We start from the raw sequence: 144,179 nt of genomic DNA, 5'->3' as shown, positions 1-144,179 counted from the left end.
TGGAGGCCTTCATTCTATATCAATTCAAATATGTCTTAATTAAATCAAGCAGTGCAGTTTTTTCCAATGGCAAATGTTTTTACCTTCAGCGCTCTTCTCCTTATGAAATAGAAAAAAAAAAATAAATGAAAATTTATTCAGAAAGGAAGTTGCAAATTGTTCGCCACTTATTTATCATTCTTTCTTCAAATGTTTTGTTGTAAATGGATATGTGAATTTAAACATTTTCTTTATAAAATTATTTTATTTGAGAAAATCAATATAAAGAATGTATGCCATTCATTTTATTAGTACAATTTATCAATGAAAAATACAGAAATCGACTGGGCTATAAAACATCTATATTTGAATTTACACGATCATAGCATATACAATTTCTTTTTGTATATGCACACAAGAACATTTTTTTAAAAAACACACAAGCCAAAACATAAAACACAAGTGTAAGAAATGATTATTACAATTTATTAATGAAAATTAATCCAAGGGGCTTTAAAACATCTATATTTGATTTTACATGATCGTGCAAAAACAAACTTAGTACATGTATGTTACCGGCCCTTGTGAAAGAGAGAGAGAGAGAGAGAGCAGATCTCTTTTGGAAGATTTATAAACCCGACACTTGGGTTAGGTTCAAAACACTTAATTATTTCCCATAAGTCTCTTTATTGCAGGTTCCAAGAGAGAAATGTGATATCATTCTTAAAAAATTTATGTTTCCAAAATTCACCCTCTTTTCCTTCAAAGAGAAAAGATACATATAAATGATTTTTTTAATACAAAAAATGTAATGGGACAATCACTTTTTTATTCTTCATTAATGCATCCTTTATAATGCTGAAATTATTTATTAGTATATAAAAACTAATGACGATTATTTAACATTTTATACAAAAATTTAAAAAAAAAAAAAGCATTTTGTCATCTTTTCTTTTAAAGTTCGCCCCATAAGTAGTGTATTTAAGAAAATCTTTATGCTCGTGTTCATTTTTAATTATAATATGCCATCATAATAACTATATTTATAGACATGAGTTAATTTATGTTTCTTATTTTTTCCTTGTATATAGACACCCACCCTTGCTCACACTTCCTTATGATTTATCCAATGCAAATGAAGTGCCGCATGTTTATGTTAAATTTCGGAACATGAAATGCCATCACTTTGAAAACTGTATTTATCTTTTGATTTTTTTTTTTGAGTACCAAAGGACCTTTGCCCAAATTCCCTACGTTATCGGTCGTCTTGGATGCAACTCTCAATTTCCGGGCATAAAATTTAAGCCATCTGGGAACTGAAAAACGATACATGGATACATGGTTTTGTAGCCCACACACGTGTCTATATTAAAAAAAAATGAAATATATTTAATATCAGCTTTAAAATTTTGAGTAAGATAGAAATTCAAGCTTTCGACAATTTTCTCAGGAAGAATTATTTATTTTTATTACAAGATACGTAATAAAAAAAACGCGATTTTGCTTCGATAAGAAATATTGAATTTACACATTTGGAAATAAATTATGAAATATATATTCAGCCATAAATTATTTGGGAAATATATCATCAGTGTTGTGAAGTTCTTTTTTTTTTTTACCATTTTTTCCATGTGAAGGAGTCGGGGAACTTATATCAACCTGGGCTCGGTAAATTGTGCATCTGCTGGTTATAAAAAAAAGGAAGAACGAAAAACTGACATGTTCAAATCCACTACAATAAAACAGTTCCAGTCACCTTGGGTATCTCAGACAAGTCGATAAACATCTAGACTAATTTGAACAGTATCAAACACAAGACAAATTGATTTGGAATTTATCTACCGTTATTATCTCACTTGGGAATTTGATTTATAGAGAAATCTAGAAGTCATCAATTTGAATGCTTCAAAAAAAAGAGCATTGGTTTTGAATTTTTTCAACAATGTAATACAAATCAAAATATACTGAATAAGTTTAAAAGCTATCTTTTTTTTGTACAATAAAGATAACTATTACAAGTGTATTATAGACATAAAATACAACCTAAAAAGTGAAGTACAAAAATTTTTCATTTATGTACACTTTATAAATATTGGAGAAGTTAAGATAAATTTTAGATATTTTTAAAATTGATTTTTTACAATTAAATACTGAAAACAATTGACATTCATTTACATTTAGGCCACTTTACTCGTTTATACTTTTGGGGCTTTATGTAAATTATATGTAGTTTGAACACACATGACTCTAAGAAAACACGCATAATTAGGAGCAAAGATTAAATAAAAAAATTTAGTGTGATGAAAAATATAAAGTTTAATTTCACTTAATGAAGAAATAGTTTATTTACGTTCTGGAATCAAATAAAAAAATAAACATTTTGAACGTTTTCCAAAATAATAACCGCTTTTATTCTTTGATATTTGCCCCTATTATACATCCAAAATGTCTTCGTTTAAAGTATGACATATGTTCCAAATATCATTCACATTCGATCAATTTTCCTGCGGAACTTAAAATGAATTCATAATGCAAAACAGCCAAACACAAAAATGAGCGCGGATTAAAACTCATTATAGGCCGGCTATAGCGATTCATGTTACTTGATATCTCCTTTTACATTTTGTTTTTGAACAATAGATACATTGCTTCCCGTAAAATGAAACGGAATTAAGTAATTATATTGATAAATCATGATTTTCTTCCACAGATCAAAGACGCTGCCTAGACCCTCGCAGCTGATGTCATGACCTCGGATAGCCTCGATTTCAGATGATATATTGTCGCTCAAATATCAGAGATGGGGGGTAAACATGGGATTTACGTTGGGTGATAACAGGTTTCTTTTATATTCTACACACTAATAAAATGTTGTTTCTATGATTTAAATGTCAAGAACTCCGAGTTTTATCAAAAGGTTAACGAAGAAGTAAGAGAAGGCAAGTTATTAGATTGGTTCAGTTCACATGACCTGGTACCCACATTTTTTTGAAAAAACAGGAAAAATTCGGAAGAGCCTAAAATCTAAATAAATGAGTGGAGGGTAGATAATTTAAAACCCATGTTTTTAATGGAGATTAAAGAAATCATTGCTCTTGGATAAAAGGTAAAAAAAAAATTAGAAATCAGGAAATGAAAAGGAGCCTTAATTTTATATAAAAAAAAAATATCTGCAGGTTTCTATTCGTTTGTGCGGCGTGATCTCTCTGTTGTGAAAATAAATGTATCTTTCTAAAAAAGCAGATGTCGATTTCAACGTTTGGTGTAGATAACAAGTATCTGTTCCGCAGAGGATATTGTATGAAAAGAAATAAAATAGGATGCAACACACTCTGCCCCTAAAAAATGGCCGATCCCCCGTGAATCTGTTTTGTTTCAATTTCAATTAAGACATTCATATGTCAAAAGATCGATGGATTAAAGAATAATTTAGAGTGTAAAGGATTTACATGATAAGTAAAATCCTACTATTTTATTGACAGGACGTCTTTTGTGGAACACGTTGAACACACCAACTTTTGGCGTTAGAAAGTTTTCCGTAAAAAATGTCCTTTTTCAAATGAAAAAAAAAAAATTCGTCTTTCTCTTGAAAGACTGATATTGATATCTTGATCATCTTCTTACGTAATTGTTTAATCTAGTTAACTCGTCTGCATGCCATTTGGAACAACATTATTCTGTTTGAATCAGACCCCTGCTGAAATTCCTTTAGCAAAGAGTCCATGGGAATTCTAAATCAGAGAAATTTTGACACATTGCGGTTCATGAAATTAAATTGGTGCCAATTTAATAAGGCTGATCCATGATATTCTGGCGGAAACAAACATTTTACAACTCCAAACTTTTTGATACCATGTTGGCCTTTTCCTTTGTTTCAGTTTTTTGGTACGCTGTATGAAATTTGAACAATCGTGCACCTGCATTAGTATACAGAACATCTACATGCATCTCTCTAAATAAAATAAAAACAAAAATAAATCTCAGAGGAAGATGTCATGGTATTGTGTCAGAGAACTTAATCCTATTTGTTAATAATTAAAAGTGTGCAGCCCTGCAGGGTTTTTATTGAAATTTTATTTTATACGAATTCGAATTTAGACAAAAATTTCTTTTACATAAGTCTTTATTTGAAATATTAAATTACACTGTAAAGACACATCTTCTTTTGAACAACATAATGTCTTTCGACGCTTTGAACTTCCAACTGCATACAGTGTATATGTTCATTGAACTATTTGCAGTCTTTTGGTGATATTAAGACATAAAATGGAAGAGACAAAAACCCTATCCGGTACCAGCCATTCTTCATCCATCTCCATTGTTCCCTCTTTCTTGTTTAGTCGTTTTCCATCTGTTATCCACTTAGATACCCATTAGCCACACCTCCACAGGTATACCATAGACTACCGGGGCTTCATACATCAATCTAGACCTTTGTCTTGATACTAAGCAGCTTGGAGGAGCACAAGACATCGTCAATTTGGGTGGTACTACCATGAAAAAAACTCTTCGAGAAAAAAACAAAGTCATAAGTTATTATTGAACGGAAACAAACAAGCATACAATAGCTATCTTTCCTATTGTATGTTATATATCGGTAAAATTAATTATTGTGTGGACACTCTCGTCCTTGGTTCCTACAGCCATGGAGAATTACTTTTTTTTCTATTTTCAGGAAAGAGGGTAGATAATTTTGAAGAAGAAAAGTTAGAAATTTAAAGTCAATCAAACATTATAGAAACTTGAGATAAAAAACGTATTAAATTACTTAATTTCATTAGTAGCTTTCTTTTGGGATTTATTTCAATAAAAGTTTTGTCAAGATTTTTTTTTTCAGCAATGATGATGAATGGCCTTAGAGCAACACACTCTATTCATCAGAAGAGGGACACGACATGGACAGAGGAAGATTAACAGAATATTTGCTATAACGAAGCATAGAAGAAAGAAAGATTCTGGAATCTCCAACAGATTTAGTGATTACTGCAATGTTACAAAAAACCTCACTTCTTCCTCTGTTCACATTAAAGCTCCAAGATGAAAGTGAAACCCCGAAAGTCATTTACATTTGTACAAGAAATGACAGATTTTGTCAGCTGGCTGTTCATTTTTTCTAAGTTATTCCTTGTCAATTATTCTGCCAAAATAGACAGGTTTGCTATAATGACTTTTGCAGAGGAATAAGGTTCCCACTATAAACCGCCCTCAATTACACTTCCTATAATGCATACACGTGCAAAGACTTATTTTTTGTGTTAAAGTAATAAAAGCCATTGGCTGCTGAGTAAAACTGATTCAATTTGTCAAATAAGTTGAAATTATTGTTATAAGTCGTCTCTATAAGATGTGGTGTTTTATTGAAAATTAATGTATTTCTGTATGGCATTCACCAGCTACAAAGAGGTCCATGTAGTAGTAATATTATAAAATCGAAAACTGCACAACATTTTTCGCATCATACCGGTACTATATATATGTAGCAAAGTTTTTTTTGTTTGCCAAATGAATGCTCAATAAAAAGAGTTATATAAATTAAGAATTGTGGCAAATACGATCGGAAGAAGAGAAAATTGATTTGTTTCTTGTATATGAGAAAACTTTCCATGCTTTATAGAAAATCTTTCTCGACCCATTTCAGAGGTATCACAAACAAAGGATTCCCGCCATAAGTTATTGCTGTGTGTGAATCTTTATAACAGATAGTAGTTAGAAACCCTTTGCAGGAACTGGGTGATCGTGAAGGAAGGCATCATTTAATGTATATATAACGACTTTGTTTTCTCTGAAGATTTGCCGCGAGGGTTTGTGTTCTGTAGGTTTTTATTATCATTTTTTTAAAGGAATGTTCAAGAATAAAACGTTATTCTTCTCTACAAATGTTTTCTTTAAATTCAATTTTTGAAAATTTCATTGCAGTAATGTTTTTAAATTGTTATATAGTTGTTAAAAGTTGTAGCTTATATTCTTGAAATTGACAAAAACACAGATATAATATACATATACAATTTGTTTGTCAGCTTGTTTTTTTTTAACCTTCGATTTTTAAAAATTCATTTACTTTGGACTTGCATTTTCTGGAAAAAATTGTTTGTAGAGGGGTTTTGTAACATGATGCATGTGCATGTACTTAGCGGCTCTTAAGAATTTGTGCTACTGGGTGGTGTAATAATTAAAATGTAGTTATAATTTCGGTTTTCAATTTTATAACCCAAATATTCAGGAGGTGTAAAATTTATTATCTTGTGGCGAAACTAGATAAAGATGATGGTTTATAGAGAACAATCATACAAATAATGTAATACGGCATCTCCCGGAAATCTCCGCGGTAGATCTGCCACTAGGGGGCACTGTTCTAGTGTCAAAAACGCGCGAAATCGAGACGAAATAGCTTATAACCCACTGTGATCTTCATTGCATGTAATTGCTCTGAAAATTGGTAATAAATGATTTGCACTTCTTACCCTTGACACTTCTGGTATGAATCGGGTCCTGGAGTAAATATTTTCAAAGATACAGAGTTTGGGCTTAATGTTTCTTATGGGAATTGTATCACAGATTTACTTAAATTTAATTAATCTTATGTATTTGTATGATGAGTTTTCTTAAAATGAAACATCTTTAATAAATTGGAAGAAGAACAATAAAATTATTTTTATTCTCTGTTTCATACAAGATGTATATCTGAAGGAATAATAAGGACAACCATCTGTCTGTAGTCGGGAACCAACATAAAAGTAGATTTATTGTTATATAATTTGTTACATGGCAACAATATGTTCTTATGAGCATTTTTGCAAAAGGGATATTTTTTTGTGTATTCTCATTCACGATTTTCTCAAGACCAAATATAAATGTTTAACTATTAATCGATAAATCATTCAACCATGGTGTGCATACAACGATTTCTCTGTAACATTATCTTTCGTGCACGGTGGTTTCGTGGGAGAATCCACGCCCTTAAGTATGTAAAGCGACAGTATCATTATGTTTAACGTCCGATAGGGTGGTAAAAAGTGCTTTTTTACATATGCCAATAATTAACTTCTACACATGAGAACCTTTAACTTCCTATTTTTATGATCAGAACATTTGTAAATCGTACCGATATGATCCTACATCGCTTTTGCTTTCTTCTGAGAAATTATACCTACCGTAAATTAAGAAACAATCAGCGTAATCTATCTTGCTGCGATTAGCTTCACACAAAATAAAAATTTACTAAAGATTTTTCCCGAACTACTGTATTGACACCATAGTGAATGCCAAAAAAAAAAAAACAGACGGATGGACGGACGAATTCTTTTTTTCAATTTCAAAAAGCCCCCCCCCCCCCCAAAAAAAAAAGAAGAGAAAAGAAAAGACACCTTCAATTTCAAAAAGCCTCTACAATACATCTTTTCCCAAATACTACTTGCTTCCCTTTCTTAAACGTGATCTACCTGGCTATGTACAAATTGGATACAGTCATGCCTCTAAACCGTGAAATAGACCACAACAATTCCCGGCGACAGGAACAAGAATCTGCTTTCTGCATCACTGTCAGCTGATTCCCGCGATTCATGACATCACGCGGTTGTCTGATGACAGAATTATCGTCTGCCAACAGAAATGATGCCTTCTTGCTGAAAGTCAGAGTGATCACAGAGGACAGTTTATGAATGAAAAACAACAAACTAGTTTCTAGAGTATCAATATTTGTTGTAAAGATTTAGTCCAAAGTGACAACTGTTATTATTTTACATCAAATTAACGTGTACTGTATAGTGTATGTATCTTGAGTTCCATTCAGTTAAAGTTTCCAATTGAAGTAGTTGAAATCGATATGTTAATTGTCAAAACAAAGATATATAAAATTAATTTTCAAGAAAAAAATTAATCTTCATGTTTTTGTTTTTTTTTGCCTTGTAAAAGACCAACGTTGAACATTTGCTTCGTTGCTGATTTGAGAATCTACCGTTTTGTCATGCGCGGTAGTTTATATACTGTGAATGACACATTTTGCTCTTTATCTTCCAAAATAAATTGGGTTTTCTCAATTGTGACAGAAATGAAATAAATAACAAATACCTCCTCTGCTCTTTGGCAGGGCAATATCATCTTAAATTGTATAGCGGTCACGTGAAACAATACACCTGTTTCCAATGCGTTTGTCACCTAAATCAAAGATCGACAAACCGAGCCAAGAAAATGTTAAAAATGTGCTAAAGACACCATCATCTATGTTAAAAGCATACATTTCTCTATGAAGATCCTTTACAGTTGATATCATTTTCATTTTACGGCCATTAAAAGTTTGGTGGAAGCCTCTTCAGTCAGATAATAGCCGTAACATTAATAACTCCGGAATATTCTACAAGATAAGGTTTTATTCAAACTATGTCAATTGTCGGTTAATTAATTGGTAATCAGTTGCTAAGAATCCCAGGATAAACTACAATAAAGCTAAATGACCAGCATCAGTTGGTAGCCCTGCTCCCATTTTCTTATCGTCTCTGGTCAAGGAAGGGTCACACAAGACAAAATGCTGTCTTAACCTGATAATCTCTTGATTGCTACCAACTGAGATGCAATCTTGAAATTCATAATCCCTAAAATGGGTCTGGTATCATTAAAAAAATAACCATTCATTAATTTTTTTCAAACTTCCTGTTGCTAAAAAAAGACCAATTTGCCGACTTGTGATATCCAAACAGATACCGATCAACTCTAAGTAGATACAATGTAGATAAGATACATCTTTTTTTGTCTGAAAAAGAGAAAAAATAGATATATTAGAGTGAGTTTTCAGCATGGCAGTGAGCGACAATTCTCCGTGTTGGGGATGGTCTTGGTTGGCCAGGCTTCACTGAGCGTGTTCTTGATGTGTTGTTTGGAATGGAATCCATTTCTAACCAGCCATAGCTATGTAATCTTTTCCTTCAATGAAACAATTTACAAATAAACAACAACAACAATAACAACAAACAAACAAACAGCATTTGATAATAGCTTCCCTTTATTATTTCGATTTATTATTTTTATGGATATCAGCTGATATTGCTAATAGTACTCTAAATTTCAGCTGACAAATGTACGTGCACAAACCAATCGGAAGCAATTTGAAATATGTAAGTTCTTTGTGTTATTATAGTTCTATGCAAGGACTGGAGGCAGGCGCGGATCCAGGATTTGGAGTTAGGGGGGGCGCCAAAATTAGGCAAGGGGTTTCTTGCCAGGGCAAAGCCCTGACTTATTAAGGGTTAAAATGAGGTCTACCAAGGCCCTATATTCTAGAGATTTTGAAGGGTGAAAATGAGGTCCCAAGTAGACATATTTGATTTACGAACTTTGACAATTTTAGAAGCATGCATTAATTTTACTTTCTAGTCTCAGAAATTCCTCAACAGATAGAGAAACTCCAATAAACCCAAATGGAGATGCATCCCTTTTCAAAATGAATTATATTGTTGGGGTCGGTGCACAGTCAATCTGTCGTGGCCAGACGCAATCATAAACAGAGACTTTTAGCGAAACCCAGAAAATTAACTGTCAAAATCAATTGCAGGCTTTACATTGCTGACAAAATTTACATTTTTGCTACCAAACCTGTCTTCATTCATTGTGTTTCTCATCAGACATTTTTTTTCTACGTAGACTCGACATTCCGAGTTATCTCACCATCTCACCATCTTTGACTAGATCGTTTGTTTTCATTAGAAATGCATAACTAGGTTTCGACGAGGAAAAAGAAATGCTTCAATTCTACATTATAATATTTTAATAAATTAATAGTTCTCTTTCCTGTTACGAAGATATACTAGATTTAGCGACACATGTAGAGGAAAATGCTCAATTTGAGTAGTAAATGATCGCTTCATAATTTTTGTTCTCTAATAAATCCTTGTAATGTTTAACATCTCTTTGAGACAAGAGAATCCTACGCGCCGATTCACACACTTGGGAACAAAAACGCAGCGCTAAATATCAAAAACATCGATTCTGTTTACCTGAATTTTCATAAACATATCGACTAATGGGCGGTTTGCGAAAAAAGCGGAACCACCAAAACATTGTTAAATATACCTTAATTAAATACTTTCTTGTGGAAGCAGGTTCTGTGAAATTAATCAATCTCCATAGTAACAAGTAAAAAATCTGCAGACGGTTCCGGTTGACTGCCATACGTCGTCGAAAGATTTCCTGTTATAACAATTTTCTCCTCTTTTCTAGAGGCATGCAGATTATGAATTAAAGTATCAAACATGAAAATACAGCGAAAGAAAGAATTTTGAATTGTTAAATACTAGTAAGATACTAATTAAAATCTAATTTATATATTTTTATTGACCTTAAATTTACAATACGGAATGATGCGTATTATATTTTCAGATTTTGATTTTCTTTTAAGTTTCACTGCTAAAAAAGAGAGAAGAAATCTATGTTCATGAATTTATATATATTTTGGGTTTATGGAGACGAAGTTTTAAATAAAATTTTAGAAATTGTAGAACAGTTTGTTCAGGTTTAATTATTGCACATATGCATACCCGCCAATATGTACAGTACGCGGAGACCGGTCCTTGAAGTTGATTCGATACGCAAGAGCAAGCTCTAAGTATGTACAATTTCTAAAACGAGATAAATTATTGACAAACAAGTTGCTGAAACAAGAATACTAGCAGTCATGTTTAAAGTCTTCAATTCGTTAGTCCTATGGTCGATGCAATGACCTTGTCAGCAAATACAATTCATCATTGAGCCAAATGCTGACTGACTTTATTATACCAATTGTTAGGCAATTATTTACAGACCGAATTGACGACGGATATTTTCGTTATTTCCTGATCATGACAAGGAGCATATGGCAGATGTGACCGGTGGGCAGGGGATGCTGATTCCTCCATGGCACCTGATCCCAACTCTGCTGTTTTTGGAGGTCTGTGTTTGCTCTGCTCCTATTTTGTATTGTTTTATGGACTCTTGGGCTTGAATGCTGTTCGTCATCTCCATATATTTCATAAGACCGTATAAAATGTGGTCTTGTCTATCGGAGAATGTGCTGGCATGAAAAAATTCCTAACTGCTTAATGGTCTTGAGTGCCTAGTTTATGTCTGTATTTTACAGTCCTCAAATGGCAAGCTATGGTATCTCATAATGAGTAAAAAATCTTCAAAAGGAAGCTGAACAAAAGAATTTAGTGAATAATAGTTACTTTTATTTGTCTTGAAATATAAGATACAGAATCTAACATATCTGTTTCATATTTGGTTATTTTACTAGAAAAATTCTTATATGGTTACCTTACAATAAATCTTTATGAAAACATGATTCAACTTCAACTTTTTGATCATCAACTTCCCTTATTTATCTATGCAGCAATACATCCTTATCACCGGTATATGTCGTTTTTGTTTCGAAATTGATTTAATATGCAGGAAAATGCTCTACGTACGAACAATTTCTAAAACAAGTATTTAAACAAATTCAAACTGGGAGCAGAGCAAACACGGATCTCCAAAAAATCGGAATTGGGATCACGTGCCATGGAGGAGTGAGTATCCCCTGCCAACCGGCCACACCCGCCATGTGCTTCTTGTCATGAACGGACAAACAGAAAATTCCATAGGTACCTCGGACTGTTTATAATGACCTAACAATTAGTTTTAAAAAAGGTCAGTCAGCATTCAATATAGTGATAGTCTGTATTTGCTGATAAAATTATTGTATCGAGCATACAACTTGCAAATATGTGACTTTAAATTAGACTGTTGATACTTATAGCCTTGTTTTATCATCTTCTTGCTTGTTTGTTAATAACTTGTCTCGTTTAAAAACTTGATCGTACGTAGTGCGTGCTCACCCGTATCGAATAATTTGAGAGATACAAACTCCGTTCATGTATGCACAAGAAAGGGAATATTGCTAAAAAGGTAAGAATGTTGACGATAGAAAATTTAATTTTAAGCAATATTTTAGTATAAACATTACAGGATTTAGTTGCAGGGACTGTCTATGTAAGTCCTCTCCATAATATAAGGTCAAAAACATGTACAATTAAATATAAGCCACATAACATTGAAAAAAAAATCAATATATACATGTACCTGTGTATATTCAAAAGAAATTTATTAGAAATTTATTAAAAAATAACAAATAAAAAGAAAAGAAAATTATAAATGGGGTGATAATACAATATATGTTTGCATTTCAATTAAGATATATGACTATCAAATAAAATACAGGTACATGTTTATATAAATGTGAAAATTAATAAGAATAAATAGATGTTGGTTCTTTGGATTGACAATTTAAAAAAGGGAGAAACCAAATCATGCAAATCTTTTAGTTGATGTAATAAATTCATGGACAATTTAAAACACTGCAATATTTTGGTTGTAAGTATGATTGCTCCATTCATAATAAGTTTGTAAGGAGGCATTGGTAATTGCAAAGTATTTAAGTTTTGCATAAGGAAATTCTGCCTATGCACACACTATTTTGAACAATTCATAAAAAAGTGAAATGATGTTTCTGAACTATACCTGTGCATTAAAATGTTATTAAATACCAGTAAATCAGCACGACAGAAAATATGAAATCATTACATTTATCATGATAAAGTTTTAATGTTAGTTTACCATAAACGTCTTTTTTTTTTTTGGTAAAATTTTCAAATATGAAAATAGATGTGCAATACTCTCTGATATCAATTATTTCAAATTCATTGGGATTTGCATACTCGACATATAGAAGAAAGTATATCTATTGTTAATGAAAAAAGTCGTCCATATAAAATTATCAATCTGCTAATAACTGGGCACAATTATAGTTACCTTTCCAACAGATTATTTGAAGACCTAATATCCAAAAACTACACAGATACGTACATGTATTTTCAAACAGAAACTCAAACATCTTTTTAATATGATTAATTTAAGAATTTTTGTGTACAAGCAGAGTAATTTTAGCATTATAGTTTTGCAAATGACCAATAACATATTTTGTATTTTACGAGTTCCATTTTTATTGTAAGAGATGAAGTCAAAAACCTGGACTTTTTATCGGTAGGAATTGTTGTATAAAGTGTAGAAAATGTGTACATTTAATGTTAAAACCTTTTGAAAAATTGGTGATGTTAATTTTTCTAAAAGTTATTCAGAGTCATGAGGATCCACATTTAATTTTCACCACTCTTAGAATTTGTTGAAGCCAAGTACATTTAAAGTTTCTCCTTGACAATAGTTTAATATTTTGGTTAGGTGTAAAGGTAGGGGTTTAGTAGAATATTTTGCTGGAATCTGCTATCATGCATCTTTATTAGTAAGAATTTTTATGGAGTTTTGTAATCTTGTAAACGTATGGTAATTCAAATTTCAATTTAATTAATGGGATTTGAAAATATTGGCAAATGGTATTAAAAAAGGAATATAAAAGGGATTTGACTTTCCTTATTTTAATCTTGAAAACAGATTATTAAATCTAATTACTTTTGAACACATTTCTAACTCGTTAAACGAATTGTTGTACATATTATATTGAACATTTAAAAGATTTTTTAACGGATACAGGTTCATATACTATTTGTTTGTGAATGTTTTACATGAAATGTGAAAGTATAAAAATATACTTACTACCGTAGTTAAAACACAAATATCTCTCTGTGTGATATTTATGACGTCACAATATCTCCTATTGACGGCCGGTCCACAAATCTAAATCACGTTTGAGACAATTAAGAAATAAGGTATCATTTTTTGAGTTTTATTGAGATGTAAAACGGGTTGGTCACGTGATCAAATCCTATAAAGCCCGAAGGGCTTTATGGAAGATTTGATCATGTGTCAACCCGTTTTACATCTCAGTAAAACTCAAAAAATGATACCTTATTACTTATATTTACATTTGTGACTTATTCATACTTTATATTTACCTGATTGTTACTTTTAACGTGTGAGATGCGTTAATTTTTCAAACCCAACGGCATGTATGTAATTCACTAAACGCGCGTCGACCCTTTATGACGTCACAGAGAAATTACTTTTAAATCTATATCTTTTGTATTTACACAGTTATAAAAACGCTTGCCTTCAGTAGTGTTATATAAAGGAAAACATTTGCAAATGTAAATATAGAAAAAAAGACATGACAATCTTAATCTTTTCATCTGGTTGATTCTATACGAGGGGTGATCAAAAAGTTCGCAAACTATCTCTATATCTACAAAACCACAATTCAGATTAGATTGAAATTCGGTACACACATAGCCATACACAAGGCCTATAAATAGCATATGCTGAATAAAGTTTTTCTCTTTGTTTGTGACGTCACAATTTGAAAATGACGTCACTATGTAGGTCACTTGTGACGAAAAATGGTTGTCTCAGTCGAACTCGTTCTACAAACGACTGTACAATTTATTGTATATCTTAGATATCTTTCTGCAGTATCATATAATAATTTGTACACAGTTTACTAAGATAAATGAGTTCCTATAAATTCAATTAATGATTGGATTGATCGTTTTAGTGAAGGAAGGCAGATGGTTAAAATGATACTTGTCATTTTGCCCAATGAAAGCAATTTTGAAAAGATATGTTTTTTTAATTAAGCAATTTGCTATCAAAGACCTGCAATTTTCACTTTGAAAATAGTTGAATATTTGAACAATAATATAATTATCAAATACCTAAGATATCGTTTACTTTTGATTTTAAACATATTACATATGATAAAAAGAATGCTACTGTTCTCTATCCACCTTGAATAAAAATCTCTCCCGAGATACAAGATTTGTGTTTTAAAGGTCGCCATGCTTATTTTTGGAAATGATATTCTTATCCACCCATTCTGTTGCTGAGATTTTACCATTTCTGACAAATGAATTGTTCTTGTCATAAAAATTAACTCACATGGAAAGAAATATAAGACTCGGTAAAATCTTTCAACTTTTGTGGCAGAACGCTACGGAGGGGGTCATGTGACCGCCAATATCATGTGGTTCGCGCATGCGCAAAACGGTGGTTGCTGTGCATTAAAATCGGAGAGGATTAATTTAAAATATAATCAACATTGAAACCAAATATTGTTTCTTTCATGGAAGTTATTCAATTAGTTTGCGAACTTTTTGATCACCCCTCGTAAAAAAGAAATTGTACAAAATAAAGATAATCAATTTCACAATTTTTTAACACTTTCAATTGAAAGAAAACATTTTAAAATGTTTTTCTCTCTTCAATTGTATTTCAAACTATATGCTCATAAATTTAAATTGTTGGTGTCTCTTTAAGTTTTCTGGATATCCAAAATACATAGCTATAGATATAAAGTACAATATTCGGGGAGCAGGCTATGAAGGAAATATCCTACTCTACAATACCGGTGTAAGTTTTAATCTGTTATTATAAACTCTAAGATTCATTACCCTTTTTAAACAGGCAGTTGAATATTTACCACCAAAAGTCTTTTTTTTCACTTTTAATTCATTGATATGAAGTAACCATATCCGTAATTATGGACAGATGATACAAACAAAAGAATTTTAGACCCTAACTTTTAACTTTAGTAATTAAAAGTAAAGTGTATTTCCTACGTATTTAAAATTGATATACGAATATAAATTTCTCATATTCTTAAAAAAAACTCTTAAATTCAAAAGAAATTCAATTTGTATGTTCATATAATATTTTAGCTGCAAAACGGTGTGAGAAAATTCGGACAGATAAAGTAGAGAGCTACAGCATTGTAAAAATCTAGAAGTCGGTTTACGCCGCCTATTTTTTGTCGCTTACTTTAGGTATTATTTCTTATGTTTTATGTTTGTCCCAGCTTTATAAATGATATCCGATAATTAACCATACAATTAATTCCAATTCCTATAAGTTTATTTACCTTTCAACGGTTCAAGAAGTTCCGTTTGTGGAAGTGGACGTAAAAATGGGAATCTTTTAAACCGACACTTAAAACCCATGGAGGGCTGTTTCGAACCATTGAAAGGTATAATATATCAATAATTGGATTGCAATATATGAGTAATTATCGGATACAATTTTAAGAGGGTAAAAAGCATAAACTACATGAAATGATACCTAAAATGATCGACAAAAAACCGGCGGCGTAAATCGAAGGATTTTACAATGCATGGATCTGTAGCTCTCTGCTTTATCTGTCCGAATTTTCTCAAACAGAGAGCTACAGTTATGCAGCTTATAATATTTACAAAAGTTGCTTCATTTGTATAAAATATGAGACACTTTGAATCTAAAAAGCAAAAAAAGTTAAAAAATTATTATTGTTATTAATTTTATATAGTAAACTTTAGTTTACCTTTCCAGTTTTTCCACAAATGCTAATTTGTTTGAATTTTGTTACAAAAATGCTAATTTGTTTGAATTTTGTTACAAAAATCTCTAAAATGACGGAACTTTTTTACGGCAAAATTTTATATTTTACTTTTTATTTCTAAATTGCCTTATTTAACAAAAAGGAAAAATGGATAAAATAAAATTTAAAAAATTACAAAATAGCATAAATCATTTGACAATATGACATATAAGAAAGGAAAGAATAAGGTAAAGTTTCAATATAAATCTTGCCCTTTAATTTTCCTAAAAATGAAACTGATGTAAAAAAAAAATGAAAACTTATCTATTCTGAATCATTGACATTCCATGCATAAAAATTATACACATAATTTTTCTCACATGCATTTCTTAATGCTAATTGTGACGTCATAAACATGTGCATTTTCCCATATTTTCTTAAAATTTTCTTTCAGAAAATGTTGTCCACAGGCATCACCCACAAAGATTTTGAGATATGTGATTTTTCATTGTATTTTGATCAAGATATCCAAAAGTTTCTAAAGGAAAATTCCCCTTGAAATGGGTCATTTTGAGGCTTTTTCTGTTTGAAGTAGAGAATTAAATTAATGACGTCATATTTCCAGAATGGAACTCCAGTGGTACATGCCATATTCTTTCCTGATCTTTCACAATCATAAACTCATTTAATATTTAAGCCAGTTTCAGAACTTTTTGAAAACATTGAATTTTTAGGGCACTATAAATCTTAAATAATACCTTCTTCTGTAACGTCATGTAAATATTTTAATAGACTAAAACGTCTCCTCTGCTTTTAAGGGCTTGGAACCATCTGCTTGAAACAACATACGAATAATCAGAATATGTTATAAATAATTTTCTTTCCAACAAAGTTTTTATCTTTCACGTCCATGAACAGATCTTCAGTATAAGAATTTGTAATACACTTAAGCCTTTTACTTTGATTGTTGCTTCAGCCAGAGAAATGTCCCAAGCCATTTTTCTTCATTTTAAACAAAAAATAATGACGAACTTTTGTCTGCATCAAAATGGTTTTCCATTTCAGTTATCCATGGGTATGTTATTTTGAAATACATGATAGTTTTTTTAAGTTTGCATCAAAGTAACGAGTGACAAAACTATTCATTAACTGCAGTTTAAAATTCACTACTCTTATTGTTTTAACTTTTGTAATAAAAAGGAAAATTAAACAGTACAAGATGACTTTGTATTCTGTAATGATATTTCGATATTGTGGACAGTCTTAGAAAACTACTTCAATAAGGGTTGGTTTAAATTTTCAAAATGTAATTTTAGGTAAAAATTTTGTAAAAAAAAAAAATGCAATAACGTTGTACACATCATCATTTAATCACAAAATATATAGTATATCTTTACTTTTTATACTGAGGAACGAGTCAAGTTTTCATGAATTTTATGTCGTCTAAATGACAAATACGATATAGAAAAAAATGTTCGTAATCTAAAGGTATCAAAAGCAACTTCCATTTCATTATATCCTGATAGAAACCTCATTTTAATTAGTGACTGTAATATTATTTACAATGTATATTTAATACGTAGATTATATTAAGATTTCGTCATCAAACTTGAAGAGAAACACTATTAACTGATTGATTTTTTTGTTTAGAAAATACATTGTAAGGTTTAGAAGATATATGTGACAAATTGTATTATTTCTTATATTTGTTTGTATGATAAGTGTGAATAATGGATGTGGATGTTGGGGATGGGTGAGTGAGTATATCATGAAAGTAAATCCTTAACTTTACAGCAACTTTGTTTATTACAATGCAAATTTAAAAAACTGGAATGTAAAATCAGTAAACAATCATAAAATAAATATTTTCTTTAAAGTATTCTTCAATTTTAGTTTCTTTACATTAAGGGATTAAATATACAGAAACTATTTTACATGAATTAGAGAAAAAATTATTCCAGAATGAAAATTTTTAGTATAAAAACTTCAAATTGATTAAATCAGTCGGTTTCATTTTGTTTTAAAATAAAATTGCAAAATAGAATTTTGATTTTAATGAAGGATATGGAGATAACGAACAGTATTCAATCTCAAAGTCCATAACACAATACAAAAGAAGAGCAGAGTAAACACGGACCCCCGAAACATCAGAGGGGGGATCAATGAAAAAAGATTAATTCAGCTATTGTTTTCAAGACAAATAGAGATTCGTCACAAAAAAAAATCAAAAAATCAAACTATTTGAATGCATCTTAAATGAATTTTATAATATGTATTCAAATGCTTTTATTAAAAGAAATATCTATCAAACTACCTAGTTTATAGCATTACTGTGGTATTTTCTTTTGTAACTTTAATTCAAAAATATTCAAAATATCAAAATACTTATTTATCTTTTTTATTGTTTGAGAAAGGTAATAATTCCCCAACTATATTCTCGACCCAAAACCCTTCTCCTGCTTTAGCTTTTCAAAAATTCAAATTTCAAATCGAGTGTTTTTTTAATGTCAAGATATCGATTTAAGCATTTATTAAAAGAAATACCCCAGGCATTCTTGCTAATCCTTTTACAAAAAAGATTGCCATACAGTGAGTTCTTTGCCTCTTTTTTTGCCCCAAAAACTCATTTGAATAAAGAATAAATATTTTCAAGATAAACCTAGTCTCCTAAAAAAAGTTTAAATGAGTTTTGAAAAAAAAAATCAAATTGTCTTACTTCTTTTGGTTAGCAAAATCCATTCATATTTTAAGATAAACCTGCATAATTTGAAATAAACATGCATATAACGATGCATGCATTGCAGTGCAGACCTGCAGAGAAAACTCAAACTTTATTACATTTACTTAGTGCAATTGAATTAAGTTAAACATGAAAGGAATCTGAAAATTTTATTTACTTTGTTACATTTTGACTAATAAAGGAGAATATATATTAGAACATTTCGTTGGAGCATTAATAAGTTATAACCATAATCGATTGATATTAAAAAACATGATTTGGTAATTACTTTTTATATATTTAAATTAATCCTTTATCTCAGCATTTAGACAAAAGCTCATTTCTAAAAAGTAAATTTGTTACTTTATATTGTTCATTTTATCAGTGTTTTATCAATTTTGAATAATGAATGTCTATTCGGACGATGCAAAAAGTGTAAATGCTTAAAAATAATTTTTTGGTGAGGGAAAAAATAACAGAAATACTGAGAGACTGAAAAACGTAAAGCAGGCGTGAAAAAATGAAATGTAAAAAGTGAACAATTCTATCAATTGAGAGGCCAACTCATAGTGATACTGGAACATTGCTAGTTAGGTGTTGGATATTGACAATGGAAGAACTGATGTTTTTTTTAAAAATACTTTTTACATTTTTAATTGGTCTTTAATGTTTATAATCAGCAAAATATACAGATTTGAAACAAATTTAGCAAAGCTTTTTGCACCTTTTCCTGCGAGTTTCATGGGAGATATCGAGTCGACATAAATGGAAGCAACCATTATTTATTGAAAAGATCTAAATGTTCAACTGCATGCAAAACTTCTCTTCTAATGAAAAACATAGAGATAACTATCTTACAAAGGCATATAAAAAGTCAGCTAAAAGGAGCAATATTGGTGCCCATTGGAATTCCAGGAGGAGAGATTATTGGAAATCATGGTATCAAAAGACTGTATAAATATTGTCATTAAAGCTTCCTTTTATTATTATCTCCAGAGAAGTTGTGTGTAGAATCAAAGTACGTTTTAAAAAGTAATTTTGTTCATGACCAATCTCAAAAAAATTCCGAGTTCTATTTTTAGTGAATGATATCAAAAAGCCTAGTTTTTTTAATTTACCGTTAGGAGAGGTTATATGTATAAAGTAAAGGAAATTCGTATGTTAAGATGTACCTGACAATTTGAATGTTTTCTGGAGTTTTTGAGAATCCACTTCTAGAAGATGCTGCAGCACAGTTCGTCTAAAGTTACTTCGTCACTCCAGTCAATGTTTTTGTAAGGAGTGAATTGGGAATGGATTTAGCAATGTATCTTTGTTTGTATGGATTTCCAGACGTAGTATGAGTATCAAATTTTTTTTCTAAATATAGTTATAAAATTCAGCCTTACAACCACAGAAGCAAAGACGATATTGTAACAGGCCTTGTCTTCCAATGTTTTATAGAGTAAATTAATTTGTGTGACAAAGGAGATGACTTAAGCTTTTTAAACGTAGCTTCCATTTGTTATTTAGTAATATCTCCTGTATATGGTGATTTTGTCTTTTAACTAATAGTGATCGGGATGTCCGTCTGTCTGTACGTCCATCCTTCTCTTTGCTTCGGTGTATCTCTTATCCGCAACTCCTTCAAATTTTATACGTTCACATAATCACAGGAGTTCGCGTACCTATCAATTATACCGAAATTTTCATTAAATAAAAAAATACGTAATACGTATAATAATAACACAAGGAGTGTAACGCATTTTTGGTCACCTGGGAATCCCTCGCTTAATATCAAGGCTGTCGCACAATTAATCTTCAATCGAAAATTATAAAACACAAACCAATCTTTTTGGAAGGGACCATTCTTTATGGCTCTTAATGCATATGATTTCAAACGCATGTTTTACAGCAGCAGCGGTGACATTTCTCCACAACTTCGCTCAAATATCCATTGTCCGCGACGCCATGACGTGACGTCACGGGCGCGTACATTTACCCAAAAAGGAACAAAACTGCCTGAAATGCTAATCTAGATGATTGAGGTCATATGCGAAAAGAAACCAGCGACAAGATAGTAGACATTCAAGAAAATTTAAAATGGGGAGGTACAAGTACTTGTACTCGTATCTAAACGTAATATCGTTATCTCTAGTTAATTGTGTATGGTTGGGTTTTTTTGTGTTCCTTTTGGGTAAATGGATCGCCCGTGACTTCACGTCATGGCGTTGCGGACAAACGGTTGCACTCCTTGTGTTATTATTATAGGTATTACGTATCTTTTTTATTTACCGAAAATTTCAGCAAAATTGATAGGTACGCGAACTCCTGTGACATAATGTTTGTTACAAAGTGCCACTTTGCACCTTCTATTTGACCTTTTGATCGGACACTTAATTTGGGTTTCCCAGCGCAAAACTTTGACACAGCGATTCCTTTTATAATATTGAAAGGTACCCATATTTTATCTGCAACTCCCCCTATACCCCTTGAATAAAATTTTATTATACTTTCACAGATTCTTTATTACAGAATGCCATTTTGAACCTCCTAGTTTACTAAGTTGGGGAACATATTGTTTTTACTCTGTTTCTTATTATGTTCCCCAAACGAAGTTGGGGAACATATTGTTTTTACTCTGTTTCTTCTTATTATTATTTTTCTTCTTCTTCTTCTCTTACCTTTTTAAAGTCAGTATATCTTTTTGTCCGGGAGTGATCTTTAAACTACACATCCGACTTAGGTAAAACCTTTTTAGGGTCAGTAGGCATGTTATGTAGATTTGCAAACAAGGTCATTTTGCGCGCACGTGCTTGCAAGAGCGTGCACGTGCAACGCGTGAAATGACCAATATAATAGATATAGCCGTAACTTTTCTATTTTTGGATGACATGCTTTGAAACTCGTAGTGTGATGATACCCGGTATATTAGTAGCATAGACAATATGACATGGTCAAAATAGCAAGATCTCATGCGCATGCACGTGCGCTTCGCTCTGATTGGCTGAAACTAAAGTCTCAATATCTTTCTTGTTTTTTGACGAAATTCTTTGAAATTTTGAACATAGCCATGCATTAGGATATGCTACAACATGATATATAGCAATTATCATGAAAGCACGTGCATGCACGTGCGCTGCTATCTGATTGGCTTAAACTTTAAATAGCTATAACTCCCTTGGATCTCAAACAAACATGATGGGGTTTGGATCATAGATAGATATAATAGACTTCTACAAGGTGGTATGGTCAACATGCACATGCATACACGTGCGTGTACGTGCGCTGGAATCTGATTGGCTGAAACTTTAAACAGCTATAACTCCCTTGGTTTTTAACCAAACGGGGTGGGATTTAGAACATAGATAGATGTAATGGACTTCTACAAGAAGGTGTGGTCACCATGCTCATGTATGCACGTGCGTGCACGTAAAATGAGTAAAATCAAAAATACACTTGAATGAGCGTATTTTTAAAATAATTTTGGATTAAATACATTAATATTTAGTGTATTAAAATATATAGCTTGTGTAGACAAGATGATATGGTCATAACGCACATGCATTCAAATACGCACGCGTGCAGTGCTAAAATTTGAATGAATTTGGTACACTTCTGGGTAAACGTTGTTAAAATCTCAAATGCATAGAGTTTGTCTTATTTAATGAAGCTTACAGGGAATATGGCACCAAAAGGGACTTGGTGAGCGTTTGAAAACACTTGCTGTCCCCGTTACAATTAGCACTAGTTATTATTATTTTTCTTCTTCCTGGGCACTTTTTTGTCCGCGAATGATCTCTTAAACCACACATCCGACTAAGGTGAAATGTTTTTAGGGTCAGTAGACATGTTATGTAGATTTGCGGAACGAAGGTCATTTTGCGCGCACGTGCTTGCAAGAGCGCGCACGTGCAACACGAGAAATGATTAATATTATTTATATAGACTAACTTTCTCAATTTTTGATGAAATTCACTGAAACTCATATTATAAGGATATATTAGGAGCATAGACAAGATGACATGGTCAAAATAGCAAGATCTCACGCGCATGCACGTGCGCTTCGCTCTGATTGGCTGAAACTAAAGTCTCAATATCTCTCTTGTTTTTTGACGAAATCATTTGAAATTTTGAACAAAGCCATGCATCAGGATATCCTACAACATGATATATAGCAATTATCATGAAAACACATGCATGCACGTGCGCTGCAATCTGATTGGCTTAAACTTTAAATAGCTATAACTCCCTTGGTTTTCAACTAAACAGGATGGAATTTGGAACATAGATAGATATAATGGACTTTTACAAGAAGGTATGGTCACAATGCACATGCGTACACATGTATGTATGTGCCCTGCAATCTGATTGGCTGAAACTTTAAACAGCTATAACTCCCTTTGTTTTCTACCAAACAGGATGGGATTTAGAACATAGATAGATGTAATGGACTTCTAGAAGAAGGTATGGTCACCATGCTCATGTATGCACGTGCGTGCACGTGAAATGAGTCAAATCAAAAATACACTCGAATGAGCGTATTTTTAAAGACTTTTGGACTTTATACTTTAATATTTAGTATTAAAATATATAGATTGTGTAGACAAGATGATATGGTCATTACGCACATGCATTAACATGCGCACGCGTGCAATGCTAAAATTTGAATGAACTTAGTACACTTCTGGGTAAACGTTGTTAAAGTCTCAAATGCATAGTTTGTTTTATTTAATGAAGCTTACAGGGAGTATGGCACCAAAAGGGAGTTGGGGAGCGTTTGGGGAACATCTGTAACGGTCCCCGTTACAATTAGCACTAGTTTACTATTTGATTTGACACTTATTTCGACTTTCAAAGAGCAAAACAAGGCCTTTGCCATTATCATCAAATGGTAGGCGGGGTATTATTCAGTGAGTTCAATACATTCTCACAGTACCTCTAGTTTAAAGTCAGTATATCGGAAATTCTATGGTCACAATAATGACCTTTCAATCGAATATAATAGAAAGGTAAAGATAATGAACAGCGAGCGATAAAAATTACAAACAGTGTAATTCAGTGAACATGGCTTAACACGGATCTACAGAAATTACAATCCGGTACCTAGAAAGAGTAAACATCCCCTGTTAAGCGGTCACACCCACCTTGCTACCTACGTTTTGATCACGTCTTAGCGGATGTGAACGTCCAACAAGGGATTCTTACTGGGATTAAATTCTACAGGTGGTAATCAAACTTATACTAATAGTTCCCTTTCTATACGGTAGAAATTCTTCAAAATCAAATGTCAATTTTAAATATTTTTAATATCCCAAAGAACCAAAATGAATTTGAGCTACCATATATACTAATATATATTGGATTCTGAAACTTCAAAGAATCCTTACAAACAAAGATACTTCGTGGGTTCCAGTAAATGTTCAACCAATCCTTTTTCTTTACCCCTCACTAATATATCCACAGTAGTGAAGGAGAAACTTCAAGAGTACTGCGCAACAATATATTCAAGAAGTGGTAAAATCAGATATGGATATTTAAAAATTCCAAGAAACTTTTGGACAATTTAAAATCACAAGATTTTATCAAAATCAACATCTTAAAAACTTACAACTGTTCAACTTAATAATACACAACCATCCCCCACGATAAATTAAAATCCAGGCTTTTTGATATCATTGACAGCTGCTTTTTCAATAAAAATGGAACTCGTAAATTTAATTACCTTGTCATTGGTCATTTGCAAAATTATTTTTTAAAAAAACATTCTGATTATACACACAAGTACTCTGAAGTTGACATAAAAACATGCTTGAATCTCTGATTGACAATATCTATGTTGTTTTTGGAGTCCAGGTCTTCCAACAATCTATTGGAATTCCCATGGGTGCCCATTGCACCCTGTTATTAGCAGATCTATAAAGCAGAATTTGTGCAAAATCTGATGTGTGAAAAGAAAACACTTGCTGTGGCCTTCAAATCGACATTTAGGTACTGTAGACGTACTTTTTTTCCACGGTGTCATAATTCCTCGGAATCTCAATTTCTGTTCCATCTGCGAGTAGAAAATTACGCGTATTTCTTAGACTGTCACTTTATGCCTTACATTTATACTAAGTACGCTTGGACAAATTTCCGCAGAAAATTTGTGACCGCGTACATAGCGTGAATTAATACAACGCGGAAACATCTGTTTCATATTTGGATATTTTACTTGAAAAAGTACTTAATGGTAATCTAACAACCAAGCTCTATGATAAACATAATGACTTTAACTTTTCTATCGTCAACTTCCCCAACTTATGCAGCGATATACCTTCATCATCTGCATACGGAGTTCATATATCCCAGTTAATTCGATACGCAAGAGCATGCTCTACGTATGAACAATTTCTAAAACGAGGTAAATTATTGACAAACAAGTAAATGAAACAGGGATATCAGCAGTCTCGTTTAAGGTCATCATTTCGTAAGTTCTTTGGTCGATACAAAGACCTTGTCAGCAAACACAATTTGCCATTGAGTCAAATGCTGACTGACGTTTTTCATACTAATTGTCAGTCCATTATTTATACACTGTCCTTTTTCCTCTGCTCCTGATAATGTTTTAATCGACTTTTGAGCCTGATTACTGTTTGTTTTCTTCATATTTCATATAAGCAGCTGTGACAATGTTTTCATTAATATCATACTCAAACCATTTTAAGAATGCTTTATACAATACTTGTTTTCAATAAAAAAGACACGTTTATTCTAAGGAATTTTATAAATGCCGGGATTTGATTGTTTTGATATCAAACGAGTTTCTGAAATATGTCTATAACGGACATCTGCTTAATCTTTCTCTCATCCGGTGTTACAATTGCTTTGTTTATAGTACATATAGTTTGTTACTACCTTTAGTTCTCCAACATAACGATATCTTATTTCTAATTATTATTCATCCAATTTTAATTCCATCCTGACGGATAAATTAAAACAGATAAAGAAAGTTTAAAGAATTTTTTATTGCTGTAACATACCGATAATTCTGAAGATTAAGCCTCTGCCACGAATCCCTTTGAAACAACAACTCCTCAATAATTCAATTAGGGGTCTCTACTACTCAAAATCATGTCCGTTGGTTTATATGACGTTTTTATTGCCTCGATTATCTTTTTGTGTCTGAAGAAAGTATTAAGAGATTGAAAGTAAAACAAGAGAAAAGGGTGATAAGGTTTAATTCAAAACATGAATACGGCCTCATCACAAGATGTTTTCATTTGGAACAATCGTATGGGCATGTCTGTGTTTTATGATCTTATTTTGAAGAACTTTGTCATTTAACATTCGATATTTCTTTGATATTAATAGATTGTTTGACAAGTTTTCTGAATAAAATGCAGAAAAGTTTATTTAATAATTATTAATATACTGGTAAATATATATGAATACGTATGGTTGGAAATAAGTCCTGTATACAAATTGCTGTATTGACGAGCAATTGCCATATCAATGGATTTGTTCCATAATAAAAAGGTGGCGACAAAGAGCAGTATCAATGTAGAAAAAAAATCCACAAACAATACAGATTTATGAACATGGCAAAATAGTTGAACCTCAAAAATTTCATAGATGGGACCAGGAAGAATAAAATATCGTTTCGACCTCTCACAACCACCATGATCCCTGCATGAGTCCTGAACAGTTTAACAGAATATTTCGTTGTCAAAAGATTATAAAGTATAATTGGTATGAAAAAGTCCATGCAAAATACCACCCAATTATGATTTATTTTTGCTTACAAGGTACCATAGATCTGCTGATTATAAACAAGTTGAAATCTCTGTAACATTCACTTACTAGTATTTTTCAATAGCCTGCGATAATTTGGAAGACTTAATAATAAAACTAATATGGTAATATCAACAAAATCTGACGATGGAAAGGCAAGTCATCTTTTTAGTCAAACAATTTAGCTTTAAGTTTCGTCTTATTGTTCATTTTAAGTAAAATTTCTAAATATGAAGTAGATGTGGAAGATCCGGTGCTATCTCTCATTTCAAGTTCACTGGGAGTCGATATATAAATGAAGATAACTACTGCAGATTGAACAATAAACCTCGTCAATTATAATTATTGATTCTATTTTTTAATAACTGGCAAAGAAACATGTTTTCCGGCACATTAAACAATGGATATCTGATGAGGCTTCTGATAATTTGGGTTAAGCAGGCCTTGGGGAAGCAGTTTATGTTTGGGAAGAGAACCTATCTTTAGAATTCAAATAGAAAACATCTGAATCTAAGTAAAGAAAGGTAACTCTTGTTGCCCCGATGCTGAAAAGTTTAAAAGAATGAGCATCTTTTGAGATGGCATACATGTTTCAAAAAATAGGAATGTATGATTATGATCGACCTCGATTACTTCACGTGACACCCTCTCAACATAGTTCAACTTGAAACCCTTTCAACATGCTCAACGTGCTCGTTGACCATCATGGTGCATCACTAAAACTGCTTTAAAAAGTTTGAAAACAATTAATTAATAGTCAATTAATACATGGTAATTTTAATTACTGACCAAGTATCGGTTTTCTTAAAAATTCTAATGTTTAAATCTGATTTTTGTTTGTTCTTTTTTTTCTTTTAAAAAGTGAAACATCATGGTGTACATAACTAACTATTACCATTATTTTTATACCCCCCCCCCCCGCTTGAAAAGCGGGAGGGTATATAGTAATCGTTATGTCCGTCCGTCCGTCTGTTACGCTTTGGGGTACCCATCTCTTATCCGCAACTCCTCTCATACCAATGAATGGAATTTGATGAAACTTTCACAGAATCTTTATTACATGTTGTCATTGTGCACCTCCTATTTACTTTTTGATCCGACATATGTTTTGGGTTTCCCATAGCAAAACATGGATACTACCATTATATTCATATCTTTATCTTATTTTTATTTTAGAGTTACTTCCCTTTGCCCGCCGAGTTGTTTATATGTACGAGCAAAACATGCATTTTGCCATTATTATCATAAGGGAGGCGGGGGTATCATTTAGTGAGCTCAGTGCTTACAGTACCTCTAGTTGTACCTAGTTTTACTCTTTTATAGAAATGTTGTTATTTCCAAGATTTAAGTATATTATGCTATAGTATACAACTACAGTACTCTCTTTACCCCCTTGTCACGATACGAACAACCTTGAATCAACACCATTTGAGGATTCTTCCATAAAATAAACTTCATCATGACTTTGATGTGCTTTAGGAGAAGAGTTTTAATGATTGTTCCTAAATATCTCTGTGTAAAACTGACCCCCCCCCCCCTGTTTTACCTGACACAGTTGCTCTTAAAAAGATGACGAACTAGGCATCACCGGACATCGAAAATTGAAATTGAGAGACTGTAATTTAAACTTTAAGTTTTATGCTTGATTTTTATAAAGAAAAAATATATAAGCTGAATAACCCTTTTTCCACAGTATTAATAACTCGTATATATATATACAGCTGCTACACTGGAGATGAAAAATGACAAATACTGTAATTTTCTATATCCCCATCATGATCATGATCATCATATCAATATAACTGTTACTCTAACAGATGAACGACATGATATGGATTGAGAGTAGGAACTAATATTACATATGTAACTAGAGGTACTGTGAGCAATGAACTCACTAAATGATACCCCCCGCCTCCCATATGGTTATAATGACAAAGTTCATGTATTGCTGTGGCCGGGAAACCCAAAATTTGTTTTGGATCAAAAAGTAAAATAGGAGGTGCACAATGGCAATATGTAATAAAGATTCTGTGAAAGTTTCATTAAATTTCACCCAGTAGTATAAGAGTGTTGCAGATAAGAGATAGGTACCCCAAAGCGTAACAGACAGACGGACGGACAGACGGACCTACGGACGGACGGACGGACATACCGATTACTATATACCCTCCCACTTTTCAAGCGGGGGTATAATAATGCAGAATACAGCTTGTGTGTACTGGTCATCACAAAAGCAATGCTTGAAATAGCCAACGAAACAGGCACGTTTTTGAAAGGGGGAGCCCGAGAAAACAGACCAACTTGACAATAAAAAAATAATAATGAATAAAAAAAACTAGAGATACTATGAGCAAAGAGCACACTAAATGATACCCCCGCCTACCATATGAGTAAAATGGCAAAGTCGCATGTTTTGCTGTGGCCGGGAAACCCAAAATATGTGTCGGATCAAAAAGTAAAATAGGAGGTGCACAATGGCAATATGTAATAAAGATTCTGTGAAAGTTTCATTAAATTTCACCCAGTGGTATAAGAGGAGTTGCGGATAAGAGATAGGTACCCCAAAGCGTAACAGACAGACGGACGTACAGACGGACCTACGGACGGACGGACATACCGATTACTACCGGTATATACCCTCCCACTTTTTAAGCGGGGGTATAATAATGCAGAATACAGCTTGTGTGTACTGGTCATCACAAAAGCAATGCTTGAAATAGCCAACGAAACAGGGACGTTTTTGAAAGGGGGAGCCCGAGAAAACAGACCAACTTGACAATAAAAAAAATAATAATGAATAAAAAAAAAACTAGAGGTACTTTGATCAAAGAGCTCACTAAATAATACCCCCCGCCTACCATATGAGTAAAATGGTAAAGTCGCATTTTGCTGTGGCCGGGAAACCCAAAATATGTGTCGGATCAAAAAGTAAGATAGGAGGTGCACAACGGCAATATGTAATCTGTGAAAGTTTCATCAAATTTCACTCAGTGGTATAAGAGGAGTTGCGGATAAGAGATGGGTACCCCAAAGCGTAACAGACAGACGGACGGACGTACAGACATCTAGACGTACAGCTAGACGGACGGACGGACATACCGATTACAGTATACCCTCCCACTTTTCAAGCGGGGGTATAATTAATGAATAAAGGAAAATTAACCAAGCCCGTAAAATTTTGTTGTGCAGTGTTCGTCAATTTGTAAATCTTTGACATCTTCGTCTTCTTTTTAAGAGCAACGAGAGGGGGTGTAGTCCAGAATATCTGACGTCTTTCCACCCTTTTTTTACGATTTTGATATTTTACGTATCAGTAAAAAGTAAAATAGCAAAATCCTAATAACCTGGAAAACGTAAGATATTTCAGACTAAGGTTCCAACTTCTTTCAATGCCCATTTTCACTCTAACGCTACATTACCCTTAAATTACCCTTTTTGAGAAGTCTTCAACAAAAGGGGGGACTTACAATGAACATTTTCTATATATTTTTCCTAAAAACATATCTGGAAAAAAGCCCTCCCCCTCCTCTTGCTACGAACTAGCGAGCCATATGCTGAAAAAAGGGCATATGGTAAATGATTTTAATTTTAAAAAATACTTATCTTGGGAAAACCTACACAGTAACTTAAACAATTCAAGTCAAATATACTCGTCAAAAAAAGAAACGCATAGTAGAATTTTAGTGACACATTGAACACAAAGTTTATTTAGTAAAATGATGTATTGATAATACAGAAATGTGGTTTACAATAGGAATACTACCTAAATGTCACAAATACTCAAAAGTTTTAAAATCCTATACACTTTAAGGTAATTAAAGATCAATATCTGGTATGCCCCCCAAATACACAAATGACAGCCAAAAACAGCGTCTAATGAAAGCAAATGTGTGTAATAAAATCTGTATAAGGATACTCTCCCGCTTCAAATGTTTAGCTTTGGACAGCTGTTGCAAAGTCGGAGGGTGCGATTGTCTTTGATAAATCATGTCTGTACATTTTGTCCAATGCTGCTCAATTGGGGTTAAATCTGGCGTTTTAGATGACTATGGCAGAAACAGGTTGTTGTAGCTTTGCAAGAATGGGAGTGTCAAACAATCCGTATGTTGCTGTGTATTGTCAGATTGAACTACGGCTCTAGAATACCGCAAAATTTAATAGGCATGTGCAGGTATAACATCGTATGAGTACCTTTTTCTATCAAAGTCCTTTGAATACGAACCAGATTAGTCTTACTTTTATGTGATACCATTTTCCATATCATTACACTACCACCACCAATTTTTTAACGTCCTTGGTGCAGTTTTCTGTCTAACGTTCATTACGAAGCCTTAGCACTCTTAAATTTATAAAAGGCTTTCCGATTAACATTCTGGACTATTAGCTCAACAAAACTTTTCAGCGGTGATGCTGTGGTCATACTCTATTGATCGGAGATCTTTGAAGTCGGTGTTTGGGGTATTTTGGGGTCAGAAAAATGGCATGAATAATCCTCTTGCAGTAATTCATAGGCAACTGAAAACAGTCTTGTTAGATGATCTGTCCAGTTCAGGAATAGCTAATGCTGCAGATGACGTCATTGTGTTACATTCATGAAGTTTACGTAATCCTCTGAAGTGATGCTGAGCTGCTGATGTCACATGTGGTCTCCCGTATTTCTTGCGAACATTGGGTGTTCCAGGTTAATGATTTATGTTTCATAGGTTTGTAATGGTGCTGTGCATAACATTAAAACCTTTTGCAATTGTAGACTGGTTTATCTTCTTTCAGTTGCCCATTTTCCTTTTTGTGCTATGCAACATTCAGATGCAGTATTTTTAGAAAGCGTCAATTTTCAGATAAAACCAGATTCAAAATATCGAGAACCCCCGCTTTTGATAGCCCTTTTGTGTCTGAAGTAATTGCATCAGAAACAAACAAATGAAAATTGAGATCAAAGATTTTTAAAGAATTTTGCAAAATCAGGTCTTTTTTTCTGTGAGATTTGTAGAATAGCTGTAAAGTTAACAATTTCATTAAAAAATAATGCATTTTACTTGAATGCGTCATATCCCTCTAAAAGAGAAATTATGAAAAAAAATATTAAACATTTTCAGGATATTGTTCCTATTACGCGTTTCTTTTTTTGAAGTGTATACTTTATTTAGAAAAAAAGAATGCCGTTAGCCTTTAATATGACTAAGGACAAAAATGTAAATGCCAACTTGTTGTTTTACTGTGCATCTCATCATGAATTAATCATTTATTTACGCAGCTATTGTTTTTATTGAAAAAATAAAAGCTTATATTTACATTTAGATAAATATATCAATAAACAGACGGGGAGAAAAATGATAGTTCAAACTGCACAATCCCGGATTTTAGACAAATGTGAATACATTCAATGGATCTATCAACCCACATGGTGTATGATATTTATTATGTAAACGTGACTTGAATTAAAACTGGTCATCTACAAATACAGATATAAATACTGCAGCTGCTTTGAAGTAATATTTATAGGCAGAGAAAACCAAAAAGGTAAGAAATATATTTATGGCACGCCAAATCCACAAAAATGAGCAAAACATACCGGTAGTTTCAAGTCGATAAACTAGGTTTATCGGTTGCAAACTATAGTTTACGGACTGTAAACTATAGTTAACAACGTTAATCTATATTATACATCTGTAAACCATAGTTAAAGCCAAAATCTATGTTTCACAACCGTAAACTATACTTAACATCGAAAAAAATCATTTGCGATTGCAAAACATAGATTATCTGATAAATACAGTTTCACGATTTGTAAACTATAGTTTACAAACCGTTAACTATAGTTTGTAACGGACCTGAGCTGCTTGGATCTCACGCACAAGTACTCCTCAGAAGCCTACACGGGAATAACCCATGTAGTACTGTGATTATTTCCGAGAATGACCCGTAAATATTATAGATCTCCTATAATAACACAAGAATAACCTGTGTTTGGACTCGTAAATAACTACGGGGAAGTTTAATGATAAGCCTTATTTAAAGTTTACAAATTTATTCAATAAATAAAAGTCACAATAGGTGTACTAATTAATATACAAGTACAATAAAATTCACTGGAAGTCGGGAATCACCCAAATTCACAATGAAATACTACACTAACACAACCTTCGTATTACGTTAATACGATAAAAGGGGGGGGGGGGTGGCGCACTAAACGAGAATGACCCGAATAGTGAGTAATAAATACTAGAAATACCTTAGAAAAACCAAAGTATTTCCGAACGAATTTACACAATCTATAAAAGCTATTTAAAGCAAGAAATTTATCTCTATAATTTCTATATCAAATCCTAGCCTTAATTCCTGCTTGAATATTCCTATAAACGCAACTAGATTATCACTTTAAATTGATTGAATTACTAAAATCTATCAAAGATAAACAATTATTTACACGGAAAGACTTTAAGACTCACTTTCAGTCAAACCGTAACAAAATTATTTAATCGTTTAATATCGAGATTAACCCAATATAAACGTCCTACGATAAATACTAGTAATTAATAGTGAAACGAGATTAACCCGTATTCACTATAAGAAAAATTGATGAATTAATTCAAAAATTACTAAATTCCTAATGAAAAATGCTAAGAATCAAATAAACAACCGCTAACCTCAAAATCTAAATGCCGAGTCCCACCGGCAATGCTTATCCTCTGCTTATATAGCTCTAGAGAGTCCCCCCGGAGACCCGCGCGCTTCCCTAGGGACGACCGGCAGATCTCCGGTACCACCGGCAGTCACCGGCAATAATCATTGTCAAATAATGTTTAATAATAACAATAGATAATCGACACAAAAATATGACAATCATAATGTAAAACATTTATACAATATGACAATATCCCCTAAGTATTAGATTTCGATAAAAAATGCTTAGTACAGAGAAATTACATTTAAAATCGGGCGTGATATTCCACAAAACAATCATCATGATGGCGGTTTCTATACATAAAGTTTCAGAATCAGAAACGATATTTACAACAAATCTAGCGTATTACAATACTGATATTCATCCAAGATGATAAAAATTAAAATCATAAGATCATATTCTTCTAGACATGTAAGTACAGTGAATCAATAATAAGAAATGTAACCGATTATGCGATGTACAAATGGGGAAAGTACAAATGTACAAACAGGGTAACACGAATCCTATATAAAACAATCGGTATCATTGTCACAATCGTGACATTTTCCCCCTCTTAAAAACTTTGGTGTCATCACCAAATTCTTAAGATAAAAAACAACAATATTTGTCACTATACATTCTCAATACATTTCTCGATCATTAATATTGAACATTAAAAAAAATGTACACAAGACAGTCATATAATTTCCTCAGTTTCCCAATCCTAACATACTTCAATTGTTAGAAATTGTTCTTTTAATATACAACAATAAAAACAAAATTACAAAATGCATATACCTAAACTCTGACCATACTTACACCACATTCTAACTAATTTTCTTCACTGAAGATTAATCAACGCTGGTCTGCTAGCCATTGTCAAAGGTCTTGTACACGAATCTTCCAGCACCATCTTGAATTCGACTCGCTTTTGTGAAAGGTATATTACAGCCATTCATAGAAATGAAACTGTCATTCAAATTGATAACTACAGGCCCAAATTGACTGTCCAGCAAGATGTCCATACCTAAGAGGCATTCATCTTCTATTCCCGCAACAATTATCTCCCTTTGTAATGCTAGATTTCCTAACTGCACTGCAAATTCAGCTTTCCCTAAGACTTTAAGTGGATCTCCATTGACCGCTACAAGGCTTGAGGCTTCCTTAAGCTCTGGTCTTTGGTCACTGGGGAGTCTCAAAAATACTTTATCAGACAATATAGTTCTCGCAGCCCCTGTGTCTGCTGTGAACTCCACTTTTGTCCCCTGAATTGTTCCCTGAACGTAAATCCCATCTGCCTTGAGGAGCTGTCTCCTAATGCACTCCCTCTGAGCATTCAGTTCCTCTTCCCTTGAAACGTCCCTGACGTAAGGCTGGAATTTCTCCTGGTTTTCAATTTTCTCCCCCGACTCATCTAAATTTCCACTTAAAATAGGTTTGATTAAAATTTTACAGTCATTTTGGCCTTCGTTACTTGGGGTCTTCTCTTGGTCACTGGAGCTGACCCCTTCTAGTTTAAAAGCGTCTCCTTTTTGTCTCTGCAATCAATATCCGAGTACACATTCCATTCTGATTGATGACTTGGTTGAAATTCTGGTGCATCAGGTGACATTGTACTTGTAGCTTGGCTTTGGTTTGTCTCTGGCTGTTCGTCTTTACTTGGTAGAGATGATGACATGGTATTCTCAGGAGTTTTCCTGTACTGTGATCTCTCTGTCCTGTGAAAATTCCTATCCGGGCACTCTCGGGCAAAATGTCCGGGCATGTTGCATATGAAGCAATTTCCCTTTGTCATCTTCATGGAATTTGCATTTCCCTTCTCAGCATAGCGATTGTCTCCCTTTCCATAAGTCTTAGCCTGTCTAATAGGGCGTCTCTCTTCATTGGTGGTCATATTGGAAGTGACTGACATATAAGCAGCTACCTGCTGTACTGCCTCTTCAATTGTTGATGGTTCTTTGTGTAATTCAATGTATTGCCTTGCCTTAGGATCCCATAGTCCTTGCAAAAATTTTTGAAATTAAGTCTTCCTGTCTTGTGCTGGCATCTCTACTAGGGTGAGCCCAGTCATAAAGACGTTTAATGTCAGCAGCATACTCTTCAAGACTTTCATCTTTTCCTTGCCTTTTGTTGTTGAATTGAGTTTTGTAGACTCTCTTATTTTCCAGTGTTCCAAATCTGGATTCTATTTCTGCAACTAAGGTCTCATAGTTCCCTATAGTCTCCTTCTTCAGCTGACCAAAAACAAAATCAGCTGCATTTCCCTGTATTCTTGGTAATATCTGCTGTAACTTATCTTTAGCGTTCCACTTGGCTAACTCAGCTACAGACTCAAAGCGATTCAGCCAAACTCTCCATATCTCGGAACCTGTGTAAGGCGGAAGCTTACAATCAAGCTTGTGGCTATCTGACTTCTTGGACTCGAACAAATCTCTAGTCTTTGAGTTGATAGGTTGCTCATTTTCAGACTGTTCTGAATCTTCATTTGATTCCTCGTAATTGCTTTCTTTGGTTTCTGTCTCTGACTTCTTGTTGTTTGAGCTGATTCTCGATATTTTAGGCTGCAGCTCGCAGTTTGTAGTATGTATCTGGCTGTTCACTTGTCCGAGATTTCGGGTAGTCGCTTCCATCACATCCTGCATGACTTTCATTGTCTGGTTGCTTACTTGTCTGAGAGTTTGAGTAGTTGCTTCCATCATATTTTGCATGGCTTTCATTGTATGGGCCATCTGTTCCATCATTAGCTTCATAGGGTCTGTGACAGAATTATTCTGTGATGATTGTGTGACTGGTTCTGACAGTTCTGTGTCTGTAGGGATTATCTCCCTTTGCTGACGTACAGTCCTTTTGGATCTTCTTATTTGACGTGTAGGCGTTGATATTCTAGCCTGAGTATCTGAGTCATTTTCTTCTTGTGTAGAGTTGTCATTGCTGGACTTGCTCTGTTCCCCTCGGAGTGATCTATTTAACGCTGACGGCGATAAATCTATGAGGAGTTCCTCATCTGTGGATTGTCCTCTGGAATGTCCGGGATTAAGGGATGGCTCCATCCTAGTCTTGGATCTGGTATAGTACCTATGCATGGATTTTTCTCAGCACTGGTTCTGGGTTACGTATCTCTGGATCCACCGATGTACTTGGCAGATCCCACCGCTGCCACCAAATGTAACGGACCTGAGCTGCTTGGATCTCACGCACAAGTACTCCTCAGAAGCCTACACGGGAATAACCCATGTAGTACTGTGATTATTTCCGAGAATGACCCGTAAATATAGATCTCCTATAATAACACAAGAATAACCTGTGTTTGGACTCGTAAATAACTACGGGGAAGTTTAATGATAAGCCTTATTTAAAGTTTACAAATTTATTCAATAAAAAAAAAGTCACAATAGGTGTACTAATTAATATACAAGTACAATAAAATTCACTGGAAGTCGGGAATCACCCAAATTCACAATGAAATACTACACTAACACAACCTTCGTATTACGTTAATACGATAAAAGGGGGGGGGGGGGGTGGCGCACTAAACGAGAATGACCCGAATAGTGAGTAATAAATACTAGAAATACCTTAGAAAAACCAAAGTATTTCTGAACGAATCTACACAATCTATAAAAGCTATTTAAAGCAAGAAATTTATCTCTATAATTTCTATATCAAATCCTAGCCTTAATTCCTGCTTGAATATTCCTATAAACGCAACTAGATTATCACTTTAAATTGATTGAATTACTAAAATCTATCAAAGATAAACAATTATTTACACGGAAAGACTTTAAGACTCACTTTCAGTCAAACCGTAACAAAATTATTTAATCGTTTAATATCGAGATTAACCCAATATAAACGTCCTACGATAAATACTAGTAATTAATAGTGAAACGAGATTAACCCGTATTCACTATAAGAAAAATTGATGAATTAATTCAAAAAAATTACTAAATTCCTAATGAAAAATGCTAAGAATCAAATAAACAACCGCTAACCTCAAAATCTAAATGCCGAGTCCCACCGGCAATTCTTATCCTCTGCTTATATAGCTCTAGAGAGTCCCCCGGAGACCCGCGCGCTTCCCTAGGGACGACCGGCAGATCTCCGGTACCACCGGCAGTCACCGGCAATAATCATTGTCAAATAATGTTTAATAATAACAATAGATAATCGACATAAAAATATGACAATCATAATGTAAAACATTTATACAAAATGACAATATCCCCTAAGTATTAGATTTCGATAAAAAATGCTTAGTACAGAGAAATTACATTTAAAATCGGGCGTGATATTCCACAAAACAATCATCATGATGGCGGTTTCTATACATAAAGTTTCAGAATCAGAAACGATATTTACAACAAATCTAGCGTATTACAATACTGATATTCATCCAAGATGATAAAAATTAAAATCATAAGATCATATTCTTCTAGACATGTAAGTACAGTGAATCAATAATAAGAAATGTAACCGATTATGCGATGTACAAATGGGGAAAGTACAAATGTACAAACAGGGTAACACGAATCCTATATAAAACAATCGGTATCATTGTCACAATCGTGACAAGTTAACGATCTGATAAATATAGTTTCACGATTTGTAAAACTATGATTAACAACTCTTAACTATAGTTTACGATTGTAAACTATAGTTTACAAACGTGAATCTATGTTTATCAACAAAATCTATTGTTAACGCTTTATTCAGACAGATAAACTTAGATTAGCATTCGTAAACTATAGTTAACAACCGTTAATATAGTTTTACAGATGAAAACTATACTTTAAGAATCGTTAACTATAGTTTACGGTTTGTAAACTATAGTTTACAGTCGATAAACCTAGTTTATCAATTGTGAAACTAGGTTTATCTCATTTTTGTGAATTTGGCGTGCCATATATATTTTTAGGATTTTTGTTTGAATTTGATCATTTATATTGTTACATTTTGTTGATGATGGTATTCTATTACATGTTTTGGTGCGGGGGTAAAACTATCATTGAATCTCTTTTGTTATTTATAAAACATACCTCTGCTGACCATTAGACCTTCATTAAGGATAGATGATACAATGAGACGCCATGGCTTGCCTATGGAGGGCTGCAAATTTTAAAGCTATTCTCGGCACTCAGGGCCATTGAGGAGTGAAGGAATGTCATGTGAACTCGGTTTTTAAGGTCTCATCCGAAGGACCGGTCTCCACTTTCCGCAGTAAGATTAGAACCTGCAAAGTTATAATAATTATTAGGATTCTTCTCCTTGCTGCGCGACTCCAGAGCAAACGCTCTAAGTGCATGAACTGTACCAGACGGGCGACAATTGAAAAAGTACATATTTTTCCAGAGCAAACTTGAATGAGATAGAGAAACACAAACAGCAGCACTTATAGTCTAAATGTTAGCTCAAGGCTTATGTAAGGCTATCACTTATCGCGCACAATGCTTTTTATTTTAACCCGCTAAGATTAAGTAAGAATAAAAGAACCCACAGCCTATATTAACAGATACATGAATACACCGATGATTAGGTCTGAAAATTTATACAAGGAACCTATACCAGACCGCTACTGCTTAAATTCCATGTATGTGATCCAAGCCTCTCCTGATTTTTAAAGACAGATGGTGTTTTAGAGAGAGATGCCACTTTTAAGCTATATTATAGAACAGTTCTACTCTTATTGAGGAACTGATCAGAAATCTCAGAACAGTTCAAACGTTTCAGTAATGCTGCAATACCTAGACACCGTTAAAGCAGTAATAATTTCCCTATTTTCCCTATTTTAATTTAAGATGCTAAGGATATTGATATTGGTTGTCCTTGTTGTCTTTACACAACACTGTGAAGTTGTTCATGGCCGCGGTGGTCATGAAGGTCGAGGTGGTGGTGGTAAAGGTCGTGGTGCTGAGAATCGTGGCCGTGTACTTAATTATTACTACTAGAATATAGTATACTGCTAATATAAAAAGGCACAGCAAAGCATAGGATATCTCTTCGCAGAAAACATCTTTATTAATCATGGTACCTGTAAAATGCGAAACGAAATAGAAATGAAACGAAATGAACTCTACCGAAACGAAACGAAATCAAAACCAAACGAAACGAAATCAAAACCAAACCTACCGAAACGAAACGAAACAAGACTGTCAGAATGTTTTCAAAATCAACATATATACATGTAATTAATCTAATTATATATAATGTGTAACTGCATAATTGTGGACTATTATTACTTCGTATAAATTTATATTGTTCTATATTTATATAATATATCAAAACTGATAAATGCTGCCTTCTCTAGTGATGTATTTGTGAACATACTTTTCCTGTATAATTTCAAAATACTAATTTCAATATGCGTAGTATTCTTTAATTTAAATAGTACACCTATTTAATTATCTAGATACAGCATTTCTCAAATTTTATGGGTTTTTAACGGATCGAAGTGTCGAAATAAAGTTACTCTACTGTTGTATTGTTGTATTGGTCAGTAATGATCATTTGTTAAGAATCTAATCATGTGATATTTTTGGAGGGGAATTTTCTATTGCGTGTTATGTACAGTATAGTTCGTCATTGAATTCTTTATACTTTTGACCTTTTTTTAAAATCAAATATAATTCTCATGATCAGGGATGTAAATTACTATATTGCTATATTGTTCTAGGACTTTTACACCTCATGTCAAATATCTACTGAACAACTGTATAATTCGATCGTTGATTTTTCCAGTAAATGATGAAAACTTTACTTGGAGTCATTCCATTCCTACTGAACCTGAACCGACCCTCTGAAGCCGGGTTGTATATATGTTATGCTTGTATATGTAAATGTATCACTAGAGAAGGGAGCATTTATTGGTGTTTAAACTTATATTAACAAGTGCTTTAACTGAAATGAATAGACAATCCATACAATATGCAATTGCTCATTATATGATTATATACCTTGATTCGAAAAACATTCTGATAGTTTTGTTTCGTTTCGTTTCGGTAGGTTTCCTTTTAATTTCGTTTCGTTTTGTTTTTTTCGGTAGGTTTCATTTCGTTTTCTGTAGATTTTGTTTTGCTTCAATTCATTTCGTTTCGCATTTACCGCTTACAGGTTTCCATATAAATCAAGGCAGTATTGAACATCGATCCCGATGCAAATTACGTCACTTCCGTTATGCGAAGGGATAACAAGTGGGATACAATGAAAAAATGAAGAACGAAATTAATCTACCTTTTCTCAGAAGATTAATATATTTATCCCCCCTCTCTTGAATTCAAAGAAGACTTTAAAAAGTTCAAAAAAAATATTATATATTTTATACAATGATTTTTCTGTTCTTAATAATATTTGATAATAGCGAGCGTCGCGAAGCGACGCTCGCGAAGCGAGCTCAATAGACTAACGTGTACGAACGGAGGAAATTCGGGTTGAAATCTGCACATTGTTCCAAGAAATTTTTATCTGACCGCGTGAAAAAATTCTTATATCCCAGTAATCCTTTGCGGTGCATAGCAACATGCAGTACCGCACTTACCGTGTAGGGACGAATAGCGTTTCTAAGAAAAATTCTTACCTTTAAATTGCGTGCATCTTTTCACAATTAAAAATTCTTAAATCACTCAAACCACCTCCACATATGCACATGGGGCTTGTAACGTAAACAAATCTGTACCTATCTGAACTTTTGCTTACTCATGACGTCATTTCCTTCTCCGACTTTACCCGACAAACTACCACGAAAACACTCGGATTTCCTCGGATGACTCTTACCTCGCACATAACATTGAATGGAGCGTAGCGGAGTTAGCCGAGGATTACCGATTGCCACGAAAAGTGCCGATGACACGAGTAAAAATAAAACAACAGGCCCTTTTCGACTAACAAATAGAGCTGTCTCAGGATAATAAATAAATTATAATAAACCATGCATAGTATTTTCTTAACCCGTTTTACTTTTTTTTCATTCTTTGATCTCGGTCATCTCCTTCCGGGTCGTCTGCTTTGTTTACAAACAGTGAAGACTGGCAAGAATTTGTGAAGACTGACAATTTTCTCAAAACAACTTCTTATTGGGTAACAAGTATATAGTAGCTTATTTAAGAGTGCAATAATATATTGCAGTTAAATATTTCTGTCATATAGGCCTATAACTAGAATATTTCTCTCTCTGAAATCTGCAATATAATGGAAAACAGTACCCACTTTAAAGATCAGACTGTTGATGGCAATGATTTTGACAAAATGGTTTTCAACATAAGTAATGTTCCTGGAGATGGCAACTGCTTCTTTCATTGTTTAAGTCTTGCTCTCAATGGCAATTTCACAATGACAAATGTTTACAGACAGACAATCTGTGAGCATATACTTAAAAACTGGGAACACTTCAGCAACAATATTGAACTTCAAGAACACACACCTTTGTCATATTTTCAGAGTATGATTTTAGGTAATGATTATGCTTCCTCCTGTGAAATTGAAGTTGCTGCTAAATTGTTTCACTGTCAAATCAATGTCTGGCTTGAATGTAAGAATAGTGACAATGTCATATCCCATGTTCTTACCAAATTTGAAAGTGACACTCTCTCTCAAGATCAGCCTATACATTTACTGTTAAGGCATCAACATTATCAGTATTTAACACCAAAATCAGAAATACCATTCATGAATTTGACATCAAATCAAGTTCCCAATATTGTTCAAACAGATAAAACATGTGGTCAAATCAACACAAAAAATCAACAAAATCACTGCTTTTTGGGTCTTGAGCATGAAAATGCATCAAATGACAATTCATGTGAATTACATTTAGGCTCCAATTCTCAGAGTACAACAAATTCCAATACATGTGCACAAAAAAGCACAGCTAAAATCATGAAAAATGTCAGGAATAACATTTTTTCAGAACATGCCTATGCAAGTACTGAAGTAGACAATATTAATGACCATTCTTATGCCCAGATGCACAATCAGCAAATAACAGAAGTCAACAATGCTAATTACATTTCTGATGAGCATACTTATGCAAGCAAAACAAATCAATTCAATCAGTGTCATTCAAGTCTGCCAGAGAGCTCCATTGTTCAACATCAAGAAAATACAGACACTCAAAATTCTTTCAACAAACATACATCCTCATCAACCATATCAAGTCCATTAAGAAATGAAACAAATCAGGGCTCTATTTCCAAAACATTACTGTCTACAAACACAGCTCAAATCGAACGTGAAACAACACAACTGGAAACAATGACAACAAACTCTGATAATTTGAAAAGTACACAAAATACAAGAAAAAGACATGCTCAACAAAATTTACATGATCCTTCACCTACTTCCCAAAAACAAAACAAAAGAGAAAAACATACCCATTTATCGCAACACGAGAAAAAACTTCAAGAACGCTGCAGAAAATTTGGTGTGCCATATGAAATGCCAGCACAAAACGAAACATATCTTAAGTTGAAAAGTAGAAAGGGAAGATTAAACTCGAAAATTCAAAATAAAATAAATACTTATAAAATCCATGAAAATGAAATTCCCCCTCCTCCTCCTCCTTCTGAAGACAACCAACATTTTGATAAGGCAATGGATTCAATAAGAGCATTTGAACTTTGTACAATATATAATGAAAGGAGACTAGATATGAAAATGGCCACAAGTGAAATTTGTACGCGTTGTTATAGAGATAAGCAAAATATAAAATTATACTCAAAAGAAAACAATATGGACCCAGGTAAATTACCTGAGGAACTAAAAGATCTTACAATTGTAGAACAACAACTAATCAGTAGAATTACTCCATGCATTAATGTCCACATGCTAAATCATGGTGGTATTGCATCTTCAGGTCATTGTGTCACTTTCCCCCAAGAAATCAATGAACCAGCAAAAATTTTTCCTAGATTGCCCCCTGAAATACAAATAATAAAAGTTAGAAAAAAAGGCAAAAATGATACCTCCAAAGAATTTCGAGTCCGGCGTTTAAAAATTGAACAGTCCTTAAAATGGCTTAAGAAAAATAATCCTGCATACTCTGACATCATTATTAGTAATGAAAGGTTGCAATCAATTCCTGAAGATGGACAATTAACCGACATTGTTACATTAGAATTCAAAGAAAATACTGTCCACAAAAATGATAAAGGTCCATCACTTGATCAGACAGACATTGGGGTTTCTCAGGGCTTTACACATTCTGGTGCTCAACTACCAGATTCAAATATACACATACGAGAAAAGGTAGAGAAAATTGTTACTGAAATAATTGGTGAAAACCATGGGGGAGTTACTATGAACAGACTGGGCACCATCACCATTCCTTGGCCTACAAGAGACAACATCCCTGTATCTGAATTTACAACACAACACTTCTTTACCCTTGCCTTTCCTGCTCTTTTTCCCTATGGCTCTGGAGACTTTTTTGTCAACAGGCCTATTACATTATCTTCTATGGGACTGTGGGCTGAACATTTAATATGGTACAGTGATGGAAGGTTTGCAAAACATCCATACTTTAAATTTGTTGTTCATAACATGATAATGAGAAAAAGGGCGCTTGAACAAAGTAGTTTCATTATTAAACAGAAACTTGGTGATCAGCAATTTACTATAAACGAGTTGAAAAAATTAATTGAAAATGGTGACACTTCAATTTGCCAAAAAATTCTCTATTTTGGGGGAAATTTAAGAGGGACATCTCAGTACTGGGAACAAAGGGGGAAAGAATTAAGAGCATTAGTGCAATATAAAATAAATGAAGGTGCAGGTCTGCCCTCATTTTTCACTACTGGCAGTTGTGCAGAATTTCACTTTAAACCTCTTAAACGTTTGCTTTCAATGTATGTTTCAGAGACAACTGGTTTATCTGTAGATCTAACAGACAAAAATATCCTTTTCAAAACTCTTCAGGAAAATGCTCATATAGTTGCACATTATTTTGATCTCAGAACTCAGTCATACTTCAAAAATGTAATGGGACCCGTCTTTGGTGTTGACTCCTACTGGTACAGGCAAGAGTTTGCCAAATCCAGAGGTATGGTCCACTGGCACGGCCTTTGTTGGAGGTCAGATAGAGAGCCTCATGAATTAATACACAATGCTATTTCAGCTGGTCTATCTGATGAACAATGTGCTGTGAAACTTTCTCAATGGGCAGCTGAAAATTTTGGTATGACTGCTTCTCATCCTGCTGGTAAGGATGAAAGTGGTAATCCAAACAGAAATTTGTGGCCTCCACCTGAAGGTAATGCTCCTCCTCCTCCTGAAGAAAATAACCCTCTTTTTAAACTTCTCCTGGATGTTAGTATTTCCCAAGAAAGCCTTCTGGAAGATCACTTGCTTTTAACCAATAGATTTAATCTGCATCGTTGTTCCGATTACTGCCTACGACAATTACGACCAAATAATTCACAAAAAAGTTGTAGAATGGAGTTTCCAAAACAATTACGTTCATCACCAGCAATAGTAAAGGATCGAAATGGATCCCATCGCTTAGAAATGGAAAGAGATCATCCAGTACTTGTTCAACACTCTCGCTTTCATACACAAGGCTGGAGAGCCAACGGTGATATTTCACTAATTCTTTCCAAAAGTGATCCTTCCAATCCATCAGTTGATGAAATTATTGCAACTGAAAGATATATTACAGGTTATGCCTGCAAGGGAAATGAACCCACTGGTGCTCTCTCAGATCTCTTCTCTGATATGGTTAACTGTGCAGATGAATCTTCTGGTATAACTGGTAAATCAATTTGTACTAAACTTTTAATGGAAACAGTAAAAAGGGACATTTCCTCTGTTGAAGCATGTTATGAACTTTCTTCTATTCCTCTGTATAGATCCAGTCACTGCTTTCAATCAGTTAGTCTATCAGGGTGTCGGGTACTTGAACAATCTGGAATGGACACAATAACAAAGAGTACAATCATTGATAAGTACATCTCCAGAAATCAAAATGATACATGTTCACTTTATCAATATATTTGCAAAAATGGCAAAGTCCCTGTTATATCTGGGCCTACTCAAGCCAACTGGCCTTTAGATGAAAATTATTGTAAAACTTCTTTATTACTTCATTGGCCTAATTGGAGAACTATTTCTGATATCAAAGATCAAAATTTGTCTTGGACCGAAAAATTTACTTCCTTTTTAGAACTTGATTCGTGTCCAAATTTTATAAAAGCAGACGTTGATAGAGCCAAGCACAAACAACTTGATGACTCCACCCCTGAAGAGGATGTATCTAACAATGATGTGGACCAACCTGACTGGATAGAAGCTATACGTCCAAATCCATATTTTGATGAGTTGTCTGTAGATTTTCATTTTGATGATGGTGGCCCTGACCATGACTGGAGTAAAACGTCCAATGATTACCCTGCTGACTTCGGTGCAGAATGGTGGGACAACATTACGAAAGCTGCCAATATAGATCAATCTTTAAATATACCCCAGGTGGATCTGGAAAAAATGAACAACGAGCAAAAATTAGCTTTCAATATTGTTATGAAAACACTTTTTAATTATACCAACAAACCGGATGATTATAAGCCCCTTCGTATGATTGTAACTGGTACAGCAGGTTCTGGAAAATCTTTTCTTATAAATTGTCTTGTAAAAGCTATACGTCTTTTCTACCAATCAAATAAATCTGTTCAAGTATTGTGCCCAACAGGTAGTAGTGCTAATTTAATCTCTGGAGTTACACTCCATAGTTTCTTAAAAATACCTACCCAGTTCAGAGGAAGAGAAATGAAAGCACCAGAGGGTTCTATCGGGGAAAGCCTCCAGGAGAATTTTTCTGATCTTCATGTTATTCTAGTTGATGAAAGATCACTGATTGGTTCAACAACACTTGGGTGGATGGAGTTTCACAGTAGATGTGGCACTGGCATTTCTGATCAGAGTTGGGGAGGTCTCCCAGTAGTTGTTTTCTTAGGTGATGACGTCCAACTTCCACCAGTTCTAGATAACCCTGTTTACCATTCTAAAAATACATCACCAGCATCTATGCATGGTGTCCTTGTCTGGCAGGATTTTAAAACAGCTGTTGCATTAAATACAATTATCCGTCAAGGAGAACAAGAAAAAGAGCTTAAAGATGTCCTCTCCAATCTACGCCAATATACAGTTACACCATCTCAGGCTGTATGGTTACAACAGTTTCAATGGAGCAATCTGAAAAAAAAATATGGAGACAATATTCTTAAAAGACTGTCAGACAGGGGACTCTTTGTTTTTCCAACACATGACGAAGAATGGTCGCACAATAAATCAAAATTACTTGAAGTTAACAAGTTGTTCCCGGTTGCAAAAATATCTGCTGTTGGAAAAGGCTCCCATTCTAAATCTGGTGAAAGTGAAAAGGCAGGTGGTCTTCTTCATACGCTTTACATTTGCAAGGGTTCAAAAGTTATGCTTTCAGTAAATCTGTGTGTTAAATTTGGTCTTTTTAATGGTGCTATTGGCATTGTTGAAGATATTTTGTATTTCAATGAAAGGAGACCACCTGCACTTCCTGATGTTGTTGTAGTTCACATACCTAGCTATAGTGGTCCCCCATTTATATCATCTGCTCCAAAACTTGTTCCCATAGTTCCTGTGGAAAGAAAAATTGATTGTAGATGTCATTTTTGCAAACGGAAACAAATACCACTTCGATTAGGGTGGGCAACAACTATTCACCGTTGCCAAGGAATGACAATCGGGGAGGGGGAAGTAAATAGATACATTATCATAAATCCTGGAACAAGAGCTTTTGAATCCAGAAATCCAGGTGCCCTTTTTGTTGCTTTATCAAGAGCCAAATCCACTGGTAGAGATAATTCTGACCCTGATTTCGCTTGGCACCCATCTGTTCTGATTAATGAGGATAGGGTTTGTCATAAAGTGAGTACTCCAACAACAGTGGCAAGGGAACGAGAAATAAGAAGAATAGAAAATATTGCCAAGCAAACAACCAAAGCCTATGAAAATCTGATAAATGATCCCGTCCTTAATTCATTGTTTCAAAGGTTCAATGTGTCTTCTACTTCAGAAGAATAATTATACATGTACTTTCTTTATCTGTCTAAAATGGCTTATTAATATTTCTTCTGTAACCCTTTAAGATCAGTGAACGGTGGGAGACATGACAGTCTCTAACTGAACACTAGTTCTTAACTGAATAATTACGCAAGCGTGTTACTTTGTAACATGTGTTATTGATGTTTTAACCTACAGGTTTCACATAGTTGTTACATTTTCTACAATTTTGAATTATGACATGCATGTCTTTGTGATTAGAAAGTCATTCTTTACCTGCAATCAATCAATGAAGTGGATTCAATGAAATGCCAGTGCCACATCATCAGTAATTAACTTAACTGTTTATATATTTCTATATATAAACAATAAAGTGTTTAAATTCAAGTAGTATACTTAATCTTTTTCTTCTGCACACTGCCAGCTAGTCATAAAAATAATACTTTGAACCAGAAGAACTTCTTTTAACCTAATATTATTAAAATTTATCACATCTGTGCAAGTCTGGGCCTGAGGGGGATTCAGTACTCAGTCTACATTTCTATAAATGTTTTGTAACCTTTTGAGTGTCTGTGTCGTTTACAAACTTTTTTTCATCAAAATTTCTGCTTACAAATGCGCCTCAATGATACTTCAAATAGCTGTCTATTATTTAAAAGAGCAGATGACGGTGGGAGATATGACAATCTCTAACTGAACACTGCTCGTTTTAAACAATTTGTATTAAAGCATACGTCATATATTGTATAAATAGTTTTACACCTTATATATTTGCTGTGCTTTTCGCTTTATTTAACAATGATATCGATTTGTATCTCATAATTTCATGTCATACTCATGCATATACAAATCACATGAAAGTGGTGTCATTAAGGCTACAGGGAATTCATGTAGATGCAATATTATATATAGGGGAACAAGCCATCAAACACTAAAATTACATTTTCTGATTTTAAATATGAATAATGTATAATTCATGTTTGTGAATTGCGGTGTATAAAACACACAGACTTGCATAGAGATCTATTTTTCATGACCTGCTCAACATTTTATAAATAATTTTCAATGATTCATCTTCTAATTTTTGAAATGTGAAAATCAGTTTGTCACTTTCAATGCCATTCAAATCAATTTCAAAATTTTCTAAACTAAAGGTCTGAGTTTTTCTGTTGTCATAATAAATGGAAATTCATTTTAGTAGTAAAATGAGTTTATTAAGTATACTGACAAATGAATGGTATTTAAAATAGCACATTTTTTCCTATTCTAGAAGATGAATTTAATAGTTGCAACAGACTCCCGGGGGAGAGGTTTTCATTCTTACCTTGAGAGAGTGCAGCCTTTCCCACTTCATTGGCAAGTGTCTATCCTTTTCAAACCTGGGGCATCAATTGAAAAATTAACTCATGAGACTCAACGTTTAATCAAATCTTCATCTGATAAAACTGCACCATGTCATGTGGTTTTCATGGGAGGAATATGCAACTTAACCGAGAAACTTAAACATCAATCTGGAACTGAAATTGTTTACCAACATTCTTCAGACAAAGTTCAAACACTGCTTTACAATATTGAAAAATCATTTCATCAAATCTCTCTTGCAACATCTTCCACTGTTCAATTTGCTACTATTCCCCCTGTATCTATAAAGAAATTTAAAGAATATCAGGGTACAAGAGGAAAACTAAAGACAAGTATATATTCACCAAATCAAACTGCAGCTCAACAGGAAGCCCTTGAAAATGATATTAGATTTATCAATGACAAAATATCTGAATACAGTACAAACTATAATAGTTCTAGTATACGCCTTGACAAAGACGTAACAAAAATTTCAATTAAAAAAGGGGGAAGAAATGGAAAATGCAGAAAAAGACTGTCAAAATATGTATATGACAATTTTTATGATGGGGTCCATCCAGAAAGCTTTCTTGCAGAAAAATGGTTTTTCAAAATATGTTCATCTATTATCAATTTTCAAAATTCAAAACTTATAGATATAGATTTTTCTGAAGATGAAGAAGAAGAGCTAGACACATGGGATTTTAAGAAAAATTAAGTTCATGTGATCTGATTACAAAAAGAAATAATTTCCCCAATGGCCCATATTCCAACAATAAATTTTACAGATATCCCATTTCATGATACCTTTTTTACAACCTTGTTCATGTTGTTAACACTGATATATTTCTTTAAAATATTTCCCTGATTTTCAATGGTGGGAGACATGCCAGTCTCTAACTGTGAAATCATTTTCATTACATCTATACAATTTACAATGAGGCCCTTAATTCTTCATGTTTTGATTATGTATTTATTTTTTTTTTTATTATTTTTGATTTAATAGTGATAAACATGTATATATTTCAAGAATCAGCTACTATATACTTGTTACCTCCGAGCATAACGCAAAAGTTCAGTTCCACCAGTTTTTAAAATGCAAGGACAATTAAATTTCAACTGATTACAGGTTAGTAAAACAATTATAACTATGTGTTTGGATAAGATAAATATAAACAGAAGCTCTAAAAGTGGAATACTTACCAGGGTGCTTTTTTTTTTCAAAGATATCATCTCTGTCAGTGCTTGCATGTATCACTTACTTAATCACCATCTCACCTCACCTCACCTGTTTTTCATCTGTTGGGACCAATGACGTCACACCATAAAGAAGTGTGGTTCACAAAGTGTTAAAGTTAAAAGTAAGTATACAGTGACAATCATTCTCTGTAAATATAAATCAAACAATTATTTTACAAATAGAAATAGGTTATATGATGATTTAAATCATACTTTTTAAATTATGACACACATGAGACATTGTATCATCATGTCCATATCTAGATAGAACGTTCTATCGTTAAAGTGATATTGTCCTACGGACCCGGTTTAAAATATGTGGTGAGGGCTTGTACGGAGACACAGTTACATCATTCTAACTAGTCCATGTTTTGCTGCGCTCGCCCCAACGGTCACACCGTAAAACATATTATATATTAGGAAAAACCACATATTTTTCATTGAAGGACATATGCGCAATCAACCGATAGCTTTCACAGCAAGAATGTCAGAAAATGCCACCAATATTCAACCAAATGACACAATACCCTATACGATGAATGTCGTCAACTCTGGAAATGGTTATCAATGTAATGTTTTCACTGCACCAAAGAACGGATTCTATTTCTTCACCTGGAGTGTTACCTCGAAATTCCCAGTTGTCACAGCATTGGTGAAGAACAACGATACAATAGCCGTACTCTCTTGTCATAACTTCTCTAACCCCGGGAAAAGAAACACGTGTTCTCAATCGACGACTATCCAACTAACGGCCGGTGATCAAGTTTCGGTCAGAGCAACGGAAACCATGGACATTGTCAGCGCTTCTTACTGGCCTTCGTTTTCTGGATTTCGATTATAAGGGGAAAATTAGGCAGATAAAAGTTTTTCTGCCTCTTGTTTGAAATGCCAAACTTTTATGATCTTTTGGCTTTCTGAATAAAAGAATCTGCAGTATATTGTTGTTTATTAATCACTAATTTATTCTTTTCTTAGCAAACCATTACTTACATGTGGAAAAAATAAACAAACATCATCGAATTGTATAAAAACCAAGATGTGTTTATGAAACACTAATGCCCCCGAATTGCAGCATAGCGAAGGTTGAACTTTCTAAAATGCAAATCATGTTGGTACCCAAAGTGTGGCCTTCTCACAAAAAATACACTCGTGAAATATGAGAGCCCTAGCACCACCTGTTCAAAAGTCATGGCCAAGGTTAAAGTTATTTAAAGGTAGGTCAAACTCTAGGGTGAAGGTTAAAGTTGTTGGTATCTAAAGAAAAGTCTTGTCACACGAATAATATATTTGAAGTATGAAACTCTCAGCACCATCTGTTCAAAAGTTATACACAAGGATAAAGTTTTTTTTAAAGTAGGTCAAACTCCAAGTCAAAGGGGCAAAGTTGTTGGTTTCCAATGAAAAATCTTGTTTTAAGGATTACACATGTGAAGTATAAAAGCCCTAACCCACCCTTACCGATCAGAAGTTTATGGCCATGGTTAAAGTTTTTTTTAAAAGTAGATCAATCTCCAAGGTCAAAGGGTAAAAATTGTTGGTACGCAATGAGGTATTTTCACAAAGAATACATATTCGAAGTATGAAAGTCCTACCATCAACCGTCCATGGCCAAAGTAAAAGTTTAGTATTTTTTGTGTAAAAATGTGTCAAACTCCAAGGTCAGATTTGGTGGTACCGAAAGGGAGGTCTTGTCACAAAGAATACACCTGTGAAATATGAATGCCAGAACCCCACTTAGACAAAATTTATGGGCAAGGTTAAAGTTTTTTCGGACAAACAGACAGACTGACGGACAGACAAGACAAAAATTATATATACCCCCGAGTCTTCGATTATGGGGGCATAAAAATTAAATTTTTTTTGAAAAAAAGTTTGTTAGCACTGTAAACAAAAGTCATAATTTTACCTATGTTACTTTTGCCCAAAACATTTTAAACAAAATTTGTCCAGACAGTCTTATTAAAGGAGGAAACTCTGTTTGAAAATTTGAATGCCAACTTAAAATGTAAAGTCGTGATCACTTTGTTTCATAGTAATCTTTATAGTATCGAAATTTTCTCACTATCGTAAATAGAAGTTTTAGAAGGGAAACGGCAGTACTTTAAATTTTAAAATAAAGGCCTACAGTACGAGTACGTTTACGCGTCGCCGATAAAACTCAATTTGCGACCGTTAAATCAGCATTAACGGTCGCAAATACCAAATTAGAAGACAGTTATTCCCTAATTATCATCTAAGACAGAACTATATCACGTATACTAGTATTTTCTGATTTCTAGAGTAAAGCAAAATGTTTAAAGTGATCACTATACAAATACAGAAAGAGTTCTTAAAGTTATAACTTAATGCAATAATGATCACTATTATAAATCAAGTTTTTAAAATTTATTGCCCCAGTGTCATAGTGAACACAACAGCACATCAAAATTTCCAATGTTATAATAAAGTAAACCAAAGTGTCAAAATAATCATAATCATTAAGTTTAGAATTATTATTAAGGTAGGATTCTTCTCACATTTCTTGTATTCAAAAATTAATGAAATTTTCACAGAATCAAGAGGACAATATCACTAAGAGATGGTATCAATGAGATTAAATTTGACCGTTTAATATTAGAGGCTAGGTCAGTTCGAGGTCATTCCCTTTTTCCTGGACATTAAGAATAAAAATTACTGTTTCCAATCATGCGATCCCTACTTGTAATTCAAAAGATTGAAAGTTTTTCTTGTTGCATAAAGAGATACTACCATATAGGCCCTATATGATGATATTACCAAATGACATAGATAATTTAAATAAAATGGATATCTCCTAATCCGAATTTCCTCTACTTTTCTTAGATTTTTAGGATTTATTAATTATTTTTATATGCTTCCTATATTTAACTTTTTCCAATTTTCACATATAGTAAAGTTGTCACATTAAGGTACAAAATGATACAAAAACTAAAAGTTTTGATCGTTTACTAAGAGAGAAATAACACCTTTTACGATTTTTGGCTCAAATCTGTATTTAGATTTGAAACATTTAAAAGCCAACATAGTTCTAGTATGTGTGAAAAATTTTATTTATTTGATGTATTTTGAAACTTTAGTCCCTTATTATTAGTTTAACTTATATTTGAAATTTTCATCTAGTCTTTGATTGCGTAAAAATTATAAATAAAATCAATGTTCTATAATAATTTTGAGAGGCAGAAAAAAAGATATTTTCATACGCCACCATTTCGCCAAACATATAGTCCCTGATAGTTTTCAAACGCAGTTTACCATTTCTATTTAAAGTTGTATAATTGTGCTGAGGAAAGAAAAATATGGCTTTTAAATCTCTTACATCTAAATATATAAGACATGTCAACAAATGTACTTTGAATATTCCATCTAGTCAGAAACCAGAGAAGAATCCTACCTAGAGTCAAGTATACTTAGTTATAAGTCTCTCTCGGGAATTTTTTTCCCACTCATACATATATACATTTTTTTCTTCTAATGAAATATGGATATAAAGAACAGTAATCGAGTTCAAAAGTCTACTTAAACAAGAGAAATCGGAAGCAGAGCAAGCATCAGAAAACATCTAAAAACATCTGAGGTGGAATCAGTTTCCATGGGGCAGCAGGTATCCCTTGTCAACCGTACGGTCACACCCGCCGTGGTTTCCTTGTCACGGTCGGGCAAATGACATAAAAAAATTGTGACAAGAAAAAGTTTCAGGTTATTTTGCGTAATTTTTTTTTTGACCTTTCTTTGCTCAGAAAATATTTCTTTCTTTTCCTAGCACTAAAAATTGAAGAAGCAGTAAAATCCTGTAATACCATTTACATTTCACATGATTTAAGCAAAACTGTCAAACTATCATTCAGAAGAAATTTAAAAGATAAGGAGTTATGTAGTAAATTTGTATGTGTTAATTTTAAGCTAGAATAGGAGCTATTTCCCCCCTGACTTTTTCAGTATATTAACAGATTTATTGAGATTGATTACTTTAAGATATCTTTTTTTTAACTTAAAGTGTTATAATGTGATGATAAAATTCACAAAAAATATCTACAGTGTATTATATAATTGTATTTACGCTTATATATCCGCGAAGCGGATTATAAAAAAGCGTAAACTGACCCAAACCATATTATACTCGATAATTTGGCCAAGAATTAGACGTTATTCCTTATAATTTAATTTTAAAATAATTATTCAACTGGGGATGTAAAACTGTGTTGTTTTTATGAGTTCAAATTTACCGCGCAATAATACAACCGTAGTAACGGAAGTGATGGGAAGCGAGGGGAGGTAAAAACTGATACATAAATCTAGCAGCCATGATGCTTGTTTACATGAGGTAAAATCGAGTAACTGTTTGAAATTAAAGGTACATTAATTAAATCTGGAATTTTCCATGAATCCCAAGGACTGGAAATTTCAGGGGATTGATGGATACAGATGATTATGCTGGTTGTCAAGGGGGTGTGTCCCCCTACACATTAAACAGATTATACAAAATGTTATGCGTTCCTTTTTGGAAATCAACCAATGAGAGGCAAGAATACAAGCAAAATTAAATTATCTTAAAATGTTATAATGTGATGATAAAATTCACAAAAATATCTACAGTGTATTATATAATTGTATCGACACGATATATCCAAGTGAGCTTGAAAAAAAAGATACCTCAGAACCTGAGACCTCTGTTTCATATTTGGACCCTTTTCTTGAAAAAGACGTTAATGTCTAACAATAAAGCTTTATGATAAAAGTGATGACTTTCACTTTTCAGTCGTCAACTTTCCTTACTTATTCAGCAATATACCATTGTGACCTGCATACAGAGTTTATATCTCTCAATTGATTCGATACAGGAGAGCATGTTCTTCGTATGAGCAATTTTTTTAAACGGGGTATGCTATTCAGAAACAAGTTGCTGAAGCAAGAATATCAACAGTCTCGTTACATCATTTTGTAAGTTCTTTGGTCGAAGCAATCACCTTGTCAGCAAATACAATTTATTATTAAGTCAAATGCTGACTGACGTTTTTCATACTGATTGTTATGCCATTATATATACACTGAATTGACGTCGGATTTTTCCGTTTTTCTCGATCATGACAAAGAGCACACGGTGGGTATAATCGGTTGGCAGAGGGTACCCACTCCTCCATGGCACCTGATCCCAACTCTGATATTTAGGAGGTCTGTGTTTGCCCTTGTCCTATTTTGTAACGTTTAATGGACTTTTAAGCTCGATTACTGTTCGTTATTTCCACAAATTTTATATTAGCAAAGTAGAAAATAACTCCGTGTCCAAAACTGAAGAAATCAAACACAGCGTAAAATTCGCTTTTAAAATTATAATCAAGATGTGTATTGTGAAACACTGATGTCCACGTATGGCAGCTTATGGCGAGTCAAAGTTTTTAAAATGCAAGTCAAACTCCAATGTCAAGAGATAAAAAATTTTGATACCCAAAGAAATAACTTACGTCAATGGATATCCCTTATGGCTATGAAAGTCGAAGTACCAATCATTCCAAAATTATGGTCAAGGTTATTTTTTCTACAAGTGGATCAGACTCAAGGGTCAAGCCCTGAGGCTCAAAATTAATATGAAGCAAGAAATTAAAAGATCGCCTTGTCATAGGAGAAAAAACATGCAAAATATAAGAGCTCAAACAACTTTTAAAAAGTTATGTCAAATGTTACATTTTTTTTCAAAAGTAGGCCAAAATCCAATATCAAGGTCAAAATGTCAAAATTGTTGGTATCCAAAGGAAGGTTTTGAATGAGGAATATACTTGTAGAATTCAAATCCTTCGTACTAACTGCTCAAAAGTTAGAGTCAAGATTAATTTTTTAAAGAAAGTCAGGACTGGAATTTTTAGCTTGGATACTGTTTATTTATCAGCAGACCTGTTGTTGTATTCATACGGAGCATAATTTGTTAAAAATCTGTTACGTGAAAAGAAAAAAAAAACACTTGCAGTCGCCTTATGGACATACGCCACTCACATGTTAACAAACTTTACAATTACATTTTCCACTGATAATTTTTTGAAAAGATATTCTCACCAAACCCTCATAGTACCTTAAGATGTTCTTACACAAAAAAATCAGCATACATTATCAGGAGTTTTAACCATATATAAAATGATAAAAAGCCTTGCATTTTTTTTAGAAAAAAATCATAAATATAGTTTTAACAGGCAATTCCTATTCTGATCTGGAGAAGGTGTACAGTATTGCCAGGCCTCAAAAAATGACACAAAGGTCCTTCAATAAATGGAACTACAGGTACATCCTTCCTTTGGGCAGATTTTCTGAATTTTCTGTCTACTCATATCTAGCGATTGAAAGACTTTCACCCTACTTATTATCAAAGTTTTCAAAGTGGGCTCCAGACTATACATATATTTTTTAAACTAAGATATCATTTTTAAACATCTGTCGGTATATAGAGATCAAATTCCGAAAGGTTTTATGGTAAATTTGATCTCGCAGCAATCTGCATTACGATATTTATACCAAAATATAGTTAAAAACATCGAAATCCAAGAAGGGTGAATTTCATTTTAGAAATGGGACTGCGGACCAAATTGTTAAACACCTCTTTTTTGAATAAACAACTCAAGGAAAATATAATTGTATAATTAAATTTTGAGCGTCTCTTATTATTTGATTTTGATAAAAGTTCATATATACCACTAAGCCCCGAGACCATATCTAAAAAGCAATTATATTGCCCATTCATTTTTTTTCTATATTTATTTGTAATGTCTGAAGCTTTTTAATATGCAGGATTTGTGTGGCCAATATTCTTGTTAAAATATTCCAATGTTAATTATTCAGGGCGGATTGATTAGTATGTGTGACACAAAGTTAAATTTTTTCACGTATATTAAAAAATCTATTTTGACCACAAACATTACAGGACAGACTACAGAAGCAAGCCTTCGGATGAATAATTTTAAATTTCAGAAATTTCATCTTCCATTATAAAATATAGGATAAAATTTATTTGTATTTAAAAATACAGTGCATTGTATTTGTTTGAATAACATGTTGAATTGTAATTATTGTATCAATAATGTATATGGATTTTTCTTCAGTTTATGATATTAGGGACAGAGATAAATATAGCTACGGCGACAAACTTCTCTTTGTGGTGATAGCACTTTGTCCTTTTCCTATTCTTAGGTAAAACATTATATTTGCTTTTTTTGCTAAAAGTTATGCATTAATTAATCTTACATTACATAAAATTACATCTCCAGGCCCTTATTGATAATATCAGGGACCTTACAATTTTATCCTTTTTTTCTTTTCTGTGAAAAAAATAAACTTAAGCTGAATGATTTATTTTTGATAAAGTACATGTATATCTATTTAGGAATATTCCTGAATAAATAGTCAAATAGACTAATGTTGCGTTGAAAAGAATTTTAAATAAATAAATTACTGTAAACCAACTTTTATTCACGTACTTTTTTCACCATTTTTACTCATCAAATTATAAATCTGATGTGGTGCACAACCCTCAAACAAAACAAATAAATATATACATGTATATTTGAATTATATAATTTTATTAACGTGCAGAAAAATAGCGGAAAGATTTTAATGGTGGAATATAAAGATTCTGTTCATTTATCTACATAATTATTGTAGTGTAATACATTCTATGAACTCTGATTGTTTTTTTTTTTTATTAAAAAAAAAATCGATATTTATTGTGAAGATTGAACTTATCATTATGCAGGAATCCTACCGTGTCGTGTGTTTAAACTGTTCTATCGTTTCTCATGTCGAAAAAACAAACAACAAAAAAGTATAGGATGTTATTAAAGTTTTTTAGAATGACGTTTCCAAAAACGTAACATAAACATTTATCAATCCAAGTTCAGAATTAAATGACATTTCTAGCTTAGACCGGATAAAGGGAGATTTTCATGATTTGTTTTTCTGTTGTTTTTTTATACATTAATTATTAATTTACGCAGTAGATGATGTAATTACCACAAAACGCGTTTAGAAAGTACATGACAGTTTTACGTGTCAAAAATTAGCCTTGGTCATCAACAAAAAACATCTATAAATACTACGGCTGCTGCAGTGACTTCTTCATAAGCACAGAAAACAATTAAGGTAAGAAATACACAATTGGGCGATTTAAAAAAATATTACAGTTATTTCTATATTAAATATATGCTAAATTTATGTTTAAACTATGTTTCAGTAAGAGATTTGCACTCCACAATTTCATTTTTAAAATTTATGCCTTGGTAGAAAGAATAATCGTAAGCAATGGATTCCTTTTTCTTAAAGAGAAGAGAAAATTCCTCTACAAATTTGTGCATGCTATTCCGAATAATGAGAACCCGTCTAGTATAATGTTCATGAGGTTCCAATTAACGAGGCCGAGTCTAATTATTTCTACCCTAGGGATTTTGATAATTTTTCGTTAATTAATTCTTATTATATATTGTTTATTTATTTATTGTTTTAAGATTAAAAAATCGAATGTGAGCCATCCCGATTTCTTAGGTGGCCATCTCAAAAATTGTCAGATTTAACTATTAGACTCTATAGGAATTTGTTGGAAACGCGCACAATTATCACATTTTTTCAATATTTTTGTATTTCTGCCTTAGAGATTTCTTTTTCATTCAAGTATATGAAAGTTCTTGTAAAAAGTCACCAAATTGTAAAATTTCAACAACAAAAATCTTTACCATCTATACTGGTTTTGTAAATTACAGAGTTGATTTTTTCAATGCCCATTACCGGTACCTCTGAAATTGCCATATTTTGGTATAAATACACATTGGTGCAAGATAAATTTTCGGCACAAATTAAATTTTTTGGGGTAAAAAAAATAGCAATGTTTAGATCACTAGTATGTTTCTTTTAATATTCTGACATAAGTTTATACTATAATATCCATGGACGTCTTGAACATACAAGAGAGCCATGTGTCAATTCTTCAGCGTCATGCATTGCTTACAAAATCGGAAAACAGTGACGTTCGTTTTTGGAGCCATTTCAGCATTTTTCATAATTTTTGTCGTAAAATCACATTTTCAGACCAGTGGGCGTTACAGATAATGTTAACTTTATATGAAGATCACAATATTTGGCAAAGGTGCATATGTCTGCATGAAATTAAAAAGCTGCGCAAAGTCTTGCGCACTCGAATTAGACTCGGCCTCGTTAATAATAGAATAGTTAATACTGACAAGATTACGGTATCAAATAAAGAATAATTTCTTACAGATGCTAAGAATACTGCTGGTGGTTGCCCTTGTCGTTTTTATTCAGCACTGTGAAGGTCAAGTCGGCCGTGGGGGTCAAGGTGGGCGGGGCAGACAAGGTGGGCGTGGCGGCCCTGGGGGGCGGGGTGGTCGAGGTGGACAAGGTGGACGTGGCGGCCATGGGGATCATGGTCGTGGTGAGTACTTTTTTAGATACATAAATTTCAGTTTTAATTGGTAATATAATCGGTAAAGTATATTATGGTTATAACAGTAAAGTTCCAGATTGCTAAACAAGATAACAAATTTATACAGATATCGAGACTACTACATACATATATTATGATTGTCAATTTGATGATGAGTATAGTGTTTTAATTGAGAAAGCTTAAAGTGATTATATTTTTTGGGTGTTTCACACAAGACACATTATTTTCTATTGAGATATAATTTTACACAGTTATATAAGTAAATAAATTTTATTTAAAACAATATTTTTCTTATAAGATCATTTCTTATAATACTTCCCTCTTTTCTTGCGAATACATATCAGTTTTTTTCATTTTATGAAGGACATATGGGCAGGCAACCTATTGCCTTCACAGCATGAATGTCTGAAAATGCCACCAATATTCAACCTGATGACACAATACCCTACTCGATGAATGTCGTCAACAGTGGAAATGCTTTTCAAAATAATGTCTTCACTGCACCAAAGCCCGGGGTCTATTTCTTCACGTGGAGTGTTACCTCGCTTCCAAACTTTCCTGTTGACACAGCATTGGTGAAGAACAACGATACAATAGCCGTACTCTCTTGTCATAACTTCTCTAACCCCGGGAAAAGAAACACGTGTTCTCAATCGACGACTGTCCAACTAACGGCCGGTGATCAAGTTTCGGTCAGAGCAACGGAAACCATGGACATTATGAGCGCTTCTTTCTGGCCTTCGTTTTCTGGATTTAAATTGTAACAATAAAAATAAACTTTGCAAGGAAAAGTGATAAAAATGTATTTGTCTGCCTTAATGTTTATGTCCCAATTTTTTATGTACATTTATATTTTTAAATAAAAGAATTAGAAAAGATTATGGAATTTGTTTTTCTTTTGAACTGTTCGCTTTATGAGGTACATTGAATAACCCCCCTCGACTTTAGATTAAGAAATAATTTTCTTTTTAAATGTTTTATGAGTCATTTAAGATTTACTTGTACTTATTCTCAACTGTAAAAATAAAAGGTAAAACATACAAAGGCTATTGAAAAGTTGAAACATTCCATATACAAGGTTATCTTAATGAAATATTGTTTTATATAATATTTTACATTCAGCTTCGACAATTTATAAAAAATTAAATTTGACATTTTTTTTTATAATTAATTCGTCCCATTATATTAATTACACTTACCCAGAGTAAACACATCATATCAGGCACCCGACGCGGTCCATTTCAAAACAACTGGTTTTCAAATTTTGTGGGATGTGGAAACCGGTCCTTACCGGTATGACGAGACCCTATAAACCGAGGTCCTGTGGTGCAGTAGGTACCAGCAAGAAAAAGATCATGGCCCTAAGTGCATATATCGGTTAAAAATTTGCGGCTCTCCACCAGCAAGTAGTGGCACCACCATATGAGTGAAAAATTCTCGAAAGGAACGTCAAACAACAAACAGAACAAAAATCAAACTTAAATTGAAACTCATGAAATAGTTAATATATTAGGATATATATTAAATTGTTTAGTTGTTGTGCTTGTTTTTTCTCCTGTGTTTTATTTGTTTCTACATTGTCTGCCTTTTTAGTCTTAAAAAGGGTACAAGACGTTTAAAAAACTAGACACTTTCTATTGTTTGTATTATTGGTCATTATTAAGATTGTGTTTTATATTTTCCATTCGTGATCTTATATCTATTTATTTAGTAGATACGACCAAAGAATATCAAGTGCATGCTGTCGGTTTTCAAATGGTATACGAGGGTTTTCCAAAAAAAAAAAAAAACCCGTCTGTAGACAGTGATAAAATGAAGAATAGTGATTGATCTAAAAAAGATTCAATACAAATTTGTGAAGAGAGCATAAATACAGACCCCTGGAAATTCCAGAGGTGCGATCTGTAGTAGTGTATATGAGGAGTGAGCATCCTTTGTGGACCGAAAACACACACCAGAAGTCCTTGAATGAAGGATATGGAGATAAAGAATAGTATTCAATATCAAAGTCCATAAAACAATACAAAATAGGAGCAGAGCAAACATCAGAGGTTGGATCAGATGCCATGGAGGTGTGAGCAACCCTGCTTCAAGTTTCTTTTTTCTATTAAGCTAACTGGCTCATCAGAGTAGTTATATATACATGATAATAATAAGAAAACATACAGAGAGAGCGAACGCAAATAACACATACAATTTTATTTTTTCTTAACATTGTGGCAGCATTCAAATATTTGCCCAAATTTAAGAGATCTTTAATATCATTCATATCAATAGAACTTAACAGCTGAATTAATTCAAAGAGACTTGGCTTAGCATAATGATACTTTTTTCATAAATTTCTTTCTTACATCAATATACAAAGGGCATTTCAAAATAAAATGAAATTCGTCTTCTACATCATGGAGATTTTAACATATACACCGACATAATCTATTTATCTTAGGTATGTTATGGTGTCGACCTGTTTCAATATTCAACGTCTGATTCGATATCCTAATTTTTGTTAATAGTTGTTTGAATTTTTTGTCAATAGGTTTTGTTAAATATGATTGCAAACAGAAATTGTCAATTAAATGTTGATATAAATTACACTTTGGAGATTTTAATATACTTTCAATTATAGTTTGCTTTGAAACATCTAAAACTCGTTGTTTTATAATGTTATATTTACATTTCCAATGTCTTTGTCCGAGATAAAATTACCAAATGTAAATGTACTTTATTTCTCCATCAATGTATTGGTGCGGTTCCAAAAAAAACCACGTGCAGGGCAGGACAAACAGCTGGACAGAAGCAGGGCTTGGAGCACATGGATTGGCGGAATCAAAGCATGTAAATATAAGGAATAACTGTCAGATTTTTCAATTTCATGAAGATGATCAATCGATTGGCTTGCGTGATAATTTTATGCATAAACGCCTTCGGACAATCGATTGGTCACTTCATGAAATCGAAAAATAAGACAGTTATTCCTTAAATAAGCTCTATCATTTAAATTATTTTCTGTCCAAAGTTGACCTAGACCTAGAAGAGAGTTTTTTTTTGATTTGTAATATCCATTTGTCATCTCGTAATACCATACTTTCATAACAGGACGTAAGAATGCAATTTTCGGTTGTTCTTAATTTGATCCAATGTTTAAATATTGAAGGATATGGAGATAACGAACAGTATTCAATATCAAAGTCCATATAAAAAATACAAAATAGGAGCAGAGCAAACAAGGACCTCCAAAACATCAGAGGTGGGATCAGGTGCCATGGAGGAGTGAGCATCCTCTGCCTACCGGTCACAACCGCCGTCTGCTTCTTGTCATGATCGGGAATTAACGGAAAAATCTGCCGTCACTTCAATGTATAAAAAATGGACTAACAATAAGTATGAAAAACGTCAGTTAGTATTTGACTCAATGATAAATTGTATTTGCTGACAAGGTCAGTGTATCGACCATAGAACTTACGAAACGATGACTTTAAACGAGACTGCTGATATTCTTGTTTCATCAACTTGTTTGTCAATAATTTACCTCTTTTTAGAAATTGTTCATAGAGCTTGGTTGTTAGATTATCATTAACGTCTTTTTCAAGTAAATATCCAAGTATGAAACTGATTTGTCAGACTCTGTGGTATCTTTTATCTTATCTCAAGCTCACAAGGATATATCGTATCGACATAGGAATGGAAATTACTATTGCTAATTGACAATACGTCGTCGATATATCTAAATGTTGAGTTGAAGGCCACGGCAGGCAAGTGTTTTCTTCTTTTCACGCATTAGATTTTGCACAAAGTCTGCTTCATATGAATACAAAAATAGGTCTGCTAATAACGGAGCGCAATTGGTACCCATGGGAATTCGAATAGATTGTTGAAAGACCTGGTCTCCAAAAACCACATAGATAATATTGTCAATCAGAAAGGCAATCATCTTTTTGATGTCAACTTCAGAGTACTTGTGTGTGCAATCAGAATGTTTTTAACAAAATAATTTTGCAAATGTCCATTTTTATTGAAAAAGCAGCTGTCAATTATATCAAATTAATTAACTTTAATTTATCGTGGGGAATGGTTGTGTATAAAGTTGAAAAGTCGTAAGTTTTTAAGATGTTGATTTTGGTAAAATCTTGTGATTTCAAATTGTCCAAAAGAGTATCCACATCTGATTCACACCACTTCTTGAATATATTGTTGCACAGTACTCTTAAAGTTTTTCCTTCACTACTGTCAATATTATAGTGAGGAGTAAAGAAAGAGGCTTGGTTGAACATTTACTGGAACCCGCAATGTATCTTTGTTTGTAAGGATCTTATGAAATTTCGGAATCCAGTGTATATATCTGATAGTGCAAATTCATTTTGGTTCTTCGGGATGTTAAAAATATTCAAACTGACATATGATTTCGAAAAATTTCTTCCTTAGATATAGAGAACTTTGAGTACATGTTGGATTAACACTTGTAGAATTAAATCTAAGTTCATCTGAAATACAATTTATATATACTCACCGTCAATGAAAACGCAACACTCTAATTTTAGGGTGAAAAGTATATACAGGTTATAACTATGTACCAAAATAATTAGGACATCTTTTACTTTGCCAAATCAGTTATTTAACGGTTGAATGAATTTCTTTCCTCTACCGGAAGTTGTTTTTTAGCCCTCTTAACAGAAATCAAAATTTTGCATTTTTGATAAAATTTTTAACAATATTTTGGGTTTTCAAGGTTTTGTAGCTGTTTATCATAAGTATTGTACAAAATCCCGACTATATTTCCTCAAAATGGCTGGTTTTCATTGCTTATGCTGGAGATTCTCAAAATAAAGAAAAAAAGAGCTGCAGATGCAAATGAAACCTATTTAACGACTCATCAGGCTCATGTGTTTCAATTGCATAAATAACAGTTTCTTCACCGGACGTCCAAGAGTTACTACACTACGCCATATTAGAGAAAATTCGACCGCAGTATCTGAACAACAGGCAATTAAAAATGCCCAAGAATATTTATTTCGCTCAGATAAAGACATTGATAAACCTAATGCATGGTAGAAATCGGACTGCGTACATGTATGTTGTACATGGCGGACTAGAATGTTTTGATTAAATGGTCGGAAGGGGGGGGGGGTGTTATTTAAATGTTATCTGTTAAGAGGGCTAAAAAATCAACTTTTGGTAGTGGAATTGAAACCATTAAACCATTGAATAACTGATTTGGCAAAGTAAAAGATGTCCTAACTTAATTGGTACATAGTTATATCCCGTATATACTTTTCACCGTAAAATTAGAGTGTTGCGTTTTCATTGACGGGGAGTATAATAATGAGCCTTACAAACGAAGACGATGTTGTTACCTGCGTTGTCAGCAGGGTCCAGTAGGTACTGATTATGAAATCTATCTAATTCTTTTTTCACTTCTGAATTATTGAATACAGAAGGATAGATGGTTTTCATGATTGCCCCTTATTCTTATTTTCATTGTAACTGCTAGTGGAAAACGTCCGAGCTCTGAATAGATCAAACTGTTTGAGGTTTTCTTCCTCACACCAATAGTATTCTTACAAAAATTTAAATGTGCCCTTTCTATGTCAGAACATCTATGAAAACCCCATATTTCAGATCCATAAAGTAATACGCTAAATACATAAGTATCAAAAATTGAACATAGAATATCTACATTAAATTCATACTCTTAAATCTACTTGGAATAGCAAACATACCTTGTTCAGCAGCATGTTTCTGTGTTTTTGAAAATTTTACATTAAAGTAAAATAAAATACCTAGATATTTAAATCCATTCACAATTTCTAATTTAATTCATTCGCAATTTCTTATTTATCTAATTTTTAATAGAAAGGCCGAAGGTTCCATATTCTTTCAGTGTGAAAACAAAGGCCTAACAATCGGTATAAAACAAGCCCAAATGAATAGCTTGCTCCTTTTAGAAGTTGTCCATACTAGCGTAGAGGAGGATCTTGCGCATTGAATCAACTCGGAAACATTTCCTTTTGTGGAAGTTATGAGGGTATATTGTTACATAAATAAGGAAAGTCTACAATAGAAAAATTTAAGTCATCATGTATATCATAATGTTGAGTTCTTTAGGTTATCATTTACGCCTTTTTCTAGTAAAATATCCAAATTTAAGATAGATATGCAAACACTGTGGTATTTTTAATATATTCGATCAATACATACTATCTTTTCCAAAATATATTACTAAAGTCAGGTACTCTTAACACAATTTCTCTGAAATAATATACTAGTAGTTCCATTTATGATCAGTAAATACAACATTAAATCAAGTGTTTAGAATGAATATGTGTTTAGGGTTTAAAGAAAATCGCCTTTACCCCAGAAATGCAAATAAAAAAAAGTATTAATATACCTACACTAGCTGTCTCCTGTTGTTCACCAAAACATATAGTTCATTCTTCGATTGATAATGATAAGTCTTTTCACAAATTGTATTACTTTCAGAATAATTGTTTATAATTTGTCTTCTGAGTTAGATTGTTAATCAGTTACTTCTTTCTCTTATTATTCAAATAATGATGGTTATACAACAACTGCAATTGTAATCTCGCGCAAATGTCTGAAAAGATGATATCTTTGCCTATGTATAGAACTAGGTCATTTATTATTGCAAGCACAGGTGTGTTCACTATTCGCTTAGACTGAGTGTTAGTTTCTGCTATGGACATGAAGAACAAAACACTAATCTATTCTTGTTTATTTCAAGTTACTCGGAAATACTGAGTTCACAAATAAATGGTTAATTGATAAATAAAATATATGGCGATAACAAACATCTCAAAAGTCCATTAAACAATACAAAATAGGACCTCCAAAACATCAGAGGAGGGATCAGGTGCCATGGAAGAGAGAGCATCCCCGCCGTGTACTCCTTGTCATAATCGGGAAATAATGGAAAATCCGTCGACAATTAGTATGAAAAATGTCAGTCAGCATTTGACTCTGAAATGATAATTGTATTTCGACGATGTATTGTAAATAAACAATGGTAAATTCCATTCTTACATATATACTGTACGGAAAAAGAAACGCAGGGTAAACTTTAGAGGTGAAATAATTTTATTTTTCCTAAAGTATTTTCTAGCATTCCCATCTAACGTTTAAAATCATCTTTAATAAAAATGTAACCAAACCTTCATTTGATTTTGCCTCATAATTTGTAAGTTATTGAAATTGATATGACGATACCCCCCAAAAGTGAAAATTGAAAATTCACATTATTTTCAATGTCTCCTTCGCGCATCTGTCACAGTCTTGTTTCTCCTTTGCATGGAGTTCATCAGTGTGTTTTTCCTACAAATAGGAATAGTTCTAAACCTTTTTAACAACATAACCCTTAGTTGAAAGGTATTATCTTTGGTATTTCAACCCTATTTTCCACTAAGTCCCACAGATGTTCAATGAGAAAAAGATGGACTTTTTGGAGACCAGTCAAGTGGATTAGTGATTGTTTGCTAGAAAGTCTTGATAAACCTCGCCTTCAATGGGTCAGAGGTAAACATGGCGAAAAAAATAATAAGCAAACGGCACGCGCATGCGCCAGTGAGAGGAATCCCTACGTAAAGTTGACCAGCTCAAAGATCCAAATCACTCAATCGATTTCTTTCAGTTTTATAGTGAATGTAATGATTATGAAAGCCTACTCTATTAATAGCAGTTTTGTGGTAGTAAACTGGCGATTAATCAGATGGCAGGACGAATAACCTGATATTGACGCGGCGCTGTTACGCGTCAACGTCATCGTCACGGATGATTGAAAACCATCCAAGGCCCTCTCTGACGACCGTTAAGAGATTCTATGGGGGAAATTTACTTACGACTGAAAATCAAGCCGTTGTTGCTTTTGTCCTTTTTTAGGCAAAGTAAAAGCCAGACTCCATGAAACTTCCGTCAATTGTTACAAGATTGCAAGAAATGCATTTCGTCAAAAAATACTGAAAATCAATGTGTATACCTCAAGTGCATGAAATGGTACAAAAAGATCGTTGTCAAACTTGTCGTAATCAAGTTGCACGAGTTTTTGGCGTTTTAGCACTTTTCCGACGTGACGTCATACATTTCCCGGTTGAGTAATTTTTAAACACTGATTTTAGTGCGTAGTAACCAATTGCAAGATTCTCACCTGACCAATTTTTGTAATTTTTGGTCATGTGGAAAAGAAATTTTCGCATTTTATGTTACCTTGCGTTTCTTTTTCCTTTCAGTATATGATACGATATTTCCTGGTGAGCTTGAGCTTAAAGATACCACAGAATCTGACACATCTGTTTCATATTTGGATATTTTACTTGAAAGAGACTCAATGGTAAACTTACAACCAAGCTCTATGATCAACATGATGACTTTAACTTTTCTATCGACAACTTCCCTTACTTATGCAAATATACCTTCATCACCTGCATACGGAGTTTATATATCTCAGTTGATTCGATACGCAAGGTCACCGGGATATAAATCGTATCGACATAAGTATGGAAATTGCTATGATTTATTGACAATACATCGTCAATATTTCTAAACGCCGAGTTAGAGCCCACAATGTTTTCTTCTTTTTCACGTATAAGATATTGACAAGTTCTGCTACATACAATGTATGTGTTTTGGATGGAAGACAATGTGAAAGCTCCGTTTATTCCTGATTTATCTTAAGTAACTTGGAGCGCATCCAAGACTACGTTTATCTAGTAACTAGCAGGTGTCATTGTCGTATACAATTGAGTGTAGAACTGGAAACTCGTTGTGTTTACGGCATAAAGGCTTTGCTCAAAGGAACGATCCCTTAGAATTCTAGATGGAAGTCTCTAGACTGAAAGTATATCATTGCGTTGAAGTCGATCACTGAAGAATGGCCGTATCCATGACAAGGCCTTACCGTTTAGGCCCAACGATACTAATTCAAGGCGATTTATAAGAAGTGTGATCAATCACATCGAAGGCTGCAGATAAGTCTAGCATCGATAGAACAACACATGAGCCCTTGTCTGGTGCTGATGTTATGTCGTGATGGACTCTAGAGAGCAGTCTGAGCTGAGTTGTGAACACGGTATGCTGGTTGTTGTCTATCATGTAGATGATTTGACACTAAATGATCTTCCAACCTAGAATTAACAACTTTTTTCAGGATTTTAGAAATAAACGAAATGTTCAAGACTGGACTTTTTGTCTAATCCCTGTTCTTTATCTCTTTTTTGTCAGTAATTTCACTAACATCATCTCTTGTCAATGTTGTTATATTTTAATTTGTCTGTAATCTTTTTCTATGCTAAAAAATATCTGGATGGTCCTCCCTCTTCTATCCATATACTATGTCTTAGATAAGGAACCCTTCTAATTTACATTAATTTCCTAAATGTTTTTCTAACTCAGATTGTAGATAAGCCAGTGTATCTCCAAAAGTGTGTATCTCTTATGATTTTGGGATCATAGGACTGGTGCTAAATTTCACACAATACACAATTACACCATCCTGAAACCAAGCGTCTATGGTTGTGACCGCAGTTTTTAAATTACACTTTATAAATTATTTACATTAAGGACCATTAAAATAATCATCGGGTAGTGATCAAAATATTAAGTTCAGTAAACCCGGACCTGTTGCTAGTCGCAGCAAGTATATATAAAACAGACGAGCAACTTTCCATAACCAGAAGATATATAGGAACTCCAGAAATGGAGGGACGCCTGTTACTGTTTCTGCATTTAATACAGGCTAGTCTTTTCCCTACCTGTCAGTCAATTACACCCACGGAATATGAGAATAAAGTTGATCAAACACTAAACCAGGTATGTTGATTTGTCTGAAATTTCTCCCCTATTTCATTCAAAACATCATGTGTTTTTTATACGTCTTATATTATGTTATAGGCTTCTTCCGTCCCGTCCGTCTGTCCGTCTGTCTGTTAGCTTTTTCGTTTCCGGCTCATAACTTTAATACTATTAGGCCTAGGATTATCAAACTTTGTCATCTGATGCATCTTGGGTAGAAGGTGTGTCGCTCTGACCTTTATTTAAGAAGTTATAACCAAATATGGAAAAATCCTTTCCGGCCCATAACTAGAAAACCATAAGACCTACAATCATCAAACTTGGCCAGTTTATGCATCTTAGGTAGAAGGTGTGTGACCTATTTCAAGGTCACTGTGACCTTTAATTTAAGTGAATTTTAAAAAAAAAAAATGTGTCTTTTTACTATTCATTTACACATCCCAAATAATGTAAGAGTATTGCACTGTTCTTATTAAAAAAGTGTTAAATCAAGAAAATACTTATTTTTTTTAAGCATATACTTGACAGCAATCTATAACAAATATAATGTATGTCAGAGAAATCCTGCCTCTCCCATGAGTGTAATTATCAAGCACTGGTCAAGAAGAATTTTGATAACAGAAAATTGCATGTCAAATTAGAGAGAAATTAATGGGTTTTGAGTGCGAGGAGCTAGCATTGGTGTTATCTATATCCCTTGAGTATTGGGCAAATGGGTAAGCCTGTTTGATTAAAAATAGCTCTTGTTGACTAGCATGTTTTAAAATGAATTTGATGAAAATTAATTAAAACTAATTTGATATTGCATAATAGACTAATCTGATAATATGTAATATTATTAATTTAAAAACTAATTTTTTGGGGTGGGGTGGAATCAGCATGTCCATATGAATTACATATTAAAACCTGTCGGACATTAAATCTCAACCAAAAAAAAAAATCTTTGAATTTTATTAAATTTATAGTAGATAGTGCAGACCCATTCATCTCTTGGTAGTAATGAGTAGACAAGCATCCAGTTTAATCTAGATTAATTAATGAGTTCAGTGTAGGAAGGCTAGTTGTCTCAGTCGCTCTAATTAAGCAGTGACCTTATCTGTGCCCTTTGGGGATTAGACAGAAGAACTGCTGGTCAGTTTATAACGTATGTCATTTGATGGCCAGCCTTTTCTTTTCAAAATTAATTTGGTATAGATTAAGTTGTTAAGACTAATTTGATGATGGGCATTTGACAAGGTCTAACACAACCAGCACAGAAATCTATCAGTGATGTAATATTTATTATAATTGATGCCAACATCACAGGGGATGGATAAATATTTTAAGGAATGGAAAAATCATCAAAATCTTAGAATCAAGGTTGATGTGATTTTCTTGCACCTAAACTGTTCAAGAAAATTGTAATTTTTTGACGGGTGTATCATGCTGTGGCGCGGCACTTTATTTTTAATATTGATAACAGCCTTTAGATGCCTTGTTGTAGTTGTAGCTATTTTTAAAAACTTACTGCCTTTTTCAGGAACTATGTCTATGGCCTACGGAAAAAATAAAAACATAAAAATACATGAAATTCGTATTTTAAAAAAAAATGGAGTATTGTAATTGATATAGGGATGGGTTAGGTTTTTCGCACTCTCGAATATTCATGCTATCAATAATTATTGCAAGACGTTCCTTTTTTACTTTTTGACTTAGTGCTCATTTCTAGAGTTGTTTTGGACATATGACCATTAATTAAAACATGCTTTCCCTAGAGTATAGTTTTATACTTTTGAAATATCTTTAATAAACGTTGTTCTATAGCAGACATTTAGCTCAACAAACATCTCTGTACAAGCTACATGTATATCGCGGGATAAATTAAATTCACAATTAAAAAAAAGGAAGAAAAGTGTCTTACGCTTTCCATTTTGATTTCATGACATGCAGTTTACAAGCTAATAAACGCATGTAGAAAAAACAAGGAAACGTCTGTTTTAGACGCATGAATATTTTTATTAGAATTCTCATTTTATACATATGGTTTCAAATAATTTAATTTTTCTTAAACAAGCGAGCTATTACATTTCTATGGCCAAAATTTCGGTAAAAAAATAAAATGTTCCTTCTTCCAAGAGTTCCTGTTAACTTCACAATTTTTTAAAATTATTTTTAAGGATCTAATGTCACACTGTGTATCAACCATGAACATCTACCTCTTACATGTCCCATAAAAATCACATTTAAACAAAATTTATATCTCTGTTTTTAAAGGGATTTCAATGGGTTTGTTTTTCGTTCTTCATGAAATTGCCTAATTTTACGATTATATTCGATTGATTTAACAACATTAAACATACTTAATATTTAAAAAAAAATATTCTATGTTCCTTTTAAAGAGCTTTCTTTTCACTTCAATTGCCCATGAAGGTGGGTTTTTTTTTAAATTTGAAATCTGTTTTTATTATCTCATAGTAGCTACATGTATTCTAAGTTCAGGATTTAATGATATGAAATTAATTACAAATACCATCAAAAATTTGTGCATTTATCTATTTATAAATCCGCTAAATAAATGTCATGATGCATGTAGGCATGTATTACCCTTTAATTAAAGGTCATGTCCTGTGCTTCATGGATCCCTGGATTGACTGTTGCTGTTGTGAAGGATCTCAAAACTCTATATACCAGAGGATATGGCGAGACCATGGTCAACTCAAACATTCCTGTTACTGACCAAACTCTTTTTCAAATCGGTTCCATTTCAAAATCTTTCGCTGCTTTGCTTCTTGTAAAGCAAATGGAGGAAGCTAAGTAAATTAAGACCCATTACTTTATAGTAAATTTGTAGTTTATGAATTTTCTAGAATTTATTTTATGTAATACCGGTATTTAGATAATAAAGTTTAAGATTCATATTAGCAAAAAATTCATCTGTTTATATAATTTTCTAATAGACCTTGTTTTTCGGACAGATTTTATATACTGGCTAAAAATATGACAAAATCATGTTAAAGCATTTTATGACAATCAAATATCTTTGTTCATAAAATGTTCTCAATACATGGATATCAACAATTTCAGTCTGGGCCTACTAGTATCTACTAAAGTCAAAGACATGATGGACGAAGGATTCTTTTTTGTTGATGCTGAACGAACACAAGAGGCCACCGTTGTAGACATTTTAGCTCATAGAATGGGAGTTCCCGACCACACGAATCTTAGACTAGACCAGAACCTCACCAGAGCAAACTTACACCAGTATGTTACTTTGAATTAATTACATGTAGGAGATATCAGTAATCACGTCCTCCCGACATTTTTCGTTGATTTTCATTCCCAAATGTTAATACAAGATACCATTGTTATGATGACCAATACATTTTGCCTAATACAATGAAACTTGTCTCGTGGTTTGATGTATAGAGTAACATTTCGGATGAAAGAGCTCGAATGATTAATTGGAAGTAACTTTTAAGCACTTTTTTAAAAAAAACAGGATCGTTTTCAAGAATAATTTCATTTAACATATTTCTATTAGCAAATAAATAATGGTAATTAATAGATTCAGAGCATAAGTATTTTAGCAATTAGGGCCTATACTTTTTGGATGTTCATCTTTCGAAAATGTACTTTATAGACGTTTCAAACAGATGACAGCTGTAAAGAACTTCAGAAAGTCCTTCCTTTATTCAAACATGATGTATGGATTTGCAACTTACCTTCCTGAGAAAATGTCCAACGGCAACTCTTGGGAAAATCTGGTGACATCAGAAATTTTTCTACCTCTTAATATGACATCTTCCACGTTCATAACCACAATACCGGATCTCTCAAACGCAGCACGCGGGTACGATAAAGGACCAACGTCTAAACCAAATGCTTTAGTGCCCATTCCGTTAGACTTCAGCAAGTACGTCAACTAGATTTTGTATATCATATATTCCTTTCAGACAAATACAAGGCAAGAGTCTTATTTCTTAAAGAAAGATATTTTTATTTCAAATTAAATGCATACATATAACTATTTGTATCGAAGAATGCAAAATAATAGTAAATTGTCATTATTTTTTCTGTCAGAAAATGGGGTCTTTGGGCAGGTTCGGGCTCTATCATGTCAAATGCAGTGGATATGGCGGAGTACATGAATTTTCATTTAAGTAACAAAGACAAGAACGGCAATCTGTTTATGTCCACAATGTCGTTTGATGCATTACACCAGGAGCATAGAAAATTGTACTCAACAACTGTTAACACTTACTTTGGGAATAGAGAGGTTCCGACAACTGAAAATGGTTATGGACTCGGTTGGAAACGAGGAACATACAGAGGTAGAACAATGTACTGGTATACTTTCAGAGAGAGAGAGAGAGAGAGAGAGAGATAAATAATAGTATTTTGAATTTTAATTTAAAACCATTTTTTTATCGCTTCAGTTGATTTTTTTTTCTTCAGTTCTTGAACCCGGATTTTCAAATTTGAAATAAAATTGATTTAATATCTTTCATTTTAATATGTTAAGCTCATTTAGGCAATTTGTTTATCTAATCACCATTTTAGTAAAATCAGTATTCATATAATATACATGCACCGCATTCATATGAGCTCATTAATTTAATTGCTTTTGCTAAAGGTCTTGTCATTTTTATGGTTATTCAATTTTCCTTTTCCTATGACTATTTTTTTTTTTAAAAATGACAGTTTGGAGTTTATAAGATAGGCATTAATTTTTTCGAGCAAGAGGACTATTATCAATTAATAATTGAATAAGACATCATCCAACAATCTCTGAAGATCTCAATACATTTAATCTATTCACAGGGAACGATATTCTCCTTCATTCTGGTAGTACCTTTGGATACAGGTCTTTCATCACACTTTTCCCAAATCAAAATATAGGGGTTTTCACTTCTATGAACGGTGAAGACGACAACTATATTTTGCGTGTACTGATGCACAATTTCCTGTCTGACGTTGCTCTTGAGGTAACGCCATGGCTTGACGCGTCATCAATATGTGCAGAACTAACGAAGCCAAAATATGTGGGTTACTCCAATACAAATAATCCGAGCAGGTTTATTGGGGAGTATGTTGGCACCTACCATAATCCAATATACGGCTGTCTCTCCGTTACAATGGATCTCAACAACGAACACTTGGTACTAAAATATGGAGTGGCAACTTGGGATCTTTGGACGAAGTCGGGGAAGGACAAATTCAAAGCCGAGGGCACTGGGGATATAACATACCTGAAAAACATGTATTACATTACGTTCATTACCAACAATTTAGACGAAATTGTTTCCATTGAAATTGACAGCTTATGTAAAACATGTGGAGAAAACCCGCCTGTATTTATGAAAATATGATCTGCTTTTCTATGATCTTTCTCTTTTCTCTCCAAGATCACTGTGAAATTTATATCTATTCAAATGAATGTAGATTTTCATGTCTAACCTGTTTATGTATCTCTACCTATAGATATGAGGGATATAACTTTGGCAAAAAATAAATGCCATGGTTACAAAAAAATTCCATGATGTTTTCAAATGCCATTCCCATAGTAGATACAACCTTAAAAACGGGTGCTTATTTTTATACATGGATGTACCTTTGACCTGCCGGTCAACTTTTAACTTCTTTCTTATTTTAATAAACAATGCTAGTGTGATAAAATAAATGCATAGTCATCCACTGCGAAAGAAACTTACAATGTATCAAGCAAGGTTACCAGGCAAACTTTATTGTGGCAAGCCTTCGCCGTCAGGCAATCCACCTAAATGTGGTATGTCTCAATATTAGTCTATCCACCCAACTAATTTTGTCTTGCAATTACACTTCTTCTGTCTGCTGCCGTTTGGACAAAAAGAACCTAGCAGTTTTGCTGCGTTCGATTTGTCTTCATGATGTTCATGTGATTGGCTTCAACCAATAACAGATCATCAAAGGCCGACTAGCATATCCAGAATACAATAAGCTATTAATCGTTACATCTCCAACTTCGAAATCTTTAAAAGGCAAAGTTGAAAATAATCATATAAATCATATAAAAAATAAGCAAATAATAATTAATGTATCGTTATGATTTAATCATAGAATTCAATATCTTTGGAGAATTTTTTTTATTTAAAAAATTATAATTTAAATCCAGAAAATGTCGGCCATTGACCTCCATGAAGATCTTGCACCGCCATTTTGTACACCACTATCCATATCCTGTCTCCAGGCACCAGTTCGACAGTTGTTGACTGGCTGCACGTCGTGTACGTGTCTGGAAACGCAGCACACGAGCTGTATGCAATGTAACCTGATGAACTGTTTTTCACAATCGCTGTATTCAGCCGTTTATATGGCGATGTCAGGGTACTCCAGGTGAAAAAATAAACACCTGCATCCGGTGCCGTGAAGATCCCTGTGGTTTCGTTATAATTGCCTCCCGCGTTTGTTCTAATCACGTTGTAGATGACCGTATCGTCCTGTTCATATTGGTTGTTTCCATCCAACAGAGCGGTAAAGGCTACCGGTGACAACTGAGCTCCACCTTTATAAACGGTAAATGACATTAGCGGCAATGCCACGTATGATCCACATATCATCCTCATATGAAAGGCAATGCATATATGGATCATATGTGGCGAAATTGCCTATATATAACTGATGTAAAACTCAGACAACGAAATGAAAATATCGGTCTCTTGAGTGTTGCGACTTCCTACATTCTACGTGAAATACTACTGATCATGGGGGGTTAGTTTAAACTTAGAAAAAAATTGTTAAAATTCAAATTTTCTTTTCTCAAACCTAGTAGAACCACTAACCATTTCACACTTAGTTTGGACTTTCAGTAAGGCTTTGCATTCTCGACGTTACATTATTAGCTTCTGAAATTTACACAGCTTTCCTTCACTGTTGAAATATACATGGGATAGAAATTAGGGCAAATGTCAATTAGTGTATCGAATAACCAATTACTTTGTCTCATCCTGCACAGAGGTGGAGCTTAAGTCATCTCATCATTCTCAACAACGTTTTAAAGCTCCTGATGTTATTAAATTCTTAACCAATGAGAATCTATTCGCCATTTGGCAGGCGGTAAACATGTAGCGCCGAGAATGCCACACCTTACTGAAAGTCCAAACTAAGCGTAAAATGGTTCTAAGTACTCACCACTAACGCCACAGTTCAAGACAATGAAAAACGGGGAAAACAACAGCAAATTTCCCAGCATCTATAAAAATATAAAGAATATTTATTATCAATATTCGTAACTCTAAGATAGCGTCTTTGGTGCATTGCGTTTAACAAAGCAGATGGGTGAACAAGATTGGTCTATAGTGCGACAAACAAGAAGTGGAAAATGATATCTCAATCAAATTATTTCCTTTAATATTTTTTATCCAAATAATTTAATGGATTAAACACAGTCTTTTTTCATCTAAAATGGTCACATTAAAAATTGTGACAACAAAAGGTAGATTTAAATTAATGTTCAGTCAATTATTTGACTTTTTTGCACTCAAAAATGTAAATTTTATGATGTTAGACATTAAATAAGCAATAAACTAATTTGAATGACATTTTTCTGAATTAAAGCAGCGTGACTGAAATTTTATTCTGTAGCAGTAGTGAGTATGCAGGTGTACTGCAATATTCTAAATTTCTAATACATCCCAATTTTCCAAAATCGTTAAGAAAGAACAGGAAATATTTTGCATTTTTACATACCTTTCAAAGAAGTGACTTTCTGCAAGAAAATAAGCAGGCCAGAAAAACTTGTATTCTTTCTCTTGAATAATATTTCTCACCGTTTTGCCTCTATCTATAAAAACCCTTGTATCAACATCTTTATTTGTAGTGATTTATTTTGTTACTGAAGGCGAATTTGTAACATCTGCCATGAATGTTTTTAAATGATTTGATTGGTTCTTTCTAATTCACGGTGCCGATAGTCGCGTTATGGCTGCCAGGCAATTTTTCATAAATTTGCCTTAATAAAATCATTTCTTGTTTAAGGATACGAGAACATTTGTTTAAAAACTATGGATATTTCAATAATTGTGTATTGAAAAACATCCTGATTGAAAAATGTTGGCCTTAGGGTTCTCTTAATTAACATAAATAATTGTCTAATCAAGGTGCACGGAGGATAAGTACAGCAGCTACATTGTTCATAATTTTGTTTATCATCAGCAAACATTCAAACTAAAGTTTAACTTCAGTGTGTCGAACACCGGTTTTGCAAATACCATAGATTTGTCCTATAAACCACCATTGTATTTAGCAATCGGTGTCTCGAATACTTGGATGTCTCGAAGATTTCCTGGATCCCATGCGTCGAGTTTGAGTTATCAAAGTCTTTCTGAGTTAGGGGGTATATTTAAGGAATCACTTTGCATAACGGGCGAAGCCCGTTATGCGTAAATTATCCCATGTTTCCCACTAGTGTTGATGTCCCTGGCATACTATACTAACTAGACAGTGATTCCTTATATTTCCATTTCATTGTGAAATAAAATTGTAGATTTAGACTTTTTAAAAATGTAGACATAGATTTAAATTATACAAGGAGTCCCATGCCAATTTCAACGGTCCTCGCCCACTGACGTCAAACACAAAGGCAGCCGCACGAGATTTACATGCATATTTGGACTCCTTAGCTCCGGACCTATCGATCTGCCTAATTTACATTCCGGTAGAATTATCAAGAAATCAACTCTGTTTACATTCAAAGAATTATCACAGAGAACAAAATTAGAAATGGAAATATAAAGTCATATATTCAACTCAGTGCTATGTGAATTTATTTAGAAACAAATAAAACAGGATAACTTACACAGCTAAATAATGTACATGTAAGATGATCACTCATTCACAAACATGCAAATAGTACAATATATATATGTATTTGTCCAGTTATTAAAGCATAAAATTCGAGCGGAAAAAAAATTGAAGGGTTTGCAAATCCAATGAACATAGTTGAAATTTTACTCTTGGATTCACCAACTTGGGTTAAAACTTTCTTAACATTTTACAATTCATAAACATGCATTCATTATTGTTATACCGGATGCTTGTGATGTAGCGATAAGATGCTTGACGACAAATCAAGAAAAGTGACCAATTCACCGAAATACAAGTGTCATGAGTCAAATGAGGACCATGTGCCTGTATTGTTCTAGCTTCATATGTTCCAATAAGACACTCAAGGGTTTTGCGCTGTAATTCATTTTCAATTATAGGGAATTCCAAGTGACAATACAAAAACTGATTAAATATAATCCTTGTGTTGAAAAAAAAACAAAACAAAAAAGGTTAACCTAAAAAGATAAACCTAAAAGATGTCCATAGAAAAGTTAAAGTGACTCAGCAATAAAAAAAGATTTTTTTTGGTAAAAAAATAATACTGAATATTTCTAATTTCATGTATAAAAACATGAAATTAAATAAAATGCAAATAAAATTGGAATTTGTTTCAAATGCATACATATGGTATATCATATGACATAAGAAATATGAATGGAAATAGAATATCACATGATAGAATTTATATGTATACTGTTTCTATGTAGGCAAGCTAAATTTTAGTTTAAGTACTACATTATAAAACGAGAAAGTAGGCAAGATTTAAGACAGATTTGACTGCGCACTCTCTGAATCATTTGATTATTACAATCATTGAAAGAAAAATGTTTTTTATCACTTTGTTAATTATCTCATCAGTGAAAGCCCATTCCATAGTGACAGATAATGTTATGGACAAGACAATTTTAAAATTTTTGTTAAACCAGGATATTTTAATGAAATTAATTCTGACCGGGAATAACGCTGACTCCCAGCAATCTCTCGCATTACACGAAGGTCTAGGAGGAAAAGAAAACGCAAATGAAACAAAAACGCTGTTGAAAGAAATACTAAATCTGGTAATAAGTCTTAGAAATAAACAGGCAGAAATCAGAGGGACTCTTCAAGATGGCCTGGCGAATCTTAAAGAAACAGTCTCAATCCAGTCAGAAGAAATGAAAAAGTTACGAGATAAACTTGAGTTCACAAGTATCACGACTTCTTCGCCCGAGCCCGAGAATTCGAGTCAAGATTCAAGATCAGGTGGTAAGCGGACTTCTTAACATACTCTTTAAAAGAAATAAAAATAAGACATGCATGTTGTGTTGAGAATTTTATTGACAAAAGTGTACAAATTATATCGCACATAAAATCTCACATCTGTATGTGGTTGCTAAACATCAGTATAAAAAAAATAATTTAAAACATTTTTTTACTGTATTGATAGGAGTAGTTCCACTGACGCCTATAGCTTTTACGGCTCTCTTGAGTGGTGACGGCCTTCAATACGACGCTGGTGACACGGTCATCTACAGTTATATAAGAGTCAACGTAGGAAATCATTATAACAGCAGCACTGGGATTTTCACTGCCCCGACTGCTGGTGTATATTTCTTTACCTGGAGCACCTTAACCTCGCCAGGTGTAGGACTGAATACAGCAATCGTGAAAAACAGTTCATCGGGTTACATTGCGTTCTGCCACTGTGCTGCATTTCAAAACACATACACTACGTGTTCTCAATCTACAACCGTGGAATTGGTGCCTGGAGACAGGATATGGATTATTGCATACAAAATGTCGGCGCAGAAACTTCATGGAGGAACTTGGCCCGCGTTTTCGGGATTTAAATTATAGACTACTAGTATTTTTCATTATTTGTTTCATTATTTGAACAAAAATTCAAATAAATTGACAATTAACAACTTCAAAATGATACCTTATTTCTTAATTATTTGTCCAGTTATTAAAGCATAAAATTTGAGCGGAAAAAATGGAAGGGTTTGCAAATCCAATGAACATACATGTAATTGAATTTTACTCTTATATTCATCAACTTGGATTTTTTAAACATTAATTACAATTCAAAAACATGCATTCATTATTGTTATACCGGATGCTTGTGATGTCGCGATAAGTTGCTTGACGACAAATCAAGCAAAGTGACTAATTAACCGAAATAGAAGTGCCATAAGTCTGACTAGGACCATGTGCCTGTATTGTTCTAGCTTCATATGTTCCAGTGAGAGAGGCAAGGGTTTTGCGCTGTAATTTATTTTTAATAAAAGGGAATTCGACAAGTGACAATACAAAAAGTTGGTTAATGTAATCCCTGCGTTGAAAAAAAAGGTTAACCTAAAAAGATAAACCTAAAAGTTTTAATAGAAAAGTTAAGGTGACTCAACAATAAATAAGATTTATTCGGTAAGAAGATTATGCTGAATATTTCTAATTTCGTGTATAAAAACATGAAATTACATAAAATACAAATAAAATTGGAATTTGTTTCAAATGCATATGAAATAGGGTACATATGGTATATCATATGACAAAAGAAATATGAATGGAAATAGAGTATCACATGATATAATTTATATGTATTAAGTACTACATTATAAAACGAGAAAGTAGGCAAGATTTAAGACAGATTTGACGGCGCACTCTCTGAATCATTTGATTATTACAATCATTGAAAGAAAAATGTTTTTATCACTTTGTTAATTATCTCATCAGTGAAAGCCCATTCCATAGTGACAGATAATGTTATGGACAAGACAATTTTAAAATTTTTGTTAAACCAGGATATTTTAATGAAATTAATTCTGACCGGGAATAACGCTGACTCCCAGCAAACTCTCGCATTACACGAAGGTATGGGAGGAAAAGAAAACGCAAATGAAACAAAAACTCTGTTGAAAGAAATACTAAATCTGGTAATAAGTCTTAGAAATGAACAGGCAGAAAGCAGAGGGGTTCTTCAAGATGGCCTGGCGAATCTTAAAGAAACAGTCTTAATCCAGTCAGAAGAAATGAAAAAGTTACGAGATAAACTTGAGATCACAAGTATCACCACTTCTTTGCCCGAGTCCGAGAATTCGAGTAAAGATTCGGGCTCAGGTGGTAAGTGGACTTCTAAAATTACTCTTTGAAGGAAATAAAAATACGAAATGTATGTTTTAATGGAAATTTTATTGACAAAATATTAAATTACATGTAGATTAGAAACAAGTTCGGAATATTGAGGTTAGAATCCTAATGCATGATAATATAACAAACGCATTTATGATTAGTAATATCAAAATCGGACAATAATTTGAATTTTCTTCTTTAAAATTTGCATTTATAAATCTAAATAATGAAACATTTACATTTTTTTTTTTACATAAATAAGGTTATTTAAAATAAACGTCCAAATTAACATGTTATAATCTTGGTGGTAACTTTTGAGTGGGAGGAGATGAGTGTATTCTTATTTTGATGTGTGCGCTCTCTGATACAAGGTCTTTCCAAATTCAAATTGAATGAATATTTAAAAGTTTTTTTAATCTCGTGGCCTTGAAGTTTAATCTGCACAGCAATTTACAATTTTTAACGTTCATCTTTTATATTTTTTTTAAGGAGGAAATATTTGACTTTCGTATCATCATCATTTTCTTCAGGACCTTAAATTCTATCTAAAAATAGACAGGGCTTTTGGTACGATTCTCAGTTAACCTTGGACTTTCAGTGGGAAGTGACTTTCTCGACACTGCCTAATTAACGTCTCTCAAATGCCGAATAGATTCTCATTGGTTAAAAAATCAGCACTTTGAAGTGGATCATTCATACACTCGTTGACATTCGTCGGAATGTATATTTTAATAGTGAATAATAGCCTGTGTAAATTTCAGACACTGATCGTGCAACGTCATGAATACCACGCCTTACTGAAAGTCCAAGGTTAACTGAGAATTATAATATTTTTTGCGAGAATTACATATTATATGTAAGATACCGAAAGCGAGAGATCACATTTTTTTTAAAATTTGCTTGTTTTGCTTTCTCATTCAAATCTCTGGATTTCTTCAAATCATATACAATGTATACCATGGTTTTAAGAAAGCTTTTAGTTTCCAACTTAGCAGTGTATATGTACAAATTTATATTAAACATAAAGATCTCACACCTGTATGTCGTTTCTTATCACCAGTATAAATGAATAAATTTAAAACAATTTTATCTATTGTATTGATAGATTCCACAGACACCTAGAGCTTTTACGGCTCACGATTGGTGGCAGTTTTAAATATGACGCTGGTGACACGGTCATCTACAACGTTATCAAAGTCATCTGCAACGTAGGAAATCATTATAACAGCAGCACTGAGATTTTTACTGCCCCGACTGCTGGTGTGTATTCCTTCACTTGGAGTACCTTACCTCGCCAGGTGTAGGACTGAATACAGCAATCATGAAAAACCAGTCAACGGGTTACATGTATATTGCGTTTTGCTATTGTTCTGCATTTCAAAACACATACACTACCTGTTCCCAATCAACAACTGTGGAATTGGTGCCTGGGACAGGATATGGATTGTCGCATGCAAAACGTCCGCGCAGAAACTTCATGGAGGAACCTGGCCTGCGTTTTCGGGATCTAAATTGTAGACTATTTTTCACTATTTGAACAAATATTCAAATAAATTCACAATTTTAACTTAATTGTATTAAATCTATTGTGTATATTTCTTTAATTAAGTAGTTCTCTGTTCAGTAAATTCGAGAATATTACTTGAGAATACTTATTTTTCTAATATAAAAGAAGAAGTATTTGTGAAACACTGATGCCTCTGTATGGCAGCTCATGACGAAGATTGAAGATTTTCAAATGCAAATCATAATCCAAGGTCAAAGTTGTTGGCGTAGAGAGACAGGTCTTATCACAAGGTATAAACCTGTTAAATATGAAAGCCCTAGTCCTGCATGTATATGTGACTGTTAAATAGTTATGATCAAGGTTAAAGTTTTTAAAAGGTGGGTCAAACTCTAAGGTCAAAAATAGTTATACCTATTGAAAGCTTTGGCACAATGAATACCCATGCGAGTATCAAAACCTTCGCAGAAATTGTTAAAAAGTTATGGCCAATGTTAAAGTTTGATATTTTTTGTAAAAGTCACACTCCCAAGTTTAAGGTCAATATGTTAATTTTTTAAATCATAAGCAAGGACTTGTCAAAAGAAAAACACGTGTGAAATATGAAACCCATAACCCAAACTCATTCAAAAGTTTAAAGTTTTGAGGACATACACTCTAAATACTACAGCATTTTGAAGACCGAGAGTGATTCAGAAGATGGTCCCGTTTTGCGGCACTGTGGTAAAGGTGGCGTCGCTATCCTTATCAATAAAAATCTACGATTCTCTGTAAGGGAAATTCCTTGTGACGCTACTAACAACATTGTTGGTATTCAAGTAACATTATCCGATACTGTGCCTCTTTTCAGTTTTAGTGTATATATCTACCATCTGATAGTGTACTTGACGACTATTAGGCTAACACTGACATTATGCAAGGTTTATATGATTAATATTGTCAGTGCGGCGAAGTCTTATTTGCTGGTGACTCCAATGCTAGTCTCCTACGCGAGTTCCACGTTAACAATGCAAAATCCGAAATCTTTGTTGAATTTTGTTGAACGATGTGCTCAATGCACTCCTATGATAAACTTCTGCGTTGAGGGAGAGCAATTTACCTTCACACCGATAGAAACAACGATCGATTACATTCTGTTTGACTGGAGGATTGCAAGTAATCTGGATCTCTACTCAGTCTTTAAGGAAGGATCAATTTCAATTACATCTGACCACTTAACGGTTTTTGTATCTTTCAGTCTCAAGGCAAAACTACATTTTCCTGGAAAATTCTCACTGTAAACTCACGGCATGGCATTAGGCCAGTCCTGAAGCCATCACTAACTATAGACAACACACTGAATAGGTGTTGCACAAGATACTTAATGTTCAAATACGTACAAGTGAAAACATTGAAAACTACTATAAATCAATTGTAGGTATCCTAACTACATCTGCAAACTGTTTCTTCCCAAAGTCCCAAATGAATCTATTCACAAAGCCTGGTTGGACTAAAAACGTAAAGGAGCTCCATGCAAAAGAAAGGTCATTGCGTCGCGTATGGGTTTCCGAGGACAGGCCCAGAGGTATGGGTTTTCAATCATACAGTGACTACAAACAAACGCAACTTTCGAAATGCCCAAAACGTAGAGTATGAAGATTATTTAAAATCTGTTTACCGAGATTTGGATGAAGCAGTGGAAATGGGCATACGTCTATTTTGGCGACTTGTAAAACAATGGGGAACACGCTCTTCTAGAATATATCCAGAAATTTGCGACGCCAATGGTAAAACCCACACCGATCCGGACGGCGTAGCAAATTTTTACGAGGAGATTTATCGTTCACTGGAAGACGATCATTTTGACAAACACTTTCAACATGTCATCGAGGGTCATTATACACGCATCAAAACAAGTGCTTCTGAGTCTTCCAATTGAAGATCATATAATTGAGTAACACAAAATGATGTTATTTGTGCAATCTCAGCACTCAAAACGCGCAAAGCCCCAGGCATGGAGGGTGTAACAAATGAACATATCAAATTTGGTAGCGATCTTGTCACAAGATGTCTCTGCAAGCTGTACAATGCGATAATGACGTTAGGATATGTTCCCTCTACATGGAAACAAGGACTGATTGTTCCCATATTCAAAGGCAGTAATAAACCCAAAAATTCTTGCAACAGTTATAGACCTGTCGCTCTTCTGCCTTGTATGTACAAACTTTTCGAGAAAATTCTGTCTAACAGAATATCACGATCCACCTTAGAAACAAATACATTCCCCAATGTACAACAACAAGGTTTCAAAAACAGCTAGGATGTTTAACTGCTTCATTCAATCTCCATGAAACATTGAACCATAATCTTGAACAACGCAGCAATACATATATCAGCTTCTTGGACACATGGACAATTGTGAGCGACATTGTACATGTTGTTGACATTATCTTCCTTTATTTGTATGAACGAAATATATCTAATTTAATGCTCTATTTTGTTCTACCTAAAATCTCTTTATAGAGGAAATAAAAGATGAATGAATGAATAAGTCACAACAACAAATGAATTTTCATCTGAAACTCCCTACTTCCATATTCATATTAAGGTCAATCTTCTCGAGCTCTCAACATACTTGCAAATAGTCAACTACTTTCTTCAAAATCGATCCATTGCTTTGACAATATTCGAAAAATCGCTAAAAAAGATTTCAGTTCTTTTGTCTACTGGGAATTACCATTGTTTTCGACGTTCCATCTCTTATTATTTAGAAACAACATTTAAAGGATGTATACTAAATATAAACAAATTTGACAATTTGAACCCAAAATTTATTTTCGCATGCAGTTTTTCAATTTTAACCTCCAAAGTTGGCAAAACAGCATTTACTCCGATAAAGTAGTGCAAATGGATTCTGGTCTAGAACTTTTTCAGGGCCTGGTCCTGAATAAAAAGGAACAATACTGCCCTAGGGATGAAATTCACAAATAATTAAAATCAAGCAAACCTGTTTTTGACAATCTGGTTGATATTGAAGCCATTTATAGTCAGAGGAAGGATATGGAGATAACGAACAGTATTTAACATCAAAGTCCATAAAACAATATAAAATAGGAGCAGAGAACCCGGACCTCCAGAATATCAAAGGTGGGATCAGGTGCCATGGAGGAGTGAGCATCCTTTGCCAACAGGTCACACTTGCTAAGTGCTCCCTGTCATGATCGGGAAATAACGGATAAAATTTGGATTTTGCATGGTTTTCTCGTAAATAATAATAATTCAGTACAATGAAAAACGAAAGCCTAGGCTTTTCCAACATTCTATAAATCTATACTAGTTTTTCACAAGTTGAAACATTATTGGCCAATATTTAAAAAAAAAAAATGTATGTTTTTACACTCGAGATTTAATTGAAAATAAAATGAAGATGTGTCTACGCAAAAATGGGGGATATTTGTGGTTTAAAAACGGAACACTTGTGCCACATCACATGAGTAATTTAATGTGAATTTTGGTCAACTACTCTTAGTCAAATTTATGATAATCATTCAAAATGTTCAGCCACATCCTAAACAAAACAAATGTTTTTTTTTGTTTTTTTTTTTTTTTTTTTTTTTTTTTTTTTGTTTTTTTTTTAGAAGGGCGAAGGTTCGGCATCACCAATTTGTAACTTTGTAACAATCCCCCGTCTGACGTTATTTAATGGATCAACAGGAATTTGAAAAATATCACACATTGCAGTTTCTAAAAACTGTTAAAAACTTTAAGAAGCCCCTGCTAAAATAAATTTGAAATATAATTCCCATGTTCTAAATTAAGATATATGTTACGTTACCGTGGTTCTTTGTCATTTGAAAATAATGTACATATAAGTAAAAGCAGGGAAATATATATGCTAAGTATACTATATATAAGTTTATAGTATGTAGGAGTCTCTGGTAAAAGTTGATAATAAAATGAAATGCTCCCTGTCATGATCGGGAAATAACGGAAAAAATCCGTCGTCAATTCAGTGTTTAAATAACGGACTAACAATTAGTATGTAAAACGTCAGTCAGCTTTTGATGAATTGTGTTTGCCGACAAGGTCATTGAATAGACCATAGAACTTACGAAATGATGACTTTAAACGAGACTGATGATATTCTTGTTTCATCAACTTGCTTGTCAATAATTTGCATAGTTTTAGAAATTGTTCATTGCTCTTGCGTATCGAATCAACTGAGATATATACACTCCGTATGCAGGTGATGAAGGTATATTGCTGCATATGTACATGTAAGGGAAGTTGACGATAGAAAAGTTAAAGTCGTTAGACTTGGTTGTTTGATTACCATTAACGTCTTTTTTCAAGTAAAATATCCGAGTATGAAACAGATTTGTCAGACTCTGTGGTATCTTTTATCTCAAGCTCACCTGGATATATCGTATCCTTACCTTACCTTATGTTACCTTTTGTTGATTCTGCCCGCAGCTCCTCTTGGTGCTCTATAGGCATCTCTACTTTCTCTTGCTAAAATATAACTGGTCTTTTTCCGGTATGCGGTCCATATTCTTGGGTATAATCATACTTTAGAGGGTGGTGTTCCCAATATTTATCCAGTCTATTTTCAAATTGGTGTACATTTTTTGCTACCACTACATTGTCTGGCAGGCTATTCCACAGTTCCACGACTCTGTTGGTGAAGCTGTATTTTCGAACGTCTCTATTGCATCTGTGTTTCACTAGTTTAAAGCTGTTCCCTCTAGTAATATGCGTTTCACTCATTTGAAATAATGTAGATGTAACTCTTTTATCATAAACTCTACGGATGATTTTAAATGTTTCAATCATGTCTCCTCTCATGATACGCCGGTATTTCAATGTTGGTAATTTAAGAGTCTTTAGTCGTTCTTCATAATTTTGATCTTTGCCTTTATCGACGTAGGAATGGAAATTACTATTCATAATGTCTTAAAAGAATAGTAATTTCCATTTGAAAATAATGTACATATAAGTAAAAGCAGGGAAATATATAGGCTAAGTATATAAGTTTATAGCGAGCGCAGCGAGCGTCGCGAAGCGACGCTCGCGAAGCGAGCTCAATAGACTAACGTGTATGAACAGAGGAAATTCGGATTGAAATCTGTACATACGTCAGCCAAATTTCTCTGTGCAACATTCCCAGAATTCCTGCACTACCCAATGTCCTTTGCGCGAATAAATCAAAAATAGTAAAAAAATTAAAGGAACATTGTTTCTTACCGAAATCTTAACGAAATGATTTTGCCTTACCTTATTCAAAAAAACAACCCCATGCCACAACACCGGCCTTCACCTTGCCCTTCGGAAATGATACAAATGACGTCACCGGAAACTTACGAATTTTTACGAAGTTATGTCGGTTGCTTCCGTGAAACTCGGAAAACATGTTGCGGTGCATAGCAACATGATTGCTAAAACATAGCAACAACTTACTTGAAAAGAACGATTTAATGCAATCTCTTTTCCATAAAACTAGCGTTTGCGTCCTAAGTCAACAGAACTTTCGTCACTTCAACGGTTCGGGTATTTCCGATTTTGTCGGAAACTTCCGAGAAGTTTGGAATCTCGATCCCGATGCTTGGGAAATGATTTGTTTTATTCTTTTTGCTTTCTTTTTCTTCAATGATAGACAGAACATGTGTAGGTTTATGATAGTAAATAAACTGCGCTCGCCCCAACGGTCACACCGTAAAACATATTAGTATGTAGGAGTCTCTGTTATAAGTTGATAATAAAATGAAATTCGAGTTGATAATAAAATGAAATTTTAAATCGGGTTCGGGGTTTGCTCATTTAAAAGTTTGACCAGAGTAAAAGATTTTTAAATATACAAATACGTCTACCAATACTTAAAATAATACTTTGCTGCTATTGAATTGATAATAAATAACTTATGATTAATTTATTATACCTAGTATAAATCCATTTGCATTTGATTTGTCCTATTTATTTTGAATCGAGTATTTATTCTCTTCATATCCTGCCTTTCGTCAATTATACTTCCAGCATGGATTTATGATTTCTTTGGCATTAAAAAGCCCCATTAGGTCATAGATGTAGACATATATGATAAATTAAGAATTTCTTAGTTTAAGGCCTATTTATTTAGTTTAATTATTTTCCTCTCGGCTTACCGGAAAATGACGGATAGTACCGAAGTGAGATACTGAAAACAATATGGCGGGATGAGATGAACCGAATAGAATGGAATAATTTTTGACATGGAGTTTTAAGTATCTTAAGTGTTAAAAATGACATGACATGTTTGTAGTAGTTAATGTTTGATCTTATTTAACCTATTCATCAGAAGCCATGTGTGACCACTGCGCAGAAGTTCTTCAGCTAATAGATAGTTGTAAGTTTGCATCTCTTCATCTGTTCATTGTCTCAATATTTCTTGTTCATGGAAATAAGTTACGTTGACACATAACAGATATCTAGATATTCTTTTTTACGGTTATTCAGTTGATGATGATTTTTTAAATAATTTGGGTATCGGATTTGGCTTATTCAGCTGTTATTTTCTGTTTTTTTAATGTTATACAGACGAAGAACGATGCCTTGGTGGTTTCCATATGAACAAAAGAGAAGTTCTCTCTTTTGTGAGCTATGCCAACACGTGGCCCCAAAGGTGTGTACAACACATTTAGAAAAATTTAGCAATGAAAAATGATTTTTTTTTTTAAAAATCAAAAGCAATAAAATACATATTCAGGCCTGGCACGATTCTCACGATTTAGCTATATAACTTGAATTAGCTATATAGCTTTATACACAGGGGCTTGCTCCTAGAGTGTAATAATTATTTATTTTAAAAAAATCATTTTGGACCCCTTTCTCGCTTTAACCTCTGTTTTCATTATATTTTGCCGTATTTTACTGACTCACCTGACCTCAGATCTATCAAGTAATGATTCTTCTAAGACCCTATGCTTAAATTTTCCCCTTGGAGCCTCTAGAATACACATACACAGACTAAAAATAATCCACTGCGCTTTTTAGGACAGTTGATGTTGACAGAAAGCGAAAGTAACCTTGGCGTTTTTCATTCGAATACAGAATTACTCAATTAGAACACTTTTTTTCTTCAAATTTATAATTAGCAGTTGTTTTAAATAGTGGAAAAACCTCAAGGTTTTCAATTGTGTTTTTGCTTTCTGTCCTTATCAACAAGCAAGGAAGGGGTCCAAAATGGCATTCTACCTTGTGTAGTTTTATTATTAGCGTATTTCTGTCAATATGATTTAAAAAATAAATAATTATTACGCGCCAGGAGCAAGTTGTGACTAGATGTGGCAAGATGCCTGTTTTAGACATTATAGATGACAATCATTACATTGTAACATCTCTGAAAAAAATTTGAAGGAAAAAATATTAACAATAGTTATATTCCAAACCTTTCAGGCAGTGCATGTGCTGTTTCAAGAACTTGAAAAATTTTGAGAAGCTGAACAACATGGTTCAGGTAATATGCAGTGTGGCTATCCGAGTGATCCAAACCATGCCAGAGGACTTTGATAAGGAACAACAGAAGGAGCAAGAAATTAAAAAGGAAGAAAAAAAGGAGAAAATTTTAGAGGCTAAAGATGTAGAATCTACAATACAAGGTAAGCATTTCATTATAATTATGTTCCCCAAACGGAGTTGGGAACATAATGTTTTTTTTTTGTTTTTGGCAAATTAAGACATTACTATAATTTGTGTATTTTATCACAAATAAACAAGTTTTTTCCCTCTGTTTTCTTATTGTATGTGTGGATAATGCTAAAACAGGAGAAAAGGAGATTGCCATGGATACAGATGATGAATCAGAAGATCCAGAGCGATGGAGCATGGAGGAGAAGGAAAAACTGCTCCACTTTGTGACCAAAATCTTTCTCCTAAACTTTCCTTCCTATATGGCATACAAACACATGTACCATTCCTCACTTGAGGTTAGTTTGGGATTATAAAGATGCATGATATATTCTTGTGCTTATAGGCTGAAAGAGGAATAAAGACAGGGGTTCAAAATTCCTCAAGCCCGACGTCCCGGACTAACAAATTCCGGATCCGGACTCGGCATTTAGAATTTGCCAAAGTCCTGGGACTTGGCTATGTTTTTTGTTTATCTTTTTTTTTAAGTTAAAAAAATGATCGTAAAGCTAAAAATAAAGCAAATTCTCAAATGTATTACGTAAAAATATGGGTTTGTGGTCGTTAAAATACCCATAAAACATTACGAACGTTTCGAAGATTCTTGCTTTTACGCAATTCCTCATGTTTCCTCCTATATGACAAACAGCGATTAGTCTATTAGTTTTTTAAATTTCGGTTTTAGCTTTGACTTACAGCACATTCTACCTGCTATTTATTGTAACAGATGGTTTATTCAGTAGTGAGTATTTGTAAAAGTTATTTTAATGTACCAATAATCTATCAGTCTGGTACTTTTGAAATACTCATGTATGACTATATGACAGTTTAGGAAAAATAAAACATATATTAATTCATAAAGTCTTTATTCATTCAATGCAACAAATGAAAATAAATTATAAGTAACATAAATTTAATGATGTATAGGTTAATATGGACTTTCAAATTTCTTCCTTGGACTTGCCTAAAATTTACTCTTTAAGTCCTGGACTTGAACATGACAAAAAAAATTTTGAACCCCTGTAAAGATTGAAAATTTCAGTTCATATACAGGATGGTTCTGGCATTGTGTGTTATCTGTTTACATGTATATATTTAAATATACACTGTGATGATTGCAATTATGATCATATTTAAGAAATTTCATTTTTTTTTTAAAATTCTAATATCCAATTATCTCTTTAATAGGAGCTTTCACAGCAAGAGACAAGTGCTTTGAATAACTATTGTGAAGTGTCGGTATGTTTGATTTACCATTATTCAGTTTATTATTCAGTTTGAACATTCTAAATATCCTCAAGGTAGATTCGATAATCATATAGGGAAAATACATGTAAGAGTTCTGTAACATTTCATTCCTTATGTTTTCTCCATTGGCAGGATCCAGAAGTGCCATTATTTCTTCTCCGAAATGTGTGCTTTTTCTGCGACAGTAATGGAATTGGAGCTTTGAAACAGTGCTTTGAGAAAGCCACACCAGATTCACTGCCGTTCACATTTGCCCACATCCTCATCACACTTATTGCAAATGTATGTACATCGAGGATCTAATGTAAAAAAAATGTGCCTTGATAATCAATGTTTTCTTTTAGCTATAGTACAGTAGCAAATATTGTACAAATAATTGTTTTTTTTCTTTAAAATTGGCATCAGAAATATACAATGTAAATGTATACAATAATGAAGTGGTAATTGATTTTGTTTTTTAAGATACTGTAGTAGATACGTATAAACATGTATTTTGATTTTATATTTTTCAGCTACGACTATGGATGAATATTCCAACAGTGATGCAATATATTGTTCCACTCAGAACAGTTGTAATAAGGTTCGTTTTTTAATGCCAATCATCAGTCTGATACACCTTACATGTCTCATATTATTTTTAAGTCTTTAATGTTGTAATATGTTCATTTTAACTTTGAGGAAAATAAAATGCAAACATTGATGAAGTAACAGTGAGGCTTGATTCAATATTGATTTTAATATACTGACACGCAAAAGAAATGCAACACCCCACTTTAGGGGGAAATAATTATGTAAAGTAAATAATTTTGTATCTAAAAATTATGAATATCTTCAATTTGGTAAACATCGCAGGGGTTCAAAATTTTTTTTGTCATGGTCAAGTCCAGGACTTGAGGAGTAAATTTTAGGCAAGTCCGAGGAAGAAATTTCAGAGTCCATATTTACCTATACATCATTAAATTTATGTAACTTATAATTTATTTTCATTTGTTGCATTGAATGAATAAAGACTATATGTATTAATATATGTTTTATTTTTCCTCCATAAACTGTCATGTAGTCATACATGAGTATTTCAACACAATACCAGACTGATAGATTACTTGTACATTACAATAACTTTTACAAATACTCACTACTGAATAAACCATCTGTTACAATAAATAGAAATTAGAATGTGCTGTAAGTCACAGCTAAAAAAATTTAACAAACTCATTGCCGTTTGTCATATAGGAGGAAACACGTAAAACAAGAGTCTAACCGCAACGGAAAATAAAAAGACGGATTGTATTTTCGAAACGTTCGTAATGTTTTATGGGTATTTTAACGCCCACAAACCCACATTTTTACTTAATACATTTGAGAATTTGCTTTATTTTTAGCTTTACGATCATTTTTTTAACTTATTATAAAAGATAAACAAGAAACATAGCCAAGTCCCAGGACTTTGGCGAATTCTAAATGCCGAGTCCGGATCCGGAATTTGTTAGTCCGGGACGTCGGGCTTGAGGATTTTTGAACCCCTGCATCGGTAATTTAACGGTTGAATGATTTCCAAACCATAACCGGAAGTCAAGTTTTAGTCTGCTTAACAGAAATCAAAAATTGCATGTTTAACAAAATATTTGGCAATTTTATGGAGTCTTAAGGGTTTTTTACTGTTCATCAGATGTAATGCAGCAATATTTAAAAAAATAAACTCTCCTTTCGTTTCCCGTAACGATGCTAAGGCTACTTGAAAATGGCTTATGTACGCATTTCCATTGCTCTGGCTGGAAAATTTCAATGTAAAGGTGATGGAGAATTGCTGATGCGAAATTTCACTACATTACGCCTCAACAGGGTCTTGCGTATCATATGCAGTAAGGACAGTCCTTGTACCGGAAGTCCAAGGGTGGCTACACTGCTGTAAGAGAAAATTTGACCTAATCATCTGAATAACGGGCATTTAAAAATGCCAAAGAATAATTCCTTTGCTCAGATCTCAATATTAATGAACATATTGTATCGTAGAAATTAAGCTGCAATTGTTGTTTAGGGCAGTCTTGCACGTTTTACTTGAATGGCTGAGAGGGGGGTGTTTTAACAGTCATATTTTACTTAGTAAAGTAAACAGATAAACATTTAACATTTTTATCAAATCTCTGATGTTCTGAAAAGTGAGTTTAGCCTTACTTTATTTGCTTTTGATAATCATCAGATAAAAAAACAAACATTTGTAGATTACTACTTGTTGCGTTTCTTTTGCGTGTCAGTATATTAAATCACTACAGAGCTGGGTTCACAAAGTGTAAACGCATTCCTGTACATTTTTATGATGCATTTAAAAAATAGAAAACACAAAGCTAGAGAAAAGTAAAATATAGAGTTACATGTACCATAACTCAAAAATATGTATACACATGTATTGTAAATGATTTGTCTATTTTCTGAGAAAGTTTTTAAAGTTTTTGACACAAATAACAACTCAGGCATTTTACAGATATATGTGTAAGTTGTCCGATAAAGATCTGCGAATGGCAGGAAACAGAAACATGACAGAGTTAATGTGGGCTGCCGTCAAGGAACCACTGGAGACTCACTTTCAGTTTGACAAGGAGGGGTTAGATCTTGCCTTCAAGTACTTCACCTGCTCCACTCTCACCATAAGACTGGCTGGAATCGCTCAAATCAATGTAAGCAGGGGTCTTGTTGTGTAAAAAGGACATCTTGTTTTGTTTAAAAAATTATGTCTTTGTTTTTCACATCCTTTCTTAGCCTTAAAAAAAAGACTTTGGGTGTTTTGGAAATTATTAATATATTTCTTTAGTGATCTTGAGAGATTTTAAGTTTTTAGCTCCTATGAACTACAACCTGTCAGAAAGTAAAACATTGTATGCTTGTGTTTGTGTATTTACTGATGATTTTATTTTTCAATAGAACCAAATCAACCTTTACAATGAAAGTTGTAACAATGAAACACTAATGGACACTGAAAGGTTTGCTTTTGTCCTTTCTGTTTAAAAACTTAAGAAATAATTAAAGTTGTAATTAAACAAGTTATATTTCATCTGAAGCACAATTAACAATGGTGTATTGTAATCTAAGTGAACTGAAGTAAAAAAAAAATAATATAGAAAGAAAAACTTGTTATCAGTATTAAAATAAGACGTGTGATCTTCATTATAGCTATGTAGAGAGAGTTGGATACCAGTTATCACAATGGCTCCTGGACAACAAAATAATTGAACACATATTTGGACCTAATCTTCATATTGAGGTACTGGGTTATTACAGTTTTTAATGCAATTATAAAAATTACACTTGATACCCTGATAAAAGTGATGTTTTCAGTTCTCAAGTGCAGCTGTTAAGCATTTCAATTTGAATGGGATGAGGAAAACATATTACTGTGAAATCACAAATTTTTTGGGGGGTTTCATTTTCGTTGTTTTTTCGAGGTAAGAAGAGACCCACAAATTCACAACCACCATGAAATGTAAAATATAACACACTTCTATTCCACGATACTTCACCCAGGAAATCAAATCCCAACGAACCGAAAATTTTTCTTCAAACCATGAAAATTTGACCCCATGAAAATATGTGATTTTACAGTATTTTAAAGTTGGCTTAATATTAAGTGTTAGAACTATTTTTTGCTGTGATGCTGCATTCAACTGTAAATTGAATAAGAAACTGGGGTACTTTAAACATTGATATCTAAAATATTATTTATATGGATCTGATGAAGTGAGTTGGAAGACATCACTTCCTTGATTTTTCGGAAAAGTTTTTTCCACCAGGACAATCGAATTGGAGATTACAATTAGACTGTTTATGTTTCTTTTGTAGCTTATAAAACAAAGCCAGTTGATTCTGAATTTGTTAGCTGTGGAAGGAAAGATTACCAATGATCATATTGACTGTATATGGGCATCAAGTCAGGTAAGCCAATTTAATAACATGATCATTATACTATGTAATTGACTGCATCTTTTATAGAAGTACTGAATAAAGGAAAGAAAGAAGTAAGAAAAATGATGAAAAAGCGTAAGGGGATAGGGAGATTGAATACGTTATACATGTACTTGAAAATAGCATGTTTTTTTTCTATTAGTTGAAGCACTGCAGTAAACAAGTGTATGATATCCTGATACCTTTGATAAAAAACTTGGAACTCCAGCCTGTGCAACACCTGTTAAAGCTAGTGTCAGTGCTGGAACCCACAGCTCATAATGAATCGGTTAGTGTCAATAGTATTATCAGCCGGAGACTAAATACTTAATGCTTGTATTTCACTAAATATATCAAAACCTATTACTGTAATTGTATTATTCATGTATTTAGAGTGTACAATGTTTGGCAGAAATATAACTTTGAACAAATTAGTATAGATATGATTTAGCACAATTTTTAATGTTTTTTTTTATGCTTATATGTGCAAAACATTTAGCTTTGTACTTGAATTAGCAGAAGTTTCTTTCCATCAAAAGGGCTAAAAAGTTTTCAGTATTATATTAATTCATTAATGCAGTTCGAGACTTTTTTAATTTTTAAATTGAGAATAATAAATATTTCTAATAAAACTTCTTGTGAGAAAGTAGTGATGATATTAATTTGGTGTTTTTGACTGATTGGTCTGCTGTATGTATTTAGACCCTCTACCTGGCGTCAGCCCTGGTGAAGTGTGTCTGGAACACCTGTGCTATCAGTCAGTCCGCCCACCACCACGGCCCCCTCCCAGCCACCCTGGCTTCACTTCAGCAAGAGGAGGATGAACTTCATCATGGTACTATTAAACCCTGAGATAATGATTGATTAATCCATGTGTTCAAGAAATTTTAGTATTTTTCTTTCAAATTTTCACATACATAGTATTGCGTAGAAGGTACATGACTGTGAATTGCATTTACTACATATATTCACATGTATCTGTAACTCCCTCCTGATATTTGAAACAAGATATATCTGTTTCCAATAGAATTATTTCAGTGTACTCTATTAATAGGGAAGGTAGGAAAACATGAGATGAGTAGTAGTGACAGCATACAGGTGTCAGATGATGAAGGCCATTTACAGGTGGGTTGTGTTTTCTAAGTACATTTATTTCAATTTATTGTAACCATATATATTTTCATGAAATAAGTACAATTCTTGAAGTAATTGTTTTTAATTGAACATTTGATGAAATCAAAATCTAAAAACTCTTAGTTACATTAAAATTACATCTGTATGTTTTTCAGAATTGATTTTTTTGAAAATAAAGTCTGTTGTCTTTCAGCTGGTTGATGTTCAGGTCCGATCCCCAAAAAAGGTCCAGAAATTAATCATCCGACATGGACGGATACACAAACATCACCATGGACACTGTTGTCATGGTGACCATGAAGATGATTCTGATGAGGAATGTCATGTCCACAGTGATGGAAGTGAGGCTGATTCAGAATGTGAAAGGTATGTATAAGTATTTCTCCTCCCCCTTCCCTCTAAATGATTTTTTGAATAACATCAGGCACAAGGGCTGTAAAATTTAGTTAAGCTCACTTGATTTCTTCTATTGATTCGTTTGGTAAGTAAAAGTAAGTTTTATGGCCCCAAAGCCTGGTGTGAATTTTGTTTAAGACTAGATACTTTTTTATGAATGCTTATAAAACTAATGAAGAAAATTTTTGCATTAAATTTTCTAATTAGACATGTTCCTCATCCAAGAAGGGTCCCCCGAGTGGCTCATGACACAGACGGGAGTGAAAGTGAAGTGGATGAGGAATCCAGCGAGGAAGAGGAAGAACTGGAAGAGGGAGAAATATTACAAAATCGGCTCAATCAGCAAAGGATGATGGGAGTTCAAAGACAGGGAAGATTTGTAAAAGGTCAGCCTCGCTTTCATCCTCAGAGGACTCAAGCTTCCTCCGAGGAAGAGGAGGAGGAAGATGATTCTGAGTATATAGACTCAGAGGAAGAAGAACATCTAAAAGAGGCCAGAATTGTCCAGATGAAGCACATGCACCAGCAGCAAGGGCAGGAAAGTGAGGAAAGCTCAGAGTTTGAAGAAGCATTGCATGATGGGAAAATGAGTCATCAGATGGCCCAGAAGATTTTGCAGAAGCATCATTTACAGGAGCAGCGCAGACAGATAGAGCTTCAACACAGTCAGCAAAGGCAGCGCCGTAGAAGAATGGCAGGGGATTTGAAAGGTGGTCCAGTTAAAAAAGAAGGGAAAGAAGGAGGGGGACAAGGGGAGAATGAGGAGGTACTGAAGCCTACAGTGGGAGGAGCAGCTGATAAAAGTGGGGAGCAGTTGACAATAGGGGAAGCTAGTACAAAACAGGTGGGTGATTTTGTTACTAATTTTGATAGTGGGAAGATAGTCTTGTTTGTGTTCGAGCAGTCACTTTTTATTTTGCATCATGATGCATGTATTTAAGAATGCTTTGATTTAAAAAAAAATATATAGGTGATTTGGCAAGACTGACATAGCTTCCACTAATTTTGATTATAAAGAATTGGTCCATCTGATATACTATAAAAAATTACTTTTTTAATGAAATTCAATTTTTGCAGAAGACAGAAGAGACTGAATATGAACCCCTGACTGCTACTATGGAGCAGGGACTTAACAAGGACCAGGAAACTGAAATATTTGATTGTACCCAGTTTATACAATCAGCTCAAAAGAAAAAGAGACGGACTGTAGATGGGTGAGAAATATGTACATTTACTTTACACTGAACTGACCAGTATCAATGGTCTTAGTCACAGACTTTTACAAAGGGAATGAAGGATGCAATAAAATGATTTTACTATACAATAGCAGAAAAAATGAACCATTAGGCTATCTAAATTTAATTCTTTGGTTCTCAGGCCAAATTTCTCCAAAACAGATGCGGGAGGGCGGCATTTTATTTTTCATTTTATTGGCAATAAAGTAGATGAGGGAGGAATTTTTTAAATTTTAATTTCAGAATTTTCTTTAACATAAAGATAATTTTTTTAATCACAGATATACTTTCCATTTCTGGTCAAAATTTCTGCTTTATCCATTGCTTAACAGCGTGTAAACATCGTAGGTAATGTCCTCGAATGTATTTTCAAACGAAGTAGCCAAAATCTCATTGTAAATGGCTACCGGAAGTGATATTTGAATACTAAACTACAAAACAAATGAGGTCGGAATTTTTTTTCCGGATTGGTCTCCGCAATACCAACTTTTTATTTTATCAAAAATACAATAAAATCGGCAATGCGGCTACCTCAAAACGGATGCGCGCGGGCCTGAGAACCAAGATTTCAATTTTATATGGCCTTATGTTCCAATTATAAAAATAATGTCTTGAGTATTTTTGTTCTTTTTTACAGTGAGGAAGTTGATGATATAATGTCTCCTGACGATGGTGAAGGTAGTTGCCATAGCTCTCGAATGAGCACCAAGTCGGAGAAAAACATGGCAGACTTTGAAGGAGAGGATTTTATCAGTGATGAGGAACTGGCACGAATTAATGGACCATATAATCAACATCAAATGCAGCATCTAGCCTCCATGTTCCAGACTCACCTACCACATGGCAAAGGTCAGTTAGAGATTTTTTAGGGGTCTGTTTTTATGCTGTTGATGTTTGAAAGGTACTGTCACGAGGACCATAAAACTTTTAAGAGCTCTCTTTAGATCTCAGTCTTACTTTTCTCAAAGGAAGTTAATTAGTCGAAAAGTGAGACTGAGATCAAAAGTGGGCTCATCTAAATGAAAAGCCAGGAGGCTTTGGTAAAAAAGTACCAGATATGTTATTGAAGAAAAAAAAATTATGGAATTTTTTTTTTTGAGACGTCGTAATTTTTCTATGAGGCGCCGTTTTGGTATTTACTGGCAAAAAGTGATATCACTTATTCGAAAAGGTGATATCACCTATTCAAATTGGTGATATCACATATTCATTTTCAATATGTGATATTTACTATTTGAAAAGGTGATATCACTTATTCGAATAGGTGATATCACCTATTGGAATTGGTGATATTACCTATTGGAAAGGAATAGGTGATATCACCTATTTGAATTAGTGATATCACTTATTCGAATAAGTGATATCACCTATTTGAATAGGTGATATCACCAATTCAAATCAAATAAGTGATATCACCTATTTGAATAGGATATCACTTATTCGAATAGGTGATATCACTTTTTGGCAGTAAATACCAAAAAGGCGCCCCATATTTTTCATTTTCAATACAAGGCCACTGGTTGTAATAGCCTAGTGGTGGGGCATTCTCTTCAAGAAGCACCAGATCAAAAGACATAAAAATAGAAAGTGTCTTGTCTTTACTTTAATACATTATCCATTTTTTATGTGTAAAACATTGCTTTTTTCATCAGATGTACTGCATCACCGTACTCCTGCAAAAGAAACCAGCCTGAAGAGCTGTTCTGAATTCTCCATTGATAATGTTTGTAAGAAAGGCAACACACTTCTATGGGACCTAGTACAGGAGGATACCTGTGTAAGTGTCCATTTTTGTGAGCATTTTCAATTACTCAATGCCTGATTTTCAGAACCCGAAGATTGGACTACCTTAAACGTGGTGCCAGTATGTTTATGCATGCAATTTTTGCAAAGGAATGCAAATATGAACTTAGTATCTAAGATCTTACATATATACCCTTTAGTGTACATGTTCTTTGTAGCAGTGAAATGATTTTATATTTTCATATCTTTTATTCAACAAAATTATTTTATGTTTGACTTTGATTATGTATGTCTATTTTTGAAAATATTTATTTGGTGGAATATTTTTCTTTTTTGACAGAATTTACTGCCAGAGGGTCTGGCTAATGAAGCAGAAAAGGCCCTGTGTACCTTAGTGTGTTATTCCACAGATCGCAGAATTCGAAGGAAGTTCATAGAAGCTTGTATAGAAAACTTAGCTCATAACAGGTACTGTATAAATACATATATCTCTTAATTTCTTACGAGATACATATATTTCATTTAGGCTTAAAGCAGGCTATTGCATTGTAGATAATTTGTTAGAAACTGAACTGAACCAATTGCATAAAAAATTCCATTTTATTAAGAAATTTAATCAGTGTCTGTAAATTATGGTACATTTTCATGGTGCTACTGCAAATTAAAACTGCTTTGAAGGTACATGTATATTACAGATTTCAGATGTTGTTGTAGTCAAAACTTTCAGAGAAGATGTTACAATTTTACTAGCATACACTAGACATTTCAGTATGTTGTGTTTGTTTATTAGGTCGGTTGTTGTGTCACTGAGACTTTTGCCAAAGGTGTTCAGCTCTTTCCAGCAGTTCAGGGGCGGGGCAGATACTCATCATGTTACTCTGTAAGTACTTCTGTGTGTTATATAGTCATTTTGTGTAATGTTTTTTATGAAGAATTAAAATTGAAGTGTAAGTTTATAACCATTTATGTAGAAGTAGAGTAAAATTCATTTATAGAAAACTTGGTTTTGATGAAATCTTGGTAGCTCTGTTCCTTTTATGGATAAGAAATTTTGTTATATGGTAGTAAAATTAAAGGTTCAATTGACTTCATTACAGTATATATTGGAGTTTTACTTTATGTATATTTGTACACACTCTAAGAAAAAAAATTGAAGCAAAAATGAGATTTTTTTTACCTATTTTTACCACTTTTCATTTCTTGTAGATGGGCAGAGAAAGATCTGAACATGATGTCACACTTCTTCATTAATCTAGTCCACTACACAGAAAAGGTCCAAGCTGGGGAGAAAAACCCAATGTTAGTACAATACTTAGGCTGTCTTAGTCTTAATGATATGAAATGCATACATGTTAACCTATTGTGATGAAAAAGAGGGAGATTCAGACTTCAAAAGCGGTAGCATTGCGCGCGTGTTGTTTAACACTTGGATTATCGATATTGTTCATGTAATATACATGTATATTATAAGCCTTGAATGAAATCAGGTACCTACACTAATTAATCTTAAATATCAACAGCAAAGAAGAAGACAGAAACACCTTAAGTTTGACATAAATTGTACAAATTCAAATATTTTTCATGCTCATCATTTTGCTTGGATTGGCTGCTTTACTTAGCCTTTTGAAGAGTGATCTTTGCTGAAATAGCCTAGAAGCAATAATTCTGAATGTTCATTCAGTTTTTAAACAAAACAAATGATGGCATGGTTTAATCTAGATCTAACACAAGTTCGTATCTTTCGTTATACAAATCAGATTTCCCGCGATGATCGAAAACGAAAGTAGAGATGTGCCACATGGCTTGGTCAATCGAGTGATTTCTATTGACTTTATTGATAAAGTTGTGAGCTTCTGTGCTTTTAAAGACGATGTCAAATGTTTTCATCTAATTCTTAAAAGCTGTATCTCCTTTTTCATGGCAGGGATGTTGATTAATTTATCGTAACCAATGTAATCACTGGTAGTCTTATGTTGTTGTCGTTGTCAAATCCGTGCTTGAAATCTATGTACAAAAAAAGCGTTTGTATGATTCCGAGTCAAATCACGCGATATCTAGCGAGATTTTATGAGAGTGGCTTCAAAAATGGATACCCAAGCGAACCAAAAATACTTTAGACGCAGCTTTTGTAGAAAAGCGGTAGATTTCTGAATTAAATCGGTAGGCGGGAGATGGAGTGAAAAAGCGGTAGACTCCCGCCTAAATCGGGAGAGTTAACATGTATGTGAAATGTATTAGCTTTCAATTGATGCATACACACAGCATGTATATTACAAAGTTGTAAATAGTTTTATTTTGTGCATCATTGTGTATTTTAGTATTTTCATTTTCACGCTGTCATTCCTATCTTAGGTACAGTCACAAGGAGGAAATTCAAGTGAGGCTACTGTTTTTAACCTGTGTCTTTTCTTCAGTTGTGTCCCCTGATGGATTTCGTAAGTTTCATATTATCTGACCATGTGAATGAATTGGTGAAATTGAGTTATAACTAATGTAAAAATAAAGGCATCTGAAGCTGATTGACAATGAGCTGTACTGTTGTAGGGCTGAACTTAGAACAGGTGGACACTCTATGGCGGTGTGTGGCCCTGGATGAGGAATGTTCTGATGACTGCCTCAACTGGTTCCTCAATCAGGCCAAGAGCAAGGACCATCATGCACTCTGTCTAGAAACATTTAAACATATATTCTTGGAAAAGGTAGGAAAATGATCTCTTCAGAATGTGCAAAGTTTGATATTATTTGTATTTATGACTATGTTACAAAGAGTTATTAATTTTTTGTTTATTTACTTGTAGATGCCTCAGCTAAAGGCAGAAACAATGAGTATGGTAGGTCTAAACTTGTTCCAGCAGCTGTCACACCTGACACGAATGGCAAACTCCTCCTTTGATGAGCAACTGTCTGAAAATCAGGTAAACATCCATTTTTCTTGACATACATGTACTTCTTAAAGTTTGTGAAATACACGTTGGAACATGTGTACTTAGAAGAAGAAAGATGGAGCTTGAAATATGGCAAGATATCAAAAAATATCTTTAACATTTCTTTTTTTTTTATCTCTTTTTCAATAATTTTGTACACTGCTGGTGCTATTCTGTAGGTGTGTGGTATGGACCAGCTGTGGAGTATTGCCTTGAGGGCCAATAACACGGATGTTAGTATGACAGCCATTCAGATCCTTAACAATTATTACATCAACTACGGTAATGGACACCTGGAAAAGGAGGCTGAATTCATACAGCGATGTATGGATAATCTGACTAGTGCTCTTACTGATATAGAATCTGTAAGTATTATATTCGTATGCATTTATCATTGTTCCTTCGTTGATGAATTGAGATTGTTTTGCCTGGATTTTGCCGAGGTATCTTTTAAAGCAAACAAATTTATATGTAACTATTGTATGCAAAACATACTGTTCCTCAAATTTTGCATATTGTTTTCTCTTGACATAACTTCATGGACTGCATTACAACATCATTCCATTATCTGTATTTTAGAATCCAGAGACCCATTTACTGGTAATCCAAAGAGGCCTGGTTCTCCTGAAAAACCACTTGGAGGCCTTCAGGAAGCGGTATGCCTACCACTTAAGGAATTGGCAGATTGAGGGGAAGGGGATAAGAAGTCATCAGAGGAACATACAGGAGAAACAGTCCAGTCCTCTACGCCTTGTGTTACAGCCAGCAGGGATGGCGGACAAGGTATGTTAAGGCGTGATGTCAAGAGGTAGACAAGCAATACATAACATGTACACGGGGATGTGAAGGAATATTTATTGAAAACATGGAAATAATTACCAAGTGGAACAATTTCACAATTGACAAATGACACAGTCATAAGTATTTTTGAAAGATTAAAAAAAGGAATTTGCTGTTTCTGAAGTGTGTTTATTATTAAGAATTTATGCTTCTAACAGACTCAGCTTGAGATGGTGTCTACAGACTTAGTGGCTGAGTTGAGAGCAGAAGTAGCTCGCTGGTGGGACGGACTCCATAAACAGCAGATGGCCCGACACCAGGCCGAGAGTGGTAGTCATGGAAACGCCATGTTGTCTCCTATCCTGGGAGCCATGTTAGGGGATGGACCAATCAGAATGATAACACTGGGACAAGAGCTGACCGTGGACATGGATGAAAAGTCGTTAGGAGAGTTACAGTTCAAAGACAACCAGGTAGATGCCTTATTTTATATACTGAATACAGTTTGAATGAGAAATAACCTAAAAATTAAAATGCATAAATCAAACTTAAGGTAAAGGAAAAAAACACTAATACTTGTTTTTTATTGCACTTCAGTTGGTGTTTGTGTCGGTGGGAGCCAGTCGACCCCCCAGGAAGACGGACGGCAGTTTGTCGTCCTCCAGCCTTCCCTGTCCAGTTCCTGAGAGACTGCCCGTCATGTTACTGATCACTGAACCACACTTCAACAAGCTCTTCCTTCTGCTGGAGCAACTTGGCAAGCTACAGTTCACAATTCCCACTATGGTGAGGAAAAACTTTATGTTATAAATATGCAGTTACTGTAAACACTTACTTAATATGCAGTTACTGTAAACACTTATTATCGTGGGGATTTGATTTTGTAGTTATAGTTTAAGTGTGGCATTGTCTTGATTACAATTTTTAATCTTCATGGAGGACATGAATTTGTGGGTGTCCTCATACCTCGAAAACTAAGAAAATTAAACCCCCATAAAATTATTGATTTTACAGAATATATGTTGCACTGATCGGCACATTTTGTTCTGTTAGAAAAGTTTTACTTTCATGTAGATTTATACAATAGCATGTAATTTCTTGAGGGATTTGAAAATAAGCAATAGTACCATTACATGCTACAATGCATCAGCCATACAGATTTTGATCAAGTATTTAAAAACGATTGCATGAAATTTAAAAGATTATTGCAAGTGTTTACAATAGTTTACATAGAAGGTCTCAATTTTTTTTTCACAGGAAAGCCAGGAGAGATGGGGTCTACAGACAAAAGCCAGGGTGTTGTCTAGGAAGGTGTGGGAGTTACTGATGTTACTCCCCACCAACCAGAACATGTGGGACGGATTTAAGAGTCTCATGTCTGAGGAGGTAGGTGTCAGATACAGGTAGTTATGTTATTGGCATTGACCAATGCTCAACAAGCCCAATAAATTTAACTTTTGATTTAATTTAGTTATGTAATTAATTATGACTTTTCTTTCATTCATAAGTTAAAGATTACTTTAAGCACATTTTACAGCAGCTACCTGTTGACACAGAGAGGTAAACTATATGAGTGTATTTATTTACAGTGTAATGAGCAGACAGTGATATGGGATAAACTGCTAGATTCCCAGAGCCCACACAAGTTAATGTACTCCCTACAGATCGTAGAAGCTCTCTCCCGTGGAACAAAACATCGCAGAAGGTCCATCGTAAGTATCAGGATCATGTTTGTTTTAATTAACTGGATCATTGAATATGTTGATATATTTTAAGTCAAGATATTATAATTGCCAGGATGAATATGTTTCATGGAGATCAAATCTTTTTATGAGTAGTCAAAGATTGGTACTTATTGAGTAGGGTTTCATGTTGTACCTATAGAGAACTGGTTGAGTAGGGTTTCCTGTTGTACCTATAGAGAACTGGTTGAGTAGGGTTTCATATTGTACCTATAGAGAACTGGTTGAGTAGGGTTTCATATTGTACCTAACCAGTTGGGTTTCATGTTGTACCTATAGAGAACTGGTTGAGTAGGGTTTCATATTGTACCTATAGAGAACTGGTTGAGTAGGGTTTCATATTGTACCTATAGAGTACAGTTGTGATAGGACCTCTACATAGGGACTTTTTTTATATCATTACCTTTATACTGTATTTGTTTTGACAGATGAGGATGGGAGGGGGAGACTCGAGGACCACCAGTACAGACTCAGAGTTCGACACACAGGACGAGGAGATCTGGAGCATGAAGGTTTGTCATTTATAGTCATAACTACTCTGTTCTTGTGAGTCACCAAGTCATACAACATTATGTAATCATTAATATACAAGTGTGCAAATGCCAATTTGTTTCCAAAGAAGATACATGCATTTGCAGTTGAATACCGGTATATACATGTACTTGTAGAATGTTTTTAAGTTCAAGGAAGCATTCTTATGATAAGATAGTTAGGAAAAGGGTCAAACTACATAAGAGAAAAAATTATGATGATTCCTTTAACATATGATTTCAGTTTATCTCCAAAGGTGGCTTGAAGCACTTGTTGAACATCTTTAAATCTGGGAGTCTACAGGCACAGGAGGATGAGGCCTGGAGTCAGGTATAGAGTATCACTGATCTTAGCTGGCTGTTGTTTTATATATAGGCCCTGAAGTTTATAATGTTGCTCTTGTATTTGAATGTACCCCAGAATTATGATTTATGGAAACTGTTTAGTACAAAAATGCTTGCAATTAATGTTGCGATTGTACATTATTTGTGTAATATTGACAGTCAGATGAAATAAGATTTACCTGTATTTTGAAAAGTCTTCATTCAATAAAACTTCAACATAATTAAATATAAAGCTACAATCAACCTTCATTATCTCAAACAGACCAACATAAAATGTAAAGATAATGGAGAGTTCAAGATATTGTAGTTCAGATGCATAAAGAATAAGTGGTTGGGACTTTCAAATTGCTTTTAAATATCCATGATCTTTGAGATACAACATGTACTAATATTAGAGGAACTAAAGTTCAACTGTGCAATAAGCTTTAATGCACTTAGAATGCTCGTTTGATAAACCTGATGTATTATGTTTTAGTGGAACCAGGAATGCCTGGCCTACCTGCTGCGGTTAATCAGCCAGTTTTCTGTGGAGCTCTCAGATGCGGAGGCCGGACATGATGATGTGTTTGAATCCTACGAGAGCCCCAGGAAGAAGATGAAAAGACACAAAGGAGGAAGTGAGCGGATCATTATCCCCAGGCTTAATCAGGTACAGTCCCCTCCCCCCTCCACAGAGTCAAACAGGCTACTGAAAAGGGAGGGTCTGTTTTATATTTGAAATTCAAGCTTTTTAGTGCAAAGTACATTTACATGTACAAAATATTTTTTCTTAGTTCTTAATTTGAAAAAAATGACAATATATTCATGTATATACATATCAATGCAATGTTAGTGACCTTTTTTCTTGCTCTGAATTTCCAGTCCACTCTTGCCATGTTGAACATTGATTCAGTCCTGAAAATCTTGATGCAGATCCTGTATGATGCAGCAGTGCCCAGGTAAGGACATTTTCATGCTTAAGCTTAATTCTGAGTTTTTTTTATTTTTGTGAATATTAGATAAAACTGGAATTTCTTTTTAACAGTGACACAAATCAAGTCCACACTGGCACCTGGGGAAGAGCAGAAGGTGAGACATCTACACACTTATTTCAGTTGCATGTTTAACAGAGTAAAAACACAGCACATGTTTTGTTGTTCTTTGGCACTATTCACTAGATTGTAAATATTAATTTATTTGTGAATTGTCTTTTGCACTACCCTTTTTTTCACCTCATGAAGTTAGTATAATTCATCTTTCAAATAATACACTGTAGTAAAGGAATGGTAATAACATGTACTTTCTGTTTTGTACAGTGGTGCATTATTCCTTGTCTTTCCTGGTATCCTGGGCCTACTCCTGTGATGACGTCAAACAAGCTTTGTGTACATCCTCCAATTTTGTTCCCTGGTTAAAGAGACTTACTCTTCAGGCTCCAGAGGTGAGTGTTCTCTGGTTATAGGTACTATACAGACCCCACATGTGGTGATGTTTATAAGAGAGTTTGAGAACTTCTGATGTTCTGATATTCCGATACCTTTCAGCCATTTGTCAGACGAGAAGCCTGTATGGGTCTGTACCGTCTATGCCTTGGTAAGACAGCGGATGGGAAGACAGGATACACTCTGTTGTTACCAACCTTAGCCAGTCTTCTGAGCTTCCTGGAGGATGCATTGTCCATAAAACCAGTGAAGAATCTGGAGGTTTGTCATGTCTTTATCAGTTAACGTCATCAGCAGAATTTAAGAACAGTGTTCTATTATTAAATATAAGATGGTTGTAGTATAAATGATCTGTCATGAAGTTTTATCACATGACATCACATCAATAACTAGCTACGTGTATTTGTATATAGACATCTATTTACCTTTGTGTTTTTTAACATGCATAGAATGAGGGTAATTGTTTTGTAGGTTGAGGGATTAAAGGAGAAAGAAAAGGAGCCCCCAGGCCCTGGTTGTAGGGACTATTTCTGGCTAGTGTGCAGATTTGTGGATAGCATATCTAAGGATGATGCAAAGTCGGACTCGGTAAGTAAAGAATATACATATTTTAACTTTTTTTTTCAAAGACTTCATGTTAATTTAAGTATTCATTCTTGTTATTCTAAAAATGATTTTGACATAACTTGTACTGTCAGTTTGTGTGCCTGTACATTGCATACAGGTGTATTTGTGCACAGAATGGCTGTGTGTCAAATAAGAAAGGGAAGCAGACAACATGCATTAATTGTCATTAGATCCAGTGCTGGTTCTGATTTACGGTGTTGGCTGTAATCATTATCTGTATCTATCTCTTGTTTAGCAGGACAGCATCGTTAACCTGAATCAGCTGGCCAAACAAGTGTCCCAGCACGTACTGGACCGGCCATTTTACGAGACTCGACATGGATTTGAAGAAGACGATGGCTTGATTGGTATTCTGAATCTCTGTACAGCTGTGATCAAACACAAACCCCCATTTAAGACCTCTCCAGAGGGCCAGGTAATAAATAATACATACAAAAGAGAAATAAAATCATATTTTATTTCTGTTTCTTTACTGTAAGATTTAAGGTAACACCTAATACGAAAGCAATATATTAATGTAGAATGATACCTGCATATGAAGTTTCTGTTAAAACATGAGAGTAGTAAATTTAATGTATAAATTTCATATGAAATTTGCATAATTATAAAAATATGTTTTTCAAACTATAATATAATGATATGACATATCTGTTAGAAATTTCTGGATGAGGTTTTCTGGCTCTTGTTTGCTCTTCCCTCCCCAACCAAGCGTTACCTCCCAAAGTGTAAGAGTCAGACCTCGCGGTCCTCTGCCTATGATTTACTGGTGGAGTTTGTCAAAGGCTCTGTGGAGAACTACCTGATTCTGCATAAGAGGATGATGCAACAGCACACAAAAGGTTGGCAACAGAAATAATTCATTTTTAAATACACAGCATATACTGTACAGCAGGAAATTAACTCGCGGAGTTAATTTTCGCTATATTCGCGGAAAAAGAAATTCCGCAAATTCAACATACGGTGAATAATTCTTTTAAAGATTTATAACGATAAATTGAAAATTTATTATTTTTCTGTGATTAAATGTAGACTGTTTTTATAATTACGCGAGAGTATGGATAAATTACAAAAGCGTGGTTGTTGGTGTTTTTAAAGCTTATTAATTATTGTTAAATTAATTTTATAGGTAACGATTAATTTTGCCATCTAGAAGAAGTGCGATGTGATTATTATTTAATAAAACATGCTTGTTTAATTTCACCCGTGCGTATCACTCAGTCATTACCTTCAATCAAGGCACTTACAAAGTAAACAGCTGGGTAACGACAATTAATTAATTTTAATTATATGATTAAAAGTTCAACATTATCTAATGAAAATGCATTTTTTTTCAAATTTGGACCTGGAAATAAGAAAATCTGTGTGCATAACATTATTTTAACTTCAAATCGGGATCAGTCCGGTGCATGTTTCGTTATTATTCATCAGGATCGATCAACATCGACACAATATATAGACTTGACTTCCTGTCTGATATGCGGGATATACATTTACAGACTTTCGTAAGATAGAGACAGGAAATCTCAGGTCACACAATGAATACCTAAAGAAAAATGCTTGCAAGTAGTGTTGAAGAAATGTATGATTTTCTCTTCCGCGAATTTAAATGTCCGCGATTTGCTAAAAACTGATCAGATCGCGATTTTTTCCGACCGCGATTTCAACCTGCTATACAGTATACATACAGTGTATATTTACTTAAGCCTTGAATAATTATTTTTTACACTGTGCCCAGCAGGAAATCAAAAAATTTAATAAATCAATAGATCAGTAAATCAAAATATACGTTAATAATTTCAGATTCCCATGCCCCCTACCTGTGGGATTACTGGCCACATGATGATGGGCGTTCTAAATGTGGTTATGTGGGGCTGACGAACTTGGGAGCCACCTGCTACATGGCCACCTGTATGCAACACCTGTACATGATTCCTCAGGCCCGGCAGTCTGTCCTACAGGCCAAGTGTCCTAAGACAAACCTGTACGAGGGCACATTAACAGAGCTACAGAAAATGTTTGCCTATCTACAGGTTAGGGCAGTCCTGTCCTGTCCAAAAATATCTATGTTGTGTATTCTTGCACTCTAAATTTGTTAAAAAATAATGTGAAGACATGAACATGTATTTTTTTTTCCAAAACAGGAAAGTGAGAGGAAGGCGTACAACCCGAGGAGTTTTTGTAAGACTTACACAATGGACAAGCAGCCACTGAACACTGGAGAACAGAAAGACATGACAGAATTCTTCACCGATCTCATCAGCAAGCTGGAGGAAATGTCTCCTGATATGGTATGTGGAGACTACCTGCTTGATTAAATAAAGTAACTGGTTAAGACTTTACCAGGAATACAGATAGATGATCCATAAATTGTAGTACTTTGACCAACTTCTATATTAACAGACTCTGGTTTATATCTGCTGATTTTCAAAATTTATTGATGTTTTCGTGGTCAAGAAACAAATCTGAAAATAGCTTATATTAGTAAAGTTTGCTAAAGCATGTAACAAGTTAATATGGATGTAATGAATACTGAATATTATCTCACATCTCCCTTTATTTCAGCATACACTAGTGAAGAATCTGTTTGGAGGAGTTCTCACCAACAATGTAGTGTCCTTGGTAAGATTTTATAGGAATAAGGGGGAAACCAATATCTGTTAAAAGCTGAAAGAAGTTGGTTGAAAAACAGCATCTTACACTAGATTTTATTTCTACTTGATGAGATCTTTAGAGACTCACGCTCATACACACAACAGAATAAAAATTTAAATGCATTTTTTGAGTAGTTAATAACAGAACAATTTTTTTTTCTTGTTAGAATGAAGAGATTTTGATATCTGTACAGTCATTTATAAATTTCTACTCTACCTACATGTATTACTTGCAATTTTTTTGTTTCAGGACTGTCCCCATGTTAGCAGAACTCTGGAGGAATTCTATACAGTCCGGTGTCAGGTCACAGACATGAAGAACCTCTATGTAAGACTTTGGAAATTGCATCATTATTTTTTCATACATGTATTTTATACTAAAATCTGATTGGTTTAGGTGCATTTAACAAATGTTTTCCTCAGCATAAGCAACACACTGAGCAAAAGGGAACTCAGAGATAATATATGTGTATGCATGTAACAGTTGCAATTAACACCCTTAGAGAAAAACATTCTTAACCTGACCAAAACATTGACATTGCTTTTTTTGCATACAGTTTACTTAACTCGGTGCTTACAATGTAGTATACATGTATGTAAGAAAGATCTTTATTCTGTCTCTAACTTTTAACAGGAATCTCTAGATGAGGTGACGGTGAAGGATATGTTAGAGGGCGACAATATGTACACTTGTTCAAAGTGCCAGAAGAAAGTTCGAGCTGAGAAGAGGTAAATTATCAACATAGTAATACTTTATACATGATATATTTTCTGAAGGCCCTTCAAGGAATGAACTATAAAATGTATCCATATTGGGAAGTAAAGTTTTGTTTTTTCATGTTACAGAGCCTGTTTTAAGAAATTACCAAGGATCCTTTGCTTTAACACAATGCGGTACACATTTAACATGGTGACCATGATGAAAGAGAAAGTGAACACTCATTTCTCCTTCCCTCTCTGTTTGGACATGTCACAGTATATGGAGAAAAACCTGATGGGGCCAGACAAACTCAGGGGTGAGGTTTTGGATATTTTAGAAATTGAAAATGTAGCAGATAAATATTTCATATACATGTACTATTAAAAGATTGAAATTTTACATCAGACAAGTGATTCTTAATGCTCTTGATACATGCAGATGTTTGGTAAAGAAAATATTATTGAGGCACTACTTTTCATAATATTTTTTTTTTTCAAAATTTGCAATGTATGTAAGGATGCATTATAATTTTGCAAATGATGGTCAAAGCATTATATAACATATCATGTGAAAACCTGGAAATTTTAAAGAAAAAAATGTATTGAATTTTATTAATGCTAAATGTACATGTGCTGTCCTAGGCTCCTCATATATAAAACTGGTAAAGTCATGTAAGTCACATGTATCTGTTATTTTAAAGTTATAAGTTACAAAGCCTAACCCTGTATTTTTGTGTACCCTTTGTTCAGATGATGATGAAGATGACAAGTTTCTGGTTCAGAGTGAAGAAGACGACATCTTCGAGTATGAGTTGATCGGGGTGACTGTTCACACGGGGACAGCTGATGGCGGCCATTATTACAGTTTTATACGGGACAAACTTCACAAGGCAGAAAGTGGGCAGGATAAGTGGTAAATAATATTCATGTATAAACTTAAGAAATAAGGCATTAAATAGAACATCCATGTATTTGATATTGAGGGCCTGCAAGGATTTGCCCCAATCTGTATTCCAATGTGTAGATAAACAAAGCAGTAGTTTGTTATTCTAACATTTCTATATCATCTTTCAAAATAATTGTAGCTTTTTTCTTAAGCTTCCAGTCCATAATTAATGATAAGTCGTTGTACTGACAAGTTTACTCATTCCTACAGCATCTTGCAAAAAAAAATGTGTGAAAGTAAGGCATTCTTAGTTTCTGTTTTCATTATTGTAGGTATTTATTCAATGATGCTGAGGTGAAACCGTTTGATCCAAGTCAAATTGCATCAGAATGTTTTGGAGGAGAGGTCACAGTATGTATAGTTTTAGATTTTATTTTATTGATGTGGATGATAAATGAATTAATAATTTTAAAATAATAATGCTATTAAAAACTTGTGTCTATTTCAGAGTAAAACATATGATTCTGTCACAGATAAGTTTATGGACTTCTCATTTGAAAAGGTAATTTTTTTATTTAGAAAGTTTATGTCGAAGACGTTATTTTGAAAATTGTTTATACCTGATTTTTGTATTCTTTTTCCAATATAATCACAAGATATTGCTTCTGCTGTTCTTTGTTCACTTCCTGATGTGGTTCATGTCCTGATAAACTTGTCGATTTTGTTGTCTGTATAAGGACATTTTTGTACCTCATAATTAGGAGGAATATTTTTTGTCCTGTATGACCATCAGTCTTCTGTTATTCTGCATTTTTTGACTAAGTCCTTTAATGATTTTTCAGACAAATAGTGCCTACATGTTATTTTATGAGAGAAAGCCCCTTGGCAGTAGAGCTGAAGAAGAAATCCGAATCATAGAGCAGGAACAGCCAACTAAATTTAATTTTGAGTTGACCAAGGAACTAGGGGAGGTAAATTTCACTTTGTAGGATAACATATTTTTGTTAATTAAGTATTTCATATGATAAATTACAGTATTAATCATTGTTTAATGTTTTTTTTATTTTGCAGTGGATATGGCAGGATAACACACAATTTCTACAAGACAACAACATCTTTGAGCACACATATTTTGGGTAAGATTCTATATAGAAATACATGTGTCTCTGGTAGAGTTGAAGATACAGTGTTTGTGCCAGCATGTTTTGGATGTGTATTAAAACTGATTTTTTTTTTAAATGAGTACATTATAATTAGCTAATAGCAATGTGCTTTTCAATTCTTGAGTAATGAAATTCTATAAGCATCAATTCATTATTATTGTGTTGGCTATAAGCATGTTTTACTGTATACATTCTTCAATACCTTGAAAATAGACTGGAAGAATTGCAGCTGTTCTGTCATTTTGGGATTTTTTTATGGCTTACGAAGCCATATAGCTCCCGGTGTATCTTTACGGCAAAGAGTTCCGTGTGTATTCTAGTAAACATGAGCAAGATAAAATAGTCCTTTTCTTTAATTCTATTCACCTTTGTTGTGAAATTTACTTACCAAGTTCTTAATCAAAAACCTTGTTATTTTCATTTAATTTTCGCTACTGAAAAAGATGAAATAAAAAAACTTTAAATAAACTCTTGTGAGGACACGTTTTGCAGGTTTATGTGGCGATCTAAATTAAAGATGTGTCTGTGCACCAGATAGTTCGTAGGAATACAGATTAAATGTATTTTACCTTACAAACTGTTTAAGCAGCTGCTAAAAGCAGTGATTTCCTAAGGCCGTTTTTGCATGGCGGTAACGCGATCACGATCTCCCGCCAACTCAATGTTGTGAACTCAATGCTTATCGCGGTACGGGGTATGATGCAATAGCCTAGCTGTCAATTTTTCTTCATTGCAATTTAATTACTGGTATATTACGAAGTATCAAGCTTGTAGTTGATGAAAATATTAATTAATAACCATAAAAATGTAATTGATGGCTGTCAAATAGTACGAACGGTAAAAGCAATACACTTGTTGATGCACATGTGGGGTTTTCCAACATTCACTTGTCGTTCTATAAATAACATTGATGCTCCACTTAAAAAAGATTCATTATTTAAACACATAATATTTAAGACATTATTTTTTTGCATTAATGTACTGAAAATGAAACGTGTGATTAACATTATCAATGTTTATGAATTTACTTGAACTCTGGAAAGCACTTAGTTCAAACGCATATATGTGTGGAAGCGCTCCAAGTGACAATATCTACATGCAGTTAGCATTACATTGGTGCTACATAATGAGAACAAAAGTTTCAAGATGACTACAAGAGTAGATACATAAAAAAAAATAAGGAGGATCATTAGGGGCCTATTTAATTGTAGATAGCAAAAATAGCACAATACATAAACAGTAAAAAGACAGTGGCTTAATAGAAAATTTTAATAGAACAATTTTTCGTGATTAGATCTCTTTACATAAAAAAAACTCTATTGTTGAATAATTTTAAGTAAAAAATGACAATTTGTTCAATATATATATTTACCCCTTTTTTTTAAAAAAAAAAAAAAAAGAATTTATTAGTGAATTTTTATTTTTCATTTAAATATGAATTTAGATAAAATAAACTCAACTGCCAAGAAACGCCTTTGTCAATTCAGCAACCCCCAGCCCCCCTTTGCATTAAATGCTGGGAAAACAATTTTGTAGTATATTACATTTCCTTACATTTTACATCCATGTCAAGCACGTAGGCCATTATGGCTCTTCAGGCCTTTGATTTTCAAATATTAGATGGGTAATTCTTTGTCAGGATTATCAGAAGTGAAAATGAAGTTTACGTTTTGCAGGTTTATGTGGCAGATCTGTGGCTACATTCCGACCACTCTACCCAAGGACCCAGAAACCCAGGTATCACTCAAAGCGGCCCAGCTCAGCACTTCCTTTGTTCTAGAAACATTGATCCACTCCAAAGAAAAGGTAAGTACTGCTTCGTATCTGTTGATATATATGTGTGGGAGAGATGTTGTCATATTATACTAGGTATTTTTGACATTATCAGTTTAATTACTGCATTGATTACTGCATTGGAAGTTAATTCACTGTAATTAATCTACTTTGTTGTTTCAGCCCACAATGCTGCAGTGGATTGAGCTTCTAACAAAGCAGTTTAATTCCTGTCCAGCTGCATGTGAGGTATGGGCATTATTGTCCCCCGCTTTCGCGAAAGCGTGGGGACATTAAATCTCATTCGTCTGTCCGTCTGTCAGTCTGTCCGTCACAAAAACTTTAACCTTGCCCATAACTTTTGATTTAGTAGAAACTTTCATATTTCACATGTGTAATCCTTGTGAAAGACCTTTCTTTGGGTATCACCAAATTTAACCTTTTGACCTTGACCTTGGAGTTTGACCCACTTTTACACAGAAATTTCAAACTTTTACTTTGGCCATAACTTTTGAATGGAAGGTACTAGGACTTTCATATTTCACAAATGTATTGTTTGTGGCAAGACCTTTCATTGGATACCAACAACCTTGACCTTTTGACCTTGACCTTGGAGATTTACGTACTTATGAAAAAAGGTTAACCTTGACCATAAGTTTTGAACAGTGAGGTCTAAGGCTTTCGTTTTTCACATAAGTAATCCTTGTGAGAAGACCTTTTATTGGATACCAAGAAGTTAGAACTTTTACCCTTTGACCTTGGAGATTTAACTACTTTTTAAAAACTTTAACCTTGGTCACAACTTTTAAACAGTAGATACTAGGACTTTTATATTTAATATATGTATTCCTTGTTGCAAGACATTTCATTGGATACCAACAACCTTGACCTTTTGACCTTGACCTTAGAGATTTATATACTTATGAAAAAACTTTAACCTTGACCATAACTTTTGAACGGTGAGGGCTAGGGCTTTCGTACTTCACATATGTAATCTTTTTGAGAAGACCTTTCATTGAATACAACAACTTTTACCCTTTGACCTTGTTGGAGTTTTAACTACTTTAAAAAAACTTTAGGTCACAACTTTTGAAGGGTAGATACTAGGACTTTTATATTTCACATATGTATTCCTTGTTGCAAGACATTTTATTGGATATCAACAACTTTGATCTTTTGACCTTGACCTTAAAGATTTAGGTACTTATGTGAAAACTTTACCTTGACCACAACTTTTGAACCTTAAGGGCTAGGACTTTCATACTTCACATATGTAATCCTTGTGAGAAAACCTTTCATCAACAACTTTGACCCTTTGAGGAGTTGACCTACTTTTAAAAAAACATTAATTTTGGCCGTAACTTTTTAACGGTCAGGAAAAGGGTTTTCATCCTTCAATGATAATTTCTATGAAATGACATATGATAGGATGTTCATATTAGACACAATATGTCATAAAAAATAACATCTCACCAACAAATACACCGAAAGCGGGGGACCACAATTCTTTGAATTTGCTTGTTTCTTTTTGAATCTCATGGAATGGAATTATCTTAGAGCAATATAGACAGCAGTTAAAATTTTATGTGACTATATATGCTTGAAAAGGGTAATTTAAGGGTTTAATTGGAATATTAAAAAAGAAATAGAGAAAAAAAAATATCTATAAGGTAATGTGTGTATAGAAGTATTTGTCTCTTTTGTTTTAATAATGAGTTTTTCCCTTTATTTAAGTGGTTCCTGGACCACATGGCAGAAAGTGACTGGTGGCCACAACAAATCCTCATCAAGTGTCCCAATCAGATGGTCCGACAGGTCAGTGCAGTGCACAAAGGTCACCAGAAAGTGGCTAAATAGCTGAAAAAAACTTGAATTTGTTATTTAACTTTGTATGCTTGTATTTGTGCATTTTAATACTTGTTAAATAATTTTAGTTTTCAGATTTCAGTATTTCTAATAATACCATACAATAAAAACTAAATGAGTATTTGTTTTCAGATGTTCCAACGCTTACTTATACATGTCATATCACAACTCAAACCTGCCCATGTTGATTTGTATCTTCAACCATTAATTGAAAGGTATGTAGTACATGGAATTTTATTTCATTGTTTAAAAATAAGTTTGAACTACAAATACTGATTAGATCTCATTTATTAGACATTTACATGTATTTACTGTATTGATATTTTTTCAGTGATGATGGTGAAATAGATGTATCAGAGCTGGGAACTAAATCCTGTGTGACGAGGTTCATAAAAAAGATGCTCTCTATTGTAAGTCAAGCAACATAAAAAATTCCTTAAACATGAACATCATCGTAGAAACATTTACATGTTCCCTTAGCTAATGAAATTAAAGTTTGTTTGCAGGTAATTATATTATGGTAATATGATATAAAGGCTATGATAAATTTTGCTTGTTTGAATTTCAACAAGGATTCACCATTTTAAAAGAAGAAAAGTTAAAAAGGGCCCCAATAAAAAAAAAAAGAATAAGCATCTCTTGAATTTGTCATAATCTCAGTCAGACTTGATTATAACTTATCTTGTCCAGCTGGATCACGGTGTGAGGCCTCACAGTAAATTCCTGACAGAGTACTTCGCCTTCCTGCTGGAGTTTGCTAAGATGGGAGATGAGGAGAGTTTCTTTTTGATCAATGTGAATGCTATATCTACAATGGTTAACTTCTATCTGGGCCAGAAGCAAGCCGAGACCTATGTAATTATCAGTCTTATTTGAAATAAGAAACCATAAAATATATAATGGAATCAGTTTTGACTCAATTCAAATAAATTTTTATTTGTCAATGTCTTATTTACCCTTAAAAATTTGGTAGTACATGTTCATGTAAAGCTTAAAACTACATGCTGAGTACACATGTTGACAGGTGGAAATTCCATCAGACGATGAAGAAGAGGAAGTCATTACAATCACCGAGGAAACTTACAAACCAATGTCCCTGGAGAAAATGGTGACGCTAATCGCCATACTGGTAGAGAAATCCAGGGGAGAGAACAACCAGCTGCATATATCAGACAAGGATTACACGGCCATCATCGGGGGGAAGGGCTTCCCCTTCCTGTTTAACCAGATTCGGGACAGCATTAATGTCAGACAGACCTGTAACCTCTTGTTCAGCCTCAGTCGATGGAACGAACAATTAGCCATTGCTGTTTGTATTTTTTCCATAATTTTTTATAATAGATAGTAAAGCACAGTTCTAATTGGTTAATAATCAAATTCACAAGCAGTATTAGATATGGAAGTTAGGTGCTTCTGAATGATTCAGGGTGGGAAGTATCACTTTGTATATTAATAGTTAGCACAAGTTATATACTAGTATTGGAAATGATTAGGATGCCATTGTTTTGTTAAAGTGGCGTGAAATGTGAAATAGTTGTGAAATAATGAAAGTTGTCCTGCTGTTCCTAACTTGATTCATGTACATATTTTCAGTTGGTGCAGATGGTTTTTAATGCTATTAAGAAGTTAAATTTTGAGGTAAGGAACTCAGTTTTATGCCATAACTTTTCATCTTTATAAAGTGTTAAGTAATATTTAATAATCAAAGTCAATCAAGTTACTAGCTGTAGAGAAAGATGAACCAATCCATAAAAGTAAACATGTCTTATATTTACATGTAAATTCAAATTACTGATTTCAGTTCATCTTTGAGTGTTAAAACATGAAAGATTTTTCAAATTTCAGCACTCGCAGCCATTTTTCAAGCTGATGTCGATGTTGGTGGAATTTGGAGCTGGTCCCCCAGGCCTTCCTCCATTCACTCAATATGTCCTACAGAAATTCTGGGAGGTATGCATCAAAAATTAGGGAATATTGTGTAAAATCACATATTTCTCATAGGGTCAAGGTGTGAGAAAAAGTTATTTGTATGTTGAGATTTGATTCTTGTGGTTGGAGAAGTGTTGAGTAGTAATGCATATGAAATTTTACATTTCATAACCGTGACCGTGGTGGTCATAAATACGTGGGTCTCTCCATACCTCTAAAACAACAAAAATTAGCGATTTTGAAGTAGATGGTATTTTGTTATGACAGATAGTATGGGTGTTACCCTTGTATATTATAACAGCTGACATAAAATTTTATACTGTAACATGACATTAAATACCTTGATTGTTTAACAGCTAACATGAATATATACTGTAACAGCTGAGAAAAAGCTCAACTCAGCTGACAAATTCATGAGGAAGCTTACCCTTGATACTGTACACTTAACAGCTGACATTTAATACTGTATTAACAGCTGACATATAAAGTCAGTCATGAGCTTTAACTTGATACTATTTAACAGCTGACAAAGTGTTGCCCTCAGCCCTGTCTGGAGTGGATGGCCGCACAAGTGACCAGAAACCGACTGGCCAGTCAGTGGGTCCTGAGTCAGATGGACATCTGGGTAGAGCCATACCTCCTGGCCAATAACAACGCCCGGGTCAGGAGTGCCGCGGCCTGCCTTCTGACCTCTCTGGTACCCAGTACTCACTTCAGAAACACCTTCAGGCAGACTAGGAACCTCCTCAGTCCTCACAAAGAAATGACGGTACATGTCTTTTTTTTCTTTTTTTTAGATTTGAGTGATATTTTTTTCTGTTGTCAATTTTTTTTCTTGTTAATTATTATTTCCTTTAATTTCAGATGTCAACTGAAGCCATTATTGTGCTCCATCAGGTAATGTTAAAGTCTCCAGATTTACATACAGATGTCTTATAGACAAATGATACTTCCATGTACATAAAACCATATATTCTGTTGCAAGAAGTTCACAGATCAAGTTTAATATGTGCAATGTTTTTGCAAGAACAGTTAATTTAAGTTATGTTTGTATATTCTTTGAAAGGATTTTAAAGTCGCAGTTAAGAAATTATTTAATATGCCCTAGCTTACTCTAAATTATTAATGTATTTTATTGTTTTTTCTCAGATATATGAACATCTGTTGAGTCTTTTGGTGAGAGCGAGGCTTTACGCTGGTAATTTTCTTTAAATATTATTATTAAGCAACATACATGTACATTTTAGAAAACGTGTAGAAATTAATATCTTCAAGAGTTGAAGTGGGGATTTTAATATAAATATGTACCGTATCTGTTTATGAATATGTGGGTATATTCCTGTATTTTATGCCATTTCAGATGCTCAGAATCATGGAACGACAAAACTGATCAGTTATTTTGCTGTACTTACATTTTGTTTGATCTCAAAAACAGAAAAACTAATGGTAAGTGATACACAAGCCTATCTACATGTAATTTCTGATGGGTATATTGGCAAATTCATATAAACATATATATTGTATATCATTTACTAGCATGTACATTGTAAATATAAATTTTTTTTTATTACATGTAAGTTCCAAAATCACATAGGTAACCCATTACTATCCATATTTTGTTCATAGCAACTCACTGTAACTTAAAGTATTTTGTTAAATTTTTTTTTAATCAGTTTAACAAGTACTTCCTGGATCTCTGGAACTTATTTCAACCTAAGCTGTGTGAACCTCAGATTTCCATGCATCACAACAAACAGGTTAGAAAAAAAAATTATTTAGATATTGATCATTTACTTTTATCATCATGCAAGTATCCTAATTATTTATTTATAGATCTATGTATCATTATAATTACCTAAAATCTGATGGAACTGATTGTCTCTTAAGTCTAAGAACTTTTTTTCTTGCAGGCACTTTTATTTTTCTGGTACCAAGTGTGTTTGGATTGTTCGGAAAATATTAAATCCATTGTGAGCAATGCTAGTGTGTGCAAACAAATAGCATACAACTACATTCTGTAAGTAAATTTGATATGCTCTCTTGTGAATTTTCAGGGGGGGATTAAATTAATCCATTGAATAGTAATAGTAGAAATTAAAACAACATGGAAATGATGTACTTGTGTGAGCGTTTCAAATTTCAAACACAGAGCGGACCATGATGACCAAGATGTGGTGATGTTTAATCGTATCATGCTGCCATCGTATTATGGTTTGTTGAGGATGTGTTGTCAGCAGTCCCGTACGTTTACACGACAGCTAGCTCAGCATCAAAACATCCAATGGGCTTTCAAAAACATTTCCTGTCACCCTGCACAATATACTGCGGTAAGATGGAGTTCATATATGTTATTGTAAAAATCCAAACCTTCCAGTATTCATTTGGTCCTTCAATATGTGGAAGAAATATAGAAGCTATCCTTGCATAGATAATGAGGCTAACTAAAAATCATGTGTGATACATAAATTTATCATTTTTAAAAGTAAAAGCTTTAATAAGATTTGTGATAGTTAATTTTGAGATTGATCGTTATAGGCAGTGGAGGAGCTGTTTAAGATGATGAGGCTAATGGCCACAAAGTACCCCGATAGCTCAGAGGAGGAGGTTCAGGCTGTCAACCATTTTAAGCGGACCACGATTCGCCTATACCTAGATTTCCTGGATGCTCGCTCAGGCTGGCAGACTCTGATCAGGTTCTTATGTGCTACTTTTATTATGTCCCCTGAAAGCTAAGTTTGAGGAAGGAAGGGTTGTGAATCAAAAAAATCTTATTCAAATTTATCCAGTTGTCTATCTTTCTGCAGTCTTGTTTGACTATTATTTAGCAGTGGGAAAACATTGTAGGCTCATAGTAAAGAGTGCCTTTGGTTTATGGGTTTGACTTTTACATAAACCAAGGTCATTTGTGCAAGGTCAGCAGTGAAAAGGGTATAATCAGTGTACAGTGTCACTTTCTAATGGAGAAGCATCGGAAGTTCATACTTCACACTGAGGTCATTTGGACAAGTTCAAGGACAATGACAGAAAAATAGAATCTTGTGCAAATCAACTTTACTTTTCTCTCTAACTTATTAAAAAAAAATCCTGCCAACAACAATTAAAAAAAATTATAGTTAAGGCTATCTAAATTTAATTCCCTGGTTCTCAGGCCTATTTTCTCCAAAACAGATGCGGGAGGGCGGCATTTTATTTTTCATTTTTTGTGATGAGGGAGGTTTTTTTTATTTTAATTTCCGAATTTTCTTTAACATAAAGATATTTTTTAATCACAGATATACTTTGTTAAAAGATTTATTGTGCTTAACAGCGTGTAAACATCGTAGGTAATGTCCTCGAATGTATTTTCAAACGAAGTAGCCAAAATCTCATTGTAAATGGCTACCGGAAGTGATATTTGAATACTAAACTACGAAACAAATGAGGTCGGAATTTTTTTTCCCGGATTGGTCTCCGCAATACCAACTTTTTATTTTAAAAATTCAATAAAATCGGCAATGCGGCTACCTCAAAACGGATGCGCGCGGGCCTGAGAACCAAGATTTCAATTTTATATGGCCTAAAGGGTTAAGTTTTTGTGCTTGCTTACTGTCCTATTTGTTAAAAGATTTTGTTAAGGCCATAATAAATAAATTGCTCGATTCTCATCCGAATTTTTTTAAAAAATGTAGGTGGGCGGGCGGCTTTTATTTTGTATTTTTTCAATTTTGCAGATTTTTTATTGACCTGGTCAATCAGTGTTATTTTATTTACAATACCTGAATTAAAGTTATAGTAAAGGTTCAATTATCTCTTACTTCACATCATCACCAATGTTTTTCAACCAATGACCCTTGTTTAAAATATATACGCATGTATTACAGCAATTACCATCTTTTCAGCTGTCAAAATCATGTCAACTTTCGCGGGATTCAAAACGAAAGTAGAATGGTAGATGAATACCGATCTCGATCAGAATTAAGACGAAGAAAAACAGAAATAAAAAAAATCAAGGCGGGGGTATTAAATTGGGGCGGGCGGGGATGAGAATCTAGGAATATTTTTATTATGGCCTAAATATATCTTTTATGAGATTTTGTCAGTTAAGTTGAAATTCGAATTTAATTTAACTTTTTTTAAAAGAGTGGAATGAGTAGTTAGTATTTGCTATTTTCAGAGGGAACATTCCTCTAACAGATCTTTTTAAAGATAAATAGAGATTTTTTGTTTGCCACTGTTCACTTAATTGTGTAGATTTTGTAGTGCATGTACATGTATATTATTCTTTTTTTATGGTGTATAAATATTCTGAAAAAATTAATTTCTTGATGAATTTTGAAAATAGATTCATATTTAAAGTATTTCTAAAAATTTTGCACATTAATATAATGAGAATAAAATATGAGCCGTTCCAAGCAAAAACCCCCCTTATGTCAAAAATTTTCGAAAATGATGTAGAACCTTAGGTAAATACAACCTGTAATTATTACAGGTGTATCTTGCTCCGTTACGGATTTATAGGTATTCAAAGTATGCATCATTTATACGGCCGACGTCATATTTTAAAAATTTTCTATTGTAGCGACGTCGACGTTATAGCGACGTAATAAAATCATGAATTACTTATACGCAATAACTTGGTATTGTATTGCCGTTCTGCTTAATATATATATGCTTAATTTGTTGTAAACATTTTTTTTTCCTTTTTTATGAAACAGTTCCGTTCATCCTTTTCTGATATTAATTAAAAATATGCCGATGGAGTTCAGATAGTCCTATGATTCGCTGACTTAGAGAAAACATCACAAATAATTGATAGGTCTTTTATTAAGTAAAATTCACTTTCATTTTTTTCCGGTTTTGCCCAAATCTTTCAAAACCAGCAACAACAAAAATATTTTAGTTCCCATCAATTTATTCTTTTATAATTGATTTTACTTGTCCAACCTTTGCCTTCAAAACACTGACCAAGAGACAGCATTAAAGGGCAGGGGCTTGCGCTTTTATTAATGAACACGACATAAAGATTTTGTAAAGTATGGTATATCAATGTAAATGATGAGTACCATTTCTCCTTTTTTCTAAATGCTCAACTGCATATGCATTTTCTTTGCTTAATTATGCCCTCATTTGTTAAAAGATATTAGAAGGAAAGGGGGGGGCTGCAATGAAAGATTAAATTAGTACTAGCATAAAGGAAATTTTGACTAGATATATACATGTTAAATCTGTCATTTATGAATAGTTAAAGTGTACTTTTCAGATTTCAAATTATGAAAAAAATAATAAAAACAAGACCTGAAAAACTGAGAAAATGAGCAAGGCAATTAATTCAGCTTTTTTTTTTTGAAAAACAGTACAATCACGTACATGTAATTAATATATAGAAGATTGCTAAACATACAGCCCCATTTATATCTAACAACAAAATGATGAGAATCGATCCTCTTGTGCTTTCTCAATATTTCGTATGAAGTTTAAAAAAACATACAGGTCACCGTTTTTTGTTGTTTTTTAAAAACAACAGGTTGTTATGAGGCACGTTTCACAGGTCAACACTTATAATATATCATGAAGGTCCTCTGATTATGTACCAGTTAGTCAAAAGCTGAAAAAAATATTTTAGAGACTAAGAAAAACGTGTAAGTCAGGGGCCTATTCAGAGCATGCAACTTAAATTTTAAAGTCATCGACACAAATGTACAATATTTGATTACCGTCTTCAATATTATTAATAATACTATTATTATCGTATTCTATGTCTTCATAGAATAAAAACATTTCATAGAAAAGAGAACATGTTTTACGTGCGAAATCTGCATATTAGACTGTCTTTCGAATAAAATTCTTCTTATATACTAGTGTTGGCAACGAGTACCCGGTTAACCGGTTAACCGTCGAACGATGTGAGTATCGGTTAGTAAAACTGCTATTCGGTTACTCGGATAAAAATACATTTTTCATATTAAATACGTATAAAATAATTTTTATGGTATTTGTAAATGTATATCGACAAATTTCTCTAATTTAATTACCGTTAGGCTTGCTCTAGTGGTTCACAAATTGGATCGATTTGTTATGATTAGTTTAATTGATGGCTTTAATTACCAGGGGTACGTGTTTTGAAAACCTGAGCTATAATTACCTGATTTAAACAGACCTGTGTTAGAGGTACATACTTTAACTAGATGCCGCCGCAAACATCGAGAGCGTGAAAATATTGTTAAAGAACTCAAAATCTGTCAAATTCAAATTATGTGATTCGGAGTTGTCGTATAAGGGTGCTAAGTTACTTTAGATTGAAACATACCGTACTTTGTATTTCGATAATTAGCGACTTGCAGGAGACTCAACAAAAAAACCAGCATTTACAGGGTATGTTAGTTCTCCCCGATCGCGACATATAATTATATATTCTTCATATGTTGATATATTTATTTTCTTGAACAAAAACAAACTCCCCGTTTCAAGTGACATTTAAAATCAAAATTCTTCGAAGATTTTTTTTTTTTTTGTTTTTTGTCTTTTGTTTTTTTTTTTTTTTTTGTCTGTATTTGTAAATTAAGTTCATATATCTTACATTTGTTGTTTATTTCTACCAATAAGTAAAAGGATGAATTTAATAATAAATACGGAAACTATAACATAAAATCATCCGAGTAACCGGGTACTCGATCGGAAGATTAAGCGAGTAACCGGTTACTAAAAATCGTCCGATTTGCCAACACTATTATATACTAGTAAAATATATTCTATCTAAGTCTACCCAACATTTTACACACATACAAAGAAGTTCCATTGTGTGCAGAAGGGGGAGGAATGGTGGCCATTCTCTGTCTCTTCATTAACATCAAATATTCGAACATCTGACCATCCTTACCAACTTACAAGGAGTCCACGTGTTCTGAAAGTGCGGGGAGGAGTTGAGTAGGTTACTTTTGTGTTAGTCTTCTAATTAAATTTACATGGAGACCGGTCCTTCGGATGACTCTGTATAAACCGCGGTCCCGTGTCGCAGGAAGTGCTGGCACAAACAAGATTCCTCACTGCTCAAAGGCCCTAAGTGCCGGTTATATTTGCAGCTCTCCACTGGCAAGTGGTGGCGTCTCCATATGAGCTAAAAATTCTCAAGATGGACGTTTAACAACACACAAACAATCTATTTAAATTTAAACATTGAAGTTTCACAAGTTATCTAGAACCTTTGTTTATACAAGATATTTCCAAAGTTATCTAGAAACCTTTTTTATACAAGATGTATCCGACTTTTGTGATTGACATCTGCAGGGACAGTATATAGGGAACTTATACTGCCTCGCTATTGAGCTATCTTTTCTAGTGATGCGGTAGAGTCTCTCTCTAATACAGGCAAGTTAAGCAACGGCGAGCCTGTTTATCCATTGGATGGGTGACCGCTCAAAAACATGGATAGCCATGGAAAGTAATGAGATATAGGCCTATCTAAAAGACATGCAAAAATTTAGGAACTTTTCAGACAAACATAATTATGAATACTTTTTTGTTGTCAACATCATTCATTTAATGATTTGTTTGTATCTTTCATTAAGCACTTTAAACTGAAATTCTGTATCATTTTGCAAACGTTGTTTAAGGATAATTATTTGAACAGCAAATTAAAAATTGCATTTTTATACAACGATTTCCATCATTTTATTGTCTCCTGATGGAATCTCAATATATTGATAAAATAAACTTCACTATTATTTCTCATTTTATTTTTTCCACATTTGCATCTACAATGTCAAAGAGTTGTCTTGGTACAGGTCCACTAAAAATGATCACGCTTAAATATTTTCCCATGAACATGGGTTTAAAAAACATGTCAGATCGTTTTTCAAATCATTTGACAAAAGTGTTTATAATATGATAAATACTCCTAGCTCTCTGATTTTCCAAGATCTGGCATTGTGTGGAAAATAATCAGGTTATGTTCACCTGCATGTGATCTTCCTGGTGAAAATTACGAACATTTACTTCTTGCTACGTTAGACAAAAAGTAGATCGGGAAAGTCCAAACTGATTAAAATATTTTGGAAATGTATTTTTTTTTTTGCACTCGATTTACATTCAGGTGAAATGTGCTTACAATCATGCACATAAAAAAACAAATCCGTGGGGTTGCATGGAAGCCCCTCTCCGTAATTTTTTCTGAATGTAAATTTTCACTGTTAACTTCAGCATGCAATGATGCCTTGGGGGGGGGGGGGGGGGGGGGGGGAATAACGTGACAAGCGATAAATAATGTAGGTGTGCATTTCAAATACAGTACTTTTCAGAACTTCCAAAAATTTGTGAAAAGATGTATACATGTATTTATTTCTATATATGCTTTATCACATATATTCTTATAATTTTTTTTGGTGGTGGGAGGGGGGATGTTACAACAGTATTAACGAGTTATCGATCTTTTCAACACGTAACAAAAAAGGAGAATGTCGGATATATGTCTTTTCAATTAATGTAGCTTTCTTAATTGAACTAACTGTCATTTTTCTTCCAAGAGGTCCTGGGTCTACAATAAATGAAAAATACCCCGAATTTAAATCTGGCATTGGTGTGTTGTAACAATTCTGTCATTCAGATTTGATTCGTGTTAATTCCTGTACAGTTTTCTTGACATGTGATTAAGTCCAATCAATTTTCGCCAAGACTTCAGATTAAAAAAAACTCATTTCAAACTACTCTTCCTTCTACGGAACCTTCCTTTTTAAAAATATATTTACACAGCTGTTAATCAATATCATCATTGCATGTAATTATTTTTTTTCATTGTTGAATACAAAAGAGTCGTAAATCTGTATTTTAAACAACAGTTGCATGTTTTATTTAGTTTAACTGAATATTGTACATGGAACAAAATAATTGTTGAAGTGTTGACAAATCTTATGTATTTAATCAGAACACTCTTAGGTCGTTTAATGTGTAATGCACATGTAGTTTGACAACAATCAGAGTCAGATATGTTATGAAATAGACAAAAGTGTTGAAAGAAAATATGCAGAAAGCACAACGGAGAAAATTTTGTGACGTAAAACAAAGCATGTAGTTGGAACGCAGTCAGTGCGCAATATATTTTGAACGCAGTTTTTGTTGCAAAACAATGACGTCGCTTTTTCTATTGTGACGTAAAATTCTGTCAGATTACATAAGGGGGGTTTTTGCTTGGAACGGCTCATATAATACATGTACATGTACACTTGTATAATTATGCATGTACTATGAGGAGATTTACTTGCAGTGCTCTGAAGATTTTGATTGACAATCAAGATGACAGGTTGCTGCTACTCTATCACAAGGGGCTGCAGATGATAACTGAAGTAAGAAAAACTAAACCACATCAAGTTTGTGTTATTATGGTTATGTTGTTGCTAAATACTTTTTCAATGTGTAATTTTAAAAATATTTAAAAAAGTAAAAAAAAAATTAATATGACGTAATATACATGGATTGAATTTAGTAATTTCTGTACTCTCTGGCATTTGTAGTTTAGACAAAACTGCAAGAAGGAAAGCTGTTCATTGTATTTCATCCATCAGACATTGACCAGAACTTGCCATGAATTGTGTGATATAGATGGTTATTGCTTCTAACTGAATGTATAAAACTTGATTGTAGGCCTTTAACACACTGCACGCCATGTACCACGAGGCCACGGCTTGTCATGTGACAGGAGACATAGTGGAACTGCTAGGGATTCTCCTTCCTGTTCTAAAAGTAGCCCGATATTTCCACGAACGCAAAGGTAAGACAAGAAAACAGAATAAAACAAGCACAAGCATGTACCCATTGTTGTAGGTTATAAAGAAAAAGGAAAACGTATTGTCTAGAAATGTAGGTCTCTCTGATTTGATTTAAGAAGGCTCAATTTTCAAAGGCAAACATGGTCTAAATAACTGTAAAGGATTTGTTTATAGGAGGCTATATGTCCTGTACAATGAGTGTTGATTTATCAGGATTTTACATGCGACAGATTCAGGCAAAATGTAGTACAAATATTTAATACCTGTATATATAAATATTATGTGGTTCACATACCTGTATTTATCATACAATGGTTGGATTGTTATAATTCTACCAGGTTCAGCCTCTAACGACATGAACACTGTCCTGCAGAACTGGAAAGAGAGAATGGACTTCACAAAGAAGTTACTGACCTTACTGAATTCTTACACACCCCCAGAAATCAGAACCAGTGCTATAGGTAAATACATATACGTAGACTCTTAACCATTAGCTTAAAACAGGACTTAATTTTATTAATAATTACCTATAAAGCTATGATTTTTATCCTTAAAAATTGGGAAACTACATTAAAAGAGGGTTAACAGTATCCTGCTTATCATATTTTATAGTCCCTCTATTCATATAAAGTTTGTATTTGAGAATGGTATTTAAAAAGTAAGATGTACTGGTAATATGATTATCCATGTTACTTGTAGATGTTTTGCGTGATTTGGTGCTTACTTATCAGAGTGAATGTGTTCACACAATAGTTCCTGTTCTTACACAAGTTCATCTAGCTTTCCAAGAAAGCAACATCCCAGGTAAGTAATTTAAACAGTATTTATATTTAATAATTTTGTTTTAATTGGAGTGTAAATCAAATCCCAGTGGGCATTTGTCTTAGGATTTTTAAGTAACATAAACATAAGCAATATCTTCTTTCATACATGTATGTAAAAGTTATTAAAGTTACAAAAGATCAGTTATATTTTTTTAAACTTACTTTTCAATTTATTTACAATGTATTTAGTTGGTTAAATAGTGGAAAAAGCAATTTACACTGTATGTAAGAACAGATAGGGCAATATTCTGAGAAAGCATTGTAGATACTGTGTCTATAGGGACTTGTACATTTCCACTGTGTATTTAGCTTGCCATGTCTATATAATTTTTTGAATGTGAATTTTTATGAATTTTCAGTTTCTTCTCCTGGGCCTTATTTTCCCAGAAGAGGTCAGAAGCCGATAGGTCCCAAATCTAACATCCGTCCCCCGCGCCCGCAGTTCAACATGATGTTACATTCTAGTCAGATAGAGGCTACCAAGGTACACTATTCTTAACAGTTATCTTATTTACAAATCTAACATCCGTCCCCCGCACCCCCTGTTCAATATGATGTTACATTCTAGTCAGATAGGGGCTACCAAGGTACACTATTCCCAGCATTTATCTTATTTACAAGTACAGGTGACTCTCGATGGCTTGAATCCTAAAACTCAGTGAAGAACCTCATGAAGCAAATTTACTCCTGATCTCTCGAACTTCTATCTCTCAAAGTTCTCTATCTCTCGAACCAAAACCTGGGTCCCGTTACACATATTTCATTGAATTTTACTCTCTATATCTCGAAGTTTTGATAGCGCGTGTATACACGGCGATCAAGTGTGAAATTGAGCCAGTACTTACCTGGAAAAACAGTTAACGCCTGGGGGCTAGCATGGAGGTGTTAATTGGGTGTTTACGTAGATGACACTACACCTGTGGGTCGTCCGTGTATCAATATAATTTATTGGTTATTATTGGTAAATTATAAACGAATTCAGAACTTATTTTGACTTGAAACCGGGATGATAATTTCTAGAAAATAAATTTGTGGACGTTCGTTTCAATTAAGTTCCCATAGATTATGAACTTTTATTAGAGTCTACATAATCCCAGTATGGCAAATATTGCAAAAGAAATTCCTTTCTCAAGGACTGAATACCGATTAAGAAAAATCTTTTTACACTGTATGGTGAATGGGTGCTTGTATTCGGGTTTCATGTTATCATGAAATAAGAACAAATAAATATTGAAACTTCAGGAATTCGTTTTATTTATTCGAAATACGATCATTGTTGTTGATATCAAGTATATTACCTGTAAAATACGATTGAAAACGTGCAATAACTTTATTTACATATACTTCCGGTATCTATAATAGTAGAACATCGATGATCGGAACGGAAAATTCCGGATTTTATTAACTTTCTATCTCTCGAACCCCTCGATCTCTCGAACTTTTCTTGCGGTCCCTTGAACTTCGAGAGATCGAGAGTCACCTGTATATATACATGTAGGTGAATCCTCAAACCAGCAGATCATGAATATTCAATATGTACATGTACATTAAGTTTTGGTTCTCATGATATGTGTTTGTCAATGCAATCCAAGATCCTTCATTAGTTTGATTTATGATAACAGTATTTAGAACATGTTTGATCAGTTTGTTAGATTTGAAATGTTACACTTAAGTAATACTACATACATGTAATGTAATTTATATTATAGTTACACTTATTTTACAGGGTGTTGATGAGTCTTGTTACATTTATTTTACAGGGTGTTGATGAGATGTATGATGCTGCTTTAGCGGAGTTTTTCACCCCGTATCACATGTTGGTGGATCTTATCTGCCGAGTAGCTGTTAATCACCAAAGTCTTTCAGAACCTATAATAAACCTAAGTATGTACCGGTAATTTAGTGGATTCAATAAAATCAATTTTTTGAAAGAGAGGTTCAAAAGAGGTACTCAGTGATAAATTTTATGTATTGTTTCACAGTTTTGTAACAGTACATGGTCTTACACTGGCTTTCCTTTTGGACTATCATTAGTGTTTTAAACAGATGAGAAATTGCATATATTATATAATTATGTAGAGTAAATGTTTTCAGAGGTTGTCAAGCCCATTATTTGGTATGACTCTATATAAAATTATTGTAGGTGCTATGGTTGCCATTGAGGGGGTTCCACTACACTCCCCATATTTTGCAAAGTTATGGTTTGAAATCTATCATTCTGAGGTAAGTTACACAAGAATAAAGAAAAACAACATTCTTCTCAAGCGAATTAATAAGAAAGAAAATAGATTACGACAAAGGTTTCTTTTTTCGCTATTTGCATTGCTGACGAAAAAAAAGTTGATTGTATCCTTAATTAATGCTGTTTGACCTGCGTCTACTGTGAGTCTTTTTTCTGTTGCAGGTTGACAGGTCCTGTATCAGGACTTTATGTAATTGTAGCTACTTTATTGAATATGTGGACTCAGTATTACTTGACGAGAGGTTGTCCCTTAACAACCATAATATCTACCAGTTCTTCTGTAACTTTTTTCCTAAGGTAAACTTATTTTATGTCTTTAAATTTAAAAAGTACTCCTTAAGATATAAAGTTCAACAGGCAGAAATCAGAATATTATCTATTCATCTTAAGTGTGACTGATGTATTTACGCCCTGCTTCAAAAAAGGGAGGGCATATTGCTTTGATGCTGTCTGTTGGTCCACCATCAGTTTCCATTCATTTTCTGCGTATAGGTTGCACATATTCAAATGAAATTTGATATACAATTTTATCATAAGAATATCTAGGTCAGGTTTTGTTTTGGGTACAATTGAGCCATTATGGGCAAAGTTATTCCCCTTGGACTTCGAAAAATTCCTTTTATAACTCAATGGATGCTAAAAAAAAGTAATGATTGATGCATATCCTTCAAAAAAAGCTCAGACCAATGGTGAATCAAAAACCTGGCCAAAACATTTAGTTAAATCTTTGATCTCTTACTCCAGGTTCATCAGCAAGTTTTGAGTGATCAAGGGAGATCCTTACTGGACAGCCTTGTAGCATCTGTTACAGCCGAGAAAGCAGCCATCGAAAATGTCCGTTATGAGAAAGAACTGACAAGCATTTGTCAGAGGGTAAATGGGGTAGGTAGTCTTACTGTGTATGAGCTGTATTGTTAACATAATATGCAATTTTTTATTTGTCATAAAATGATTTGGCAATTATACAGTGGAATGATGCTAGGACATTTTTATTTCCTTGCAAGTATTTACTAGCATAAAAACAAGTAAATCATTGCATTTGAAAGCTTCTAAACTTTCTTATATTGTTGAATTTGACAGGACTTGAGAGCTATGCTATTAATATTTTCTGTCCAACCACCCAAAAATCTAAATCCCTTGCTGGAGGACAGCCTTCATTACATTCTACAAGTTTGTCGGGACCACCAAAAGCAACAGGAGAATGCTCATCAATCCCAGAATTCCCTAAAAAGGTCAACTTCTGACCAAAGTCAGAGTGAAAAGGAGGAGGTTAAAGACCAAGGTATGTCCATTTACATCTGATTTAGGCTAAATGTTTCAATCCTTTAGTGCTGTGCGATATTACCGGTTAACCGATGTATCCCGATTTTCTTCCTCACAATACGTATCGCGGTATTTTTTTGTGAATACCGGTTCGGGATCGATGTGCTATAAAATTGTTATAAAAAGAGTTATTTGCCCTTTTCAAGGTAAAATATGGTGGCAAGCTACGTGAAGTGTTATCAGAAACCAGAGACATGTCTCTATCAGAAACGAAAAGACGACAACTGTCATGTTAAAGCCAAATCTGAATATTACAACTCGATTCTTCAAGTTGTGCCACAAAAAACTTAGCTTGCCATTTGCGCCGACAAAACGCGATCAGGCAATTGCAATATCAACTCAAGAATACATGTAATTTGAATTTGTGTTTTCATTTAAGATTGATGAAAAGCAAAATCTATTAAAAATTTTATATTGTGATATATTGCAATACAAAATGTAATATTGCAATATATTGCGCTTTTTCAGTTGCGATACCCAGCACTACAATCCTTCTCATTACACAGAAAATTTTCTTAATTAGATTGAAATACAGTCAGACTTTGTTATCTTGAACTGAAATGGGCTGAGATAAAACTTTGAGATAGCCATGGATTCGAGATGTGTTACATTTTTGCACAACTAGTGGAGTATCAATAATCAAATAAAACAAATTAAGTCAAAAATTTTAATTTTCCAATAAATTTGGAAAGATATGAAAAGCAAATTAATGCCATTTGATGGAACATTTTATTTTCATTTGAATGTTAATAGGACATTTAATGCAGATCTAGATTTGATAAAACAGAGCTTTGGAAAACACAGAACAGTGAAAACTCGCTTTACACTTTCAGAAACACCTTCTAAGAAGCGACGAATAAGTAAGGATGAAGAAGGTGATGAAAAAGAGACGAAAGTTTCAAAGTCTGAGGATCAGTCTAAAGACCCAAAAGCAGAAAAGTCCCAAGGAGAAGTTTCTGAGACCAACAAGAGTGGTAGTGACACTAGTCAAAACAAAGCAGAACCTAGCCAAGAACAGACAGACAAACCAGAGGTCAAAGAGGCCAAAGAGGAAGAACCTTGCACCTCGGGTCAAAGTCAGAAGGCTGAGTCTGCTGTGTGTGAAGAAACTCCACGAAGGAAAAATGCCACAATGGTGGATATTGTTGCCAAACATATCGAAAGCTTGTTTGCATTGATTGAAAAGAAACAATGAGGAAACATAATCTTTAGATATCACTGCCTGAAAATTACTGTAAAGAAGTGAAAGCTGTTGTTTTTGAGGATTGTAGTATTTTAAATCATGAATTAATTGATTGCAAATTCCATGAAAGAGAGACATGTTTTAAGGACTTTATATGTATGTTCAAATACATGAATGTTACTGGTATATGTATCGGACATAAATTCAATTTGCAATCAAATCTACACAGATCGTTCAGTTAAAAAATGCATCTGCACCATACTTGTTAAACAGCGACCCTGCATAAATTTCTCTCTTACATTATATGAATTGTTCTAAGACATCTGTCCTGTCTATAAATTGTGACTTGTGCATTTACTGAGGTGTTCTTGACATATTATACAGGTATAAATGATTGTTGATTAGAGAATACAATGTTGAATGAGAAAACTTGTTACAATTTTTTTGGTATTATTTAACCAAGTTCTAATACTATAAAACAAATAATTATCTTGTTTATATAGAAATGGAGACAGGAGTTGGGGTCAATGCTGATTTTAGTATGTGCAATGTGATATCACTGCCAGATACTCAACAATAATATACATTATATTTTGCTTGGATTATTTCATATCAGCCCAAGACAAATCTGAATTATAAATTAAAAACCACAAAGCTCAAATATCTGGGTTATTCACTTTAGAAAAATAAGAAAATAAGATTTATGTTTTAAAAATAAGTCTGTCAAAACTTCTAAAATTGGTGGAAATTGAAGTCAGTAGAAGTACATGTAGTAGAGAAGTCAGTAGAGAAGTTCTTACCCACACACTTAGATGCACATGTACTACAGGCAGTTTGTGACAGAAAATTTAAAATCTGTTGCTCTGAGCTATTTATACATGTACAGTGTATTTATGAATTCTCCTGAAAAAAAAGAGGGAAAAGGCATAAATTTAGATCAGACAGTAAAAGAGCTGCCTAAAGCAAGTCTACAATCAGGATTTATTGAAAGTGATTCGTTTCTCTTTTTTTTTTTTTTAAAAATCTGCAAGAAAATTTAATATTTTTTATGTGTACACTACATGATGTTTTCTGTAATTCACTTTCTTGTGTGATTCATTGTCCAGTTGAATAGAGTGGTCACATATGGATCAGTTTAATGTTTATAATTTTATGAGCATTAGGACCACCAATGCATATCTTGAGATTGACACAGAATTATGCAGATCACCTGAAAATTGCAGAATAAGCTAAATCTAGCTAATTCAGAGAATCTGGGTCCACCCCGAAAGGAAAAGAGAAGAGCATGCATGGATCTAGATTAGAGGATTGGGGTACCTTAAGAGGGTTGCCATTGGGCAGTGCCATAGGGAGTTATTTAATAAATTTGTAAATCCTCAAAGTTAAGCCTCTTGACATAACACCCGGAAATGAGAGTTTTATACAGAAAATATGAATTTACAACCTTGACCTCAAATGAGTATAGGGGTCTTTTTTAGACCATAGGGAGTTATGTTGTAAAATTTCATTGCAAAAGCTTCTCGAGATACCTCACAGAAACAAAGTGTGTTCAGACAGAGAGAATTTAAGTGTATGACCTTGATCTTTTGAGCTCAAAATCAATAAGGGGTCTTCTTGAAGCCATTGAAAGTATATATACTAAAATAAATTCAGTTTCATATAGCGCCTTATCTTTTGTAAACTCGAAAGCGCTTTACAAAGATATATATGACACGCCAAATTCACAAAAATGAGCTAAACCTAGGGCGAATTTGTTTCTCAAAAACTTGGTTCAGTTTTGAACCAGTTTTTTAAACTGTTCATTTGTTCCACAAACTGGTTTTAAACTAGTTTAAACCCAGAACCGGTTTTCCATTTGTTTTGGCTGTAACTGAAACCAGTGCGTTAAACCAACCAAACCACCTTCGATGGTGGTTTATTCGGTTTACGAAAGAGTGGGAAGTATTTCAATATGGCGGTGGTGAAAGATGGTGACTATTCTAATAAAGAAAAAAAGTTATAAATAATTGTTTTTTAAGGACAAACAACCCTTTTGACTAAAATGCCACATTTTGATATTTGATGTTTTATGTATAAGGCTTCAGAGAATAGATAAATGCTGCATAATAATTGAAAATAATGGTGTTTGTTCAATAATAATGAACAAAATATGTTAAATTTTCCTTTTCAAAAATAAGTTTTGAATCATTTGGACAAACTTCAACATGTACGGTAAATTGTAGAACATACTGTGAAGACAGTTTAAATAATGAAATCTAAAGTGTCATTATAAATACCCGAGTGTCTATCTTTCCATGTGTTAAAAATGTGGAAATTGTTCATTTGATTAATCTTTGAGGCATTAAAAATATAAATACTATACTTTAACTATAAGTAAGATAATCAAGGAATATAGATACGTTATAATTTCTTGGATTCTTTTATTAAGAAAAAGATTTAAACAAATTTATTTGCATGTGTAATTTGGTTAATACATGCATGTTGTTCTGCATCTTTTTGACGCCATCTTGTATAAACTGTTCATTTGTTTTACTGAGGTAAACATGATTGAAATTTAAACCAGTTTAAAAAACTAGTTTTAAACCTTAAACCAAAACCTGAACCAGTTTATGAGCAACAAATTCACCCATAGTTTCACAGTTGATAAACTAGGTTTGTCGACTGTAAACTATAGTTTACAAATAGTTTTCATCTGTAAAACTATATTTAACAGTTGCTAACTATAGTTTACGAATGCTAATCTAAGTTTATAATATCTGTCTGTAAAAAACGTTAACAATAGATTTTTTTGATAAACATATGGGCGAATATGTTTCTCAAAAACTGGGTTTAGTTTTGAACCAGTTTTGTAAGCTGTTCATTTGTTCCACAAACTGGTTTTAAACTAGTTTAAACCCAGAACCCGTTTTCTATTTGTTTTGGCTGTAACTGAAACCAGTTCGTTAAACCAACCAAACCACACCTCCGATGGTGGTTTATTCGGTTTACGAAAGAGTGGGAAGTATTCCAGTATGGCGGTGATGAAAGATGGTGACTATTCTAATAAAGAAAAAAAGTTGTAAATAATAATATTGTTTTTTCGAGGACAAACAACTCTTTTGACTAAAATGCCACATTTTGATATTTGATGTTTTATATATAAGGCTTCAGAGAATAGATAAATGCTGCATATTGAAAATAGTGGTGTTTGTTCAATAATAATGAGCAGATTGAATTAGAATATGTTAAATTTTTCTTTTCTAAAATAAGTTTTGATTCATTGGACAAACTTCAACATGTATGGTAAATTGTAGAAATACTGTAAAGACAGCTTAAATATTGGAAATCTAAAGAGTCATTATAAATATAAATACCCGAGTGTTTATCTTTCCATGTGTTAAAAATGTGGAAAATGTTCATTTGATGAATCTTTGAAGCATTAAAAATATAAATACTGCACTTTAACTTAGTAAGATAATCAAGGAATATAAAATACGTTATAATTTCTTGGATTCTTTTATTAAGAAGCAGATTTTAACAAATTTATTTGCATGTGTAATTTGGTTAACACATGTATGTTGTTCTGCATCTTTTTGACGCCATCTTGTATAAACTGTTCATTTGTTTTACCGAGGTAAAACCGGATTGAAATTAAACCAGTTTAAAAAACTAGTTTTAAACCTTAAACCAAAACCTGAAACAGTTTATGTTCAACAAATTCGCTCATAGATTCACGTCTGTAAACTGTAATTTACATTTGTTACATTAGAAAAATTAAACATTTTAAATGGTTTTGGGACAACTCTTTTGCCAGAATTTAAGAAAAAATTGACCTGATGATTTGAATGACCTGATGATTTCCTACCAATGACCTGATATTTTTTAATGACCTGATATTTTGAAATGATGTGATGGGTTTTAAGGACCTGATATATTCTTATAATATATTTTAAGGAAAATAAAACAGATTTGTATGGTTAACTTTGTTAAATTTGAACATTTGCTGCAATTCCATTTTAAAATATCAGGTCTGTAAAGTAAAAATATCAGGTGATTCAAAATTATCCGGTCATCAAGTTTTGTGAATATATCTTAATATACAGCAAAAAATATACTTATTATCCACTAAAAGTGTATTTTAGTATAGGTTTAGTTATTATCATTAATACTTTTGCCCCAGAAACATGATATATATCATGTTTAAATTGATAATTTATATGATATATCATTTATCAGGAGGTCTTTAGTATGTTCCCAGATTTCGTGATCAGTGGCTGTTCCACTAAGTTACATTTAGAGTGCGAGTTTCCTACTGTATCAGAGATACAGGGCGGGGCTTGAGGCCAGAGCGATAGCTTGAGCCGGGCCCCGCCCTGTATCTCTGATACAGTAGGAAACGAGTATTCTAAATGACTTGTGACATGACCTTTCTAATGACCTCACCAATTTACATTCATATTTGGGTACATATCTCTCAACCAATCAGATGATTTTAGCAGAAAGTTGATTTAGTATCCCATTTTAAGCATTCGCAACTGAAATGCCGAGAGAGGTGGACGTGCAGGTATTTATCATTTTAAAATAATTATTTAGGGGATGCATTATATAATTGGGTTTCCAAAAAAAAAAAAATTAATTTGATTGCGTATGTTCTTTTCTTTATTCAGCTGTTGTCGACTCCTTCTTTTTTTTTTTTTTTTTTAATTTAAGCTACGATCAAATGCAAAACATTTTAATATATAAGAATCATGTGGGAATGTTCTTGAAACAAAAATACTTCGGGGAAAACGTATTCTGAAAAAAATGTCCCACAATGTCCTACACCTGTCGTAATATAAAAAAATGAAATAAACAGATGAAATGAAAGCGGGGGGGGGGGGGTTGTATATTACCTTCATGTTTTAATAAAATGTAGAGTAACCAAAGGGGATCCCAGCACTCACTCAGGTGCCCCCCACTCAACCCTCCTGTGAGTTTTTTTTTTCTTTTTCGCTTTCGTAAATGATTTTTGCTAAACTTGTATGCATACGCTTTTTAATTTATCAACAATAAACAATAGCACCACACAGTGTCTTGGTTGGCTGTAAATCTACCCCCTCCCCAAGTATAATATACGAGTTTCCACTTATTTTTTTTCGGGGGGGGGGGGCATAGTGATAATTTGTGAACTGTTCCACTACTCCTTACCTTTCTAAAATTTTTGAATTCGACACTAATAACTTTACGTTGTAAAATTTTACTCTTAATTCACCTCAAATTTTGAGTAAATACTAACAGTGCTTTCATGGGAATTGAACGATCTTGTTCTGCCCGTAACAGCACACAGATATCGTTGATATTTTGCAGATACAGTACAGTTTCTGCTCATTTGCATAAGAAACGCACACAAAAAGTGTTCTGTATCGCTTAACTTCAAAGGAAAACTCCCCGGGTCATGTCACAATAAAACGTAGTTAGAATAATCTAACTGTGTCTCGGTACAGGCCCTCACCACATTCCGTAGGACAATATCATTTTAACGATAGAACATTCCATCTAGTATTTATGTAACCATGCAGTCAATTAGATGGTATTACGCATTGCTGATGAGATGTTTTTAACTCGATAGCTTTAACGGTTCAATATTGTGAATAACCTCCACTAATTTATACGAGTACTTTCTGATCAGTTTTATTTCTGTTGAACACGTTAAATTGGGGTATAGGCAAAAAAGGTTACTTCATAAGGGGCGTATAGATACTGTTACTTTCATTTTTGTTTCCATTTCTACTTAAAACAATATCGACCAATCCCTTTGTATGATAATTAAATCAACCACCTCAGGACCACAGGCACTTGTTTCTGTAATAAATTTTTGACCCAATAGTATAATAATAACACCCTTGTGTTACTATTATACCATGGGTCAAAAAATTATTACAGAAACAAGTGCCTGTGCTCAGGACGCTAAAAACTTTTCAGAGCGTTGTAGATCGATCCTGATGATATTTTTCTGAAATTGCGTTGTCTACTTTCGTTTCTTTTTCTTGAAATTAATTTTTGAATGTTTTTTTCTTGTTAGTTTAACGCATCCTCCTTCTCCCTGGTAAAATTCCTGGATCGGCACATGTTGAGGATCAAAAATTTGAAAATTATCCTGAATATTTCAAGTTTTTCCCATCTAGACCAAAAAAAAAATAAAGCCACTCGATTACTAAGTAACTGATATAAAAAAAAAACTGTAGGCACATACTCTTTTTTTTTTGTGTTAAAGAACTATATATAACTTTCTTGTTTGCAGTAAAGGCCACATTTATATCCAGTCTCTCTCTATATACGAGGCATGCATGCAGTGTATTATTATACATGTACAGGGTATTTCACAATATATGCCACACATCTGCAGACAAATATTTAAATGACAACAAAAGCTACATATACATTTTATATATCATTTTAATCAGCATATATTCAAAATTATTATTATTTTTTTTTTTTTGAGTCAGAAGTATCCAGCATTCTCCACTTCGGTTACTATGGCAACAAATCCTAAAATGTTATTCTCCAAGTGTTTTCACAACATTGTCTTAAATAACTTAAAGAGACTATAAGGCTTATAAATTTCTGACCACTGTTTTGTAAGCTTCACAGGATAATTGAAACATTTCTTGTTTATATTTGGCTTTTTAGACCCCCCAAAGTTCATATCTATTTTTATTGAAAGTTGCATTTAAATAATTCAGAACTACTGGTTTGTGTTAATTAGTGTCCACTTCTTTCGCTCTTCCTTTCAGTCAATCTTGCAAACTTTAGCAGGATCTGAACGTCAATTGGCTTTAGATGCTGAAATCTTGTATGCAGACACACTTAACTCAAATTTTGATTTCTACATACATAAGATATTACGATGGCCGATATCAGCCTGTACATATTTCGACTGCTATTGAAATTTGTACATCTAAAATGTACATTGACATGTACATTTTGCAATGACAGTGCACACTTCGTTTTCTTAACTTTTTTCTGTACATGTACACTTTGCAATGACAGTGCACACTTTATGCTCTTAACTTTTGTCTGTACATGTACAAAATGACAAAAAGGCAAATGTCAAAACGTGAACGGTTGAAACACATTTGCTTCTGATTACAATTCCTGGTCGGCGAAAAACGATTAAATATGAATTAAATTGGACAAGGCACTGAGAAGATTAATTTTGCGATAAAAAGGATGAGAAATATTAAAAGAAAATGTAAACATTCTTGTAAACATTAAAACTAATGATAAAATTTGTCTTCTTTTACTGAAAAGAATTAAATTCCCATAGATTAAAATCACCTTCCACAAACATTTCCTGTACACTGAATTGCCCCCATCCAACCCAGAAAATGATGACTATATATACTTTACACTTCTTTTTGATCAAAAGTAAAGGGAAGTTGTAAAGGACATTTTATGATCGAGTAAGAGTCTAACCATAATATAACGTAAGATTAAATTGTGACCTCAACTGTAACCTTTGACCATCATTTTAAAAACTGTAACATTGCGTTTCATAAAGTATTTAGTAATTAACCATAACACAATACTTTTTTTAAAAACAAAAGGTCTTAAGTGTTTTCGACTTTGCATCTTACAGGTGTATACCACGTCTATGTCCCACCACCGAATTGTGTTATCATTGCTGGCATAGTGTTTTACAAAACAAATCTTGTTTTGATATTAATTGTTCAACTTTTCCCCGTTGTACACTTTTATTCATATTTAATGGTTTTTCGCCGACCAGGAATTGTAATTAAGAGCATATGTACGGAAGCCCAATAGTGCAAACCAAAAATATATAAAGAAAAACGAAATTAATATATAAAGAAAAACGAAATTATTAAATAAAGAAAAACGAAATTAATATATAAAGAAAAACGAAATTATTAAATAAAGAAAAACGAAATTAATATGTAAAGAAAAACGAAATTATTAAATAAAGAAAAACGAAATAAATATATAAAGAAAAACGAATTTATTATATAAAGAAAAACGAAATTATTAAAAAAAGAAAAACGAAATTATTATATAAAGAAAAACGAAATTATTAAAAAAGAAAAACGAAATTATTAAATAAAAAGGAGAGTGAGGGAGAAAGAGAAAATATCAACTGAAACAAATACTTCAATCTAATGTTTGAAGTAAATTGTCAATAATTGTTTAACGGTATACGTAATTTGTTAATGTGTGGCATTATGCATAGAGGATCATGAGGGTGGCTGTTTCTGCTTGATTAAAATTAATGACATCCAATTCAAAAGAGCACTTGAATCGCAAAAGGTCAGGACCTTGCGTATCGTATTACTGGATTCCCACGAACTTAACCTAGCGTCCGATCTGTGTACCCATAAATCTTAAATTGTTTAAACTATAAAAAGAAAAATGATTTGATTACTTTGTGGGATTTGTTATTTACAAGAGTGTGCATTGTTTGTTCACAAATATCACCGACTTATGAATACACAAATTGAGAGTTTGGCATTTAAAATATCTGAGAACAAGAACTATAGTACCACTGACTTATAAATAGTACAGATTGAGAGTTTGACATTTATAATATGTGAGAACAAGTACTAGTAGCCAGTACATCACCTCTAATTATGCGTTGATAAGACCAAGGAATCAGCTGAAGGTGATTTGCTTTACTTCTAATATAGTAAGCAATCATTAAAATCTACTTCTTGTAACCTCTTTGACTTGTTTTACTTTTTGCATCTGTTCTCTTTAAACAATTTTTTATAATGTCAAACAAACCCAAGTCCGATCGATAACGTATTATTTTACAGCATTTTCTAATGAATGTATTCTGCGATAGTTGAATAATGGATAAGGGAATTTCCTTAATGTTAAAAATTCAACAATTACGAGTTGTAAACAACGGAATCTTAACGTTCATGTTTTCTTAAATAGTTGTGAAATTAGATATCAAAGGTTAGATTCTCCCCATCCATGAATTGTAATGGATATGTTTTCGATGGAGGAAAAGGTTAATGTAAAGGCAAACATCTCGCTCGTTATTGTCGAAACAAAATCAGGTCCATGAGACGTGGTGCACTAATGATTTATGGGTTCAGACCCTTACCGTGCATCTCTATAAATTCCGTATTTTAGTTTCAGTTTTTCTACTTTTAATAATTTCGTTTTTCTTTATATATTAATTTCGTTTTTCTTTATATATTAATTTTGTTTTTCTTTATATATTAATTTCGTTTTCCTTTATTTAATAATTTCGTTTTCCTTTATTTAATAATTTCGTTTTTCTTTATATATTAATTTCGTTTTTTCTTTATTTAATAATTTCGTTTTTCTTTATATATTAATTTCGTTTTTCTTTATTTGATAATTTCGTTTGCCATTATATAATAATTTCGTTTTTCTTTATTTAATAATTTCGTTTTTCTTTATATATTAATTTCGTTTTTCTTTATTTAATAATTTCGTTTTTTTTATATATTAATTTCGTTTTCCTTTATTTAATAATTTCGTTTT

General features: G+C 33.4%; 5 protein-coding genes and 2 long non-coding RNA genes across 12 annotated transcripts; 5 read left to right on the top strand and 2 right to left on the bottom strand.

Annotated features, from left to right (window-relative positions):
• The first annotated feature begins 32,171 nt into the window (after window positions 1–32,171).
• On the top strand, window positions 32,172–50,946 carry LOC134234964 (uncharacterized). The gene is made up of 3 exons (XM_062717047.1): window positions 32,172–32,270; window positions 39,210–39,339; window positions 50,460–50,946. The coding sequence occupies exons 2-3, from the start codon at window positions 39,210–39,212 to the stop codon at window positions 50,852–50,854; spliced, it is 525 nt and encodes a 174-aa protein (XP_062573031.1). The 5' UTR covers window positions 32,172–32,270; the 3' UTR covers window positions 50,855–50,946.
• LOC134234948 (uncharacterized) lies at window positions 43,021–50,426 on the bottom strand. Of its 4 annotated transcripts, none has more exons than XR_009985293.1 (6): window positions 50,318–50,426; window positions 48,758–50,160; window positions 46,952–47,008; window positions 46,143–46,587; window positions 45,674–45,870; window positions 43,021–45,304 (listed from the first exon to the last, which is right to left on the bottom strand). It is a non-coding gene; the product is annotated as an uncharacterized LOC134234948 (long non-coding RNA). The 4 variants fall into 4 exon arrangements; XR_009985292.1 differs by having other exon boundaries at window positions 48,758–49,076; window positions 49,978–50,356; XR_009985290.1 differs by having other exon boundaries at window positions 48,758–50,351.
• A 7,097-nt stretch (window positions 50,947–58,043) lies between the features above and the next one.
• LOC134234963 (uncharacterized) lies at window positions 58,044–60,343 on the top strand. The gene is made up of 3 exons (XR_009985295.1): window positions 58,044–58,149; window positions 59,278–59,452; window positions 59,828–60,343. It is a non-coding gene; the product is annotated as an uncharacterized LOC134234963 (long non-coding RNA).
• Window positions 60,344–69,161: 8,818 nt separating this feature from the next.
• Window positions 69,162–74,764, top strand: LOC134234947 (protein flp-like). The gene is made up of 6 exons (XM_062717025.1): window positions 69,162–69,280; window positions 71,859–72,055; window positions 72,326–72,502; window positions 72,882–73,154; window positions 73,322–73,572; window positions 74,063–74,764. Exons 1-6 carry the CDS (start codon window positions 69,167–69,169, stop codon window positions 74,608–74,610), a joined length of 1,560 nt encoding a protein of 519 aa, XP_062573009.1. The 5' UTR covers window positions 69,162–69,166; the 3' UTR covers window positions 74,611–74,764.
• A 584-nt stretch (window positions 74,765–75,348) lies between these two features.
• On the bottom strand, window positions 75,349–76,990 carry LOC134234962 (complement C1q tumor necrosis factor-related protein 6-like). Its single transcript, XM_062717046.1, has 3 exons — window positions 76,967–76,990; window positions 76,409–76,469; window positions 75,349–75,782 (listed from the first exon to the last, which is right to left on the bottom strand). Exons 2-3 carry the CDS (start codon window positions 76,467–76,469, stop codon window positions 75,376–75,378), a joined length of 468 nt encoding a protein of 155 aa, XP_062573030.1. The 5' UTR covers window positions 76,967–76,990; the 3' UTR covers window positions 75,349–75,375.
• Window positions 76,991–78,859: 1,869 nt separating this feature from the next.
• LOC134234946 (complement C1q-like protein 4) lies at window positions 78,860–80,015 on the top strand. Its single transcript, XM_062717024.1, has 2 exons — window positions 78,860–79,348; window positions 79,530–80,015. Exons 1-2 carry the CDS (start codon window positions 78,928–78,930, stop codon window positions 79,937–79,939), a joined length of 831 nt encoding a protein of 276 aa, XP_062573008.1. The 5' UTR covers window positions 78,860–78,927; the 3' UTR covers window positions 79,940–80,015.
• Window positions 80,016–88,872: 8,857 nt separating this feature from the next.
• Window positions 88,873–135,119, top strand: LOC134234945 (ubiquitin carboxyl-terminal hydrolase 34-like). 3 transcript variants are annotated; one of them, XM_062717023.1, is made up of 80 exons: window positions 88,873–89,073; window positions 89,265–89,349; window positions 90,123–90,325; window positions 90,492–90,652; window positions 91,542–91,592; window positions 91,734–91,883; window positions 92,114–92,181; window positions 94,084–94,276; window positions 94,521–94,579; window positions 94,770–94,860; window positions 95,436–95,528; window positions 95,701–95,826; window positions 96,240–96,372; window positions 96,592–96,662; window positions 96,865–97,037; window positions 97,275–97,911; window positions 98,148–98,281; window positions 98,940–99,151; window positions 99,955–100,079; window positions 100,386–100,513; window positions 100,836–100,925; window positions 101,252–101,344; window positions 102,398–102,480; window positions 102,590–102,744; window positions 102,844–102,960; window positions 103,149–103,334; window positions 103,549–103,752; window positions 103,968–104,222; window positions 104,347–104,535; window positions 105,007–105,135; window positions 105,339–105,461; window positions 105,920–106,003; window positions 106,266–106,352; window positions 106,842–107,015; window positions 107,228–107,304; window positions 107,391–107,434; window positions 107,662–107,786; window positions 107,890–108,048; window positions 108,259–108,375; window positions 108,650–108,829; window positions 109,070–109,253; window positions 110,215–110,444; window positions 110,556–110,702; window positions 110,977–111,033; window positions 111,316–111,393; window positions 111,700–111,794; window positions 111,912–112,081; window positions 112,515–112,677; window positions 112,983–113,061; window positions 113,159–113,212; window positions 113,493–113,621; window positions 113,722–113,786; window positions 115,490–115,619; window positions 115,770–115,835; window positions 117,321–117,401; window positions 117,585–117,667; window positions 117,784–117,862; window positions 118,143–118,307; window positions 118,477–118,761; window positions 119,046–119,090; window positions 119,298–119,402; window positions 119,905–120,150; window positions 120,246–120,278; window positions 120,531–120,579; window positions 120,742–120,827; window positions 121,055–121,138; window positions 121,292–121,398; window positions 121,531–121,708; window positions 121,917–122,074; window positions 128,617–128,695; window positions 128,994–129,120; window positions 129,457–129,579; window positions 129,818–129,922; window positions 130,302–130,426; window positions 131,703–131,826; window positions 132,086–132,165; window positions 132,347–132,481; window positions 132,929–133,066; window positions 133,265–133,466; window positions 134,341–135,119. In XM_062717023.1, exons 1-80 carry the CDS (start codon window positions 89,031–89,033, stop codon window positions 134,700–134,702), a joined length of 10,638 nt encoding a protein of 3,545 aa, XP_062573007.1. In that variant the 5' UTR covers window positions 88,873–89,030; the 3' UTR covers window positions 134,703–135,119. The 3 variants fall into 3 exon arrangements, with proteins under 3 accessions (XP_062573007.1, XP_062573006.1, XP_062573005.1); XM_062717022.1 differs by having other exon boundaries at window positions 98,145–98,281; window positions 108,653–108,829; XM_062717021.1 differs by having other exon boundaries at window positions 98,145–98,281.
• Window positions 135,120–144,179: the final 9,060 nt, after the last annotated feature.

This window comes from Saccostrea cucullata, unplaced genomic scaffold (genome assembly GCF_032062105.1).
Source record: "Saccostrea cucullata isolate Sc308-1 unplaced genomic scaffold, CSIRO_AGI_Scuc_v1 ctg617, whole genome shotgun sequence".
Taxonomy (NCBI): Eukaryota; Metazoa; Mollusca; class Bivalvia; order Ostreida; family Ostreidae; genus Saccostrea; species Saccostrea cuccullata.
Note: the sequence above shows the minus strand (reverse complement) of the source record. Positions and strands in the feature narration are given on the sequence as shown.

Coding starts and splice junctions, on each gene's coding strand:
- LOC134234946 (XM_062717024.1), top strand. CDS start 78,928: ATGTTTTTTATCACTTTGTTAATTATCTCATCAGTGAAAGCCCATTCC. Junction 79,349..79,529: donor TCAAGATTCAAGATCAGGTG/GTAAGCGGACTT, acceptor CTGTATTGATAG/GAGTAGTTCCACTGACGCCT.
- LOC134234945 (XM_062717021.1), top strand. CDS start 89,031: ATGTGTGACCACTGCGCAGAAGTTCTTCAGCTAATAGATAGTT. Junction 95,529..95,700: donor GTATATGGGCATCAAGTCAG/GTAAGCCAATTT, acceptor TTTTTCTATTAG/TTGAAGCACTGCAGTAAACA. Junction 100,080..100,385: donor TAGTACAGGAGGATACCTGT/GTAAGTGTCCAT, acceptor CTTTTTTGACAG/AATTTACTGCCAGAGGGTCT.
- LOC134234962 (XM_062717046.1), bottom strand. CDS start 76,469: ATGCTGGGAAATTTGCTGTTGTTTTCCCCGTTTTTCATTGTCTTGAAC. Junction 75,783..76,408: donor CTTGAACTGTGGCGTTAGTG/GTGAGTACTTAG, acceptor CCGTTTATAAAG/GTGGAGCTCAGTTGTCACCG.
- LOC134234947 (XM_062717025.1), top strand. CDS start 69,167: ATGGAGGGACGCCTGTTACTGTTTCTGCATTTAATACAGGCTAGTCTT. Junction 69,281..71,858: donor TTGATCAAACACTAAACCAG/GTATGTTGATTT, acceptor CTTTAATTAAAG/GTCATGTCCTGTGCTTCATG. Junction 72,503..72,881: donor ACCAGAGCAAACTTACACCA/GTATGTTACTTT, acceptor TGTACTTTATAG/ACGTTTCAAACAGATGACAG.
- LOC134234964 (XM_062717047.1), top strand. CDS start 39,210: ATGCTAAGGATATTGATATTGGTTGTCCTTGTTGTCTTTACACAACAC. Junction 39,340..50,459: donor TGCTGAGAATCGTGGCCGTG/TACTTAATTATT, acceptor TTTTCATTGAAG/GACATATGCGCAATCAACCG.